General features: G+C 38.4%; 4 protein-coding genes across 6 annotated transcripts in view; 3 read left to right on the forward strand and 1 right to left on the reverse strand.

Moving 5' to 3' along the window:
• The window catches only part of FAM241A (family with sequence similarity 241 member A), a 12,963-nt gene extending 7,502 nt beyond the window's left edge, over positions 1–5,461 (forward strand). The window contains exon 2 of the mRNA XM_032224466.1: positions 2,841–5,461. Within this exon, the coding sequence (XP_032080357.1) occupies positions 2,841–3,086 (246 nt within the window). The 3' untranslated portion in view covers positions 3,087–5,461. The remainder of the gene's footprint in view (positions 1–2,840) is intronic.
• Positions 5,462–21,531: 16,070 nt separating this feature from the next.
• AP1AR (adaptor related protein complex 1 associated regulatory protein) lies at positions 21,532–52,124 on the forward strand. The gene is given in 11 exon segments (XM_032224090.1): positions 21,532–21,920; positions 28,162–28,210; positions 31,340–31,366; positions 33,067–33,092; positions 35,054–35,150; positions 36,839–36,937; positions 40,314–40,366; positions 40,721–40,794; positions 49,873–49,938; positions 49,941–50,000; positions 51,329–52,124. Coding segments are annotated over 11 exon segments (891 nt in total). The 5' UTR covers positions 21,532–21,840; the 3' UTR covers positions 51,589–52,124.
• A 4,175-nt stretch (positions 52,125–56,299) lies between these two features.
• On the reverse strand, positions 56,300–58,768 carry TIFA (TRAF interacting protein with forkhead associated domain). Of its 2 annotated transcripts, none has more exons than XM_032224293.1 (2): positions 58,537–58,768; positions 56,300–57,125 (listed from the first exon to the last, which is right to left on the reverse strand). In XM_032224293.1, exon 2 carries the CDS (start codon positions 57,101–57,103, stop codon positions 56,564–56,566), a length of 540 nt encoding a protein of 179 aa, XP_032080184.1. In that variant the 5' UTR covers positions 57,104–57,125; positions 58,537–58,768; the 3' UTR covers positions 56,300–56,563. The 2 variants fall into 2 exon arrangements, with proteins under 2 accessions (XP_032080184.1, XP_032080183.1); XM_032224292.1 differs by lacking the exon at positions 58,537–58,768 and adding an exon at positions 57,919–58,109 and having other exon boundaries at positions 56,305–57,125.
• On the forward strand, positions 58,148–116,210 carry ALPK1 (alpha kinase 1). Of its 2 annotated transcripts, none has more exons than XM_032224289.1 (14): positions 58,148–58,288; positions 86,966–87,146; positions 93,333–93,487; positions 102,558–102,756; positions 104,559–104,618; positions 105,156–105,242; positions 106,196–106,272; positions 107,369–107,464; positions 108,644–108,748; positions 109,367–111,443; positions 112,668–112,821; positions 114,259–114,421; positions 114,541–114,727; positions 115,933–116,210. In XM_032224289.1, exons 2-14 carry the CDS (start codon positions 87,032–87,034, stop codon positions 116,130–116,132), a joined length of 3,675 nt encoding a protein of 1,224 aa, XP_032080180.1. In that variant the 5' UTR covers positions 58,148–58,288; positions 86,966–87,031; the 3' UTR covers positions 116,133–116,210. The 2 variants fall into 2 exon arrangements, with proteins under 2 accessions (XP_032080180.1, XP_032080182.1); XM_032224291.1 differs by lacking the exon at positions 58,148–58,288 and adding an exon at positions 82,558–82,595.
• Positions 116,211–144,179: the final 27,969 nt, after the last annotated feature.

The raw sequence follows: 144,179 nt of genomic DNA on the forward strand, positions 1-144,179 counted from the left end.
AATTAGAACATTATGAGGGAACAATTTTCATGAACTCCATGTGAGGGTTTGGATTCTACATTATCTATTAAACTGATTTTAGTGTAGAATAGAATTTTAGTAATTTTTAGTAAATTCTATTCTGCTTACTAAGAGCCAGTTTAGTCTAGTGCGGGGGTCCCCAAGACCCTCTCCATGGACCAGTGCCAGAAACAGGACTATGCAAACAAGCGAAGCCCCATCTGCAAGATCCAGGCAGCACATGAAACCATGTCCCCTCTGTTCCAGGAAAAATCTCTCTCCATGGAACCAGTCACTGGTGCCCAAAAGATTGGGGGCTACTGGTCTAGTGAGAAAGGCACCAAGTTAGAAAGCAGGATACTGAGTTTTAGTCCCACCTTAGCCATGAAGTCCTTGGGCCACCCAATCATTCTCTTCCCGGTTTACCTCACCTGGTTGCTGTTGTGAGGAAAATAGGAGGAGGAAAATATGTTGGATATATTCACTGCCTTGGGTTATTTGTAAATACTTTTTAAAACTTTTAAAAAAAATCTTAAGCAGAAGTAAATTGTTTTTGATTATTTGAGTTCTTTTTCAGGATCTGTTGGAAACAAAGGGAAGGAAGCAAATTACAATATATTTCAGGGTGTATTGTAGCTTATGTGACAGTGTCAGTATATCATAATAATAAATGCGGCACTAAATCAAATCAATCTAAAATGTTTTGTTTCGGTGACCCATTTAGTCATTATAGTCTTTTTAATAAAAACCAAGTATTTATTATTAAATATAAAAACAAATACTTCAGTGAAGGAAAAAAAATTTTTGCTTAATAATACATTATAATTAAAGGTAGAAGTCCACCCTTGCTTTACAATAGTATTGGCACATTGATTAAAATATTGAAGACTAGCTTTTGGCTAATAAGTCTTATAGTTCTATTAACAAACTAAAGAGGAAAATGAAAGACAAAATACCTTCTCTAGTCTATGATCCATGTGTTGAGCATTATTGCTAGAAGGTGGAAAGCCATATTTCCTTACAGTAAAATCTAAAATAATTACTGAATAAGGAATTAAATCTCATATAATATATCCATACAAGCTAGTATTTTAGGTAAGGGCTAGTAATGACTAAAACAGTTTGGGGAATAAAGATATTTCCTATTTTTGACAATGTGACAAAATTAGTGGGCCAGAGGAATGCCGTCGATATAGTTTACTTGGACTTCAGTAAGGCATTTGATAAGGTAGACCATAACCTACTACTAGATAAAGTAGAAGAATGTAGGTTAGACAGCATCACCACCAGATGGATTCGTAACTGGCTGACCAACCGCACTCAACATGTAGTCCTCAACGGAGCTGCATCTACATGGAGGGAAGTATGCAGTGGTGTACCCCAAGGCTCTGTTTTAGGCCCAGTACTCTTCAACATCTTCATCAATGATTTGGATGAGGGAATAAATGGGGAACTCATCAAATTTGCAGATGATACCAAGCTGGCAGGAATAGCCAACACTCCAAAAGATAGGCTCAAGATACAGAAGGATCTTGACAAACTTGAACATTGGGAACTAGCTAATAAAATGAAATTCAATGGTGAAGAGAGTAAGGTTCTACATTTAGGCAAGAAAAATGAAATGCACAGGTACAGTATAGGTGGTACCTTTCTCAATAGTAGTGAAAGGGATCTTGGAGTCCTAGTGGACAACCATTTAAATATGAGCCAGCAGTGTGCAGCAGCTGCCAAAACAGCCAACACAGTTCCAGGCTGCATAAACAGAGGGATAGAATCAAGATCATGTGAAGTGTTAGTACCACTTTATAATGCCTTGGTAAGGCCACACTTGGAATACTGCATTCAGTTTTGGTCGCCACGATGTAGAAAAGATGTGGAGACTTAGAAGGAGTGCAGAGAAGAGCAACAAAGATGATTAGGGAACTGGAGACTAAAACATGAAGAACGGTTGCAGGAACTGGATATGTCTAGTTTAATAGAAAGAAGAACTAGTGGAGACATGGTAGCAGTGTTCCAATATCTCAGGGGTTGCCACAAAGAAGAGGGAGTCAAACTATTCTCCAAGGCACCTGAGGGCAGAACAAGAAGCAATGTGTGGAAACTAATCAAATAGAGAAGCAACTTAGAACTGAGGAGAAATTTCCTGACAGAACAGTTAATCAGTGGAACAGCTTGCCTCCAGAAGTTGTGAATGCCCCAACACTGGAAGTCTTTAAGAAGATGTTGAATAGCCATTTGTCTGAGACAGTATAGGGTTTACTGCCTAGACAGGGGGTTGGATTAGAAGACCACCAAGGTCCCTTCCAATTCTGCTATTGTATTGTATTGTATATATAAGATTTCCTATCCAGTCATGTTTGATTCTAGGGGCATAGTGCCCATCTCTGTTTCTTGGCTTAAAAAAGGCAACAGTATCCAAAGAAATTTTCCTTAGTCATGTGGCCAGTATGGCTATATGCCATATACATGAAGTGGTACTATTAATTTATTCGCATTTGCATGCTTTTGAACTGCTAGTCAGTGCAGGAGCTTACCTGATTGCTTGGTGCCAGGTCTTGAACCTGGACTGTCAATTCCAACTGACAAGCTCAACTTCTTTACTTTCTGATCCATATTGTAGCACATTAATAAAGTACTTGGTTATATGACAAAATATGATACTATTGAAAGAAAGATTTTTTTAAATAATATAAAACAGCTAGTTAATATGACAATATTTCAGATTGTTATCCTTTAGGGGAAAAAATTTAAAAAACTATTTTTACATACAAAAAAGCAGGAATAATATCACATGGTTTTGTTGATATAGATTAGTAATCTTTATTCTCCTTTTATTCTAGGTCCTACAAGAAGAAAGGGAAAATAATACTGAATCAATTATTGATGACTATAAAAAGATGGGGACTCTCTTTGGTGAACTCAACAAAAGCCTCATAAGAATAGGATTCACAAGGATGTATTTTGGAGAAAGGATTGTAGAACCTGTAATAATCCTGTTCTTCTGGGTTATGCTCTGGTTTCTTGGATTACAAGCTCTTGGATTGGTGGCTGTCCTGTGCCTTGTTATTATATATGTTCAGCAATAAAAGACACTGGATAGACTATTTCATATCTTGATGGATTTACATACTTAGCTGAACAAGAGTGGTATTACTACAAATTATTGTGCTGAATATTATGTAGCTATTAAATGTTTGCATGAGGTTTTTTCTTCCAATCTTTGTCATTTAAAAAGAAAAAGCATTCTTATCTGTCATGAATAGTTGAGTAAAAGATTCTCAGTATGAGGCAGTGTAGTCAAATCCTTCATTTAGTAAATCCTATTACTAAGTGGAAGAATTCAAATTTTAAGAGGTGTGGAAGTACAAACATACTTTTCATTGTATGAATGGTGCTTTTATATTCATGTAACAACTGTTTTCAAAAATACCTTTTATATTAAAACTAAATGTTAAAAAGCCAATTTTATGAGCTCTGGTGTTACATGATTTTTTATCACCAATCTCCTTGCAAAATTCTTTACTGATGTGTGAATGCATAGGAACTCATCTTAAGCAAATCTGTTTTTGTATAACTAGCGTGATTAATGATTTGTAAATGTATTAGAAAAATGTCAGTCTAAACATTTTTAAAGACAGTAAATCTGGTGATTTTTTTCCCATTTTTTTATTATGTGTGTATTTATATAAAAAAAAGTTCTCTTGAAATAAATTAGGATTTTTCCGTTCTTTTTAATGGAGTTCTCCTAATTTATCTCAGTTTAATTATTTTATTGCAGTCTCAGCAGACAGATTATAAGTGCAAGCTACATAAAGTATTTTTGCTGAATTTGTCCACGTTTTCCCCCTTTTAAATGAGTATTTTGGGGAGAAGAAATAAATACATTTCCTAGTTACAAAATCAAGGACTGATATGTATTGAGCCAAAATATTACTAACATTCTTTATCAAGTTTACTTTATAATGTAAATATTCACTGCAGAGAACTTATTAGACCAGACACTGCACTGTTTTAAGTTATTTAAACGTAGTTGATAAGTTGATAAACAGCTTGAACAGTTCCTCCTCAAAGCCATGCTTCCTGTAAGTTTGTTAAGTCAGTATCTCTTGTGTAACTCTAGAACCCAACTGATTTTTTTTAGTGAAGCTCTTTGTGTCTCTTAAAGTATGATGATTATGATTACATTGATTTACCATGTGAAATTTTTTTTGAAGGGGAAAATTGGGATAATAAGTAGTTTATCCATCATAACTATAGAAATGCATTGCCAAATAAATTAAGTTCACAAATTAAAAGTCCTATCTACCATGTTTACCATATCAAGAATCCAATGCAGAAGTAAAATTTGGAAATTCCTTTTTATATGCAAGATTACTATGTCGTTCTTATACTGTTCCAAGTCTGGTACAGATTTATGAAGAAATATGTATGAAAATATTGGCATAGCAATCTCCTAACCAGATCAATGATTTATAGACATTAAGGAAGATCACGACTGGATAAAAACTAGCTTTCATGATATTTGCTATTTATGGTAATATAAATTTATCTTTATACTTTAGCTGTTCTAGGTAGGATATTTTAAAATATTTGTAGCTGAAATTGCCTTTTGTTACTTACATTTAAGAGAAATTCCAGTCTCCATTTTAATAGTCAATTCTTCTTTCATTAAAGTCACCAGTTTTTTTCTTACCCATATAGTTCATGCAAAGATTTTTTTTTAAATTAAAACTTGCTAATTTATTTTGTTGTATTTTTTAAAAATATCACTGTTCTGTTGATGTAACCCTATCTAAACAATCTACAAAGATTATTGATTCTGTAATAAAGAACAATGAATTGTTTTGTATCTTGGGTGGCTGTTACCGCTCTCTGATATCTGAAGGTTCTCACTTTTTGGGAGGAAACAGGATAATGTGTTTCAATGAAATGTCAGAGTATATACAGAAAAACCAGCTTCTCTTTACAATCAGTATAGCTGGGTGTTAAATTCTATACCCTTTTTTAGGTACAAGAGCCAGCTCCAGTTTAGAACCTGAAGAATGCCTTTATAGGTATTCAGAAGACTAATTTAAAAAACTTACTGCTGGTGAATTAAGTGCAAGTACCCTAAGAATTATTTTCAAATTATTTTCAAGTAACTACTCAGTTCATATCTGTAGTATGTGTGTATAATATATACTGTAGGTGTGTGATTGATTGATTGATTGATTGATTGTATTTATGGCCCATCATTTGGCCTATTACAATGATTTTAGAGTGTGATTGCACTTTTTGGAATATTTTGATCTTAAATGAAACTTCCGTTATTTTGATCTTTACTTACTCCCATTCTACTATTTATAACTCTAATATGTTTTGGAAAGGAATGGAGCAAATATATACTTATTTTATATGAATTCTTGACTGTACAGTACACCGAAGAGCCATGCACTATGGTTTAATTGACAGGGATCCTTGCTGAAACTCAAAATACGTTACAGATTGGGGATGAAAATCAGTATTAGATGTTCAGGAAGATTCAATCAGACATGGAAACTCACAGATTCTTTTGAAGGTATTTTCTGATCACAGATAAGCAGTGGTGGGATTCAAATAATTTAACAACTGGTTCTCTGCCCTAATGATTTCTTCCAACAACCAGTTCACCAAACTTCTCAGAAAGTTAGCAACCGGTTCTCCGGAAGTGCTAACTGGCTGAATTCCGCCACTGCAGATAAGGTTTTGCTCTAAAAAATGTAACACCCAAAATGGTTTTAATATTCAATTATTTCCTCAGAAATGTTTGTATGAAATTATGCTTCTACAAATTCAGATTTTTTTCAATAAAATTTCTTTTGGTTTAAAAATTGTTTTGGCCTGGTAATTTATAATGAAATACCTTTAGTAAAACAGGAGCTTCAAAAGCCATACTGGTATTCTGGAGGGTTTTTTTAAAATGTTATTTCCAATAATTAGAAATTATAGGTAGTCCTCAACTTACAACAGTTCATTCAGTGACTGTTGAAAGCTACAATAGCACTGAAAAAATGACGATTGTTTTTCACACTTACATCCTCATGGTCATGTGATTAAAATTTGAATGCTTGGTAACTGATTCATATCTATGACGATTGCAGTGTCCCGGGGTCATGTGATCCCCTTTTGCAACCTTCTGACAAGCAAAGTCAATGGGGAAGTCAGATTCACTTTACAACCAGTTACTAACTTAACAACCGCAAAGGTTCACTTAACAACTGTGCCAAGGAAAGTGGTAAAATGAGGCAAACTCAATAAATGTCTCACTTAGCAACTTAAATATTGCACTCAATTGTGGTCGTAAGTCGGGGACTATCTGTAGTCATACAAGAAACTTCTTTAACAATAAAAAATATCAAAAATATAATCAAAATGTAAAAAGAACTACCTGGTCGATTCTATAAGATACAAATAATAACGCTCATGCTTGTGAACAGGTAGTCCTAATTTCTCAATTGCCTCATTTAGTGACCATTTGTGATTATGACAGTGATGAAAAAGTAACTGATCAATCCTCACATTTGCAATCTTTGCAGGTCTATAAAGCAAAGAAAAACTGATGTGAGATCAAAGAACAATCACAGTTTTACTTAGCAACCACTTTACTTAACAAACTAAGATGCTAGTCACAATGTGGTTGCTAAATGAGGACTACATGTAAAAATACTTCAATGTATATCTTCAATATTACGTTATCAAATGGTCACATTGGAAAATCAGGTATACAGTATTTGCACATATGCACTTTTCATCTCATTAAATGCAATATGCTTCTTAGTAAAATTTCTAGTAAGTGATTAATATTACAGACTTTAAATTTTAATTATTTGAATGATTATATGCAGCTTCACTGAATCTGTTGAGCTGTTGAAAGGTAATTTCTCTGAATAAAATACACAATCATTTCTTAAATTTGTATCCTAAAAATGATTTATGTACAAAGAGGAAAATATATTGCTATAATTATATATATCACACACTCAAAACATTTGCTTCCCAAGTCCAGCATATTAATATTTTGAACTTCTAAATCAAAACAACCAAAAAGTGTTCAAGGCCACCAAGATTATTACACCTATTCAGGGCATTTATAGTTTTAATTGAACATTTAAGTGAAAATGGATAAGTTGTGCAGTATTTTCTTTAAGAATGTTTATTTCAAAATGAGCTTTCCCCCCAGTCACTTCATGACAATATTCATATAGTTTTCTTGGCAACAATGCAGTAATGACTTCCTGGTTACAATTAAATAAACTATCTATTTTAAACCTACCTCATGGTTACTACATTCTATTATTATTTTTTTTGCAATAATTTTCTGTATTTACAAATACAAAAATAAAAGTCTAATACAAACTTTAAAAATATAAAAAGTAAAGGAAAAAGAAATGCAAAAAAGGAAAAAGAAAAGCTATATAAAGATGATTTCCTCCTACTTCCAGAAAAGTAAAAATAACTTCAGTATCTTAACACCATCTCTAATATTTCCCATAACTCATCCCAGATCAGTAATCAATGTATAAAAGATATTCATTTCTAATTAGCAAAAGTCTATTAAGAGCTACCAGAATAATAAAATATATTTTAACTTTAATATAATTATTCATTTTTATTCCAATTTATCACTTTCTCTAAGAAACAGAACAAAAAAAAATCTCTCCTTATAAACAGATCTTTGATGCCTAATCATTATTCTGGTAAAAAAAAGAATCTACTAATAGCTATCAAAAACCACTTTTTGATACCCTGATCAAATAAGTCTACCTCAAATTCCTTCAGTTTACTTGTCTTGATCTTTAATCCTACCAAATAATATCCCGCAAGCTATCATTATGTTCTCTTTCTCTCCTCTCAGGAAGGCAGTATAAATATTTAACTAAATTTCCACAATGTATAATTTTGAATTAGATATATGTATAAAAAAGGAAGGGAAGGCGTAACATACTTGTTCCCAAAATCTATAGGGAGATAGCAATTTAAATTAATTTAAGGCTACAAATAAGAAAAAAACAAGAACAAATCATGAGTCTGCAATTTGTTACAGTGAAAAACAGCTATAAATGGTTGTAGCGAAGAACTCTAAATGTTGATCATATTTCAGTTTATCTTGTAATAACATAAAAAAGCTGAGTGAATTTCAATAGAGGAAAAAAGAAGGCACACGTAAGCCTTTTAGTATAGTTTGCCACACACTCATCTAGAAGTTCACACTGGATTTGACATTTTTATCCATCTATTGAGTTCCACCCAATGTTTGGTATAGGCAGATGTTGATTTTTGATGGTGTTAAAGATATCATGGCAGGATTTAAGCTTTTTTGAGTAAAGCTGCCTTTTGCAATTGACTGATGGAGATTTTGTCGAGGCTGATAATATTAAAGTGGTGCTCTAGTTGTCTTGATATTTCATCCAAGGCATCAAATACTATTGGTACATCCTTTGCTTTATTTTGCCACAGTCGTTCTATTTTTACTTGCAGTATTTTGTTTTTATTATGGCTTCGAAACTAATGACATACATTTAATAATGGCCACAAACATTTTAGCAGTCACTTTCCACAAGGATAGTTTGATTCTAGTCAGTTTTAACCCAGTTATTTTAGTCATTTTAGTCCCTTCAACAATTTTTTCTGTTTTGGGATACGCATTTTAAGTTCCAGTATTTTCACATATACTCTCAAACATATGCAAAACTAACAAATATTTTTACAAGAAAAACAGATTTAGGAAAAGTAGTCCCTGGCAGTGGTGAGCATTAAAACAAACTACTGACCAAAACTAAAATAAGGTTTATAAGGTTTAATTTCTCTTCTCAATCAATGTGGATGAATCTGATTCTGCTAGTCTGGTGAGAATTGATTCTGGATAGGGATGCACGGCTTGAATGCTTTCCCCCAAAATCTCAAAACTTAGCTTTTTTATAATTAAATAGCAGTATGAAATAAAATCTAATTTGTGTCCTAAGGCAAAAAGTGTACGCCATCTTCAGCTGAATATGATTCAAGGAAGAGGAGGAAGTGGATGATTAATGTTGCTTAATCTGGTCTTAACAATCACATGGCCTGGGTTATGCAGTCTTGTAAACTGGCCAGAGTATTTTTTTAAAAAATCTAATTTGAAAGTACACTAAGAATGAACATAAATGAATTTTAAAGCAAGATGCATAAAACTGATGGTCAGTTATAAAATCCCATCATGAACTTCGCTGCAGCAAGTTCTCTCATACTTTTGTGGTGAGCACTGTTCTCGTTTTGTTCCCCCATGTTATATAGGCAACTCCCTTTCTTTATTTCTTTCAGCATTTATTGGGCATGTAACATAAAATGAAAAGGGATAAATTCAAATATGTACTCACAAAATTAAATTTTTTACTGCATTTCATTTGACCTGACCTAACCTAACAATATTATGCACATTAAGAGCAGCCCTAGACCTGGAACTCAATTATCCTCTGATTGTCATTTTAAAACAAAAATGAATGCTTTTTGTCTGCAGCTCCTTGTAATTATGAGCTCCTTGCATTAGCTTTCCTGTAAAATGCATTAGAGCGTCCCTGTGGAAAATAAAAACATTATGTACTTAGGGGTTGTTATGCTACTAGTGGAAACTTGGACCATGAATTATTCTCATTAACTCTGGACAATTTTGTTCTATAGGTTTTATTATGACCTGAGATTTACTGAAAGAAAAATAAAGTTGGTGCATGAAGAATCTTATAAAACTGGAAAATGCTTTTGCTGTCCATGCGTATTTTTATATATTTTTGTTAGAGATTGATATATATTACATTTTTGTTTTATAAAAATATAAAAAGAAACATTAAAAAATAGGGGGGGGAAGAAAATAAAAATTATAGGAAACAATATAAGTAGAAAAAGATAAAGAAGCAACTTCCAATCTTTCCATCAATTACAAACTTAATAGCCCTCCTCTCTCTTTAAGATTACATTTCCCATATTCAACTCTCTTTAATCAACAAAGCCATAAAAAACCAAATCATTTTTCTATTTTTTCAGCAAAAGCCCATAGGAGTTTTTCAGTATTTTATGAAAGTATTATTTAATTACTGATCAAACTGGTCAATTTTACCCTCTATTCAAATTCCACCATATTTACAATCTACTCCACTACTCTGATATTTCAGTGTTTTCCCATCTTTGTGAATATAATAGCCTCCTGCAGTAAGTCTTTTTTAAAAATTGGCTATCAATTTAAAAGTTCAGATTTCATCAGAATATTAATTTTTTAAGTGATTTACAGCACTAGGTGCATTTACATCCAGGTTGTGTTTTGTTTGAGATGTTTTTTGCTTCTTCCCCATATATCTACCATGCATGGTAAAATGTCCCTTTGTGTCTTTCACATTTTGAACATTGATTAGAAATACTTTTATACATCTTAAATAAGGTGTCTGGTACCTACAGCACATCTATATACTACTAAATCTTTCATGTCTGTTTGTAACCTTCAATTAAGGCGAAATGCTGCATTATAGGACAAACGTTTGTCAACAAGATACCTCAAATGAAGTAACTTATAACTGCCAGGCTCCATTATTCCTGAGGTGATGACATTTAGGGATTTTTTTCCTCCTACTTCAGCACCACTGTGCTGCTGCTGTTCAATACCGTTGCACGGATCTGGGAATCCACAATCACATGGTCCTCATTTTCAATATTTCCTGACAGCTTCCCACAAGTTGATGGGGAACTCAGAAGAAACTGATATGACTGGTAACACCCTTTGCTTCCCCATTCCTAATGGAAAGCTTGCAAGGCAAGTCAATGGAGAAACGATGGAACCCCCACTAGTCCCTATGCACTCGTATCATACTCACCACTCTCACACTTCCTCGCTCCCTCCCCCACCAGCAGCAATGGCTTAACTGCTTGCTGGAAAAGGAAGGGAAGATTTCTGATGCTCACAGTGAGCTTCCCACAAAGGGGAAGCTGACAGGAAGTCAGAAGCCACTTCCCTCCCACTAAGATATAGGGTTATAATATGCAGATGGACCAATACAATTTAAGAGATGCCTGTTATAAAATGTCCTGATCACCTGTAATTTTTTTTGGGTATTTCCTTATCACATACGTATATAGTTTCTCTATTTAGGGAAGGAAATACCTCTGGAGAAATAAACCAACAGCTCATAGGTTGTCCAGGCATTTTATAAGAGTTGTATTGGTCCATCTGTATATTCTAACCAAAATTCCTAACCGATTTTATCATGCACTCTTTTAACAAGTGAGTACGGCAGGATAACAGAGTCTTGTCTACAGAAGGGAGCTTGCCAGGCCTGGCAGGAGGAGGAGGCAGTGGGGTGATGAGATGCAACACTGTCCGTCACTGAGTGAGGCAAGAGAGCTAGTAATGGCTCACAGGGCAAAGGTGGAGCTATGAGGAGGCAGTGTTTGGGGCATTGGCAGAACTGAAGGAAAAGAAATATGGTTATTCCTTAAAATTGGGTAAATCAAAGAATACATGATTGCAGTGGTGTAAGTTACTTTAAAGGGATGCGATGGCTCAGTGGATAAGACACTGAGCTTGTCGATCAAAAAGGTTGGCAGTTCGGTGGTTCAAATCCCTAGCGCCACACAATGGAGTGAGTTCCCGTTACTTGTTCCAGCTTCTGCCAACCTAGCAATTGGAAAGCATGTAAAAATGCAAGTAGAAAAATAGGAACCACCTTTGGTGAGAAGGTATCAGCGTTCCATGCTCCTTTGGCGTTTAGTCATGCCGGCCACATGACCACAGATATATCTTCGGACAGCGTAGGCTCTTCGGCTTTGAAACGGAGATGAGCACCAACCCCTAGAGTTGGGAACGACTAGCACATATGCAAGGGAAACTTTTACCTTTTTAAGTTACTTTATGCCATTAATGCTATTTGAATATAATTAGATAATCTTTGATTAGTATGCACCTATTCAACGATTCAAAGTTACAATAGCACTCAGTAAGGGGCACTTATGACGGGTCCTCATAGTTACAAGTATCTCAGCATCTCTGCAGTCAGGTGATTGTAATTTGGGAATTTAGCAACCTGTTTCTAATTAGGCTATTTAAGCATCTCATGATGATTGCCATTCGCAGCTTCATATGATTTGCAACTTCACTGCCAACTTCAGACAAGCAAAGTCAATAAGGAAGCCAGCATATCACAAACAGGACTTGTATGATCTCACAACTGGGATTGTCAGAACTGCAATTGTCAGGCGTCATGGTCATGTGACATTATGACAGTGTTGATTAACCAAGTCCCAATTACCATCAATAAATTGAGACTCTCTATATGATTACCTATATACATATACATACATACATACATACATACATACATACATACATACATACATACATACATGAGTTCGATAAATAAATCAAGTAATACATAAAGTAAATGCAATGGTTAAAAACAGCTGATTAACCAAATACATTTTTGGGAACTTGGGCTATTCTTTAGATATATGTTAGACACTTATGCTGTGATACTGATCACTTGAAATTTCAATTCTGATATTAATTAAACTGAAAAAAATGGGACTGGTGACTAATAGCATTCAGACTGCTAACTAATATTTCTATGGAATTATTTCAAATTATCTCTATAGTCCATTGCTTCCAAGAAATGCCTGAGCTCAGAGAGGTTTAAAAAATGGTACAAGTAACACATCATTAATTTGGTGTCTTTATGTATATCACAAGGAAACCTTCTAATGACTTTCAACATTCCATTGATTCATTACATGATTTTGCTATTAATTTTTCTTGTTTCTGATTTAAAATATGGCCATGGTTTCTGAGGCAACAGCATTTCAAAAAGAACAGAAAAGTGGATGTATTATATTTAAATTGCATCAACATTCTGAAAAAGATTGCTATTTTACGTAAAAATAAATAGTCTGAAATACAGATACTTGAAAGGCCGAGTTTTTTCACTTTGGGGTCAAATAAGTACAATAAGGTATACTAACAAAACCTGTATGCCACACCTTCTTCGTTAAGAATTTAGTAACAGTAATCCACAAATCCTTTTGCAGAAATATAAATTATTCTTACATTGATATAAAAAGAAATAGCTCTCATCTGGGTCTTCTAATACCTCAAATCACATTTCTGATACACACCGATGGAACACATATAAAATATTAGAATTTATCTTTTTCACTTCTAGAGCAAGATCAAATGAAATTTTACATACAACAAGCTTTACAAAATAAAAACAAAAAGAGATACGCATGTTTTCAGAAGGTCAGGGCAGAGAAAAATCCAAATGCTTCTTACGATTTACTCTGAAATCTGAAATGATGAACAAAATTTGAAAGAGCAGTGCTCCAGATTTTTTTGGGGGGGGGGATATGCATCCTGTTTTAGCTAAACTGTAAATATATTTTAAATTGGGATTGAGAATAGACAGCCAAGGAGAGATTTTTAAAAAATCATACAGTATTTCTCTGGGAAGATTTTCTATTTCTTTGAAAAAGAAATTGAAAATCTCCTTTTCCTTTTCCATTTTTTCCCCACAGCCAGATTCAGGAAATGTTACATACTTCTTTAAATACAGTTAGACCTTCTAATTACAACAGTTAATAAAGTGACTTGGGGCCATTTTTCACAGTTACCACCTTTGCAGCATCCCCATGGTCATGGGATCAAAGTTCAGATGGTTGGCAATTGGTTCATATTTATGATGGTTACTGTGTCGCGGAGTCTGTGATCACAGTTTGTGATCTTCTGACAAGCAAAGTCAATGGGGAAGTCAGATTCACTTAACAACTGGATTACTAATTTTAACAACTTCACTGATTCACTTACCGTATTTTTCAGAATATAAGACACACCTTTTCCCACCCAAAAAGAGGGTGAGAATCTGGGTGCATCTTATACAATGAATACAGCATTTTTGGCCTCCCCCCCGCCTTTGCAAAAATGGATGTGCATAGGCTTTGGAAAGCCTGTAAAGTCTTCCTGGGTGCTGTTTTTGCCCATCCCCCCCATCCCCCAGGAGCACTCTACAAGCCTCCCAAGGCATATGTATACCCTTTTTTTTGCAAAAGAACGGGCCTGTTTTCATGAAAAATTGTCCGTTTTTGGCCCCCCCAGCCCCCAGGAGCACACTACAAGCATATGTATGCCCATTTTTGCAAAAAAAACAACAAAAAAAAAACAGGCCTGTTTCCTGCTCGTTTTTGCCCCCCCCCCCCGCCCCAGGAGCACTTTGGAGGCCTCTCAAACTCTCTGCATTGAGATGAGATTGAGATGCTTTATTTGTATGCCGCCCTTTTCCCTGGGGGGACTCAGGGCGGCTCACAACTCAAGGGGAGGGAGGACAAACGAGTCACAAACATAAAAACGATACATCATTGTCACACAAAATGAGGCATGCAGAGGATTATGGTCCAAAAAATTCAGTAACACCTGTGGCGTGAAATGTCGTACAATGAGGTAAATCTCACGTAACAAATATTTCACTTAACAACAGAAATGTTGGGCTCAATTGTGGTCGTAAGTTGAGGACTACCTGTACTCAGGTGGGTGCTGATTCTTCTCTCCTAGTAATCAGTAGAGAGCAGCAAAGAGTCAGAGGTTTTTTTCTATATTTCTCTGCTGCCATCTAATGCCTGTTTCAAAATCTTAGTGTTTGCTATGTCTGGAATTAGCAATTCTGTTCCAGATTGTGGACTTCCATCTTCTGGAATCTTCAATAGGCAGCGTATGTGAAGCAAAACACATTTCCTGTTCCATGCATACTCCTTAGTGGAGAACTAATTGGCAGTGGGTGTACCATCACAACAAAATGATCTTAATTAATGAAATAAAATTAAATTCAGATAGGACCAGTATCTGAAACAGACATTCACAACAAGAATTAAGAGTGTGTTAAAAGTTTATAGAAAAAGAGATATTGCTTGAGAAAGCATAATGGCTATCATAAAGTTTAGCACACCTGGTCTTTGGCAGATATTTGAAAGTATTACACAGAGACATCCATAAAACAGGTCAAGTTATATGGCACTTTTATTCCTATCTGGATATGGGTTACATCAGAAAGAGGGAGGGAAGGGGGGTGGGAAATCATTCAAAAATTGTTTCAGTCATTCAGATTAGAAATGACTTGATACAAACATTGATTTCCCCAGTAGTAATTTGTATGAAATAATAATGATTCAAACTGGACTGTGCCAAGCAGCGGAAGTCCACTTCAAATATTTTATTTTCAGAGAAAATAAAGAGAGAAGCAACCACACCTCTAGTTATATTAATACATACAGTATATGTGTGCTATGAAACTAATGAACAATTGTATTCCCAGTGTTTCATACATCCTGCCTTCAAGAAATAAAGATAATTGGTATTATTTTGTGGACAACTGAGCAATGCCCATACCTGTGCATGCAAATAACCTGCAAAAGTCAACCTCTTCTCAGTAGAATGACTTCCTGCTCTATTAATCCAGACTATTTTTAGTAAACCTGGTATGCAGGTCCCTAACACTTCTCCCATCACGAAAGAATGAGAACAGAATGTACACACGTATATAAAACCTGGAGATAAAAAAGTAAACTTTAGAAAATTAAGTCATTTTTCATGCCTTCTCTTCACCCTAAGTTTTGATTGGATTCATATAACTGTAAGCCTTGGTTTATACATCGAAATGGCTGGATTTATACAGCATGTTGGTTAAAAGCCACTTGGATAATGAATTAAGTTTATTAAGTAAGCAACAATGTAAACAATAAAGGCTGGATAAAGATCTAATAAATAAAATAGCTGTTGAATTTTCCACATTATATTATACACCAAATGCCATCATTTATAAGCCATAATGTCTGGTTTTGTACAACAACACACTTGGCTTATGCCTTAACTTGATAGTCATTAAGAAAGAGTTTTCTCCTTAAATGTGTTTTTAGAGGGTAACAAAGTATGGGGTAGGGGGCACACAATCTTACATATGTGAATTCTGTAAATAAAGGATAGAATGTTGGAAAACATAAGTCTATCACCAACTCACTTTCATTTGTTGTGGCAATAAGTCTCTCCAAGATTTATTTATTTAAAGTTATTCTTTAACATTGTTCAGCCAAAAATGCTGCCACTGTGGCTTACATTCTATCAGCAAAATCTGCTTTTATGTTTATATTCTGAAACACTAGCGGCAAAAGATAAAGGGGGATGAAGTCAACAAGGAAATAAGCACTAGATACTAAATTTAAATAGCAATTCTTCTGATGACCATCAGAAACAGGAAAGTCACAAGAGGCAGTGGAATGAGCCAATTTTCCTTTGGTTGGAGTTAACAGAATGAGATTTAACACTGTGTCCTGATGGGCAGGGACTGAAGTTTTTTTCGAACAGTATAAAAATGTGTTTCTCAACCACAGCAACATAGGGATGGGTGGACCAACTTCCAGAATTCTAGGAATTGAAGTCCACACATCTTAAAATGGCTGAGGTTGAGAAACACTGCTCTAAATACCTTTTTATGGAAATACATGTATAGTCAACTGCCTATTGATGTACACATAATGTTGCAGTTTTCTTTATATCTATGACCATTAAGTTAAGAGAAATCCATGAATTAAGTAAGTAGTTGTGAAATTTTTGATACTTTTTCTAAAGCTATAGTTTTTTGATTGAAAATATTTAAATAATTGATTGTGTTTGCATATTAGCACTTTTAGTTTAATACTGCATCTATAAACTGTTAAGTGAACATTTATGCCACACAATTTATAGTTTAATCATAAAAAGAGGAAGAATTTGATCTTATATAGGTGCTCAATAGATCAGTGCAAAAAACCCTTTAAATATCTGTCACGTCAGAGAACAGAAAATGTTATATGTGTAAAAAGAGGCCAATATACTCCTATAATTTCCTGCCCTTGAAAAGGCAAGAAATATTTCTGTAAATACTTGTGTGTTGTTTTATATTGCACAAACAATTTGGAGCTAAAACACTTACCTAACAAGATGTTATTTGATTTATATACTGGCCTTTTCTTCCAAGACCTCAACATAGAATACTCCCATCTTCAATTTAAGATGTTTAATCCCACAAGATAGGATTATTGGTTTGAGAGAAAGCGATTGGCCCTATGAATTTCTATTCACTTTCAAAACTAGTTAAACACTGTAGCTACTATACCACATTGATATACTCAACAACAATGTCTGGTTCTTTTTAACTTTAAGCAAAGGCAGTCAGTGGAAAGAGTGGTATGTACATAAACTCATATATGAAAGGAAAAATATGTGTGAGAGAACTTTTTCTCCATTCCACAATATTAGAACAAGGGCTTCTCTATTAAACCTAAATGTGGCAAGGACCAATTCAAGGGTGTACTTTTTACTCATTGCAAACTTGCACTGATGCTGCCATCAGATGTAATTGGCAGCCATCGGCCAATATTATTTTTTAAATAGGACTGTAATAATGGACATTAAACAGCTAATAATTTTGATGTAGTTTGTTAGCTCTAAAATCACAGAAGGCATGCCTTCAATGCTCATTGCTAAGATGCATTGATGGAAGAGGTGAGATCATGCTCATGTTCATATTTGTAAACATCTTGATGGATCTGATTGCCTACTGTGGAATACAATGCAGAAAAGTGAATTTGATGGGCCACTGGCTATAAACCAGCAGGGTTCTTCATATTTTCTTAGAAGGGATTGCTTATTTCTTTTCTTTTTGTGCCTATGTTCTGTTGTTGTTTTGTTCCCTCTGTTTCTGTTACTACTGCATCATTGGGCAGACAGTAAACTTCCTCTGTATTGATTTGCTGCCACCCAGGGGCCATTTATGATTTGCAGAAAAACAAAATGAGATTTTTTCTCATGCATGGAACATGGAAAAACAAGTGTTATTCATGACAACATGGCAGAAAGAAAATGTTGATAGGCCATGTTTATGTCATGAATGCTGATACAATCTCCTTAGGGGTCATTTGATGGCAATATTTCCTAAATATTTGAGTTGAAACAGATTGTTTCCACAAAACTGCCACATTTTGCTGACTGCTAGAAGATACATAATTTTGAAAAATTAATGTTTATGCTGTGGTTAGGCGTAATAGAGAAAAGGCCGTAAACACGATTTAGAATCCCTCACGGTTAAAGCTTTCAGCCAAAGAAAACAGTGCAGATGATAAAGCAAATCAGTGCTAGATAACTTGCCCACTGCCTTCGTTTTGATCAATATCCCAACCACCTGTACAATGATTTCATTCATAGGTTGCAAATTATATTACAAATTTTGTGTGCAAAGCACACAAAAACCATAATTGCGTCAATTCACATTTTGGCCCTTGTTCCCAATCTATTTTTTTCTCCAGCCTTTCTTTTTAAAATGCAGGCCCGCAGGCAATTGTGCAGTTTCAAAAAAGACAACGGAGACACTATTGAAGGACCATGAAGAAATAATTGCTGTTTAACCATGCATTAATGGTTATTTCAGATTTGGACAACACAATCAACCGCAGCTGAGTCAATTTAATTAAAACAATCATTATCTATTGCAGTTAACAAACTCTTGATAATTATGACGTAACTGTATTCTTTGGTTTAGAGCAGGACTCTCAAACTCCTGGCCTATGGGCCAGATGTGTCAGGTGCTAGCCATGTCCACGTCGGGTTTAGTGAAGGGGGAAAATATCCCGATACGTCATGTGATGCCACTGTGACGATGTGAGTTTGATACCCCTGGTTTAGAGATATTTTCCTTGGGGAAAAAAACTATTTAACAAACTCTGACTAGGAAAAAATCCCAAGTCCTGAACATCTACAATCAATGAAATAAGTTTGAACATATTTGATAGAAACTATTCAGAGGATTTCTTGTGGGCACAGTTATTCTATTCTCATTTTAGTGGTGGAGCATACATTTTCCTTCTGGTGCTAAAAGAATGTCTTTATTACATTCAATTCAGAGCAAAGCTAATAAGAGTAACTTAACCTATTGCCTCTCATCTGCAATTTAAAACTGGTTGTTTGCTAAACATCAATGAGCTTGAGAGCTTATTTGCTTGAGCAACAGCCATGAGCAAAGCAATTTGTGTGGTCAGCTATCTTTGGTACTGTTCTGATCAGTAGTAGGTTGTAGGCGGTACACCCCGGTACGGGCATATCGGAGCCTGCCTGGAGCACCAGGTACCATTCCAGTATGGTGCTCCAGAAGGCCCACCCGCCTGTCCTTGCTCCTTACCTGTCTTTAAAGTCTTTGGCGCTTCTGCGCACATGCACAGCACGTATAGCGCCTGCGCAATACTCTGCTGAGCAACTGGAGCGTGGCGGAGGCTCACAGAGGCGTCACTGAACAATAAGACGCATGCACGTCTATGTGGACGACGCCGGGCCCGTTCCAACTGTACCATTTGGAACAGGATCTGGAACCCATCACTGGTTCTGATCTATGCAACATAACATATAAATATATATTTTCCCGATTCTTTGTTTATATGCTGCAAACTATAGTTCAGAAAGGAGAGGGGCTAATAAATGTGTTTTCAAAGTTGTTATAAATGTAGTCAAAATTAACTTATTCTACTTGTAGGACTGCATAACACTCAAGATTTAAAAAATACCGGTATATTAGAATGTATGGAGGTATATATGGACATAGTAACTCCTCAGATATACCTTTTCCCAGGATTGCACAACAGCTGCAGAAACCAGCCTTCCTAATTCAGGAAAAGATGCTGCAAAAGATGCAAAACGAATGCAAATATGTTCTACATTCATACCCTTATATACTCTAAAGCACCCTTCTAGAATTAAGTCCAAACCATTGAACAGTTACATTGATTTGGTTTAAGATGGCAAAACCTCTATTATTCAATTATTTGGGAATAAAGTACCTTGAGCCTGGATAGTGCTAGGCTTCAGGAACCAACAGTCTCCCCAACATTTCACTAGCATCTGTGGCTGGCATCTTCAGAAGTAAGATAGCTCGCTCTGCAGACCACAAACAAACTGAATAGTTGTTGAGATTCTGTCTTTATAATTGAGATTCTGTCTTTATAATTGAGATTCTGATTTTATAATTGAGATTCTGTCTTTATAATCAGATGTCCTGACTTACGTTTGGTCTTCAGCCAAATGGTTCCTGATTGGGGCAGGTTGATGAAGAATCCGTTGGTTATTTCTTTGTGTTCTAATTCAACTGAAGATTTAAAATTCTGTTGTAATAGATTTTCTCCTTCGGTTATGGGAAAATTAGAAAGCAAGTTGCTGGGCTGGCAGGAGCTAGAGCAAGGACAAGAGGTTACCCTGTCGCGTGTCACTTGGGTCTCAAACCAACATCTTAACCGCTCAACCACTGCGCCAATCTAATATATAAGTACAGTAAGCATTTAATCTAAAAAGGGCCAAATAGAAAAATCAACGGAATGCTAGAATCACTGATACTAAATTCCAAATAAAATTGATTTAATACTGCCTGCCTGATAGGATCTTGAGATTGACTTCCTATATAGTTTATTGTGTAGCATTGTTAAATAGATTCCTTTCTTCCTCTTGATTCCTTTCTTTTTAGAGCATTTATCTTTTAGTCTTGTAATAGCAGAAAAAAAGGGAAAAAAGAAAAAAAAATTACAAAGCATCGTAATCTATCTTTCTAATACCTCTGAAGTTGAATTATGAAAATGCTGGCTGCTTTCTATAAAAAAATTTTAGACAAGCTATTTCAGAGCAGTATTCTGGAAAAAAAATTAAAAATCTGCCTTTCAGGCCTCCCATCATGAAGTCAACTTAATTGGTCTAGGCCTAGAAGATAATTTTGGATTATAAGAAATAAATGGGATTATCACCTATAATTCTGAGGATTTATGAGTAAAATGTCTTTTTTTCAATCTAAACTTCATCTTGGCTTGATTAATGGGCTGAGACACTGATAAAAATACTTGAGACTGAAAAGAAAAATACTGCCTCTATAAAACCTGCTAGATTTCTCTGTGGATCTGATAATAGTTGTCACATAGAATCCATTGCTTTGAAATTATTACGCCCTTTGTGATTTTTTAAAAAAAACTAAGCCTCTGAACACCATTATTTCATTATACTGTTGGTTCCAGCAATATGTGAAATGAGTAAGAAGCAACTAAATTAATTCCAGATGGATCATATCGTGAAGATGCCTGGAAATAATTTGTTCTGTTAATATTATTAAAATATATATATATTGACCGTTCCCCGAATGATCACAACCGGAATAATATTTTTTAGATTAAAAGCAATCAATATGGATTGAATGCAGTCTCGGAAGCAAAGCAAGTTTTGGGACTCCGCCAAGGGACTCCCGGCATCCTCTGTGGCTATTAATAAGAAGCATTTTATTCATCCAATCCCGGTATCCAACAGCCGCTGTCCCCTCCACCGCAAAACACACAGACACCAGCCTTCCAACTCTTCCCAGCGTGAGATCACACTCTTATCTCATCTAACAGTAAGGGAGGAGTCAGAACGTCTCGGTCTACGCATGCGCTTCTCTGCCATTTCGGTTCCCAGCCCCGGGTGGTGAATGATTCGAGGGCGTGGCTGACGGCCGCACGCGACTGCCGAGCTCGCCGTCACAACGTGAGGGGAGGGGGAGCTCCATGAGGCGGAGGAAGGAGCGGAGTCGCTGCTTTCCTCGGCTGCGCCGCCGTAACGGCTGATCTCCGCTGCGTGTCCCTTTCTCCTCCATGCCCGAGAGCCGTAGCCGCCACAGCTGTTGCCCCGCCACCTCTTTCTTCCGCTCGCCGCCGAGGGACTGTGGTAACCGATTCCGGCGCTACGTCGGTGGGTGACCCGAGCGCCCCCGGCCGCCCCTCTCTCAGCATGCCATGGGCAACAGCTGGGCGACGCAGTGGTGTTGCTGGGTCTTCCCGAGACGGGAAGCGGGGCGCCTCCAACGAGGAGGAGGGTAAGCGCGGTGGGACGTCAGGGCTGGGCCGGTTGACTTCCATTCCGCCTTTCCGGGGGAGGAATTCAGGAAAGGCCGGCCTGTGACTGAAAGGCAGAGCCCTCCTCGCCGCTTTGCTTCGAGGTGCCTTGGAAGAGGGGAATTCGGCTAGAAACTCGACGCCGCGCTTTGTTAACCGGGAGGGTGGAATAAAGCCTCCACGTTCACCGGCAGTCTATCTGAATCCGAGCGAACAGCGGGGCAGTCGTTTCTGAAAGGCCTTCTAGCCATGCCCGGGCGGGGGGGGGGGGGGGGGGGCGGTGTTTCCGGAGGTATCAGGTTGGCCTCTGCGGCGTAGAGTTAAGTGATCTTTTAGTCCGGTGGAGCTGCAATGGGCTGCCAGTTAAGTGCGGATCGAAGGTCCCTCCCCCAAAAGACAGGCAGCCACTGAAAATAGTAGTATAGCCTTTATTGTCATTGTACATTATGTATACAACGAAATAGGTTTAAAAAATTTAAAAGAGGGGTGATGACGGTTGTCTTAGCGAAACGATGGGATCCAGTGGTGTCTAGGGGCTCTCATGACTTGCACGTGGCCTTTCTAATAAAGTCTGGTGGTGTAGGGTGAATGAATGGTTTTGGTCTCATTTGCTATACTTACAGGCCAATTCAGGTATGTGCTTAATTGTGTTCACGGCAAACTAATAATAATGTGGCAGCCTTTCCTATTTGCCCCATAGGGAATAGAATAGAATAGAATAATAACTTTATTGTCACTTTTAATGTACACTAATCGGCACACATTAAGATGAAATTTCGTTGCATACAGCTCTCAAAGGCTGCAGTGTTATTTGAGGATAGCTAAGTTATGAAGAAGGAAGTGGGGAGGTATAAACAGTTTACTTTTGATGAGCACACTTATTACGACATTTTCATAGGCCTCCTATGGATCAAAGGGGACAATAATTCAGAATATGACCCTCCTGGTAGTTGATGTTAACTTTTTTTTTTAACCATACAGTTTAGGTTGTCTACAGCAGTGGTCCCCAACCTTTTTATCGCCGCGGACCAGTCAGCCTTTGATAATTTTACCGTGGCCCGCTGAGCGCGCGCAGGGGTGGGGGGACGTTGTTTGCGACCCTGCGACCCTGCCTGCCCACCCCCTCCCCCCACAGGGCTCCCGCGAAGCGGTTCTGGGCACTAGCCCAGAGGGCGGTCATTGGTCGGCGTCCTTCAGAGGTGCGGGGAAAGGTGCATGAGCCTGTTCAGGGTGTCCAAGTTCCGGCACGCCGAGGCCAAAGTGGCCCGCAAGGAGGTGGGTGGGCGGGCGTGGTCGTCAGCCGTGCTTACCTCCGGATCGTCTCCCCGGTGAACCGCCGCCCCCACCTGCCGGGACGGGCGGCGGTTCCCTCCTCGCCCCCTCCCCATGGTGGGCTCCATGGGGAGGAAGGGAGCGGCTCTGCCCTCGGCCTCTCGGCGATCCCACTGAAGAGGAACGCCGGCGCTTCCGGAGGCCCGCCCGGCTGCCGGCTGAGCCGTGCTCGCATGGGTGCCTCCCGAGACACGGTCAGGCCTCGCCCAGGGGAGCCGCGGCCGCCCTCCCGGCTACTTCTTGGCCGCGGGGCAGCTCCGACGAGCCGAAGGGAAGTCGCCGGGACTGCATCCGGGGAAGCCTCGCCCTGCAAATTAGCCGGTCGGGGGGCGACCAAGGCGGCTTCCCCAAGAGCCCCTCGCTGCGATGAGGCTTGCTGGGCTGGGACCGTATGCCCGCTGCCAACTGGGCTGGGGCCGCTCGGCAGGTGCCTTGTCGTTTTCGCTGCAGCCGGAAAGCGGAGCTGCCGGGGTTCGCAGGCCATGCAGCAGCGGGGGATGCGCCGAGCATCGCATGTGGCGAAGCCGGAGCCCTGGCTAGGGAGGGCGGGTTAGCCCTCCTCTCGGCGCCGGAAAAAGCTTCGAAGAGCCTCTTCAAGCGGAGCCGCCTTGGCCGCTGAAGCTTCCGGCTGCAGAGGAAGCGCCCGAAGGGCTGTTTCTGCGAGGCTCCCGTTCTCTGCGTTGACGCCTGTTTTGTTCTCGGGGCTTCCGTTTCCCCGCAGCGGGGCCGCCTGGGACAGCGAACACCCGGCTTCCGCGGCCCGGTGCCAGGTACTCCACGGCCCGGCACCGGTCCGCGGACCGGGGGTTGGGGACCACTGGTCTACAGCCTCCTAACTTACTTTCACTTTAGATTTGTTTGCAAGATCGTAAAAAAAAATCCTCATAATTCATGAGGAGACTTTGTCTATGATTTTTTGGAAACTGATGAAATAATGATATCTGTCTCTGTGCATGGAGTAATCATCAGGCATCTAGCTAGTAACCTAGCTGAACCTCTAGCTCAGTGGTAGTCAACCTGGTCCCTACCGCCCACTAGTAGGAGTTCCAGCTTTCATGGTGGGCGGTAGGGGTTTGCTGTAACTCTGCTTTATAAATTTTATAAAGTAAAATTATTTCCCTACTTTATAAATCACCATTACTGTGGAACCGGTGGGCGGTTAGAAAATTTTACTACTAACAGAGATACAAAAGTCAGTATCAGCAGTTGACTACCCCTGCTCTTAGCCTATAGGACTTTGTTTAATGCCCCCCTGTGAACCTCTGTGCTAATATAGGTAGTTCTAGACTTAATGGTCTAGAACTTGTGATCATCCAGCAAGGTGTCTACATGCTTGCTTTGCTTGATGACTGCAATCCCTGCTCTCCCATTGTCATTAAGTAACTGCATGGATCATGCAGTCCGAGCATGGAGTGATTCAGGTAGAGAAAAGCACTGGCAATCCTAGCGCATACCCAAGCCCACATTGCAGCACCTCCCTAGCTCACACATGGCTTCCCAGGACCTCTGCCACCCTAGAGATATCCCCTGCTCCACTTCCCACCCTGCTGAGTTCCCACACACTCCTTCCCAGACCCTCAGTCCAGCTTAGTCCACTTACCTTCTCTATAGATTTCCTTCAGGAAGCAAACAGTATACTCTAATACGAAAGCCAAAGGACAGATCAGCCAGTTTTCCTTGAAGCTGATTAACCAGGCAACCTTCCTAAACAGAAGCCATGTGGTGCTGTCATGAAAGTGGGTGCCATTTTGGGAACAGCCACAGTGAATTGTGGCCTCTCCAAAATGGACCCCGCTTTTGGAATGGTGCCATGTAGCCTCAGTACTTTATGGGGAGCAGATGGGTGGATCTCCATCTGTATTATGTTAATCACTATATAGGTTATATTTCTGTGATGTCTTCAAGGGAATAAATGACAATATGTGCACCATGATGCCCACAAGTAAATGCATCAGATCTCATAACACATCTCATTTGTATGATATCATGACATTATTTCATTTTGATATAATTGTGGTTTATTATATAGCTGCCTTTGGCTTAAATTGTTTGTTGTAAAGGAGTCTTCTTTATGCTGCAGGTATAATTAGAAATTCAGTCGTGTAATTTCAGCTTCTTCATTGTCAACTTTCATTTTACCCCCAGAGGAATCACAACATTATTCTTTTAAGTGCTTATGGGGATAAATATAATTAGAGCTTTGGGAGTACTTTTATTATCCTATCTGGAGAATAACTAAATTTATAATACTCCTTTATTTTGCATAAAGTAATAGGCATCATGCACTTTCTTTAAAAACAGTCTAGGATCTCATTTTACTGACCTCGGAAGGATGGAAGGCTGAGTCAACATGAGCCTGTCAGGATCGAACTTATAGCTGTGGTCAGAGTTAGCTTGCAGTACTGCATTCTAACCACTGAGCCACCAGAGCTCACAGTAGAGTTTTCTCTGAAAGAAGAGTGGATTTTTCAATTCACCAATCACCCTCCATGTCACTACTTGTTCCATATAGTCAGGTTTTTTCTGGAAGGAGTAAAGGATTAAAAAATACTTATCCTTTCTCCTAGTAGGTGGAGACATCATCCAGACATGGGTATGACTCCGTCAGGATCCAATACGGCTGGGTCTACAAGTATTAAAGACATGCCCACGAGGCTCCTCCTCCCCAGAAATAGACTCAGTCGATCCCTCAATTAGCTGTGTCTCCTTATCTCTGCTTGCTAATTAATTCATTTTACTCTAAAATTCTTCCAAAAATTCTCTAATTGGTTTTCTTTCAAATTGTGTACGATTGGCACTAATTGGTTGCTCTTTTAAGACGTTGCAGCCTCTAGGAGGCTCGTGCCTCTCCCTGACTCAGCTGCTCAAGCAGCGGAGACAGTTGGCGGCCAACCTACGAGGTTTTCCCTCAGGCTCCTTTCATTGTCTCTCGCTGCTGCCACGCCGCCCAAAGTGCCGATCGCTGCAGCCACGCTGCCAGAGAAGCTGATTGCTGCAGCCGCACCGGCTGACAAGACGATCGCTGCAGCCGTGCCGCCTGAGATGCCATTTCTAATTGCGGAGCGCTGGGCATTTTTCACGCTGCTGCCTCTTCTTGCCGCCTCAGCAGCGTCTTTCTTACAGCCTCAAATTCCACTTCCTGATGTCGGAGCGTTTGGCGGGCAGCCTAATTACCTAGTGCTAAGCTGCCTTGTTGGCTCGCTACCTCAGCCCTTCCTCAGGGCCCTGTCTACCCGGGTGGCCGTTTGGTTTGAGCGCGAAGTCTGTGGCGGCCATTTTTATTTCCTCTCATTCATCTGTCTCAACTTCTGGGAAAGATGGTGTCCACTTTCCACATCGTTCCGTGGGCCAGATTCCACAGTGCCAGCTCCAATGGCTGCTGCTCCCGTATCAGAAGGCAGACTGCAGTTGCTCGACACACAGGATTTGTCTGACCTCGGAGGTAAGACAATCCCTGTGCTGGTGGCTCTCCCCTGCCGTGGAACAGGGATCTCTATTTTGCGACCCCAATGCATCACTCTAACGACGGACGTAAGTCTGCAAGGCTGGGGAGCTCACATTCTGTCGCACATGGCCCAAGGCCTTTGGTCACGCTCCGACCAGAGGAACAGTATCAACTGGTTGGAGCTAAGAGCTGTGTTTCTCGCCCTGCTTCGGTTTGAACCTCTCGTGGCCAATGCGTACGTGCTCGTCCTTATGGACAATACCACCACCAAAGCACACACAAACCGGCAAGGGAGGGGGGGACAAAATCCAGGAGAGACCTGTTGTCTCTCCAGGCCGAGCACATAGCGGGGGCCCAAAACACTCAGGCAGACGCCTCAGCCGCATGCACATTGATCCAGCAGAGTAGAGCTTACATCGTCTCATCTTCCAGCAACTGACCGTCAGGTTCGGACTTCCAGTACTCGACCTCTTTGCCTCCCAGGGCAACAATCAGCTACAAAGGTACTTTGCACACTATGCGATTCCAGGGGCTGAGGGCATGGATGCTCTGAGGAGCGAGTGGCTTCCAGGCCTCATGGGCATCCCTTTAATACTTGTAGACCCAGTCGTATTGGATCCTGATGGAATCATACCCATACCTGGATGATGTCTCCACCGTCCTGAGAAAGGGCGTATCAGATAGAAACCAACGCCCATTTTATAGCTGATACACATTTTTACATACCATATAGACAAACTTTACTGTCTTTAATAATTTCTTTCATAGTATCATATTGAATGTACCAATCCCTTCTTTACAGGTCAGTGCATCATTACTTATTCACTTGAGAACAGATAAATTAGTGTTCTGCAAAATAGACCGGTAATTTCTAATTCTTTATTTCTAGAAGGATAGGAAAGGAGATTCAACTGTATACTTTGCTGTTCTGCTAATATGTGCTGGCAGAAATTACAGTATTGCAATACAGCAGAGCTAGGTGTTTCTTTTCAATTATTCAGATATATATTGTTTCCAAATTAGGCTTGTATATGGTTGTTTCGCTCACCCATTGCTTTGCACTGCCACAAGGTTGTATTAGTTTTGTATTAATGTAATAAATTGTGATTTATTCAGAAAACCAAGTCTAAACAAACATGGTGTAATGTGATATGTAAACTCTGTCTGCAGAATATTTTTAGCAATGCACAAATGGTAGCAACTTTGGATTTAGGAATCAAGTTCTAATTTCATGCCTTTCTTTGCTAAGAAAGACTGATCAAGCTTTTATTAAAAGAGTATTTTTTTACAAAAGGGGCATGTAACTGTGCAGTCTTCTCATGACAAAGTATTGAAAAGTACAGTATACAATATTACACATGGAGTTTATTAAACATTTTAACAAGGGAAAAATTATTCTGATGATTTTTTAAATATAGCAGTAATTCTGTTGGTTTATATTCTAGATCAAAGTACTTCAGGACATGCTCAACAGGAGAACATTTCACTATAGAGGTAAGTAAATATTTTAAATACCACTATAGTCATATTATGAAACTAGCATGATGTTTTTCTTATTGCAGATTTGCTGGCTGAAACATTATGCAATAAATAAATAATTTTGAGTAGTTAAAATTATTTGTTGCTAATTTCAATCACATCAATTTGGGACAGTCTGTTCTTAACAATGACAATAATTAAAATCACAATACACTATGTTTTATGTTCATTAAAATGCAAAGAAGACATTAAATACTGTAATATTGGGATAAAATACATCTAATAACACTCATTCAGTTATGAACTGTGTATGTTCCATTATGTGACTGGGTAAAAGGGATGGAAGGTGGTGACAAGTTACCAGCTTCTTTGAGCTCTTTTGGTTCCTTAATATTTGTGTTCTACTTTTGCTCATTATTGTGTATAATTTCCCAAAGCTGCAAAAGTCAAACATTAGAAAAGTTAAGACATGGCTAAAGACAATCTGTGACTTCCAGTTATCAGTAGATTTTCAAACATCAAAAGATCAGTGAACTATTGCATGTAGGTGATTGTAAATGGCTGCTAAGCACACAAAACTCTTCTGTCACCAATATTTTTGCTTTTCCTAGGTTAATTTGCTGCAGAAATTAGACAATAGCCCAAAGAATATTAAAGGAATATAGTTTAAAATAATTCAGATGAAAGTTAATTTGTTTGATGATCATCTAGTTTTTGTTAATTGTTAATTCAAATTTTATCCCATTTAATTTTTTAAAGAACTTTGGTGATTTGATAGGTGTATACATGAATCTTACTAAATTGAAAACAATCTTTATCAATATAGAAAAAAAATACAAATATATTATAGAGCTTATCAAGCACAAAATTAGCATAAAATACCTTAGTTATTTGAAGGTAATCATATCTAAAATGTTAAAGATGCTCTTAAAAATTTACACTTATTGGATATATTAAAAATATTCAAATATTAATTCATGGAAATCGTTTAAGGTACCTTGTTTAGGGAAGTTGATCAAAATCTGTTTCCCCGAAAATACGACCTGTCCCGAAACTAACGCCTTGCCACATTTTTCGCTTGGGCAAAAATATAAGCCCACCCCCGAAAATAACCTTCCTCCCCTCCAGCCAGGCAGAGCACCACTCACCGACCTAGCGGTATCCCAAAGGTGCCAAGCTGCGGGAGCCGGGAGGGGGGAAAGGTGCTCATGTTGCTTGCCGCCTTCGGCATACCACTAAGTTGGGGAGTGGCATTCTGGCTGGCCAGAGGAGGGAGTTGCCGGGTGGCTGCTCCTTTGCGAGCTGGCTCCCGAAGAGCCGGGCACAGCCTCAGGCAAAGAAGCCATGAGGTGACCACGCTCACGAGCAGCCACCCGGCAAATCCTCTCTCCAGCCGGGCAGAGCGCCATTCACTGACCTAGGGGTTATCACTAAGGCGCCAAGCCATGTGGCGCTCTGCCCTCTCCAAAACTTGGGGCCGGACAGAGAGTCTTCCAGCAGCCGACCCACCATAGAGAGCACTCCTAGAGTGGCCGATGCTGGAAGACTCGGCCCCGAGTTTTGGAGTTTGGAAGTTATGCTCGGAGTGTGGTGGCAGGTGGCCAGCGGCGGTGTCCTGGGAGAGCTGCGCAAGGGCTTGGTGAGGCTGGGGACGGAACAGGCGCTCACGCACTCCCCCTCTCCAGCCGGGCAGAGCTCCATGCACTGACCTAGTGGGTATCCCGAATGTGCCAAGCCGCGGGAGCTGGGGGGCGAGCAGAGCGCCACATGGCTTGGCACCTTAGTGATACCTCCTAGGTCAGTGAATGGCGCTCTGCCCGGCTGGAGAGGGGATTTACTGGGCGGCTGTTCTTGAGCATGTTACCTCATGGCTGCTTCGCCCCTGAGACTGTGCCCAGCTCTTAGGGAGCCCGCTCGCAAGGGAGCAGCCACACGGCAACCCCAAAACAATAACCCCTTCCTGATAATAAGCCCAAGGCCATATTTCATGGGGCAAAAGAAAATAAGATCCTGTCGTATTTTCGGGGAAACACGGTACCATGTTAATTTTTTATTTCAATGTCTTCATCTGGCTATTTATAAAGTAGTTATATGGCAGAAGATTAATAAATAACTGTACAAATGGGGAAGGGCATGAGTTGAGACTGAAATTAGGTACAGCAATGCAAATAAAGGAATAAAATATTCACAATTTACAATGATAGTATGCATAAGATATTTATATATATTTATATATTTATAACATCAGAATATTTTTCAGATTTAAATTTGATTTAAATATAGTTTTATTATTGTTTTATAGCTGTTCAAAAAAGTAAAACTTCAAACTCTTTTTTGGGCATCATAACACTTCATCCCCAAACCAATCAGAAAAAAAAAGACTTGACTTTCTAATATTTTTGAGATTTGATTACAATATCTACAAGTACTTTAGATAGGATTTGAAAACAGTTTAAAATATTTAAAACAAGTTTCTAAACTGTTTTTGGACTTCTATACAGGCAAAATCAAATAAATATCTGCTAAAATTAGGAGATATTAATTGACTTTGCTACATATATAGTCTCTATCCTTAAGAAAGCTATGTTCAGTAGAACCAGAGATAAGCCCAAGGTTTTGGCAAAGCTGTACCCAAATTAGATCATATGTACATAGAATATCTGGTGGTCTTATATAAAAATTTAAAGATTTTAGCAAATAGTTTGCATTCAAATAAGGAAAATAAATAAGCAAAAAAGTGCCCTAGATCCTAGGTCAGTCTTACTATCTTTATTTAATGAATCAAATAAAAACTGTTTGGTGTTATTTTATTATCTGTACACAAAGTGGAATAAATTTATATATTCCTAATACAAATACTAATCCATAGTCAGTTATTTATTAATTTAAAGATAAAACTGAGCAATATATTTTTTTCTATCATTGTTAACTATTATATCTAAGTTATATATAATATATATTAGCAAAATTATATATTTGTACCATGTACTTAAATTTAAAATAATAATTTACAGGTTTTATTAAAATATAGCTGCTCAGCTTTATTACACAACACAGTTATTTTGCCTGAAGTAGATATGTATTTGGTATTTCACTAAACACATTACTTGTGCTGATTAATTGAAATATTGTATCTATTTTCAGTTTGAAAACCTAGTGGAAAGTGATGAAGTAAGTTCTTCATACTGACCTTATTAAGTTCAGTAGATGTATTACATATGCAAATGAGATTCTAAGGTATTTGAAATTAGAACAACTAAAAGTATAGTGAATTGGAAAACTGTTTAGAAGTCGTAACATCTAAGATTTGTTCAGTTTTTAGAATTAATTTTATGAATTGCACTACTATCTTTAGTTTCTGGCATCTGTGCAGAATGATGGGGAAATGTTATACGCTATGCTTTAAGAATAATCACAATTCTGTGTTATTTAAATTATGTTCTTTTTAGACAAATTATATAATGTTCATAGTGTTATGTAATAATTATTTGGGGGAAACTTAGCACTTGGACCAGGGAAAATAATAATGTTGGCTTTTTCAAAAGGATGCTTATAAAGATCCAATCCTTTTATATACCTTAGTGTATACAAATATATACATAGATGGGTGGGTGGATGATGGATAGATGGATGGATGGAAATATGATAGATGATAGATAGATGGATGGATGGATGGATGGATGGATGGATGGATGGAAGGAAGGAAAGGATTCAATTTTAGAAGCCTTTTATATGGGCTTTTTCCCATTTCCCATGCCTCTGACCTACTTCGATGGAAAATTTTGTAGGCACCCTCTATATAAATTAATCATAAGATACATATATAATATATTTAATGTGGATATAGGTATTGTATAAGAGATTAGCACAGTATCCGGTTCCACCACAAAACCGCGGTAGACTAAAGCGCGCTCGACGAAAGCGCGTACCTGACATCATCACAGCGCGACGAAAACATCACGCTGTGAGCGGTAAAGTTAAAATTAACGCGAAAACCTTACCCTAACCTCCCCAAACCTAACCCTAAACCTAACGCTAAACCTAACCCTAAACCTAACCCTAACGCTTAACGTAACCCTAAACCTAACCCTTAACCTAAACCTAAACCTAAACCTAACCCTTACCTTTACGTGAATCGGCTTGCTTTAAAAGTGCTTTTTAAAGTGCCCTTTTTTCTCCGCGGTTGTATTTGTCGCGCTGCTGATGACGTCAGGTACGCGCTTTAATCGGGCACGCTTTAGTGGACCGCAGTTTTGTCGTGCCACGCAGTATCCAATATTTTCTTTGTAAAGCAGATCTTTATTTTAAGAATAATAAATCCTCTCATTCGGTAAAGGAAGATAAACTTCATATCTTGTTTGTGATCTTTCTCATCCCTAACAGCTGTCTTTATAGTTGAGAAGTTCTGAGTGAATATGAATATTCAGTTTCTCACTAAACATGAGAAATCAGTCCTGTGATTAAACAGATTTGCTTCTGTGACATTTAGTGTAACCCTAAGAGGCAGAACAATTCGGTGTCTTAAGATATAATTTGAAATAAAATAAAAATAACACATCTGTTGATCAACTGATAATCCCATTAAAGAATTTATATTTACTTTAAAATGTACATTCCTTAGATTTGCTGATCAATCTGATTTAAAAATTCACACAATTGCAGTTCCAGTTCAGGGAAGAATAGAAGGAGGATTTAGATATTGTTGCCTGAAAATATATGAGTAGGTGTTTTTCTAAATATTGTAATTTGACAGTTTTATAGTGATTTGATATTTTAAAAGATTGGGGGATTTAAAGTCATATATTTCAGATCTATTTTGAAAGTAACTTAATATTTAGGTTCATTTTTAAAAAGCACTTTTTTTTAAACAGGGTGAAAGTCCAGGAAGCAACCAAAGGTATGAATTTATATTTATAGTATGTATTGATTTGCTTTACTTTCGCTCTCTCATGTATGCTCCTTACTTCATTCTTTTTAATCATCTACTTTTTCAATTTAATTCATTTCAGCAAATGGACATTTTTGAAATCAAAAATACTGATTTGATTGTAATGTTAGTTCTTTAAAGAAGATATATTTAATAGAAAGTTATTTTTAATCACTGGAATATCATTTGTAAGACAAGTTCAGCTAGCTATGGTCCTGGAAAGTTTCTTCTTCATGGGTCTACAGAAAAGCATAAGATGGTTATCTCTGACTAATAAGGAAAACTTTCTGACTTTAACAGAAAATGTCTAATTGTGAAATTCTTGATGTTAAGATAAAGTATGAAATGGATATATTAGATTTCAGAAAAGTAGTTTAACCTATTGAATTGTTCCATAAGAACAGTAATCAGTAACTCCTCATTAAAGTAAACTGAGGTATGCAGTCCTTGTCTTAATGCTCTTCAACATATTCATTAATGATTTTCATGAAGAGGTGAAGAACATTTTATCAGTCACACAAAAGGTCACAATGTGTCTTATCTTATTGAAAGCTTCAAAAAGCCGAGGTGACACAGTGGTTACAATGCAGTACTGCAGGCTACTTCAGAATAGAATAAAATTCTTTATTGGCCAAGTATGATTGGACACACAAGGAATTTGTTTGCATATGCTCTCAGTGTACATAAAGAAAAATAAAATAGAATACATTCATCAAGAATCATAAGATAATAACATTTAGTGATAGTCATAGGTTACTAATAAGCAGCTGACTGCTAGCTGCAGTTCAAATCTCACCAGGCTCAAGGTTGACTCAGCCTTCCATCCTTCCGAGGAGGGTAAAATGAGGACCCAGATTGTTGGGGGCAATATGCTGACTCTAAACCGCTAAGAGAGCGCTGTAAAGCACCATGAAGCAGTATATAAATCTAAGTGTTATTACTATTGTTATCTCAAAAGGAGACTGATTCCCACTGAATGTTTGGGAAAACTTGCTAACAAGAAATTGGAACTAATTACTAAGGAAGATGGTAAATATAGATGTGCAGCATGGAGCAATTCAGCTGTGATACCTTTTACTTTTCTTTTGAAACATTATATTTTTCTCCTTCACAAACATCCAAACATTCTGGAGTTGGTTTGTGCATATTGTCCAGAACAGATAGTGATTATTGGTGCTGGACATGATCCAATCCCAACCATTCCATTTTGGTTTGTGGTGAATTCCTTTCATTGGATGAGTTAATGTGATTGCTCGGCCCTACTTTAATTTAGAGTCCCACAGTGGAAAGAGTGGTGAATTGGATAAAAGAACATGGATCACAGTCAATTTAGTAAAAAATACCACAAAAAGGAATTGCACTATATAAAAGCAATTGTATACTATATGTTTTTTAAAAATTATTTAAAATGCTAACTACTTGTGAAGCCTTTTCTGTTTCAGTATAATTTGAGTAATAAGATGTAAAACTGAAATATAAGCAAAATATATTCCAAACTTCACTTCTCTATTTGATGTGAGGTTGAATCTGGCTCTTGTTGGGATCTTGGTTTTTTTTTTTAATTGACTGCAGCAATAGCACTTAGACTTATATATTGCTTCACAATGCTTCACAGCAGTTTACAGACTCAGCATATTGCCCTCAACAATTTGGCTTCTCATTTTCCTGAACTCAAAGGGATGGATGGCTGAGTCAACCTTGAACCTGTGAGAATCGAATTCCTGGCAGTCAGAATAATTAGTCTGCAATACTGCCTTCCAATCACAGCACCGTCATGGCTCCTATAATGACTACTTGGCTCAGAAATGATGCCTCAGTAAGATTTGCATTTCGACACATTCTTAGCCTTCTAATTCTTAAACACTGAAACTGACATTCTTCCTCAGGCAATCAGAATGACAGGCATGGCACTCTTTATTTTTTTTCTTCAGACCCCTGACTGAAGAAGAAATTTCTGCTCTTCAAGAAAGGCAGTATAATTCCATTGCTGATAAACAGAGAACTTTAGATGACAAGCTTCAATCAGAGGTAAGCATAATAACTCTTTGTGCATGGACATATAATTTGTATTAGCATATAAATAATGTGTTTTCATAATTGGCTGATAGGAGGTGGAAACTTTGTGAGTGAAACATCCAATGTGGATACTGTAAAATTGAATTTAAAGGGACTAAGCGAGTAGGGAAAAATACCAAGCAGAAATGTCATGAATGAAAGTAAATTCATAGGGAAATGGTTTAGATAAATGTTACTAAAATTTAGTATAAAAGGAGCAGTTAGGCATTAGCTTGGAGTGCTAGATAAATGTTGGTACAGAGAGGACAAAATATTTGTGCAGTCATTTCTTATTCAAAGGCCCAGTAGACAAAATCATTTCAAGCTTCCCAAAATTCTGGTTTAACTCCTAAGTATTTTGTGTGACCCTCTCCTCATGCGCCACTTGATCTGCATTGAAAGCTTCAAACTTTGGACCCAGATTTAAAATCAGTGCTTTCTGAAGTCTGGAATAATTGTCTAAATTGGGTAGTATCTTCAAATAGCAGCATTGTATTTTTTTTTCTGTGAAGAGAAACGCTAGAAAGGTTCTTAGGCTATCATCCTATGGAGATATATCAGGTACCTGCCTTAATATTGTTTTCCCATTCTGTAACATTTGTTGTTATTTTCAGCTAATTTTCTATCAATAAATTTTATTTTTTATGAAATACTTTATTGATTACTGCTACTTAATTGTTTGCTTTAAACTACTATAATGTATCCAGAAATTTTTTAGTTAATCAGTAATTTAGAAATGTATTAAGAAAACAGGAGAGCATGGTAATAGCATATGCCACCATGAAAAAGATTGTACATGTCCATTTCAGTACAACTCTGAAAGATAGAAATAAGATCAATAATCAATTGTTTATCCTTTATTATAAAATTACTTGGCATGGGAAAACAGTTAATAGAAGACACCTTGCTGCTATTCTGCTTTACAGTAATAATACTATAAACACAGGGGGAAATGCAAAAATTTGTCCTTTGGGTAGTTGAAGTACTGAAAATGTGTTGTGTAACAAAAATATTTCTCATTATTTTTTCTTGTGCATGCTGTGTAATTTAATCTGGTATGATTTCTTCCCATATGTTGCAGTTAGAACTCTACATCTATGAATGTAGATAGAAGCATAAAAACATGTCAAAATAGGTAACTCCAACAGTAAATAACTGTGCTTTCTGTTGATATCATGCATATGAAGGCACTCAAGTTTGAAAATAGTTGCCTCAGGCTCAGAGCAACTGCTTCAATTTAAACCAAGCAACTTGTTTGCTTCATGGATAAATGTTTGTTGCTGCCTGAATACAGGCTCAACTCTGTTACTTTTAGAATGGAAGTAATTATTACTTCTTTACCAATATTTATTCTTTATCAGTATTGAAGGACAATTTTTCGTCTTCTACTTTGACATAAGTTAATACCGTTAAATAACATGCTTTAAATGTCTGCCCACAGCTCACATAAAAAGGTATATTAGAATAAGGCATTACTAACTAAACTAAAAAAAAAAATTAAAATAGCATGCATAGTACAATTAAAAGTTTTGTTAAATATGGAAATACTTTATTTTAAAATACTAGTATATTTTATGTTTTAGATTTTTAGTGCACTTGCTTTCATAGGAGAGATAGCTAGGTTTTCTTTTGTTAACCATTATTATTTTGTTCATATACAGTTAGCCATACAAGAGGAGAAGTTAAGAATAGAAGAGGAGACTTTATATGCTGTGCAGCGTGAAAGAGCCAGGGCAGCAAAACAAAGAAAGTTCTTGGAGGTGAGGGGAAAAGACCCCAAAATATATGTATTAGAGTGTCTATTTATATCTTCCTCTTAGTTTCATGTGCTTTTTAAAAAAACATTCAGCATTAACACTGGTTTGTAGCAGTTTCTATTTTTTTTTCTAGTCTCTCACTAGATGCTGGCTATAATAACTAAGCCAATTTTTTTTTACAATTATGGTTCATACTATGTAGACAAGTTGCAAATGCTCTCTGATTTGCAGTTTTTTCTTTTGGCTAATAAAAATTGCTGAACAGACAAAGGAATCCTGTCCATGGTTTGTCTAATGTACTTTATTTTTCGGAGAATAAGACGTTCCTTTTTCCCTCAAAAAAGAGGGTGAAAATCTGGCTGCATCTTATACACTGACTTCAGCATTTTTGGCCTCCCAAACCCCTGCCCCCTTCACCAAAATGGCTGTGCATAGCCTTTAGGAGGCTTCCAGAGTATTCCTGGGGGCTGGGGAGGGCAAAAACAAGCAAAAAACGGGCTGTTTTTTGCTCACTTTTGCCCCCTCCAGCCCCCATGAGCACACTATAAGCCTCCTAAAGGCCATGTATGCCCTTTTTTGGGAAGGTCTGCAGAGTGCAAAAACTTTTTTTAAAAATTTGCTTCTTCAAAATCTTGGTGCGTCTTATACTCTAAAAAATACGGTAACATGTACACCAATATCCTTGCCTTCTTCCTATTTTAAACTCCAGCATTTATTGGCTTTAACTTGTGGATAAATCATAATATTTCAGTGTATATTTGCACATAAAGCTCTTCCGCAGAATTGTTAATTCACAAAAATTGACTAGAATGTTTAATTCTGAATTAGCAGTTCAGTGTAAAATCTTACAATTTATAATGAATGTACTTTTATGATGATTATGATCATGATTTATCACTTGGGGCTTGTATGTACACTGAGAACCTATGCACTGGAGACAAATTCCTTGTGTGTCAAATCACACTGGGCCAATAACAAATTCTATTCAGTTCTAAATACAGTACTTGGGCTTATTAGAATTGACTGGCAACAAAGGGGGAAGGGCATTTTTCCAAAATAAAAATAAAAAACTTGAATACTAAGGATGCAGAGGGAAATTATTGAAAGCAAGGAAGGAAATATAATGTAATCCATAAAGTAAATCTGAAAACCAACAGGAAATAGACATTAACATTTCATATTACAGGAGACATAGAATGAGATCTCAATTAGTTATGAAATTTACTGAAAACTCTCTAATATTAATACATTTCAGCTATATCTACCTCAGAGTGTTGTGGGGAATAACCATGTATATTCTTACTTCTCTTTGGAATATGAATATAATCATTGTCATTATAATTATCCATAAACAAATATTAGTTTTTATTCTAACAAGCTTGATTTCTTTCCATTCCGCTGTTTTCATAGTATTTTTTTATGCTCAAGCTTTCTAAGTTTCATTTTACCTGTGTTGTTTTTTGCTCCTTCTTTGAGACAGGCTTCTAGCACAAATGTCAAAATTGAGGTCTTTACACACTACAGAAGTTATAAACTCTCATATAATGTCTGATCTCACATTTTAAAACTGCTTCTTCAGTAATCAAAAATACGCATGAGCAAACGAGGAAGTTGAGTTCTTGTATCGCCCTCTGAGAGATTTTCCGGCTCATTAACTAATTGCCTAACAAAACTATTGTTTAACTCTCCTACAAAATAATAACATACTTTAACTGATTTTAAAAGTCCTGCGAGGCAGTTTAATTATGAATTGATAGGTACAAAAAAGTAACAATTTAGGAATTTTCCCCTCAAGCCAGGTGTATCAGGAGAAGAGAGATTGTTAGAAATCTTTGTTGTTTGCCCAGGTTTCAACAGATCTCGGGGGATTTGTTTGTTTATTTGTTTATTTATTTATTGAAAAGGACTCCAAATCAAAGGTGAGTGGAACACCAGGGTCATAAAAGAATATAATATGGGGATGAACTTGAAAAGCATCCAGAAGCACCAATTGGTTCAAAATACAGCTGTCCTCATGGCTTTGTGTAGATCCAAGTGTGCAAACGGGTTACGTCTTCTGTGGGAGCTGCATTGGCTGCTGATTTGCTTCCGGGTGCAATTCAAGGTGCTGATTGTCACCTTTAAATCCCTACATGGCTTGGGAAAAGTTTATCTGAAGGACTGTTTCTTCAGTTATATCCACCCAAACCATCAGAGCAAGGGAGGTAAGGAATGTTGCTGGTCCCCTTTCCTAAAGAGGTACAGCTGGCGGGCTCCAGAAGAAGGACCTTCTCAGTAGTAGTTCCTCCCTTTGGAACATCATCCCTGCAGAGATTAGACTCACCTCCACTTTGACACTCTTTCACAAGTCCTTGAAGACCTAGTTTTGCCCATGCGCCTGGGGAACCGGGTGTAGTGTGAATCCCGTCAAGTGGCTCGTTTGTTGTGGTCAGAAGGGAGTTATTGTTTTTACTGTTTTTACCCTTTTTATATGGGTTTTTATTGTCTAAACTGCCCAGAGTCCCTGAGAGTGAGTGGGCAGCCATATAAATTGTCTAGATAAATAGATACATTATCATCATCAAATAAATAATATATTTTTCCTGTTTATATCACTTGTTTAGGACACCAAAAACACATTAAGGTCATGGAGTAGCATGCAGGCCAGTGGTCCAAAAAAAAAATATAATGATTGAAATTATACAGTATATTTGCTAGATGGAAGGTTATACAGAATAAGATACAATGGAGGCTGCTCATGTATGTAAAAAACATGCTATGCTCAGGTATCTGAAACAGCTTGTTAGATTGTGCCCTTTATAGAGAAAAAAGTGACAAATGTCATTATTTCAAAGGCTCCTTTACTGAAGATACTAAAAGCCCAGTCCTAAAAGTGAATTGAATGATTACTTGGACAACAGTTCCACATACTAAGCTGCTTTTACGTATTATTCATTTAGAGAAATGTGTTCAAATGCCCAAATACATTTTTTTCAAGCAAGGGAAATGCCTTAATATACTTTTTTCTACACTTCAAAAGCAGGTATTTATTTTGCCCTCACCATACAATGTCATCTTTTCAAGAATGAGTTGATCTATTATTTCAGCATCATGCTAACTATCTTGGATTAAGTTCTCTAATTCTTAATTTTTATCTCACCCTCATATTTGAATTGTCTGATCTGATAATTTTTGACAGTCTATATTACTACATTACTACATTTCAGTGCTAATTAGAAACATATCGGACATGGCGTGCAAACAGACATACCAGTATGTTATTTTGTTGAGTACTGACCCTAGAAATTGATATGCTATGATAATATTGCTTATGCTCTTAACTTGGAGGATCTTATCATTGAGTGGCTATTTCTTTCTTTTCTTTTTCTTACTTTGTTAGCAACAAAAGTTGCAGAGAATAACTCAGAAAGCAAACCATGGAGATGCCCAAAGGTAAGAGGAACAACTAAAGTTGAGGAATTTTAAATAAGCAGTACAGTCGGAAACTATTTAAAATTTGAATTTCAAATAGTAGAATTGATTACCTTACATATTTCACAGGAAATATAGAAAAAGGCAAGAACAAAACAAAAGCTAATGCCATTTTTTTTAGAAATCCAATTGTACTAGATAAGGTTTTCAATTTTACTTACAATCATCCATAAACTAATTTTTGGCAGCCACTTATGCAGCATACTTTTCTTAAAATTAAAACAAAGTTAAAACATTTTGTCAGTGTAGTAGACCTGTTTTCATTTCCAAATGTCCTCTGAACATAGGCCTTTTTGTTATAACTTCTTTTTACAGTTCTATGGTAGAAGAAGACTTGGATTCTTATTTGAGAAATGCAAAACTGCCATATGAAGCTTTCCGCACTAGTAGTAAGTTTCCTATTTATATATTTTCTACAATTTCTCCATTTGTAATTTGCTATTTTACCCACATGTCAGTGAACATAAAACAGCCCATGATGTCTTATATGACTATGAATTGCAACCATTCAATTCCTTTTGAAGCAAACAATGTCTCCTTGCTTCTGAAAGACATCATTACTTTCCTTATTTAGGAAACTTTATACAAATGTTTGTTTGACAAAGGATAAATGTTGGAGAGATATGTTTGCAGATTCTGATGTAGTTCCTTTATTGTCTCTGAGAGGGTTATGTAGCCCCATGATATAGACGAGGCAGAGCTTATCAAGAGAGGACTCATCCTGTAATTGTACATTCCCATGAGTCGTCCAAGTCCAGCCGCTTCTTGATTTCCATAAACTGTTGTTTAGCACCAATTTAGTGCTGACCATTAGTTGACTAGATTCTGAGCCATGGTGGACCATTGGATAGAATGCAGTATTGATACTGCCCACTGCCAGGAGTTTGATCCTGACCATCTCAAGGTTGATTCAACCTTCCAGCCTTTCAGGATTGGTAAAATGGGAACCCAGATTGTTGGGGGTACTATGCTGATTGTAAACCACTTAGAAAATGCTATAAAGCACTATGAAGTGGTATATAAATCTAAGTGATAAGAGCTATAGACATGAGCAATAAATCAACTGAACTAGAACTTAATGTGTGGTTCTGATTCTTTGCACTCAACATATCTAAAGTTAGTTTTTGGAAACTACAGTGAGACAAAAAAGTATTTAGCCAGCCACCAATTGTGCAAGTTCCCCTACTTAAAAAGATGAGAGAGGCCTGTAATTGACATCATAGGTAGACCTCAACTATGAGAGACAAAATGAGAAAACAAATCCAGACAATCACATTGTCTGATTTGGAAAGAATTTGTTTGCAAATTATGGTGGAAAATAAGTATTTGGTCACCTACAAACAAGCAAGATTTCTGGCTCTCACAGACCTGTAACTTCTTCATTAAGAGGCTCCTCTGTCCTCCACTCATTACCTGTATTAATGGCACCTGTTTGAACTTGTTAGCAGTATAAAAGACACCTGTCCACAACCTCAAACAGTCACACTCCAAAGTCCACTATGGTGAAGTCCAAAGACCTGTCGAAGGACACCAGAAACAAAATTGTAGACCTGCACCAGGCTGGGAAGATTGACTCTGCAATAGGCAAGCAGCTTGGTGTGAAGAAATCAACTGTGGGAGCAATAATTAGAAAATGGAAGACATACAAGACCACTGATAATCTCCCTCGATCGGACTTCCTGGGAGGAGCCTGCTGGTGGTGGCAGCAAAAAATCAGCTGCCTCCGAATTCCTGGCTACGTACCTGTTTAGAGGATCTTCCATCTGACGTCTTATCAGGTTTTCTTATCCTTCAGGCAAGAAGGAAAGAAGAAACTGTTTTGCTGGCAAATGCTCTTCGATTTTTGCAGCTTTGTGCTTGCAAGGAAAAGGGGGGCTAGCCCAAGGCAGAACGGCTGTCCGTGCTGGGAACTTCAAACTGCCTTGTGCAGGACAAAGTAGGTCTCCCCCACTCTGCTCAAAGTTTTGTTTGATTTAATCTTATCACGAGCTGAATCCGTTTACTGCGTGGACAATAATTGTTTATCAACATTTTAGCTTCTTTTCTTTTTCTCCTCCGAAAAATTATTTACTTAGAGGCTTTTAAAATGGCGCCGAGCAGGCTGGTTTCTCCGGTAATAACGAACACTTTTTGCTAATCCTCACAAGAATTCAAAACAAAAGAGATTGCTTATCATATGTTTTGGTTTCACAATAGAAGAATTTTACTCCTTTATTAACCTTGCTTATCTGGAAGTTAAATGGTGATGAATCTGCTGAACGGTCTTGTTACAATGTTTACTCACTGAAAGTTTTGCCAAGCCTTAAACTTCAAAATAAAAGTCTCTTTACTTAAAGCTGCATATTCAGGCAATAGAGTTTTATTAACTGTAGGCAGATAAATTTTGAAATGGCCTCAAAACCAAATATTAACTTGAAGTCGTCACCCTCTACTTCCAGGGGCACATCCTCAGTGCCTGGCACAAAGCTGCAGCCTCCGCTTCCTACGCCCCCTGCTGGGGATGTGTTAACGAAAGAATTTTTCCTGAGTAATCTAAGCGAGGCTCTTAATGCACAGACAATTAAAATGGAAGATAAGTTTAGAGATAATAGAGAGGAGAGAAAAGAGGAAATAAAAGAAATGAAAGAAGAAATTAAAAGTGAAATAAAAGGACTTAAACAGGAGCTGTATGAGAAATTTGAGGCTAAGGTTGATAAAATTAGAGACGACATGCTGAGTCTTGTAACTGTATTAACAGAACATATTTCTGGAGTGGAAGATACTCTAGAGGTTCTTAATGATGCCAATGCTAACTTGACATTGAAAACAGAGGTGGTGGAACAAAAAGTGGAAAATGCTGAAAAAGAAATTATTATGATACAGTACCGACAAATGGAGTTCGCATTAAGAGTAAGGGGGCTGCGTGAGGAGAAACAGGAGAACCTGAAACAGATCCTATCGGAAGCTTTTGACCACCTGATGGGAAGACCAGGGACCAACCAAGACTGGCAAATTGACAAAGCTTACCGCGTTAACTCCTGGCTGGCAAAGCAGAAGCAGCTTCCTCGAGACGTCGTTATATATTTTACTACAAGAGAGCTTAGAAATATGGTACTGCAAGCGTCTTATAACACTAAGCTTCAAATTGGCGGTCAAGACCTGGCTGTTTTGAAAGAGATACCACCTCAAATGTTAAGAGCCAGGAGAGACTACGCTTTTTTGGTCGAAGAACTCAGAAATCGTCAGATACAGTATAGATGGGATGCACCATTTGGCATCATATTTACATTTGATAAGCAAAGGTACCGCCTCAACTCTGTATGGAAAGCCCGAGATTTTATTATAATATATTGAAGGCCGGACACCCTGCACCATCTGGACCTAGAGAAAGACCACAAGAAGGACAGGATAGACAGCAAACTACACAACCACCAGACAAGATGGAGCATCTCTCTTCTCTAGAAGTGCAAGGTGCTATGGAACCAAGACCTAGCCGCATGACTACTAGACGTATGGAGAAACAAGCTAAAAAGCAACAGCATCAACAATCATCGGCCATCGATCAAGGAACTACAATAACAAATCTGGAAGCAGTGGGAGGAGCTAGACCTAAGGTTAAACAGGCCGTGCAGGAAGCTCTAAAAATGCTTCAACCAACCAAAGATGACAACTAAGATTTTAACATGGAATGTCAACGGACTGAACTCTCCACAGAAGAGGAAGAAAATATTTCATTATCTCAAACAGTTTAAGAACGATGTAATTTGTTTGCAAGAAACTCATATCAAGTCAACTGATCAAAAATATTTGATCAACTCAAAACTTGGTCAACATTTTGCAGCTTCTGCTATGGAAAAGAAGAATGGTATAGTTGTATACTTAAGAAAAGATATGAAAGCTGATTAATAGAAGCAGATCCCTTCGGAAGATATATTGCTTTAGACTTAATCTTAGAAGGGAAAAAGACATTACTTTTGGGAATTTATGCTCCCAATCAACAGCAAGATAGATTCTATAGAAATCTTCATGCTAAATTAGTACAGTGGGACTATAGTTCCTGTATACTATTGGGTGACTGGAATGGAGTGATAGACACTAAGAGAGATAAGAAGATTTCCCGCCTAAATACCAAGATGCGAGCAAAGTTACCCAAATCTTTCTTTGACATTATGGATGATTTTGAATTGAGAGATATTTGGCGAGAAAGAAATGCAGAGGAATATGACTTCACTTTCTTCTCGGACAGGCATCAATCCCTCTCAAGGATTGATTTTATCTAACCACTAATGATTTGCTTTCTAGGGTCAAGAAAACAAAGATTGCGGCTAGGGTCCTTCGGACCATAACCCAGTTTGGATGGAGTTGGAAGGGTAGTGCAGGCAAGAAGGTCTTGGAGATTGAATGAAAACTTATTTAGATATGAAAAGTATATTAATGATTGTAAAAAATTACTATCTGAATATTTGTTTTGAATATGAATAAGGGTACATCTATGGAATTTGTATGGGACGCAAGCAAAGCGTATATGAGAGGAGTTTTGATGAATATAAATAAAACACATAGAAATAAGCAAGGGTTAAAACGAACAGAACTGGAAGAGGAAATTAAGAGAAAAGAGCTGGAGTTAACAATGAACCCAGACGATACAAAGGTTAAGGAAGCTATTAACATATTAAAATCTCAATTTGACATGTTGATCTCTGACCAGGTAGCTACTAATTTATTATATGCAAAACACAATACTTTTTGTAATGCAAACAAACCTGGCAGATGGTTAGCTTATCAGATTAGGAAAAAAAGGAAAACTCGAAATATATCTAAACTGATTTATAGAGGGAAGGAGGTGTTTCAACAGGAAGAGATTCAAAAGGCTTTCTGGGAATTTTTTACAGAACTGTACAAAGGGGATAAAATTAATGGTTTAGACATAGACAAATATTTAGACAAAGAGAAAATACCTTCAGTTAGAGAAGAACACAGGCAAAAATTGAATCAACCAATAACCTCGGGGGAAATCCTGCAGGTAATTAAGCAATTAAAGTCAGGGAAAGCACCAGGTACAGATGGCTTGACAGCGGTTTACTATAAAAACTTACAGTTAGAAATGGTAGAACCTCTTAGAGAATTATTTAATATGATTCAAACGGAAGGTAAAGTCCCTCCATCTTGGAAGACAGCGTTTATATCTTTGATACCCAAAGAAGATCAAGATACTACTCAACCCAAAAATTATAGACCTATTTCATTACTGAATGTAGATTATAAAATTTTTACTAAAATATTAGCAAATAGGTTAATGTTGGTCATTCAACAATTGATACATACGGACCAAACAGGTTTTATACAAGGGAGACAGATGAAAAGTAATGTTAGATTAATTATTAACTGCATTAGAATATTTGGGAAAGAACAACCAGATCCCTGCTGCGTTTATATTTTTGGATGCTGAGAAGGCCTTTGATCGAGTTAACTGGCAATTTCTGCTGAAGATACTGCAAAAAATGCAGATAGGAGATAATTTTTTACAGTCAATTAAAGCAATATACCAACAGCAAACAGCACAAATCATAGTCAATGGAAGTTTAACAGACTCTTTTCAAATTGGAAAAGGTACAAGACAGGGCTGTCCTTTGTCCCCATTATTGTTGATTATAACTTTGGAAGTATTGTTGAATAAAATACGGGGCTTGGATGTTTAAAAGGGATCAAGATTAGGCAGCAAGAATATAGAGTCCGCGCTTTTGCGGATGATTTGGTCATAATATTGGAACAACCGCAGGAATCCAGTATGGTTTTAATGAATACGATTAATCAATATGGTCAAGTGTCGGGCTTTAAAATAAACTTAGGAAAAACCAAAATATTAGCTATAAATATGAATATTAAACAAAAGGAAGAATTAGGAGTGATGCTAGGATGTGAGGTAGTTAAAAAGTCAAATATCTTGGAGTTAACATTTTAACTTCAAATGGGAAATTATATAAGCATAATTATGAACCACTTTGGCATAGCATACAGACAGAGATGAAAAAATGGGAGAAATTGCACTTATCTTTGCTGGGTAGGATAGCGGCAGTGAAATGAACATTTTACCAAAATTTTATTTCTTTTCCAAATGTTACCTATACTTAAAAAAGATGCGAACCTTTTAGAATGGCAGAAGGGTATCAACAAATTTGTGTGGGCAGGAAAGAAGCCGAGGGTAAAGATGAAAATAATGCAAGATGTACGTGAGAGAGGAGGATTGAAACTACCTAATTTAAAACTATATTATGATGCAGTGGCATTATCTGTAATTAGTGACTGGACTCATTTAACCAATGATAGAATATTGAATATTGAGGGACACAATCTGGTATTTGGTTGGCATGCTTACCTGTTATTCAACAAAAAATTGGATAAGAATTTTAAAAGTCATATTTTAAGAAATGCTTTATTGCGGGTTTGGAAGAAATACCAATATAAATTAAATGACAGGATACCCATGTGGGCAATTCCTAGACACGCAATTGAAAATATGAATACAGCACAAAAACAGGACAGAATTACTTACAGACAGCTTCTTACCCCGGAAAGGGGGGTATTACAATTAAAATCTTTAGAGGTATTAAAAGAGGAGAAGGTAGTTCAAACATGGTTCCAGTATGGGCAATTACAGGCTAGGTGGAAAATAGACCAAAAAATTGGTTTTATCCAAGTTGAGGATAATCTGTTTAAACAAATAAGAGATCAAAGCTTAATGCATATAAAGAGGATATATAAGTGTATTAATACAGATGGATTCGGAAGACAGAATTGGTTAAAGATTGTATGATAAAATGGGCTCAAAATATTGAGGAACCAATAATGTTGGATACATGGGAAAGAATCTGGTTAAGAAATGTGAAATTTACACAAGCTCAAATCTGAGAGAAAATTTTTACAAGATGTTCTATAGATGGCATTTAGATCCTAAAAGTTGGCTTCTATGTATCCGAATGTACAGCCTAAATGTTGGAGGTGTGGTTCTCTCGACGCTACATATTATCATATATGGTGGACCTGCCAAAAGGTTAAGGCATTTTGGATAAAAATATGGTGGGTCATGCAAAATGTTTTTAAAAGAAGGATAAAGTTTATTCCTCAGTTATTTTTACTAGGTATATGTACTGACTTTACAGTGGTAGAGACCAATTTGATTCTGCACCTGATAACTGCAGCAAGACTGTTGGTGGCGCAATATTGGAAGAAGGAAGACTTGCCTACAATCCAAGAATGGACATTGAAAGTAACAACTTAGCCGAAATGGCTAAAATATCGGCATATCTAAAGATCATTCAAATGAGATATATAAACGAGACTGGAAAAAATGGATTGACTATATACAAATAAATACGGGACTAAGAAATTCCAGTTAGCCTATGCTTAAGATCAGAAATGATTTAAACTGTTAAAAGTCAGTTCAGTAAGAAGAAGCTAAGGTCAATCTAGAATGTCATTAATTTCTTTATTTCTTTTTTCTCAATAGATTTTAGACTGTGTTAGTTAAAAATCCATACCGTGTACGGGTTCTGGGAAGTCGGGGGGGGGAAGGAGGAGGGGGGGGTGGGAGGGAGGGAGGGGTACACACAACAAAAAAAAATTGTACTTCAATGTCTTAATGATTGACAAATGATGACATATTTGTGTTTTTTTTTTAAAGAAAAATAAAAAGTTCTGTTTTAAAAAAAAAAAAAAAGATAATCTCCCTCGATCTGGGGCTCCACACAAGATCTCAACCCATGGGGTCAAATGATCACAAGAACGGTGAGCAAAAAATCCCAGAACCACACGAGTGGACCTAGTGAATGACCTGCAGAGAGCTGGGACCAGGCGGTGGGTTTCTCGCCCGTTCCAACCGGATCGGTTGGAACGAGGCCGGCGGCGTCCTCACGCACGCGGCGCGCGTGCACACACGCGGCGTCCTCGTACACGCACGCGGCGCGCGCATGCGTACTAGCATCTGCGCGATGCTCCAGCTGCTCCTGGAGGATCGCGCAGGCGTTCTGCGCATGCGTGGAAAGCGCGAAATTCGAAAAAAACCGGGTAAGGAGCGGGTGTGCGCGGGGGGGGGGGGGCTTCGCCGTTCCCGGAAGTTACTTACTTCCGGGTTCGGCGACCAACCAGATCGCAGGGACCGGTGCAAACCGGTCGAAACCCAGCCCTGGCTGGGACCAACATAACAAAGGCTACCATCAGTAACACACTATGCCGCCAGGGACTCAAATCCTGCAGTGCCAGACGTGTCCCCCTACTTAAGCCAGTACATGTCCGGGCCCGTCTGAAGTTTGCTAGAGAGCATTTGGATGATCCAGAAGAGGATTAGGAGATGTCATATGGTCAGATGTAACTAAAGTAGAACTGTTTGGTAGAAACACAACTCATCGTGTTTGGAGGAGAGAGAATGCTGAGTTGCATCCAAAGAACACCATACCTACTGTGAAGCATAGGGGTGGCAACCTCATGCTTTGGGACTGTTTCTCTGCAAAGGGACCAGGACGACTTATCCGTGTACAGGAAAGAATGAATGGGGCCATGTATATTGAGATTTTGAGTGCAAACCCTCCTTTTTTGGTTTTTTTTTTTTTTTTTCCACCTTTCTTCCATCAGCAAGGGCATTGAAGATGAAACGTGGCTGGTCTTTCAGCATGACAAAGATCCCAAACACTGCCCGGGCAACGAAGGAGTAGCTTCGTAAGAAGCATTTCAAGTCCTGGAGTGGCCTAGCCAGTCTCCAGATCTCAACCCCATAGAAAACCTTTGGAGGAGTTGAAAGTCTGTGTTGCCCAGCGATAGCCCCAAACATCACTGCTCTAGAGGAGATCTGCATGGAGGAATGGGCCCAACATACCAGCAACAGTGTGTGCCAACCTTGTGAAGACTTACAGAAATGTTGACCTCTGTCATTGCCAACAAAGGATATATAACAAAGTATTGAGATGAACTTTTGATATTGACCAAATACTTAATTTTCACCATAATTTGCAAAAAAATTCTTTCCAAATCAGACAATGTGATTGTCTGGATTGTTTTCTCATTTTGTCTCTCATAGTTGAGGTCTACCTATAATGTCAATTACAGGTCTCCCTCATCTTTTTAAGTGGGAGAACTTGCACAATTGGTGGCTGACTAAATACTTTTTTGCCCCACTGTATAGATGGCTTTAGGGAGTAAAGATTGTTTTCCTTTATAAGAAGTTCCTATGGAACCAAGTTTGTTTTTAGGAACTCCAGTCCATTAGTTGACTAAACATTAATATTGCTAAAATTCATTTAACTATTATGATTCAAAAAATTGAACAATAATGTTGTAAATAATTCATTTTACTAAAAATCCTATTACTTTTAAAGTAAATTCTAAAAATTTGTTGAGAATATTTCATGTGCAAATGAGGAATTATTTTTCCTATCCTTTTCCCTCCTATTCCTCTCCTCTTCTGTTCAAGTACATTTAATTTATTTTTATTACAGGACTTTCATCAGATGCCACTGTTCTAACACCAAATACAGAGAGCAGTTGTGATTTAATGACCAAAACCAATCTACAAGTGGAAATGATGACAGTAATTCCTTAGATTTAGAATGGGAAGATGAAGAAGGTACATGTTCCATCCTATAAAATTGTTTAATTGATCTAAAGTGATCCAAAACAAATTCAACACAGTAGACACTGTTGGGTTTTAAAAATCAAAACTGCATTATTGCTTTTGAAATTTCATAAGCTATCTAGATTACAAATCCATCTGAGGGAAGCATGAATAAAGAAGAAATTGCAGTAGGTAAACTTAAACTGGATTGAGGATTATTGTCATTATTGTCATTAACCAAGGACTCCCATTATTCCCCTATTTGCATTGCAAAATGAATTTTCCTTAACCATAAAACATTTTTGCTACTAAAAAATATTGTTAGAAAAAAATCAGTATGTTGCTGCTGCATTGGACTCACAGAACTTGCAGAGGAAAGGTTTAATACCTGGCTATTTATTTATATATTTCTACATAGTACAGAGAATGTTCTGCATAGTTATATTGCTTAAATATAATCACAAGAAAAAATGAGGCATGGAAGGTAAGAGAAAGTAGACTTGTGTAATAAAGTTTTTTAATGTTAGAATTAATAGAAACAGTTTTCAAATGTCTTTATAGGCTGGTTAAGACGACAACTGCAGAAAAATAAGATAGGTAGGATTTTAAAAGATTAAGATTAATTTTGTCATAGCATTCACTATGAGTTTATTTTCTTAATATATTAATTTAGATTGAGTTTGTAACTTACTCATTTGGCCTTTTTGCTGTAAATAAATTGATTGATTGATTTTCTTAATATATTCTTCATCAAAAGTTTTGTCAAAAGCTTGTTTGAAAGCTGAATTCTGAAACCACAATAAACTTAGCTATTGGTGATGTGGTTTCTGTTCCATAAACATTTATGCCATGCTGATCACTGGCGGGATTCAAAATTTTTTAGTACTGGTTCTGTGAGCGTGGCATGGCTTGGTGGGCGTGGCAGGGGAAATATACCTTAAAAATCTCCATTCCCTCCCCACTCCAGGGTAAGGTTACTGCAAAATCCCCATTTCCTGCAGCTGGGACTCGGGAGGCAGAGAATAGATGAAGGCCAGTCAGAGATGGTATTTACCGGTTCTCCAAACTACTCAAAATTCTACTACTGGTTCTCTAGAACTGGTCGGAACCTGCTGAATACCACCTCTGATGCTGATGTATTAAATGTTTGAAGTACCATATCATTTCCTGGCTGCTACATGGATTTGCCTCCCATATTAGATAATTTGCAAAAGAAATTGTAGTTATTTGACTCAGGATGTATCTACATGAAACCTAAGAACCACGTAAAGACAACTTCTAAGGATTCAAGGGTTAGGGTTAAGGTCAAGGATTCTATTTAAAACATTTTTCAATGGCAGGTATAAACAGAATGATCCCTTTGAGAGAACGTTCAAAAACTGAAGAAGATATTCTCCGAGCAGCATTGAAATTTAATGGCAAGAAAACTGGAAGTAACCCAACTTCTACATCTGATGATTCTACTGGTTTGGAATGGGAGAATGACTTCGTTAGTGCAGAAATGGATGATAACGGCAATTCAGAATATGCTGGATTTGTAAATCCTGTTTTAGAACTTTCTGCAACAGATCAAAAACTTCTGGTGTTGATCAACAAGTGAGATAATGAAATTGGCCATTGGGTGCCTAGCAGAACGATTGAAGTTGGGAAACCTACAAACCTGTATTGTGCACAATCTTGTAATCACTGCTGCTGCTGCTGCAAATCCTCCTTTTCCAATAAGGAAATGATACAGTGACTGCTCTTGGTGACTAAGCTCCAGATTTCTATAAAAAAGAAAGAATCTACGCTATTTATGTCCATTAAAAAATATGGTTGGCTAACAATGTGGTTTGCTATCTGAACTGAATTGTAAGTGCAATTTTTATAATCTACCTTTTAAATGTTTATACTTGAATGGTTCTATTATGTCTGTTTTTAGGTTTAAGCATACAGCACCCTTCATTAAATACAGTGTTACAGCTTAATGTTTTAATCAATTGTCCTATTTCAGTCTTTGGGTTATTTTTTTTTTTAATGCAGTGGTACCTCGGTACTTCTCATGAATTGATTCTAGGAGGTGCAATGAGTACCAAAAATGATGGGTACCAAATTGATTTTTCCCATAAGGAATAATATAGTGAGTCACAAGGCAGCCAATACAGACAAGTTCTAGCTTGTGTACCAAACGATGAATACCAGGACAAAATTTTCACATCAAAATATATTGAGTACCAAATTTGATGTTTCAAAGCAATTGAGTACCAAAGTACCGCTATACCTTCATTAGCATAATTTTAGCAGGAAATCTGATCAGCACTTTTGTACTTGAAATATGAAACTAGGAATAGGAATTCTGCTATGGCTTCCCAAGAAACATAGGATGCTGCCTTACACTGAGTCAGTCTATTGATCCATATAGCCCAATGTTCCAAGCCTTGGCACTACTTTCCCACTTCTCTGGTATTTCATGCAATTCCAGATTTACCTGGAAATGTTGAGGACGGGACATAGTGAAAGCACACTATATGTTCTACTATTCAGCTATAGCATCCCTAACAGTTACTTTTTTCAGTTCAATTTGTTTTGAAAATTAAATAAACTTTGGAATCTATTTTTTCTTTATTCATCCTGGTGTTTTACTGAGATTAAATCTCAAGCACAATGTTTTACATTTGAAAGCATTTTATTTATAAAGCTAAAGCATTATAAATAAAATTTATCATGGCAGTAATGACCTATTTAATTATAGAAATTTGGAAGCATTGAAGACTTCTTTATTTTAAAACGCTGGACACCGAAATGCAGAGGTTTGCATTTTTAAGGTTCCACTGTTCTTCCAAATGAAAATGATAAGCACTTCTAATACAAAGTAGCTATTTAATTTTTAAATTGTGTAAAATTAATAATTGGTAATTTAGTGTTCTGATTTGTAAAATACAGATAGCATGGATACTTTCTGTGGCTGAATCAATGCAAATTCACATTCCAATCAAAGTATATCTTTCTGAAGTATGTGAAACATTCCATTGTTGTAATTTAATTAAATTCAGTTTATCAGAGTTAATAACTTCTGAAAATGATGACACCATTATTCAAAATGTTACTATTACCAGTATGGTTTAATCCCCCCAAAATCCTTGTCCTTAATTGTTTCTAACCATTGAGACTAGAAAACTCTTCTCATAAAGCTGTTTTTGATAAGACAAAAACTGCTTTGGAATGATGATTACATTTGTATGATAAAGCAGACATGTCTCTCTCACAAGTATCTGATTCATAACCATTTCAGTGTAGTAATGTAGTACTGTAAATCAGGAGCAGCAGTATTTACTTCAAGGTATCTCCTTGAGTTGAACTTCATTTTGTTCTATTAGTCATGCTCTAAGCTTCCTAACGAGTTTTCTTGCAATGCATTAACAATGAAATACCATAGACACACATAGACAACATGATGGCTTCTAGCAGCTGCTGCTACAGTAGAAAGGAAAACCAGAACTGCAGTACTGAAAATTATTTATTTTGTTTTAAAAGTTCATTTCCTTCAAGTCAAGCTTGACAAAAACAAAAAACCCTTGATGGATATGAAAAAACCAAGTTACTTTCTCCCACCCCCCACCCACTTTTTTTTTTTTTTTTTGAACACTATAAAAGGTGCATGACAGTTTTCTTCCAGTATCTTTTTCCCACTTCTCAGTCTAGACTACAGCTACGGTACTGACTGGATTCTGTCCCAAGTACTACTCAGATCTAACCTTAACTGGGTTCCAAGCACTGACAAAATTAACCAGAGCTGCCAGCTGCTCAACAAAAGCTGAACATCTCTTGCACCTTTGCTACCAAAGCAATAGTAGTTTCTAAAACCACTAAAATGCATACACTAATAACTATATAATTCCACTTGGTAGGTTTGTGCTTGCCTTTTGTCTCTTTCTGCTCAGTAACAAACTTTATTACTGCCATATTGATTCATTAACTCTTCTATAGATTAATTTATAAGTTATATTCCAGATGCAGAATATTTATTGTTTATATTATTCACATCTCCAGAGTTATGGGTTTGAAGAGATCAGCGACAGTAAATAGTTATTTGTTTATATGTAAAAAATTAATTAATGTATACCAAGGTGATCATTTGATTTCTTTTCCTGTGCCTTTTATGTTTAAATTAAAAGACAGATTTTACCATTCATAATACCTGACAATTTGTTTTCTTCATATATTGCATTTCTAAAGTAGAAGTTTGTTGCTGAAAAAATTGAGTTCCGTATTTTGAGTTCTTGTAATACACTTTATTATATTTGTACACTGCATATATATGTATGTATGTATGTATGTATGTATGTTGGCGATGTTTCGACGAGGTCCACACTCTTCAGGCTGGTGCCTCATCGAAATGTCACCAAGATACTGTCAATCTTACACAGGAAAAGATCCAAATATGCCAAGACCTGCATACCTATACCAGTGAAAATCTACAAGTGTGTGTGCGTGTGTGTGTGTATACATACATACATACATATATATATATGGTTTAATATTTGTCATTTCATAAATGCTACAATCCTTAAAAGTTTAGATTTATCAAGCTGTGAATAAATTTTTTACGCACTTCATAACTAGCCTTATATTTTTTGAGTCTTATTGTTCCATTGTAGAGGTAATCTGCAACTTAACATGTTTGCTTAGTGACCATTCAAATTTACATCAGTGAAAAAAGTGATTTATGACTGTTTTTCACATTTACAACCCCATGTCGTGATTAAAATTCAGATCTTTGGCAACTGGCACCTGTTTATGATGGTTGCAGTGTCCTGGGTCATGTGATCCCCTTTAGTGACCCTCTGACAAGCAACCTCAATGGGGAAGCCAGCTTCACTTAATAACCATGTTACTAACTTAACCATTGCAGTGATTCACTTAACAACTGTGGCAAGAAAGGTAGTAAAATTAACTTAACAATGTCTCGGTTAGCAACAAAGTTTAGCTCAATCATGGCCAAAAGTCAGAGTACTGGTACTTGATTTTGGAAGAACAAGGGACTGTTCGTTTTTTATTATGCCTTTTACTGGTTTTTATATAGATGTCCACTTGTCTTTTGATTTTGAAATCTAAGTCTTTAAAATTAGTACACTGTCTAAGAAGTTCTCATCTACCAACTTTACAAGTCCATGCTAAATAAGCAATCCCTCACACCATTCAGGACTTTAAATATTTTTTAAAAATTAAATTGGTTTCCAAATGTTAACCACATCATTGGCCAAAATGTTTCTTAAAGATACTTATAAAACAAACATATTTCTCTTGTGTTCATCATTTAAAACACTGATTATCAAATGCTTTTATAAGTGAAGACATAGAAGAACATAGTGGGAGGAGAAAAATGGAAGCATTAAGTTCCTTGTACAAATATCAGTACAACTGGAATCTAAGTACAGAAAGCTGCTGCAACTGGTTGATGGAAGTTTTCAAATATACCAAAAGGTAGTAATGTTGAAACAATATTAAATTTTTATGACTGTCCATTCATCAAGTGCCTCTGAAAGATGCTAATTATTGGCATCAGTGACGATATAGATCAGGGGTCCTAAAACTATGGCCCGCGGGTCAGATAGCCTGCTGAAACCATTAATCCGGCCTGCGGTGACACGGCTATCCCACCCACATTGCCCTGCCTACCCGGCAGACCCCCATCCTTCGGCCGAGCGCAGGGACTTACCTTTGCAAGCCCCGTAGGCTGGAACTGGAAGGTAAGGCCAACATTTTTTACTAGCAGAGTGCTTCTGGAGGCTGGGGAAGCCAAAAACGGGCACCACTCAGAGGCCTCCTGGGGCCACTGTGCGGCCAGGAGTGCTGCAGGAGGACTGGATGGGCGGAGGAGGGTCACCTACCTGCCAGCCAGACTAGCGCGGAAGCAGCGTGTCCCCCGGTCATGGGCTGGATGTGGGGCCCCAAGGTGGACAAGAGGTGGTGGGCTGTCCTCAGGGGAACTGGGGCACTGTGTTCTCTTAAATCTCTGGCCCGTCTTTGCTTCTGCAAGGCAGAAAGCCATAAGTCTTCACACACTCCAGATGTCAGATTCCCAGCACCCGGGCAGGGCTTCCTCCCCCCCCCGCCCACTCTCCACGGGACAAATAGAGAAAGAAAGGGAGAGAGACAAGAGAGATGGTGAAAAAAAGACTTGTTGATTATAAGCTCCTTGGAACTGAGAAGAATTGCTGCAAACTGAGTTTCCTAAAGTGGACCACTAGACTCCTAAACAACTTAAAAAACAATCTAGTAAAAAGAAAAGTCAACCAAAAGAGCAACATGCAAAAGCAAATAAAACACTCCCAGGAACAAACAGATTAAAGTTTAATTTGTGTGCATTGTTTAGTGGACAGCTAAATTGACCATGCCCACCATCACATGACCACCTAGCCACACCCACCCAAGTAGTCGGCTCCCTCCCCCAAGTCCGAGGGACCATGAATTGGCCCCCTATTTAAAAAGTTTGGGGACCTCTAATATAGATGTACAGATATCATTTCAACTACCATAGAACACAAGGTAAAGATGCCCACTGAATACAATTGTTTTTCATGGAATTTTCCAATTTATTCATTGTCATCCATCTCTGTTGGAAATTGGGCGTATGAACTGCCGCTTTCACATACTGGTTTTTTTAAAAATAGGTTGTTTTCTTGTAACAGTGGCGTTCTGGCCAATTCAAAGCAGATGTTAAAGAAGTCTTCACATTGTCCTTCTTGTTTTTGCAATTGCATCTGGTACTCTCCAAAGCAAACTATACATTTGTCTGGTAGATTGACTTTATTTAGATAGGCCAGTTCAACACCCTCCACAGATAACTTTCCCTTTTTGCTCAGATTCTTAATCTCAAAACCAAACTCTGAGCTGTTGAAGTGCCTGAAAAACTGAAGGCAAAACTGAACACGTGAAACCCGTGAATCCACAAAGTGAAAACGACACATATTCGGATCTCTTCCAAATTTCACTATATCATCTGCTCTCAGCTGTTGTTCATGACAGAAGCTTAAAGCATTGAAGACTGGTTTTTCTCCTTGATTTGGGTGATAAACAGTGATTTGCAGGCAAGTTACAGTCTCTTCAGTATCTTGAGTTTCAAAATCAGACATGGCAGTACTAATTCAGAAAATCCTAAAAGAACAAAGCACATATTAAAATCATTTTAAAATCATAGATGCTTGACACTTCATTAAGAGCAAAAAAAAGTGTGAATGGTGAAATACAAATGAAATATAATAGAAGGGGAAACAATATAAGGTGAGCGATATCGATTGATAATTGCTATTAGAAAGAACAGGAAGCTCCTGTTCGTATTGCATTGGGTAAATGTGGGGTATGCCTAAGTTTTATGTATCTGTATTTTATGTTTGTAAATATTTTTTTTAAAAAAGAACAAAAAAAACCTCCCATCAAAAATGGAAGCAAACGAGCATTTTGATAGGGATCATAAATATTTGACAAGGATGGCGGCTACAAGGTTTGGTCCCAGTAAACTGAAAAAATGAAGAAAAAACACAACCATAAAGGTTAATTTTAATTTACTGGGTTTTTTTTACATAGGAAGTATTGATTTAACTAATTGTTCAAATACTGCCATTTATGAAGAGATCCAAAGTGACAATTATGGCTTTTAAGTCCCCTATCCCAGTGTTTCTCAACCTTGGCTACTTGAAGATGTCTGGACTTCAACTCCCAGCATTCGCTGGCTGGGGAATTCTGGGAGTTGAAGTCCAGACATCTTCAAGTAGCCAAGGTTGAGAAACACTGCCCTATCCATCATCATTTCTATAAAGTCATGAGGCAGCACATAAAGGTAAAAACACGCAGGCAGCACGAAAACTATTGAAGATACACGTTTAGATTAAAAGCAAAAACCCAAACCATGCTTCGTTTGAGGCTTAGACCAAGCACCCTCATCTCTTACCCGGGGATATACCAGGGCATCTATTCGCATTGCTTCTCCTCCAAAAGGGGAAGAACTTTTACATTCTTTTCAACCAGGCGTCCTTTTGCAAAACTTCTCAGCTCCGCGTTCCCAGATGGCGGAGTCTTCCCGCCCGCGTGTCTTAATCCTGCTTGCGTTTGCACGCAGAATGGAGGCCCTTCCCTTCGAGGGCTTGCACTTTCGCTTCTATTTCCGGCGGGGAAACTGGAAGTAGGACTTTTCGGGAACATCCCACGAGACCTCAAGGCAGGCGCTGAAGCCTGCAATTAAGCGGGGCTAAAGATTCCTTGGCTGATCTCCCATTCCACCCGGTTCTCGTCTGAACTTTGCCAGGCGGGCAACCGCCCGGGTAAGCAGTCAGCCTTACTTCCACTCTGTTGCCTCTCCCCGTCATTTTCTACAGCGTTGCTTGTTTTTGAGTTTGACACGAGTATATTCGCGTCAAAAGGCGTCGTCTGAAGGCGGGGGGCGGGGGAGAGGCTCTACCGAACTCTTATGTGTTAGAAATTTAAATGATCGAAGCCTATATTGAACAGATCAAGCGGTAGGTCAGCTTCAAAATATGATTTGGTTTGCCTTCCTCCTCCTGGGACTCACCTTTTCAAAGAGATCTCAAAAGCAGCAGCAGCACCAACACCAACACCAAATGAGAGCGTGAGAAAAAGGGTGTCTTTGGAAGAGACTCGCGGGAGGAGATGCGTGGCGAAAGGATGCCGCGCTGCAACTGCAGAAAAATCTCTCCTACTTTCCTTTTCCCGGTCAGCGAAAGGGGAGGGGGTAACGTTAGGGAAGGGGACAGTCTCAATTCTGATGCTTAACCGAAGTTCCTCCTTTCCTAAGACCGCGAAGATAGAAGGAGGGTGGGGCATGTGAGCTGGTAAACAAGACTGTAAAATGTCGATAAAACCTCATTTACAATGTGGCATAACGGAACATCTTTATCAGCGATACTGAGAATTGGAAGTCAGTCAGTTTCTCTTTCTCTCTCTCTCTCTCTCTCTCTCTCTCTCTCACACGTACACACACCATTTGTGATTTTGATGTTCTTAAACAGACACCTTGTTATTTCTTTCTCTGGAGCCCTCATTGTTTCACAACCAAACAATATCAAAAGAGATACTTTGATATCTAAATTTAAGCAGACAATACTTGCTTCATGAGTGAATTTTTCACGGGGATACTTTGAGCATCTCTTTTCCAAATAGGATCCAATTTCAATTGAAACATAGGCACAATTTAAAAAAAAACCTTATGTGATACCTCTGATGCATTTGGAATGCCATAGTTCCATTTTTAAAATCAAAATGTGGCTGTATTCCAGCATCCAATGATGCCATACTTAGAAGACATTAGGTTTGAAAATAATTTTGACCCCTATTATAAATTTCATTTTGGGGTTAATTTCAGTTAGAAAATTTCTATTGGAATTCATGGGATTGGTAGGATATTAGGTGTTTTCCTGCTTTAAGTCACCTTATTTCAAGTTTTAAACCTTTTAAGATACTGCAAGAGACATTTGGATTGACGAATTCTGAGGAATGACAGCGTATTCAGTTAATTTTTTTTTTATTTCACAATTTTGTCCAAACATATTAACAGCATCTAGATCTCCTAAATTACTGTAAATACTGAAAAGTGCTTTGGACAATTTCAAATCTCTAACTTTTAATAGGCAATTAATGAGCATTGCTAAAATTGATAGTAGCAGTTTGCAAATACTTGTTGGATAGGAGCTGGAAATTCATGCTGGAAAAAAATAGTGAAGACTTCAAGCAGGCCTGCCAAACTGGATGCATCATGCACAGGCCTCACCACCCCTGCTCCGCAAAGGCAGAAAATGTCGCGACATGTCACATCCACCACATGATGTGATGTAGTTTGACACCAATGACTTAAACAATATAAGCATATTTTTACCGTCTCAAGATAAGATTAATTCAACAAAATTTCACATGTACAGGTAGTCCCTTGACTTATCTTCACAATGGAACCCCAAATTTCTATTGCTAAGCAGGATAGGTGTTAAGTGAGTAATGCCCCCATTTTATGACTTTTTGTGCCACAGTTATTAAGCGGATCCCTGCAGTTGTTTAAATGAATCTATTGGTGCTCGGTGAATCTGCCATGGAATTTGCTTGTCAGGAGCCAGCTCGGAAAGTACAAATGGTTGAACACATGACTTCAGGTACCGTGACACTGCAACTGTCCTAAATACCTGCTGGTTGCCAAGAGACAAAGTTTGATCATATGACCAGGGCCAATCAGAGGTGGTATGCAGCAGGTTCTGACCAGTTCTGGAGAACCGGTAATGGAAATTTTCAGTAGTTTGGAGAACCGGGTAAATACACCTCTGACTGGCACCTGCCCCATCTCTTCTCTGCCTCCGAGTCCCAGATGATCTTGAGGAAATGGAGATTTTGCAGTATCCTTCCCCTGCCATGCCCACCAAGCCATGCCACAACCACCAAGCCACGCCCACAGTACTGGTAGTAAAAAAATGAATCCCACACTGATGGGGATGCTGCAATGGTCGTAAGTAAAAAAAAGTCACTTTTTTCAGTGCCACTGTAACTTCGAATGGTCACTGAACAATGGTGTAACTTGAGGCTGAACCCCCAAACCACTTCTTTGTTCATTTTATGTGGTGTAAAGAATGATTCTCACTAACTAGAGGAAGGTAGAATTCAAACACTTTATTTCTGCACAGGAGCAAAGTGGGCGGCCCATCTGTCATTTACAGTAAACTTCATCTCAAAAGGAAATGGGCACCCCCAGCCAGGTTTATATCAAAGCTTTTATACTCTTTCTTCAAAGAAATACAAAGTTACAATCTCACACATTGGTTATCTACCACTTCCTGAGCACATATTATTGTGCACACATTCAAATATCTCCAGACGCATCTCAGCATGTTTAGAATGATCTCTAAATTTCTCAATTCAGTAATTGGGGGTTGACATTTTAGTATGCTAGTGATGAACTTTTGTTTACCTCCGGACCCCTGCCAGGATTTTATGCCCTATACCTGTAAGCCAATGCCACATTACCTCTTAATAGCTGGGTCTCTTGCAGATTCTTAGGATTCTTTTCAGACCACATCTTTCCATCAACTAATAGCGCTTGTACCTGATCTCTGCCTTAGCGGTTTCTAACAAGCATCAAAACTGATTCTTATCTGTGATTTAGTTTTTGCTGGCAAGTTTTCGTTTATCTGAAAGAAATATTGCAGTACTGAATTTGCAAAACTTCTGTTTAAATAACAATAATTGTATTATTAAATAATATAAATAATAACAACATAATAATAATACAGGTAGCCCTAGATTTATGACCACAATTGCGCCAAAATTTAGGTTGCTAAGTGAGACATTTGTTAAGTGAATTTTCCCCATTTTACAACTTTCTTAGCAATAGCAATAGCAGTTAGACTTATATACCGCTTCATAGGGCTTTCAGCCCTCTCTAAGCGGTTTTAGAGTCAGCATATTGCCCCCAACAACAATCCGGGTCCTCATTTTACCCACCTCAGAAGGATGGAAGGCTGAGGTCAACCCTGAGCCAGTGAGATTTTGAACAGCCGAACTGCAGAACTGCAGTCAGCTGAAGTAGCCTGACAGTGCTGCATTTAACCACTGCGCCACCTCGGCTTTCTTGCTACAGTTGTTAATGTGAATCACTGCAGTAGTTAAATTAGTACCACAATATTAATGGAATCTGGCTACCCCATTGACTTTTGTTTGTCGCAAATGGGGATGACATGACCAGGACACTGCAACATCATAAAAATGAGTCAGTTGCCAAGCATGCGAATTTTGATCACATGACTATGGGGATGCTGCAATGGTCATAAGTGTGAAAAATGGTCATAAGTGTGTTGTAACTTTGAATGGTCACTAAAAAACTGCTATAAATCAAGAACTACCTGTAATGAACTTTATGAAGCAACTTAAAGTATAGTTTCATCTGAGACTCTTTTATAAGCTACTTTTAAAATTCCTGGCCTTCAGTAACCAGGCCCTCCTGAACCAAGGTTAAAATACTAGGCCTTCGTGTACATGATAACTCAGAAATATTTCAAAAGAGTTGACTGCCAGGTTCATCATGTTCAAAGAATAAACTTTTTATTTATTAATCACATTTGTATAGCTATTTATAACTTTCAAATTTCGGGGTGGCTTGAAGTCAATCTTGACTCCTGCCAACTAACTGGACTTGTCCCTGCAGCTTTCTGGCAAGATTTCAGACATTCCATTGCCCTAGTTCTAGGGCTAAGAGAGAGTGACTGGCTTAAAGACTTTCTGCCTAAGTGGCATTAGAATGCATAGTTTCCAGTTTAGCATCTTAACCGCTATCCAAACTGGCTCTCAAAGAATGGATTAGAAGACATTGATGCAAATACTGTGGATTTGTCCCACTATTGTCCCATTGTAGTTTTATAATTTTGTTAATGGTTTGTGAAAAGTATTATGGTAAATCCACATAATTGTGATACACTTCATAATATTTATGTGATAATATCATGGGCCATGTGGTGTCATCCAGTCATAAATCCCCAAGGGGAACTTACTGTTCTGTTCATAAAACATTTCTTAAACAGGAAGTTTAAGTTGACCTAAATTTGGTCAATAACTGTTAAGCAGCAATATCCATATTTTTATGTCATTGAAAGTCAGCTTTGTGTTCTTCTGCATGTCATTGCTAACCTAAAATTATTTAGATTTATCACCAAGTGATACCAGACACTGTGGCTTGTAAAACACAGGTTATGTCTACCATTTTGTAAGAACAAGCCATTTTTTTTTAAAAAATCATAATTAAATAAACATAGCATTATTACATTTAGGCTACAAAACTCTTTTGACCAAATAGATAGAGCAAGGCAATAAAAAAAATTCTAACTTTTTGCTGTCTATTTCCAGTAACAATATTTTGTACCAACCATGTGTATGTAATTGTAGAAATCACCCTATCTTGATGAAAAATGAGGCATCATTTCTAACTTTAGGCATGAAAGCCAGCTGGGTGATTTTGAGCCAATCATTCTCTCAGTCCAACTCATTACCCAGAGTTGTTGTGAAAATAGGAGGCGGACGGAATATTAGGTAGGTTTGCCACTTTCAGTTATTTATAAAAATAATAAAGATGGAATATATATATAAATAAAATCATTTTGGGGAAAAAGTGCTTTTGGATAGCAATAATTCTTAATGCTAAACAGTAGCAGTAGTTCTTAATGCTAAACAATGAGCATGTAGAATTAAAAATTAGGATAGCATCGAACAAATGATGTACAATGAGTAGGGAGAAAGTACCAAGAATCCACTTTGTTTTACTTGATGCCTGGTATATTATTTGCTGAAAATCAGGAATTGTAGTCTAAATAAAAAAAATCTTAAACAAATAAAAATTACAACTGTGTTATTTAGCCTTTAGTTTAATTTCTTTTAAAATTTGTATGTAGTGAGAAGTATGGATTTCATACTGAATTCTAGTTATATGTCTTCATAACTATGTGGAAGAACATCTAAATGTGACTTCAGATTTATTTATTTTGTGTATATATGTAAATTATAGTTTAATATTCAGTGTGAATCTTCCTATTCTTTTCTCATATTTAAAAAATAAGGTGAAATACTTCAGGGAATTTCCTAGATCAATATCAGGTGTCTCTAGGAACTGCTAACTATATGATTTTTGATAAATGTAGTGGGCCATTTCTTTTCTGTATCTTCTGTAGAACAGAGAAGGTTTCCTTCACTAGATAATCCAAAATATATCATTGCATTTTGATGGGATTATTTCATTCACATATAATCATCTTCCCTTTCAGCCATTTCAACTATTCCTTCATAGGGGCATCCAGAGGGAAGCACTTTTCATCATCTTCGTGTTGTGTGACATTGAGATGTTAACTCTTCTGTTATATATTTGAATGCAATATTTCAATACAAAGAAGTAGCAGAGTTTGTATCTTGCATCATGAAGTCACAATGTGTGTTTCATGGATAGGAACAGATACCTATTCTCATTTGTCTCATTTCTTATGGTGATCAGTGCTTCCTTCAGATGTAATTGATTCATATTGACAAGCCACAATGTTGCTTGCATGTAGGGGCTTAGCATGTTATATAAATCATGATCAATTTGCAAATTTAGCTAAGTTGCTTTTTTGATAATGGCTTAATTCACTTTGGACCCAGCCTTGTCAAAGTTAAATCCATAATGAAGTACAGATGTTATTGTTATTATCATTCCTCATGTTTAATATATGCTGTTATATACTGTTTATGGTTAAGCTCTTTAGAACAGGGTTGTTGTTGTTTTTAAGAAAACATTCTAACATTCGAAATACAGTAGCTGCAAGATTGAACTTCCATTTGCAGTTTGGAAAAGTGTTTGTATTAGCCAAACAACCTATTAGTCTATGTCTCACAAGGACTTGATATCACTTGGCACGGACATCTCTGGAATCCCCTTTTGAGCATGTTTGAGACCAGTGTCCTCATTGTGAATTTCCTGCAAATCTCTACTAGATTTCTCTTCCTCAATGTCTTCAAGTTACAAGAAACATAAGCTGTTCAAATAAGAATAAAACAACTTCCTGAATAATGATGATAGTCTTATTGCTATCTATAAAACTAGAAAATGTTTCAGTGAAGTTTCAAGGAGTGATTTATTACTTAAAGAAGGTTGGTTTATTATAGTTCTCCCTCCCTCCCTCCCTCTCTTTCTCTCTCACAATTACTTAGAGATGACTACTGATAATTAAAAGTGTGTGTTTAAAAAGAGGAGGAAAATGTGAATCTAATTTAGTGGTGGTGCAGTAGTCAACCATTTTCACCTTAAATAGGTTGTATATTATCTGTTTTGTATTAGAGATGGATGCAAAAGTGGACAATTTTAGATAAAGTCCACCTTATATACTCAGTAAGATATTTATTTTGGGAAAATGATAGAACCTGGGTTCAGTCTGTTAATAAATTGTAATCTTTGGTGTCTTTTATATCCTTTATGTTCTTCTTTGAGCTAATCATTTGCCCAAAGAAATATTAGAAAGTTTCCCAAAATACCAAGCAGAAACTAATACAGGTTAATCCTGTCTTACCAACCGCAATCAGGATTGGCAAATCTGCTGTAGGTGGTCATAAAGTGAATAGTCACATGATTGTGCTGGACTTATGACATCAGTTCTACTGCTATTATTAAGCATTGTTAAGCAAGCTGTCTTGTAATCTCCTCTTGTAGCTTCCTGCCATTTCCCCATTGACTTTGCTTATCACAAATCAGCTTGGAAAATTGCAGATGGCAATAACATGATAGGAAAGACTGTAATTGGCATTACAAGTAGTCCTCAATTTATGACCACAGTTGGAACTGTAATTTACATTGCAAGTCATTGTGGCCTAAATCGAGTCATCACCTAACCAACTAATCCTCACCTGTCCTTGATTTTACAGATATTTTACAAAGGTTGTAACTCAAATCACGGTGGTCATAAGTCATAATTGTGGAATCCAGGTTAATCAAGGATAGACATGATGCCAAGATCATGGTAAATGCATGCTGGTTGTAAAGCACCCATATTGGTGCTTACAGAACCACGAGGATATTGCAACAGCCACAAGTTCAAGGGCCGGTCATAAACCTACTTTTTCAGCATTCTGTAACTTCAAACAGTCTCTGAAGAATGCTGTGACTAAGTGACAATTACCTGCAATAAACTACAGATAGTCTTTCGGTTAGGCTGGCAATTTATAACAGAATTTCTGTCACTAACAATGCAGTCATAAAATATGACATCACCCGGCTACACCATTTAGCAACAGCAATCTCAACAGTTCCCATTACCATTGTTGAACAAGAACCACATGGGTGGTTAGCCAGTGTTTCTCAACCTTGGCAACTTGAAGATGTCCGGACTTCAACTCCCAGAATTCCCCAGCCAGCGAATGCTGGCTGGGGAATTCTGGGAGTTGTAGTCCGGACATCTTCAAGTTGCCTAGGTTGAAAAACACTGGGTTAAGCAATGAACTCATGAGACCTTGATGTGGGAAAAAGAGAGAATCCAGAAAGGCTTGCTTGTGCTGCTGAAGCTGTGTTCCATGCAAGCAGGCTGGTGGGTAATTTCTTTGGGGCAGGTGACTATCACAAACACGCATGTGGAATATGAGCAGGAAGATGGCTGTGAGAAGTGGAGACTAGGTTGTACAGACAGATGGGCACTAGAGAGTATGAGGTCCCCATGCCCCTCGGAGCTCCTTGGGTGAAAGAGTGGAAGAGTGGGAGGCAAATTCCAAGAGCGACTTGCAACCTCCTGCAGCTACCCCCGTTGACTTTGCTGGTGGAAAAGCAGAGGGGAAGTTGCAAAAGGCAATCACATGATCACAGAAAACTGCAACTACATACTTGCAAACTGATTGCCAAGCACCCAAGTAGTAACCCCCAATCAGCACCTGAAGCACCAATCAAGTGCCTTTGGTTAAGCTGAGTTCATGCTTATGACCATATGACTTGACTTACCAACACAGTAACTTGAGTTATGACCGTCATAAAAGAGTTTGATAAAATCAAATCCAATGAGGTGATAGTTTGACTTACAACCACATTCTGACTTACGTCAGAAATTCTAGTTAAGTATGGCTGTAATTCAAGGGCTACCTGTATTGTCAATGAGTCTCTCCTATTCTATAGTGCGTATTATAGAAATAATGCATATTACAGAAAAGTCCGAAATGATAAGCTAGTGAACTTTGCTTTGTAAATCAAGATCAGCAATAAAACTCTACTTTTCTTGTTTGAATCAAACAGTAAGACATGGCTTGCTTTGAAGTAGAAAAAAGAGGTTAATCCTACAGAGTTGCATGGGAAAACCCCAATAGTTTCATCTAATAAATACTTCTGGGGAAAATGTGGAACAAATTTTCAGTAAAGAAATATTTTTAAGAAAATGGAGCAATTGAGCTGAGTGGTCTTTAGATCCTTTTTACCACAAATTATTCTAAATATACGATGTAGCCAAAATTCAACACTCTTACAGTACTTCAATTTCACTGGAAGATTGAAGTACATACTCTGCTCTATTAATAAGCTTTCAGATTTTGTAATAAGCTTTATAATTGCCTGTACAACTTCCACAAAGAAATTTGAAAAACGTTATGAGCTCCTGTTAATGAGCAAAGTGCTGATCAAATAAAAAGGGAAAAAATAGAGATTAGGAAAATATTAATAGAATAAATGTAAAAAATATAGAAAAAAATAACTTTCCTTATTTTTCTCAAATGAAAAAAACATGTATCTCAATCAGATACATTACACTGCCAGTTATTTCAAAGATTTCCTGCTATTCTATATTGTAAGAGGATAGATAGCTATATTAATAGAAATAGCACTTAGACTTATATTCCGCTTCACAGTACTTTACATCCCTCTCTAAGCAGTTTACAGAGTCAGCATATGTCCCCCAACAATCTGGGTCCTCATTTTATCGACCTCAGAAGGATGGAAGGCTGAGTCAATCTTGAGCCAATGAGAATCGAACTGCCAAATTGCAGTGAGCCAGCAGTCAGAAGAAGTAATATATGTGATAACAAAAACAGGAGGCTGGAACCATCTTTTCTGACTATCGTATTTATTCCTTTTAATAATATTGCTAGTTAAGAAATGTGATACCAGATTCCTTCTGATTTTTTGCAGTCACTCTACTGTATACCTTGACTTACAACTACCGTTGAGTCCAAAATTTCTAATGAGCTATTCATTAAGTGAGTTTTGCCCCATTTCACGACCTTTCTCATCACAGTTATTAAATGAATCACTGCAGTTGTCAAATTAGTAACAAGGTTGTTAAATGAATCTGGTTTGCCCACTGACTTTGCTTGTCAGAAGGTTACAAGAAATAATGACACGACATAATCTTATGAGATACGTCATAAATATGAGTCAGTTTCCAAGTGTCTGAATTTTGATCACATGACAATGCAATAGTCGTAAGTGTGAAAGTCACTTTTTTCAGTGCTATTGAATCTTCTAATGGTCACTAAATGAACTGTTGTAAATCAAGGATTACCTGTATAGTGTGGTTTAGAGAAAACTGTTGCATTTTATTTCCTATCCCTAGAGGGCAGTGTTGCATCGGACATATTTATGAGTTCATAATGCCCATTAATGTTTGGTTTGTTCTACTTTTGAAAAATTACTTCTTCAGCAGAAACTGATCCTGTTAGAATGTCTAAACATGATTCCTTTTACATACCAGTCTTTTCACTGAATTTGACATTACTTCTACTTGTGTGCATTTCCTTTGAGAAATTTAGAGTTAAAATGAAAAGTTAAGGCACAGAGGCAAAATTGCAGAAGCATCACAAACTTTCTCTTCCTAATTTTCTGGCAACCCGCAAGAGTAAGAGTGTGGCTGTCACAGTTTTCAAAAGTAGGAAATAACTAGAATTGAAGAATGATAGATAAAAATCCAAGGTATGATTAACAAGTAAAATATTGTATGAGCAACCACATAGAAGCCAAACAAGAACTAGAAAATTAGCAAGCAATTAAATGACAAGGATAAGGATATAAAACAAAGGTGTGGCATAAAGATGTCATGATCCAAAGTGAGATTAAATGGGGAATAGAAAGGAGGGAATTGTGGGATGTGACTAAATTCCAATTTCATGTGATGACAGACCTACAAAAATCTAATACATGTACTCATCGACTTGCAACAATTCATTTAATCACTGCTCAAAATGGGAATAGCACTGAAAAAAGAGTATATTATTGATTTACTGGTTGTGCACTAACAATGGCCCTGGTGTAGCAGAGTGCAACTGCAAAGTCTTTAGCCCAGACTTGGGCATTTTGTGTCCTAAATTTGCCCCTTTGTCTGTCCCTATCCAGCCTATGGCAGCGAGAGGGGACAAAGGTGGTGGCAGAGTAGTGTCCTTCACAACAGTCTCAGTTTGTCATGTGGCCTCCTGGGAAAATTAATTGCCCACCAACGCATTATCCAGTTGATATCAGTTTAAATTCTGAAGTAAGTGATACATAGAGAAAGTAATTTGGAAGACAAAATTTAAACTATTCACATGTAAAATGTCCTACATTCAATTCATTGCATTGTCAGACTATAGAGCTGGTGCTCAACTCATATAGTAAGATTATGTACATAATTCCATCAGACACAGTCAGCATAGCCAAGGGCAATGGATTATGACAGTTACACTCTACAATACATAGAGGTCACCAGCCGTCTACCACTATGGCAGTGATTCCCAAACTTGGCAACTTTAAGACTTGTGGACTTCAACTCCCAGAATTCTCCAGCCAGCAGAGCTCTGCTGGCTGGAGAATTCTGGGAGTTGAAGTCCACAAGTCTTAAAGTTGCCAAGTTTGGGAACCACTGCACTATGGTAATCAATACTCAACACAATAGATAAAAAGGTTAAATGGCAGAACCATGTATAGAAATAAGGTACAATGTCATCTGAGGTTAAAAAAAAAACCAAAACACTGTTTTTACTTCCAGGGCTGCTTTTATTATGATTTTAAAATGTACGGCACTCTGACAGCCATGATCAAGTTCTTCAAATGATGTGCATTCAACATGAAATTATGTACAATTATATCCCAAGTGGTATCAATAATTGAATTAATATATGGCAAACCAGTGCACTGGTATCTGAAGAAAATGAGTCTGTTGGGGGTAGACAGTGCTGTGGTTATTCGTGGCCCATCTCGTAATATAGATATCAGACATGGCATATAGAGAGCAACTTCCCTGCAGAAAGGGAGAACACACAGACACAAAAATCTCAAAATCACCAGGGCATTGTCTGACTATGACAAAGGGAATAGTGATAAGGAAAGAAATATATTTGTGTTTTCTTCTTAACAGCAATATATTTTCTGAGAATCAACTTTCTCCAAATATTAAGTAAAGCAAAAAAATTACTTGTATCTTTATTTTGTTTTACTTTACTCAATTAAAATATTAGTGACAAACCTCTTAGGGTGAATTGATTCATCATGAAAAGCATCTTTCTTTGAAAATTCTTAGGACAGAAATTTTAGTTTGTTGCTAGGATTACTAAATATAGACTACATAGTCTAAACCAGTAGATGGCAGCAAAATTTTAAGAGTTTTCTGTCTCTCTTTGCTGTCAACCAGCGGAACTCTGAATATTTGCCACTTAAATCTAGTTTAAATTTGTATCTTTCATGAATGTGATAAGCTGATATACAATCCTCACTTGGCTGAAGTGACAGCTGGATTTGTACCCTAACATCTGAAAGAAACCAGTTTTGGGGGGGGGGGGGGCTCATCTGGAAAATTACCAGGAGCAAGCACCATTGAATAACCAGAATTGTCTTCAGAATAAACACAGTAGAATATGCTTTGTCAAAATAATCCAGAGTGCCACAGATAGTCCCGTTTCAAATCTTCTCAGTCATAAATTCAAGAAATACTCTTTCATGCTATGGTTTTCTAATATATGGAGTACATGTTAACCCCTAGTTGGAGGAGTCACTGAAGCAGTAGATGTGAGCTTAAATGGACTCCAGAGGATGGTAGAGGACAGGAAGGCCTGGAGGAGCGTTGTCCATGGGGTTGCGATGGGTCGGACACGACTTCGCAACTAACAACAATCACCCTTAGTTGTCCATATATTTCCAAGAAGGAAGTTATATATAAGTGATTATTTCCATATTGTTTCTTCTGGAATCAGTTGTAGATGCAGTTGCATTATCTTCTTTCCTTCAGAGGACTATACTCACGCTGCTATCTGGCTTTGGAAGATATTATATATTGTCCCTGGGATCTTCTGAATCCAAAGTGGTTACTCTATCACAGAATTACATCCTGTCTGTTGTTCTGCTGCAAAGGGAAAATGTCATGAATAATGTAGGAAGTACTAAACATGATATAAGTTGTTGCATAAGTGTAGGTGTATGTTTTTGGTATAATAAGGAAATTATTCTTCTGAGGCGAAGAGTAAGCATACCCCTTTGCAAAAACATAAGAATACAGATGCAAGCTCCAAAGATTTTAAAGACTACAATATAATTTCAATGTATCCTATTCACAGACCTGTGTCTATATGAAGAGAACAATAACTTGTTTCAGGATCCAATTTGTGTCGATCACCAGGACTAGCGGTTTTGTCTTCCAAGCTTTTTGATTCATTCATCTTCAGGGAACTTCTCTCTAGCAGACTGTGTGCTTTGGGCTGTTCTGTGTGTGGTATTTATATGGTGCCTGTTGTATGTGGCTTTTTAGATGTTGATTGGGGTGTTATTGGCTATTAAGTTGTTGGCTGTTATTTGCTTCTGCTGCTAAGTCTTCGCCTCCTAAGTACTTGATAAGCTGGTGGTAAATCAGCATATGTTGACTGATGAAGGTTTCCCCCGTTTTGTTTCCCAGGCTTCAATCACTTTCCTGGCTGTTTTTGGGACTGTCCATCGAACAATCTTAGTAGCTGCAAAAATAAATATAGTATGTTCCTGTTCGTTGCAGTGTAAGGCTATCAATGAGTTTGGGTCTTCTCATCTGACCGCTTGCTTATGTTCTTGCAAACTGATGGTAAGCTTCTTCCCCATCTGTCCTATATAGTCACAGGGGCAATCCATGCAGGGGATCTGGTAGATTACATTGGAAGTATCTCCCACCTCCAAGCGATCTTTACAATGCATAATTTGTCCTCGTATGGTAGGCTCTGGGCAGTGTGCAATGCCCACTTGCAAACCTTGGAAGCCACATTCTACAGCTTCTGAAATGTTTTTGAATGTATGGCAGGATGTATCATGTGGTTGATCTTGTAACTTGTTTTTTTCCCTTTCTCCCCTCTGTGTTGCACAGACATCTTGTGATGACTAATTGTGGATACCCATTCTGTCTAAATTGTTCACATACTCCATACCATAACTTGTTTATTATTTTCTTTATTTGATTACACTGTTTACTTTATCTGAAACTCTTTGTCATATTCTATAGGCTGAAAGTGTAGCATATTACCATATATAGTGGTCTAAATACTACTCCAAATTTTGTCTATGTATGACAAGATACATTAGACTTTGTTTTATTTCCCCTATTTATTGAAGAAATTTAAAGTGGTGTTACTTCTGGAGAAATGCTGTAATTGTATCTCTATAACTCTGTTTTCTTCTCTTTTTCTTAATGCAGGGAGTTAACATTAAAAAACCCCCACAAAGTTTTGCAACATATTGGTGTCACTTGTAAAAGTGCATTATATAAACATTTAGTCTCATAAAGATTATATTATTTATAAATACAAAAGCATAATCGACAGGCTTTAAGTTCCTTGAATCTCAAACATGATAAACATTTTGAAATCTTTAAGTCAAATATTGATTTAAAGAATACTTTCACAACTCGAAAGTATTCACACACCATGATCATGATCAGGTAGATATGTATCAAGAGTTTTTGTCACATAAAAAATTCTCCAGATTTGTTTTGCAGAAATTGTGATGTTTGTGTCTTGCCACTTTAAAACTAAGGCCCTATCAATTTTAGACATAGATGTAAATATTTGACCCCTGCACAGTGCTTCTGGAAACCCATTTGAAATACGGTACATAAAAGGGACTAGATCCCTAAAATGCATAATTGTTTCTTTTCCCCTGAGAGACTGCGAAGGTTTTACACATTTGCACATGAAGAAATATTCCACAAACCTCATCAAGCTCTAAAGAAAGGTTTAAAACAGAGAGTTCCTCTGGTTAATTTCAAAAGCGTGAGCTCACATTACTCTCTAGCATTTCAGCCCAATAGCTTAGGGTTTTAGTGGCTGGTTGGCTGGCGAGGTTTTTTTTTTTAATTGGAGTTTTGAAGGATTTGTCTCTGTAGACTTGTGGGCTGATGATACATATTCATGAATGAGAAATCTTTCCCGACCCTGTTAACACTGACAAAGACTAAGCTGGTTTCACACAGCAAGTGGATGGGAGTTGTGGGTGACAACAGCTGAATGGCAAGATTAGCTGGGGGGGGGGGGAAATCCTTGCATCACTTGGCCTTGCCTTCCTAATGATTTTGCCAATTGTTGTTGGGGACAAGGCTGTCATTCACTGATGACTTCTTCTGACCATATTCAGATAATGACAATTTCCTTAACTTCTATTTTATTGGACACCACCAAGCAAGATCAGAACAAAAAGGAATCAGTTTCAGTTGTTCACGGATTGGAGTTTGGTCACTTCAAAGGTACCTTTGATCTAGAAATATGTAGTGTACCAAATTCATTATGTCTTTTTAATGGGCTTCTCAAATTTATTGCTCTTCAACATGATCTTCTCTTCAACATGTAGTGTAGTTTTGAGATGGCCATATTTAGAGAGGAACAGTCCAAACTTGTACTTTTAAGAACATTAGTGATGGAAAACAACAGGTGCTTTTGTTCCTAAATGTGACTCCCTTCAGATTCTGCCTTTGGCCACAGAATCTTCCTGCCTGAATGGAGTTGCATACAGAGGAGAGTTAGAATGTAGGACTCATGAATAGAATAATTCATCACGTAAGAAAAGTGGGTAGGTTTTAAATTTGCCACCCAGACCTAAATATATCCCAAGCAAGGCCTAGAAACCCAAATGGGCTGGCTAAATAACAGATGGATACTTGACCTGCATATGTCAGCATATAAAAACTGTGTCTGTAAAAAGGAAGACTTTTGAGGCAGAGAACTCTACTGGCCTCTCTCTACTGTGCTTCATGGGGGCATCCAAGAAGAAGAAAAAACCAGACTGAGGATGTAGGAAGGCCCAATGTAAAAGTAAATACATGAGGATCAGAGGTGAAATCCAGCACGTTCTGACAGGTTTCGAACAACTGGTAGCGGAAATTTTGAGTAGTTCGGAGAACCGGCAAATACCACTTCTGGCTGACCCCAGAGTGGGGTGGGAATGGTGATTTTTGGAATATCCTTCCCCTGCCACACTCACCAAGCCACGCCCAGAGAACCGGTAGCAAAATAAATTGAATTTCACCACTGCTGAGGATAACATATAGATTATTCTTCATGTATTTCATATTTTCTTCATTGTCATGTTTAAATATTGTGATTTGACAGCAGCTTTCCAAGATCCTCTAAAGCAAGGGTGTCCAAACTTGGGAACTTTAAGACTTGTGAACTTCAACTCCCAGAATTCCCCAGCCATCTGAGAGTTGAAGTCCACAAATCTTAAAGTTCCCAAGTTTGGACACCCCTGCTCTAAAGGGACCAAACTCTAGATTTAGAGAATGGTTCCTTGAGACCCTGTGCATCCAGCAGCATCTGCAGCATGGAAATCAAAATATGAAGAGAACAAGCAATCACAGCATTGCATTGAAATACCGTCCCTTTGGTGCATGCATCACAAAAACCAAAAATGGAATTAATTAATCATGGAACATGTACAATAATATACTTCAATAGGAGATTACTTTACAGTAATGGGTTAATAAGCAGAGAATGCAAATGATCACATAAGAAGAAAAGTAACATCTGCAGCAATTAACAGATTTACTATTAGCTTGAATAGAATAATTAAGTTAAAATAATTACAATTATTTATTAAAATTATTAATGAAATAATTTAAGTACTAAGTACCTGTATTTTATTTAATAAAATATAATAAAGCTCACAGATGTGGATAAAAATAAGGGTGGATAATTTAAGACAGAAAAAAAATAAACTTCTTGTAATTAGGAAGAAAAATGAATGTTTTAGTGAGGATCAATTTCAAATGGTTTTCAAAAAAATGAAAAGAAGGCATTGCACAAGTGGCAAAGACAAATAATCAATTTTATTTGGTTAATTTGGATCATATATTGGATTATAATATTTTCTGACTAGATTGCTTCTATTGAAACAAGTAGCTTCCAGAAGGTTTATACAAATATATTTGGTTGGGTATAAAATAAAGGCACTACCTATAAAAGATTTATCAGTTATAATGTGTGTACTAAAATTAAAAGATTAAAAAGAGAAAGAGTAAGTCCAGATCTATTCTTCTTGCACCAGTATTAAATATTTCTATGAAGTGAATGCACGAAACAGTTTAATTAGCATAGAAATAACTTTTCAGATACATTTGCAAGATTTTGTCCTTGAAGCAAGGATGAATTCTTTGACATTATTTCATCAAAGTGTTCAAATCCTTCACTGAATATTTTTCAGATACTATTAGAGTGGGTAATAGATAGGCACACACAGGCTTAACGGTAACAACAGCTCTTTATTGAATACAAAAAGTGAGAACAATCCAACGAAGGTTGAGTCTGACAGCAGCCCTTTTAGCTGCTTCTGTAGGCTAGGGATAGCTTGCTTTAGGGTCAACCACGGTATGATGGTCAGTGATGACCCAGTGTCAATTTCCATCTCACATGGAGAGTCCTCGATGAGGACTGTGATCTTCAGCTTTTTTGGCCACCTGGAACAGACTTTGCCTATTGATGTTTGGTAGGTGACTATATTGTTGCCCTCTAAGCGCCATGGTGGCTTCTGCCAGGCCCCTGGGTTGAGCCTCTGTTGGCGGCTTGGTGCGCTTTTAGGCTGCCAGGTGGTTTATATAATATCTTTTGAGCTACACTGCTTACAGTTAGATATTCACCCTATTTACAGTGGTTTCCACCAAGGTCCTGTGTTCCGGTGCGAATAGAGATTTAATCTTATTGGTCGAAGGGTCTGACAGCTCTCTGGCACACCTTGGTGATGTGCCCCTTTCACTTGCAGTGCTGACAGGTTGCGTCATGGAAACGGCAAGCCAATCTGGCATGGTTTCACTCGCAGCTAATTTAAAGTATAATATCTTTCATAAGCAGTTACATATGTGAAGGGGGAAGAATGAGAATATCTACACTTTTTACCTTGCATCTTAAGACTGCCTTTTCTTTTAAAAAAAATGAAAGCTGGAAATCTGTGGATGCAGGTCATCTGTCTGACTTCACCATCTCCATATAGTCTGATATAAATGAAACATTTTCCCTGTTAGACTATAATTTGCATAATTCCTAAAATGAGACAGATTTGAAAAGCATCAAGTACAGGTAGTCTCCGTTAACGAAAATGTGCATAACAATTCAAAAGTAAAATACAATTTGGGATTGATTTAAAACATTTTGTAAAATCATGCCTGCAATCCTATGCAGATAGTTTGAGTAAAGTTCATTGGAATGTGTGCTTAATCCTACGAAAAGATGTGCATGATATTCTATCGTCAACATAGTTATCTGCACATTAGCATCATGAGAACTAGCAGAACTAGCAGTAGCGATTAATCTACTGGACTAGTAGTGTAAGGCAGTGTTTTTCAACCTTTTTTGTGCAAAGGCACACTTTTTTCATGAAAAAAATCACAAGGCACACCACCATTAGAAAATGTTAAAAAAATTTAACTCTGTGCCTATATTGACTATATATAAAGTAATTTTCCCACGGCACACCTTACACTATGTCACGGCACACTAGTGTGCCACGGCACAGTGGTTGAAAAACACTGGTGTAAGGTGACCAGATTTTCAGATTTGTAAATAGGGACACCTTTGACTGGGGGGGGGGGGGGGGGCTTGATTAAAAATTTTATGCAGAGCAACAAAAATTTTCATACAACGCAAAGATAGTATTGTAATTTTTTTTTATTTCAACGTAACTACAATTTACAAATATAAATTGTAACTGTTGCCAAACATCAAAATTTTGATCATGTGACCATGAGGATGCTGCAAGGGTCGCTAAGTGTGAAAATGGTCGCTAAGTGTGAAAAATGGTCATCAGTCACTTTTTTCAATGCCATTGTAACTTTGGTCACTATACCACCTTTCGTGCCACAGTTCTTAAGTGAATAGCTGCAGCTGATAAGTTACTAGCATAAGTGAATCTGGTTTCCCCATTTGACTTTGTCAAAAGGTGATTATATGACCCCAGGACACTGAAACTATCATAAATACGAATCTGTTGCCAAACATCAAAATTTTGATCACGTGACCATGAGGATGCTGCAATGGTCGCTAAGTGTGAAAATGGTCGCTAAGTGTGAAAAATGGTCATCAGTCACTTTTTTCAATGCCATTGTAACTTTGGTCACTATACCATCTTTCTTGCCACAGTTCTTAAGTGAATCTTAAGTGAAGATGTTATATCTTAAGTGAATCTTAAGTCTTAAGTGAAGATGTTATACAGTAGAACCTCTGGTCACGAACGCTTCTGACCAAAATATTCACATCCCCCCCCTCCGCTGCTGATTTCCCCTTCTGCACCATTTTTTTGTAAGCACCAAATTTCCAAAATTAGGTTTGATTCATGACCAAATCAGTTTGCGAACAAAGTTATGGAACGAATTATGGTTGTGACCAGAGGTTCTACTGTATTCATGCCTTTACATACTCTATATCACCTCAAAATGTTGCACAGCCTTCATAAGTTTCTAATACAAATAAAATTAAATACAACATCAAAACCATAAAAAAGTAAAATTAACCTGGCTGGAAAATCCTATGCCTGTCTTGCTATTATTACTGACACACTTGCTGCAGTATTTGATGGCTAAAAGAAAAAAAAAATTGTTAAAGTGTGTATTATGTTCACTCCCATGTCTTGTCTGCTGCGTTGATTTTGAATTCATTAAAAGAGTTTATTTTACATCAAATCCCTCTCATATTATTCTCCTATGTTCAATAAACCCTAAGAGACAGCATACTATACATGAAATTCATGTTACTGTATATTTAGTAAATTGTGGAGCTGAGTTTATCCAATTAACTCAGTTTTTGGACTTGAGTAATCACATACAATAAAGGAAATAAAACTATTTAGAATGAAGTGTAGTTGGCTATTTGTGATTAAGGGTGTCATGCAGAAACAATTATAGTTTTGATCAGGAAAATACCCCCCAAAAAATCTTTTGTTCTTTCAGGGTTTTTTTTTTAATGATTTTTCCATGGCACATCATAGTGTTACACATATTGTTTTGAATAAAAAAAAACAGCAGCTGCACATTTTTAAAAACCTACATCATTTTAAAATGCATTAAAAAAATAAAAGAAAAAAACCCAGCACACTTACCAGCAGGCAGAAACTCCAAGTCAATCCAATTCAATCCAAAATGATATAGATGTTAATACAAAGAACTGTGCAAATAAAAATGGTGAAATAGTCCCAGGGAAATATTTTTCAAAGAAAAATGAGAGCCACCATTTTTTTCCACACGAGCCTACCTCCAACCTCGGTGCTCCTTCCATCTGGGAAATCCAGGAAGTAACAGTTGCTAGCTAATTACTCTAGGCAAAGTGTTTCCTGCAGCTCTATGGTACTTGGTCATTTTTTCTTATAAAAGTGAGTAAAAGGGGCGTGGGGGGTCCGTTTTGTTGTTTAACATTTTTAATATCTTCAATAAAAATACTGAGAAAGAGAGAGAGGTTAGACAGGGTGTCTTTTGTCTTGCCCCGGTAAGGATTTCTTAAGCAAATCCACAAGCTTGTACTCAATCCAGATAAGATCGAGTGGCTGCTGTGCTTCCCTCCTACTAATTGGCCAAGTGTTCCATCTCTCAGGCTGGGGGGTCAAACAGTACGCCCCTCAGACAGGGTCCGCAACTTGGGAGTCCTCCTGGACCCACAGCTGACTTTTGAACACCACTTGTCAGCTGTGACCAGGGGGGCATTTGCCCAGGTTCGCCTGGTGCACCAGTTGCGTCCCTACCTGAACCGGGAGGCTCTCACAACAGTCACTCGCGCCCTTGTGACCTCCAGACTGGATTACTGCAACGTGCTCTACATGGGGCAGCCCTTGAAGAGTATTCGGCGACTTCAGCTTGTCCAGAATGCAGCCGCGCGAGCGATTGTGGGTGCACCTCGGTTCACCCACGTAACACCTATCCTCCGCGAGCTGCACTGGCTGCCTATTGGTCTCCGGATACGCTTCAAGGCGCTAGTCGTCACTTATAAAGCCCTTCATGGTATTGGACCTGGGTACTTGAGAGACCGCCTACTGCCAATTACCTCCACTAGACCAATTAGATCCCACAGACTAGGCCTCCTCCGAATTCCATCCGCCGGCCAGTGTCGACTGGCGACTACCCGGAGGAGAGCCTTCTCTGTGGCTGCTCCGACCCTCTGGAACGAACTCCCCGTGGAGATTCGCACCCTCACCACCCTCCAGGCCTTCCGCATAGCCCTTAAAACCTGGCTGTTCCGACAGGCCTGGGGCTAAAGATTCGCTGCCCCTATCCCGAATGGTATGATTGTTGTGCTTTTAACTATGTCTTGTTCTGTGTTCTTGTTAAACTGTTTGTATCCCCCCTTCCCTTTTTGAGCTGTGAGCCGCCCTGAGTCCCCTTAGGGAAAAGGGCGGCATACAAATGAAATAAAACTCAAACTCAAACTCAACACTGGGCTTTCAACATGAAGCCAGAAAATCGGGACTTTTTTAAAACACCCCGGGACACAGGATAAATTGTTATAAAGCGTGACCGTCCCACTGAAATCGGGACGTCTGGTCACCTTATAGTAGTGGGAAGACTCACATTCAAGTTTTCTGTTAGACCTGGAAGCCACCCAAGTGATTTTGGGTCAGTCACCCACTTTCAGTTTTGCTTTGGGATGCTGAAAAGCATCTGTCTAGTTTCTACCAACCCACACTGAATGAAGCATGTTAGATTATGATCCATAGCCATTAATGAAGAGATCTTTATCCTTCAGTGGATTGATTTGGGCTGATTAGAATTAGCCTCATAGGAATTAGCATATGTACATTGGTAACTTTGCAGGATTTCCAATAAGCATTTTTGTTTTAGAGGGCTAACCTACATAAGCATGTTTATTTTACAACGTCTTTGGGTTTGGTGTGATTTATTCCCTGTAACCATGCAAAGAATTGTAGTCAGGGTCAAGCTAGATATGCGACTGAATGAATCATTAGGAAATCTGTCACATTTGTTAACTAAAGAGTGGGTGGGTGGAATATGATTGTAGTGCATTGATAGTGTCGGTACAACTCTTATCTCCTTGGTTACATAAAAAAATCATGCTAGTCTTCAGAAGACTGCAGACACATTTTTTAACCAAGGTTTAAATACAGTATTAAAGAATACTTTTTTTTGCACCTCTTAGAATGCCTAGCAAATATGCCCATGTATGTATGTTTGACATACTTGCATATATTTAATAATAAAGTTTTACATCCAAGCTATATGGGTTATTTTTTGGCCCAAAGATAAATGGTGATAGATCAAGCCATGATATAGTAATTCCCTCTCATTTGAAAAATGTTCTAAAATTGACTGCTTTCTTTTTTTAGATCTGGATTCATATACTTATCTCAGATGGTTTAATAAAACTGAGCATGAGTAAATGATTGCTTATCTCCCACTATAAGAGACTTAATAAATAATAATTGTGGGTAAATAGGAGGAAGGATCATGTTATATTGCTGGAATCATAATTTTGTGGGATAGATTTATTCTTGGTTGTTGAATGCTATACCAGAGGCCATTTACCAGAAAGGTTTGTGATCCACAAAAAAATTGGTGCATCAAGGACCCAACTTTAACTTACTGTAATTGGAGCAAACTTGAAATTAAATTATTCAAGTACATTTATCTGTCTGATTATCTCCCCCTCCTGTCCTTTTGAAAAAGGCCTTTTTAGTGGCAAACTTTGCAGGGGTTTCTAGAGGCCACCCACCAAGCTTTTCATTGACCACATGTAGTTTTGGGACCATAGGGTGGGCACCCCTGTCAAATCAATATCCACAACAGCTGGATCCAATTTCTGGAAACATGTTAGCTAGATGCATATAGGAATGCAGAAAATCTGCACGTTTTAGGGCAATTGGAGAATCAAGATATTTGCTGTGTAGCTATCTTTGTTTTGACCTACCAAGCTAAATTCTGTATCTTTTCACATTTCTATAAATTTAGTTCTCTGGAAAATGGGGAGATTTGTTTTATAAAGGAACCTTCGTCCTAAACTAACATCTAATAAAACGTATTCATCTCCTTATTCCAATTATTTCTGCAAACAATTTCTACATTGCTCCAGAATATTATTGATCTCCTTTCTAAACCCAAGTATTTCTGCTGCAACTTTTGCTGAGGAAAGGAGGTGGGGTAGGACCATCCCCTCTTGGTCCCCCTCCCCTCTCCCTCATTTTGCCTGTTAATTGGCCGAGACCACCAGAATTTGGGGGACACAGATGTCACTGATAGTTTGCCTAGGGAGCGCATTCATGCCCATCTGTTGCAGTCTCGAAGGCTGTTCATATAGTCACAAGGCCTTCATTTAATTCTTGTCAGAAAGTAATGTAAATCCCGTTTACCTCAGAGGTCGCAGCCAAGATTTATGCCAATGGTCCCCTGCAATTTACACACACACACAAACACACTGATGGTTGCATAGGAGAAAAGAAAGGCTTTCATGTAGCTGCATATTAACAAGTAAGCTTGTCTTCGGAGAGGCTTTTCTTGGTCAGGGTTTTCCTTATTTTAATACCGCTGGGGTCATTTGGTGTATTGAGCAATGCAGAAAAAAGGAAGCCTTGAGCCTTGCAGTCCCCAAATCAGATGGAAATAGGACTATGAGCAAATTGGCTGGCTCATCACACATTAGATCATTGTGTTACACTGATTCCGTGCTGTGTGGAATATTATGTCTTATTACAAGAGTGAAAAGCAACAAAAATTGCCAGGAAGAAAAGAAAGAGAAGGAGGAAGGCTTTGTATCTTCTACTGTTATAACTGTGAGCTCAAAGACTCGCTGGGTATTTATTTCACAAAACTCTGCAAAGTAAACCAAAGCAAAAATCTGGAACGCAATAAATGAGGAAAGGCCAACAATGGTAGTTTTTACTTTTCTCAATAACGTCTCCAAAAATAAACAACTGGTAGCACCGTCCCCCTACACCCTCAACTCTGCTTTAAATGTAATTTCAGATGAAAAGTGAAGGAAGTGCAAATAAAATGTGGTTTCTCTGTTTTGAAAATGAGAAGGCTCATTATCGTGAAAAAAAAAATTTAAATCTGACCTTTGGAAAGGCCATGTGTTGGGCCTCAGTCCTTCTCCCCTTGACAGAACCACAGGATTTTTGCTATTCAATTCCAAGGAGAGCAAAGACCACCCTTTTAAAAGAATAGAGACAAAATGCACTGTAGCGTAATGACATGGGTTCAAAGTAGCTTTAATAAGCACACAGTTCAAAGTGCAGTAGGAGAGGGAGGATAATTTGCAGTCAGGGTGAACATTGGATGCATTAGTTTATAAGTCTCTAAAAATGGTTTTTCAACTAATATCAGAGGAGAGAGATATGGTTGCAACTCCCGCTCCATTATTGCTAGAACGAATAAAAATTGGTTTCTGTATTTGTTACAATAATGGCTGCCATTCCCTGATGATAGACTTCATCTCCTGCAGTTGTGTTTACAAGCTTTTATCACATTTCCCCAATCTATTCCACTACTTTATAACTGAAATAACTTGGCTACTCATGTGATTGTAAAATTGTTATCTGATGCAATATTGACAATTCTTTTTCTGTTTCTTTTTATTTGCAACAGAACTTCAATAGCATGAGTTCTAATGATATGCTGCCATAGATGATTCCATTGTATTGACAGCCTCTAGGCGGTATCTTCACACCATTTCCAGCCCCGAATAAAATAATAAAAAGTAATAACACTTTTATTTCATCATATTCTGGCATTCATGCATGTTTGCTCGAAAAAAATATGCAACATTTCAGGATTCTTACTGAAAAACTCGGGGCTGAGTGCACAGTGATAAATTTTGAATTTAACCATTTTAAATTAGGGGGGGGGTAGATGGATATGAATCCCAAAGATTGTTTATTTAACTTACAGAAGCCTGAATATAGACCTGAGTTACCAGGACTGGGATAGAGAAGCCTGGTTATAGTACAGATGTCTGCCCAGGGAGTTGTTTCTACACAGACGAATAGACCCTAGCAACTAGGTTATCCATTGACTATCCTTAAAGAAGCATAAATACATTCCATAGGTAACAGACAACTTTTGGAATCTTGGATTTATTCTCATTTTGCCTCTAAAATTAAAAGCTTGATTCTGACATGGTAACATGCATCATGCAATTGTGGGAGATGGCAAGGCTGAATCCAAGGGAGGGGTCAAATGCATCATCAGTCTCGAGTCCCTTCACGCCCATAAGAGATCTAAGTCCCCCTCACACTTTGCTTTGACCATTAGTAGGTCAGATTCTTGTAGAGAGCTTAAGCTTGCAATAAATCCTTGTATTCATTTGAACTGCGTTGGTCTCCTGATTTGTGTACAATACTATAATTAAAGCTGGTCCTCCCAAGCAAAAACTATGGGTGAATACAGCGCTCTACAACTTTGTTTCTTTTTTTGATATTTGAAAACATGTCTAGCTTTGGGTAAAACACTATAATTTTATCTAATTTAATTTTATGAAATTAATTTTATTAAGTCATACTTCATCTTTGTGCTGATTCTGCTCAATTCTTTGTTCTGACATGGGCAGAAGACTCTCTTTCCTGGCACTTCTGGTAAAATGGCTGATGAAAACACAGAGGTTCTCCTTGATATCTTGTTTCTTTATATCATAGCTATAGCATATTATCTTAGCCTAGTGTTTTTCACACTTGACAATTTTAAGATGTGTGAATTTTAGTCCTCCGAATTCACCAGTCAAAGTTCTTTATGCTGACTGGGCAATTCTGAGGTTACACTGTTCTAGCTATTGGAATCAAGACAATCTCCATGAACCAAGTAGCCATGCTTTACATAGGCTTTTTCTATTCGAACTCTTCTAATTTTATTCTAATAACAATCCTGTAAGGGTGGTTGGACTGAGGAAAAACTGGCCTCAAATTGCCTTGTGAGCTTTGTGATATGAAGAGACATAGACTTGGGTCTCCCCATTGCAGGGGAATGCAATGCATTGCACCAAATCACTGATCTAAATTGATGGAATAATTGTCTGTGAAGATTCTCAGTCATCCAAATCATGGTTGTCTCAAAAGGTGCTTTTTCAAAAGGCAACTGGCCTTCTTTATTTTGCTTGAAGATGTTTCACTTCTCATCCAATAGGTTCATGGATAAGAAACAAAATATCTGATAGACTGAGTGTTCTTTTATACCACCCTAAAACAGACATTCTTTGTGTGGTGTACCATCTGTCAAATGTTTTTAAAAATAAAGCTACATGAAGCAATAAAGAAACCAACTTAAAAATCAGGATAACAAACTGTGTTATTTCAGAATGGTTTTAGAACAGAGTTAGCAGTTCCATACTGGTCCCACTCCATGCCTGCATTATCCTTCAAGATACTCCTGATGGACACTTGGAGCCAAAGAAAGGACTCACCGCACGTAAGGAAAGCCTGTGCCTCTCCATGTTTGAATAATTAATTTTTTGATGCTTGAAAGCCAGAGCTGTTGGTTTTTTTTTAGTTGAATACTTTAAAGAAGAAGAAGAGAAGGCTACCTTCCCCAAAGGGAAATAAGGGAACTCCTAATGGTAATAATGAGCTTTGTGTTTCCTGCAGCTGCCAGATCCCCTAGTAATTCAAGCATCACTCATTCCCCATTTGGCTCTGCAAATGAATCCTAACATAACAAAAAGATTTGTATAATTACAGCTGCATCTATTTTAGGACCACCACAGATCTCCATTCAAAGAACAAGGAATTTTTGGTGTGGCCTTTAAAATAATTGAAATATTTATTTGAAAGTCAAAACACCAGTAGCCGTAAATAACAATCACTTTTTCTCCGTTGACTGTGCTAAGTCCCAGTGAAGGCGCCTGTGAGGAGCTTTACTTGTTCCCTGTTGGAATTAATCCATAAATACAGCCTCCTCATAGAACGCCTCAAGTCTTTGTTACCCGTTTATTGGTCTCTGGAATTAAATAGTGTAACCTGAGATCAAAATTAGGATAATTTATTTTTAAAAAGGAATAAAAGGGGTTAGGTAGTCTAATTGGCTTTTCAGAATGTGAAATTCAATTTCTAACAATATAAAATGTAGGATTTTTCTGTGTTGGTGTTGCAAAAGAAAATCAGTTTTTCTGCATTTGCTTGTAGAGAAATCAATTATGACACAATCGTTTATGAACTATTTATGATCTACTTCGAAGCATTGGTTTTTAATATAGTCTTGGAGATTGTACACATACTGCTTTAGAAAATATGATTGCATGGGATGGCAGCTTCATAAACTGAGTACAGAAGTTTAAACTTTTTAGATTATATGAACTACCTTGAATTTAGAAATGAAAAATCAACAGAGACAAATTAGAAACTATAATGAAGGAAACTTCCATCTCAGGAATACTTAGGTTTCTATCAAAATCATATACTTTTTATGACATTTATGACATTTTCCCTTCCCACTCATGTTCTACTCTTAGGTAGTAAAATTCAGGACAGGACAGCATTCTAAACTTAAAGGGAGAATATGTAGACTACCCTGTTTCCCTGTAAATAAGACCTCCCCAGATAATAAGCCCAATTGGGCTTTTGAGCGCATGCGCTAAAATAAGCCCTCCCCCCAAAATAAGCCCTCCCTGAAAATATTGCAACACAGTAGCAGCCATGAGGTGACCACGCTCGCCGCTTCCAGGAACTCAAAAATAATGAGGCCTCCCTGAAAATAAGTCCAAGCATTTATTTTTTTGGCAGGGAGGTGAAAAGAAAATAAGACCCTCTCTTATTTTTGGGGAAACACGGTAGTCTTTTTCAACCTGGTTCATTTCCTTGCAGTTTTTGGTCATGTTGCTTAGGAAATCATGGAAAATGAAATTCAGCACATAATAAGTTGATCAAATTGGCAGCACTATGCATTAAAAATTGGGTGAGTTTTCCCAGAGTCCATCACATATGTTATCCTCAGATATTACAGAATTCCAGCCAACAAAATAATGCCATGTTCCTTGGCAGCTCTATAGTTTTTAAGGGCTATCAATGTGATCATTTACAAGGGAAGTTGACCCATTCCTGTTTATTGGCAGGGGGGGGGAGTACAGGTTGCCACCTTCCAACTCCTGTGTAGTACGTGAACTTATCATATATTTATACTAGTACATTTTATAAATACTTAGTAAGATCACACCTGAAATACTGCACCCAGTTTTGGTCACCACATTACAAAAAAGATGTTGAGACTTTAGAAAAAGAAGAAAGAAAGGCAACTAAGATGATTAAGAGCCTGGAGACAAATATATGCAGAACAGTTGCAGGAATTGGGTCTGGCCAGTGTAGAGAAAAGAACTAAAGGATGACATGATAGCAGTATTCCAGTGTTTGAGGGGCTGTCACAAAAAAGAGTGGGTCAACTTGTTTTCCAAAGCAGCAGAGGGTAAGACGAGAAACAATGGATGGAAACTAATCAAAATCGCAATTAAGGAGAAACTTTCTAATAGTGAGGACAATTAATCAGTGGAAAAAGTTTGCCTTCAGAAGTAGTAGATGCTTAATCACTGGATGTCTTTAAGAAAAGACTGAACAACCATCATTAGTATAGGGTCTCCTGCTTGAGCAGGGGGTTTGACTAGAAGACCTCCAAGGTCCCTTACAGCTGTATTCTGATTGATTAACTATATGTTATAATTCAGTTAGTCTATCTAATATTCTGTCTCTTTCCTGTAATTTAAAGCTAGAATACTTTCTTGCTTTTTTTTCAGTTTAAAGCACTTAAGCCCAAGAAATTGTATATATGTAAAGTGATTCTCTTATTCACAGGTCAGCTGGCCATTTCACTGTTTGGGTTTTAAAACATTGTGGATTTCAAATTCTTTCTTTGTGCCCCTTTGCGAGGAGATGTTTGTTGTACTTGAGTCTGTCTTGTGTGGACCCTGGAGTAATTTCATACCCTTCTCTAATAAAGCCCTTGGAGGCTATAATATACATATCCTACCCTATTTGAGCCTTGCAGATAATTGATGATGTTTTAGTTAATCATCTCCCCCACTACTTCTTTTGTTCACCAGGTATGTCAGCCTGAAAGGGATTCTTTTCATTTAGAATGTGTGTCTTCTCCTAGGTAATTGATCACTGTGCCACCAGAACACCCCCTCCTCTTGATTCCAGCAGTGCAGGAGTGTGCAACATGAATAATCAAAAAATGGTGAACTGCCTCTTGCAAGAATGCAAGCAAATGCTGGAGCAGCCCTCACTTACGGTGGAAGACCAGCCCAAGGAAAGCAAGAATCAACTCTTCGGAGGTGAGATAATTATGTTAAGTATCAGATACAAGACAGCTGACCACCCGTGCTCAACAATGTGCTCTGTTCTCTAGCTGTGAAACTTCTAGAACCAAAACCGGATGTGGGTGTAGAGGCAGGCAGAGTAGAAGGCCACATTATACCATTGAATTGCTGTCAGTTTCCATTTTAAGCTTCAGTAAACATAGGTTGTAAGGAGCAATTTTCCCTTGACAAAAACAATGTTCCCAAAGATTGGTGGGACACATATATTTAAATTATTGAAGAAATAATGATGAATGTCCTGAATGCTGCTTGTTACTTTTTATTACATTTGCTGAAAATCATTCTCTGTTACAAACATATTTGACAAATTCCCCTATTTTAGAATTCTTTAGTTGCTTTTTCATTATATAGGTCATTGTTGAAAATAAAGTAGAGCAAAATACGTTTATAGAATATTATGTGGTATTTTTATACTTTGAACATTTGTTCATAAATGCTAATAATATAAAATACATTTTCTATATTTTTATATATATAAACAATTTATGTTTATATTTGTAAATTATGTAGTGTGCCATATGATAAAACAAGACCTTCCATAGGAGAGGTCATGATGTGAACAGTTTATTGATCATAAAAATACAACAAAATTCTACTGCTCTTTACTTTCTAAAGAAAGCTAGCATTTTTAGTCTTTTGGAATATATTATTCCAGATGGCTATTCCAATATGTTAATAGAAACATTAAACCAGTTTACAGTGCAAATTTATGCATTCGATCAAATGTAAGTCTATTTGAACTCAATGAACCTAAGGCAGAGAAACTTGCAAACAATTGATACTTGCAAGGTTTTCCAAATTCCATGCATAACTTAAAATGATTAATGATGCATTGGATTATAAAGTACCTTGTTTCCTTGAAAATAAGATCTCCCCGGATATATATAATAAGCCCAATTGGGCTTTTGAGCGCATGCGCTAAAATAAGCCCTCCCCCCAAATTAAGCCCTCCCCAAAAATATTGCAACACAGCAGCAGCCATGAGGTGACCACGCTTGCCACCTCCTGCACCTCAGAAATAATAAGACTTGCCCAAAAAGAAGGCCAAGTGCTTATTTCGGGGGTCAAAAGGAAATAAGACCCTGTCTTATTTGGGGGAAAACACGGTTGTCATCCAAGTTTTCTGCCATATTCGCCGCGATCATACCCTTTAGAAGAATAACTTTTCAAATTATTTCATATCAAATAATTATGCTTGCTTTCTTATTCATTAAAAGTCTCCAAGCAATCATTACACGTACCATAGTTTGCCTGTATGTACCAGGTTTTGTAACAACCTTTTCTGACACACAGATGAGAGATTTATCTCCACCTAGTCTGATAATAGCAAGTAATACTTGCTATTTTGTAATAAGTCATTCGTGATAATTTCATTTACACTTAATGCATTATTTTAATATGACTGCTCGTCCTTACAGGTAGTTCTCCTTTTGTAACCACAAGTGGGACCAGAATTTTCATTGCTAAGCAAAACAGTTATAAAGCAAATCATGCACAATTTTACAATTTTTTAAATCATAATTGTTAAGTAAACTTGTTAAGTGAATCAAGCAGTTGCTAAGTAAATTGTTAAGGAAATCTAGTTTCCTCCATTGACTTTATTTATTTATTGCAAGCCAGTTGGGAAGGTTGCAAATGGCAATCAAAAAACCCCAGGATGTAAGTAGCATCTTAACTACCTACTCTTTTTAATCACATGACCATAGGGATGCTTCAACAGACTCTATTTTTTTCAGTGCCATTGTAACTTTGAAAGGTCGCTAAATGTAAGATGAGGACTATCTGTATCTAATATCTGTATCTAATATTTTTTGCTTTGGTGACTATTTATAGAAGTGATGTGGACTACATCCTGGGGAGTGCGGACTGCCTCTTGAACTATAATTTGTGAATTGCTGATGTATAGTTTTGATTATACAATAGTTCCTTCTTGTGGGCATTCTTTTAAGAATATAGTTTAGCAGGAATAAATCTAAGGGGCACTTTTGCTTCCTTGTCACTATTTCCTCTCAGCTGTATTACCTCTCTTCAGATGGGCTGTGCAGCTTCTAATCAGGTGGCTTTTTCTTTGCTTCTTCCCCTGTGAAATGCTGCAGATCTTGGTGAACAATCGCTTTAGTTCCAGACCTGCTGCCTCAATGCCTTTATAATCACCTCATTAGACAGGGCCCTCCAGGTGAACTGCTTCAGGAAGTGAAGGATCTGAGACCCAGAGCTTCCTAGGATCGATTATCCATAGCTGAGATAAGGGCAAAAATCTGCCTGAACCAATGAAAAGGGGCATATTGATAAATGTCACAATGCGTGACAGAGATTATTGCTTTAGATTCTTCAGTGATTGAAGTTGTAGAAATACTAGGCTTAAAATGCAGTTAATTGGGTCATGGCCTAATGTGATTTTCTGTATGATTAATTTAAAAATTTGTAGGTGTCCATTTCCATCCCTGGTGATAAAATGTGCATTATGACATCACAACACAAGCCCTTCTGTTTAGCACTTGTATTGCAAACTTCACACGGAGGTAGTTAAGAAGCGAAGTTTACATCTCAAAGCTGTAACATGAATTTTTGGCATGCATCATGCTTGTAAGATAACAGGAACACACTTGACCTCGTATTCCTCTCGGAGCAGTGGAGACGTGATCTAGATTTGAGGGGCATTAATATCTTGCCCTTGTCATGGTCTGATCACTTCCTACTGAGGCTTGACTTTCAGAGACCAATCCCCCACTGTAGGGAGGAGGAACCGATTAGGTGGTTCCGCCCCAGGCGCCTGATGGACCCTATGGGATTTCAGACAGCGCTTGGAGAAATACCTGACACTCTCGTCCACAATCCAGTAGAGTCCTTAGTCACTGCTTGGAATACAGCGGCGGCGGGGGCCCTAAACCGGATTGCGCCTTTACGGCCTCTCCGAGGTAGTGGATCCAGGAGAGCTCCTTGGTTCACCGAGGAACTCCGGGAGATGAAGCGCCAAAAGAGATGCCTAGAGCGCCGCTGGAGGGCCAGTAACTCCGAGTCAGACCGAGCAATGAGAGCCTTTATCAGGACCTATCTCGTGGCAATATGGGCGGCGAAATGTGCGCATTTTGCCGCTCTTATTGCATCCGCTGATTCGCGCCCAGCTGCCTTGTTTAGAATAGCCCGCTCCCTCTTGAAAGGGAGGGATGCGGATGACCCTTTACAAGGTAGAGCTGAGGAATTTGTTCAGTTTCTAACCGATAAAGTCGCTTGGATTCGGACAGATCTGGACTCCAATTGCATGGTACCAGCCGAGATACCGGAGGAAGGTCTTGAGCGAATTTTATGGAGCAAGTTTCAACTTGTCGCTCCTGAGGAAGTGGACAAGGCCATGGGAGCAGTGAGTGCCTCCACCTGTATACTGGACCCGTGTCCCTCCTGGCTGGTCCCGACCAGCAGGGAGGTGACACGTCGCTGGATCCAGACGACAGTTAACACCTCTCTCCTGGAGGGGTCCTTCCCACACCTCCTAAAGGATGCGGTGGTGAGACCCCTCCTGAAGAAATCTTCTCTGGATCCAGCCATTTTGAGTATCTATCATCCAGTCTCCAACCTCCCCTTTGTTGGGAAGGTTGTTGAGAAAGTGGTGGCCTTTCAACTCCGACGGTCCTTGGATGAAACCGATTATCTGGATTCCTTTCAGTCCGGTTTCAGACCTGGTTACAGCACGGAAACTGCTTTGGTCGCTCTGATCGATGATCTCTGGCAAGCCAGGGATAGGGGTCACTCCTCTATCCTTGTGCTTCTTGACCTCTCAGCGGCCTTCGATACCATCGACCATGGTATCCTTCTGCGACAGTTGTGGGAGTGGGAGGCACCGTTCTTCGGTGGTTCTCCTACCTCTCGGACAGGTCGCAGTCGGTGTTGGTCGGAGGGCAGAGATCGATCCCTAGGCCCCTCAATTATGGAGTGCCGCAGGGTTCAGTCCTGTCCCCCCTCCTATTTAACATCTACATGAAGCCGCTGGGTGAGATCATACGGCACGGGATTAAATATCATCAATATGCGGACGATACACAATTGTATCTGTCCGCCCCATGCCAACTTAGTGAAGCGGTAGAAGTGATGTGCCAGTGCCTGGAGGCTGTCAGAGTCTGGATGGGAACGAACAAGCTTGCACTCAATCCCGACAAGACCGAGTGGCTATTGATGCTCCCTCCCAAAGATGGTCCAGCTATTCCATCTCTCACCCTGGGGGGGTGAAATTATACGCCCCTCAGAGAGGGCTCGCAATTTGGGAGTCCTCCTGGATCCGCAGCTGACTTTAGAACATCATCTGTCGGCTGTGACCAGGGGGACCTTTGCCCAGGTTCGCCTGGTGCACCAATTGCGACCCTATCTGGACCGGGAGGCCCTTCGGATAGTCACTCACGCCTTTGTCACCTCAAGACTGGACTATTGTAACGCGCTCTACATGGGGCTCCCTTGAAGAGTGTTTGAAGACTTCAGCTTGTCCAGAACGCAGCCGTGCGAGCGATTGTGGGTGCACCTTGGTACACCCACGTTACACCTATCCTCCGCGAGCTGCACTGGCTACCCATTGGTCTCCGGACATGCTAGTTGTTACTTTTAAAGCCCTACATGGTATCGGACCTGGTTACTTGAGAGACCGCCTCCTGCCAGTCCCTCCCAAAGACCTATTAGATCCTACAGACTAGGCCTCCTCCGAATTCCATCTGCTGTCCAATGTCGGCTGGCGACCCCCCGGGGGAGGGCCTTCTCTGTGGCTGCTCCGGCCCTATGGAACGATCTCCCCGTTGAGATCCAAACCCTTACTACCCTTCCGGCCTTCTGCAAAGCAACTAAGACCTGGCTGTTCTGGCAGGCCTGGGGCTGTTGAATTATCCAGCCCCATTCGAGGTTACGACTGTTGTTGAATTTTAAATTGCTGTTTTCTATTTTTATTTTTGTATCCCCTCCCCTTTTTATTGTTAGCCGCCCTGAGTCTTCCGGGAATAGGGCGGCATACAAGCGAAATCAATCAATCAATCAATATATAACCTTGTAGCAGCACTGTCTTTCTTATCTTCCATGTTAGTTCCTTTTACATAACTTTTTCATACACTTTATATTTCCCCACTGCATATGTTGATCAACAAATAATTCTAGTGAAGATGTTTTTAAAAAATGATTCATTGATTAAGAAATAACATGGTTGAGGATGGAGCTAAAGCTGGACTTTCTACTAGTTCAGTATCCTTACTACCATATATCACTGGCTCTCTTTGAGATTCTATTTATCTATTACATATAATAGTTGCAGACTTATCTCTTATCCTAATTTAATATCAGAATAGCATCCCACAAAAAGCTGCTTTTCACTTGGATTCATTAGATAATTAGAATGATAATTTTTCACAATATCTCCCACTTTCTTCTAAACAATATTTTAGCAGGATAAAAAATATAATCATTGCATTAGCCCCATTTATAGAACAAGAATGTTCAAATCTGGATCCAATCTATTATGATACTTGTCCGAGATCTTAGCTTGGGATGCAAAATGTCAAACATAGTTAACAGTTTTGTTGAGAATCAGTGTGGCGTAAAAGTTCAAGAAGTTGGACAAAGACTTTCAACCGTGAAAATACACTGGGTGACTTTGAATCATCCCAGCCTACCTCACAGAATTGTTTTGCATGGTTAAAATGAATATAGATCTATATGAGCTGCCTTGAACTTCTGAAGGGCATAAATATATCAGATAATAATGAAATGGTCCATATTTATTTTGTATGCATAATATTGAAAGGGAGAACAATCAAGTCATATGTTTGCTGCTTTAACCCTTTATATTCAAATTCATGAATTTTCTATGAGCCTCCTACATCTTCCACTCCTTTCCAACTTACACTCTGTAATACCCATGAAACAATCTGGTCTTTCTCTTCCTGCTAAATTTATTTCTTTAATGGCAGACAGCTCCAGTTTAGCTGCAGGGCAAAGGATGAGAGGTCACCTGATGACAGGTAGCCCCTCTCCCTGTTGGTCTGTTGCTGGAAGAAGTGGCAGCTTGTAGTTCCTTAGAGGCAATCTGGGGAAGGGAATGCTTTCAGCAAGAAAGGTATCACCTTGTAACCTTTGTGGCTAACTCACTTACCTGCCCTTTGACCCTTTCAGCTTCACTCCCTGAGGATTTGAGGACCCTCATCGAAGAGGCCAAGGAAATGAAGTGGCCCTTTGTGCCAGAAAGGTGGCAATACAAACAAGCCATAGACCTTGAAGACAAAACAAATTTGCAAGATATGATCAATGCAAGGCTGCATGAGTTACTGGTATGACACCAAAGACACCTGTCCTTGAAACCTGCACTAACTCTTAAATTTACAGTGACCCAACAGATGGTAGCTTCCTTGTTACACCGGTGATCCCCCCCCCCAATACCCCTATTTTTCACTGTTTCTTCTACCCCATGACAGTTGCTAGCCTGTTTCCATTCAAGTCAATAGTTAAATTAATTCCTGTTGTCATCAGAAGACATGGGGTCAGTGATTTGATTTTGTTCACATATTGCAAGAAATGTAACCTCATCTGTAGTTTAGTATGCATTTTCATGTAAGCACAGGGTACATGCACAAGGGGACTTCCTGCAGTGAAGAGATGAAAGAAGCCACTCACTCAAGTGCATCAGGTATACTTTGGAGTGAGCAAATAAAAAACACAAATCTAATATTTTGTCTGTTAGCCTGATAAAGAATAATCTTATTCAGCCACATGAAGGTGAGCATAAAGTGATTTTAAAAAATCAAATATGTGCCATTATGATTCTGGTTATCAAAGGAAATTGCAAGCAGATAAATCTCTTCTGAAATAATAGTTCCATGATAGTTACTTATAGCAATGATTAAAATTTCTAGTATTTTTCCCCTTCAGGTAAAAATTTTCATTCTAAATAGCAATAGCAATAGCAATAGCAGTTAGACTTATATACCGCTTCATAGGGCTTTCAGCCCTCTCAGTTTACAGAATCAGCATATCGCCCCCACAGTCTGGGTCCTCATTTCACCCACCTCGGAAGGATGGAAGGCTGAGTCAACCTTGAGCCGGTGAGATTAGAACCGCTGAACTGCAGATAACAGTCAGCTGAAGTGGCCTGCAGTACTGCACCCTAACCACTGCGCCACCTCGGCTTGGTAAATATCTAACAGGTAAATATTACCTGTTAGATAAAGATTGACATTAGTGGGCTTGCCTAGCTCTATGTTGAGGGACAGCAAACTTGTTTTATTTGTTACATTATGATTATAATTTTGAAACAGGTATTTCCATTTGAAAACTTTTTTAGAAGCTACTTTTCTTCTCAAAGCTACTAGGTGATGGGTAACTGATTTTGAGTATTTGGGAAAACAAATTTGTATATTTCCTAAATTATTATTATTGCATTTTTAATCCCAATATGCTTTTGTGTTACTTTGTCCTAGAGCAGTGATGGCGAACCTTTTTCTTATGGCATACCAAAATTGCACACGCATATGCTATCATGTGGGCACGCGTGCCCATTCAATCTTCCTGCCCAACTGCGCCTGTCCTGCCCCCCCCCCCCCATGCATCTGCGTGCAACCCCTCACCGGGCTCTGGAGGCTTTCCTGAAGCCGGGGAGGGCGAAAATGGCATAGTGGTTAGAGTGCTGTACTGCAGCCACTTCAGCTGACTGTTATCTGCAGTTCGGCTGTTCAAATCTCACCGGCTCAGGGTTGACTCAGCCTTCCATCCTTCCGAGGTGGGTAAAATGAGGACCCAGACTTTGGGGGCGATATGCTGACTCTGTAAACCGCTTAGAGAGGGCTGAAAGCCCTATGAAGCGGTATATAAGTCTAACTGCTATTGCTATTGCTATTGCTCTGGAAGCCAGAAACAGATTGTTTGCAAACTTTCGGTTGGCCCATTGGGGGCGTTTTTCGCCCTCCCCAGACTTTAGGAAAGCCTCCAGAAACTGGGGAGGGCGAAAGACAGCCCCAACGGACCAACCAGAAGTTCCGAACTTCAGGTTGCCTGTTGGGGTCGTTCTTCGGCCTCCCCAGCCTCCAGAGAATTTCCTGAAGCCTGGGGAGGGCAAAAACGGTCTCCCCTGGCCCTCCGGAAATCTGAAAAATCAGCTCCCACCAAAGCTGATGGCTAGCATGTACCCAAATATGGCTCCGCATGCCACCTGTGGCATACGTGCCATAGATTCACCATCCCAGTCCTAGGACTTGAGGTTCAGATTTTAGGATGCCAACAAGTCAGTGCAAAAAAAAAAGCAGACTCATATTTCTTCTGCCTTACCCAAAATACAGTATTGGTTCTGAAAGGTGAATTAAGCCTCCTCTTATAGAGGAAACAGCTCATGCTGAAGAATGAAATCAAATATATTCAAAGGGCAACATGTGACTTAAAGTTCTGTGAGTGTGCAATTAGCACCTGTAGGACCATTAACCAGATACCTTTTCCTGCAGTGGAAAAACAGCCACAATTGGCAGCCAAAATAACCCAAAGAAAGAGGCAGTTGCTTTAAGGTGTCCCAGAAAATATTTCATATACACCCACTCAGGCTCCAAATGATGCTTTGTATTTCACTTTAAATCACCTGAATATTCCTAATATCCAAAATTCATCAGGCACCACAAATTGCCTGGACCAATTCTCCAATGAAACAATTCCACTTTTTCTCACTTCTGTCTTTACTACATTTTAGGTAAATGCATAGAGATAACATAGTCCTATTAGGCATACTCTGTTGGATTCCAAAATCTTTTATTTAGACCCTTCCCATCCAAGGGACCCAACTTCCTATGGCAGCTTTTTCTGCTAAATACTGCCTTTAAAATGTTGCTAAAAAGTATTTGCACGGATATGAATTTCCAAGCTTTATCCATGGGATTGTGGGCCATTAACCAGAAAAATGTGTTCAATGTAAGACTCCAAGTGGGTTCAAATAGAATACTGAATGTTGACATCATGCAGTACTTGCCTGAGAGTTGTAATATTTAAAGTTCTATTGAATCAGTACTAAGTCATTCTTCTTCTCCCCCTCTATAAGCAAATGGGTTTAATTTCCGTGTGTGATGTAACTTACACGCCTTGACAGAGGAGGAGGGCTCAGTTGCTGTTTTACAAATTCCTAGCACTAAGTGGAGTTTTATTGTGATTCTGAATTTGTTTTGGCTATTTTCTACCTCTTCCCTCTCTCCCCTACCCCCTACCCCTCCAGCCCGCTCCTTTTTTCTTTTAACTTTTCTTTTCCTTTCTGGTGTGTGGCCTTAGACAGATATTTATGGTGGAGGCTGACCCTTTGACAATGCCCACAAAGCCCCTAGACTCAAAAGCATTTGTCTGCTCCCTCCTAGGAAAAACACCTGCAGTAAAAAACCCTGAGAAACCTGGATAGATAGCAGATTAATGTGGCTGTAATAGCAAAGCCATGTTTGCACACATTATATTCTCACCCCAGGTAGACGAACCATTTCTGGGATGATACCAATTATTTATTGTTGAAACATCTGTTGATAACTGCAGCTGCCCCAGCAAAACAAAGCAGATCTTGGGGTTGCAGGCTACAGGTCTCTTGGCCCCAGGTCATGCTAGTTTGAAACTATTCACTCAAGTGTCCCAAAGTTTGTGAGTTACCCATCCTTTTCGTGGTTTCATCCTACCGTAAGAAGTTATTTCCAAATACCGTGGTCCTTTCCGTGTGGGCTTTGAAGTACTATTTCAGTTTCATTGGTAATTTATATTCCAGCGCCATTGTACTGCAGGAGAAAAGAGACACTTCTTTTTGTTTTCCTTTTAATCGTACTTTGACTGACATTTTGACCCATATTATTAGTATTAGTCAAGAAAGGCTTTTTCCTTTCCTGCTTTGCTTCCCCCATCCCCCTTGCTTTTAAATAATTGAGGCATTATCAGATTTTCAGTTGAAATCTATGTATTTTTTTTTTCAAAATTACAGCTAATTTTGAATTCATTTGACAGCTAAAAATGAATGTTTTAATGTTTTCATATGATTTGAGGAATTATTTTAATTTAATAGATTAACACAAATAACCCTTTGTTGGTATTGTTGGGAAAAACAGTTAACATATTATGTCTGGGTTTATTCCAAAGTGGTGAGTTTAGAATAAGCTCTCAACCAGAATGAACCAGTGTTTGTAAATGCTCCGGGATCCTTGAATGAAGTGTTTATTATTCTGGAAGGCCAGATTTTGTGGTCCTTATTCACAGCATGCAGCATCTTACTTCTTGAGTAGCTTCCCTGATCTCAAAGTATCTCTGTGAGAGCACTTGGGTCTCCTGTCTGAAAATTTGACTTAGCCTTGCATTGTTACAAGCCAACCTTTGTTTGCAGACCACTGCTTGGCTGAGTATGCAAAGCAATCAGGGCTGCTTACATCAGCCTTTTATACAGTTCAGCTTGGCATTGGCTGCAGAATCCTATTGTATAAAACTAGCAGAATGAGAACGATCATAAAAGACACTGAGGAGCTGGCAGGGAGTGGAGAGAATCCCCATATTGTTGGTTTTTATCAAACTTCAAAAATTGGTGGAGTGAGATGTTTACCCTGCAATATTTTTTTTTCTCCTTTTCATGATTTTCACTGTTGAACTTTTAGCTAGGAATTTGAAATGAAAAGAAGATATGGTAACTCTTAGCACAATTTTTCATGAATTCTTTAAGTAGTTTGGACGTAATTCTCATTCATTAATTTAAATTCAGAGTAGTGTATCTGATCAATGTTTAATTGATTCAATAAAATGCAGAGAATATGGTCTCTCTGGACAATAAGAACACTTAATAGTTATTAAAGTTATTTGAATGGTTTTGAACATTTTGAATTTTAACTATCAACTTAGAATTTGTTCAGCATTCAGTTTTTATTCTTATTTGCTACAATTATTTATTTCAGTTGTTATTTTTGAATTCTTCCCTTCCCCTCTATTTTTTGCCTGTTTTTCCACTTCAGGGGATATTATCCACCAGGGCTAGCATGATCATATTTTTTATTTTATTTTATTTATTTATTTATTGTGCCTTTATCTCCTGACCTCAAAATTATGTAAATATGGTTCCCTCTTCCAGTTCTTCCTATAACAATTATGTTGTATAACTAGGTTGAAAGCTAGTAGCTGCCCCATGTAACCCAATTAACTTCTGTTATTTAAGAAGAATTTGAACCTGATCTTTCTGAACTAAGTCTAATGCCTCAACCATTGTGCTACACCTTATCTCCATAGTAGAAGGTAAAAATAGTCACAAAATGGGGACAGCTCCCTTCAAAGGGTAGGCCAAAAGAGACTTCATTGATGCCCCCATTTGGTAATGTAGATTTCCCATAGCCAAGTGTTGATTCTAGTTGAGTGTTTTGTGATCACAAGCTAGAGTTGCCAAAATTAAAATCAGCCTCATTCTTCATGCAGCTAAGCTACATGTACTGTGGTAGAATCTGCACACTTCTGAAAATAAGATTCCTGAGACATTTTAAAAATATTTGGGATTTTCAATGTCATTAATTGAGATTCAAATTTATGTATTTCAAAATTTGAATTTAATGAGAGAGCATAACTTGCAGAATTTTAATGCAAAAACCAGCTTGCTCTTAACACTGTAATGCTATAAACTCCTAGAGGACTTGGTGATGGTGATCCAGTCTCTAATGAGGAGCCATTATAACATACAGAGTCAGAACCAGCAAAGGACTTTAGGAGACATTGGTTCTGTTTGTATTTGTAATATTGATAACAATCACTGGGTCAGGGTTTTTTGAAGAAGTAGGAGTTTTTCTGGCAAATGCTTGATGTTGTAGCATTGGTCTTGAGGCTAGAAATGAAACCATGAATCCCATAAAACTGGAAAGATTTAAACCACTAAAATAAGGTAGTAGAATACAGGACATTCATCCTCTCTGAGCTTTTTAGAAAAAGCTCTTTGGGAAAACATTTTTTTCATCCCCAATTTGCACACCTATCCAGATGCAAACATTTTAATTACATATATAATTCTGCAAATCTAATTCCATTTGCACCTTCTTCAGTTCTTTAGCCATCAAGTTCCCTTTGTGCCCTAAATTCAATTACATACAAACATTGAACAGATGTTCAAGCAGAGTGCATACTTATTCCACTCTGTATCCATGATGAATACAAAACCTCCCCCCCCCCCACAATCCATCCTCTTTTACATGTATTTTCTTTAAGGTTGAGCTGTTTGCATTTACTGAAACAATGATTTCTACAGTATATTTTGACAAAAATACTGCAATTACAAATTTTAATTGATTTATTTGAAACTATACTAAATTGGTGGAGGTACATTACATGCATCTATATGTACCAGTCACTTTTTTATGGGGAGGTGGGAGATACTGGATTTGGTGTGGAATTGGAAACAAAACCAGCAACAAGATCAAAACTAGTTTTGCTTCAAAACTGGCAAAGAAATTACTGAGATTATATAGTGAATGGAAGCATTCAAATACAGAAGCGCTAGCACAACTATGTGCTCTGGACGATACCTTTGTAAAGAATAGTAGTTTGGTATCATTAACAGTACAAACTTATTTTGCCACAGCAGGTGGCAGCACCTGCCTGAACTTGGCAAAGCTGAACAGAGTTAGACCTGATTTATATTTAGATCAGAGACTACAAGAAATATCAAGGCTGTAAACTAGACTGGGGATTTGAAAAATCATAGAATAAGCCAATAAGAAGCCATTTCTCTACTACTGCAAAGAAAATTTATGAACATAACTCCAGGAGTTGAGCATAAATTATAATCTATTATCTTAATGGGTTTTTTAAAACCTGTAATAGATCATTGCATGATGGCTTTCAAAAGTCATAATAATTTTATGTGAAAGTCATATAGAAACCAACTATTCTTAGCTTACATATTATACATAAATGGAAGGAATAATATAAATCATTTATTTGATTATACTGATATAATGCATAAACATATAACATACATTTCCAAATGATCAGCATATTTTACCTTTTTTCTATTAGTATATTTATACATAGTCATTATGTGATTGTAACACAAGAAATAGCTTTTCTTTCAGTCACAATTACTGTTTTCTTTCAAAATTACTGGATTATAACTATAATAGTTTTAACTATGGCTAGAGAAAGTGAAAATGTGAAAAATAAATTTACAAAGATGGATTGTTTTTTCCTAAACACTATTAAATCCAATCCCAGTTTATCGACCAAATTATCTAAAAGGAAAGTCTTCAATCTCTTCATTAGCCTCATCTTCTTAGAGTTTCTTGATCTGTGTGAATAGGGACATTTGAACTAGGGTACCTTCCAGCTACATCATGCTATCAAAAAGAGAAGCTAGCTTTGCTATAACTCAACATTAATCTGTGAAAAAAGAAGATTCCAGAAGCACATAGATTTTTTTTAAGGAAATGATAGCAGACAAATAATTTATTACAGGCCTTGAGATCAAAAGAATTGAATTGGACAGAATTTAGTGTCTCTGTGAGAAATAATTTTATTAGATTTCTACCAATGATTTTGAGAGGAAGAAATGAGTTGCTTTATTAGGCTTCAAGTATGAATTCATTGTTACACTCTTCAATTGCTTCAGACTTGTCCCCAGAATTTGTCTGATTTTTTTTTATGCCTGAATGTTTAAATATCTTTAAGAAGTCTGACATCTATAAGTTTTACAGTTTTCTTGTAGACTAAATGCTGTTGTATGATTCCATGCGCAATGAAATAGTCAAATATTTTATTATTGCATGTCATTGAAAAAGACCAGAAAAGAGTTTTATAATATCAACAACTGATATCAAGCTAAATTTATCAAAGTGAAGTGCCACCTTACCGTTAAGGAAAGGAAAAATAAAATAGACAATATTCTTGCCCTGTCTTGACTTTGCCCTATTTTATGTCAACTTGATTTTGAAGAGGGTTACAAGAGGTTCCAGCTTTAAAGCAGAGAGTTAAATTATGCAGCTGCCCAGCCTCCCAGAATAGGGAAACTTGGTATAGATTTTTTTCACAATGCTATTGAAGTGCTTATTTTCCTCCTGAAGAGACACAAACAGATGCAAACTTCTGTAAACACTTTAGAAATGAATTCAGTGAGTTTGGCCTCTCAGCAGTGCTCAATAGCTGACAGAAAAATGTCTAATTAGTGCAAGTGGAAATAATAGGGCCACTTGGATTCCTCCTACCCTTCTTCACATCTCCTTTTCCTAGGAACTCAAAGGCTCTTTTGTCTGGCAGGTCACCCTCTCCCATGCTTTTGTCTTTCAGTTTCTTAAAGGAAGGCAAGATGCAAAGTGGAAAATATATATTAGGCAATGAAGGCAATACTTGTACATATGGTAGATGCTGGAGCACTGTGAAGAATTTATACCTAGGCCATATCAATTTACAGGTGCTTCAAGATGAGGAATTCCTCCCATAGTGGAAAGAATATGTTCCAGGAAAAGGGGAATCCTTTTCAATTGTCACATTTTATTTTACTTTCAAAAATCCGCAAAATGAATCAGTTTTTTTATTGCCAAAATCATCTGAAGAGGAAACTTCAAAGTAATTAACACCCTGATCTTGTGAGTAAACATATACTCTGCATTCCCGCTAGTACAATGCAGGAAAAGTTCCCTCACTATAATGAAAGGGAATCAGCTTTCAACATTTCTTTATAAGGACATGTGTTGAAATTCTCATGACTGGAAAAGAGTATTCTTGCACATGTGAAGAGGTGCTGTGCAAAGTTCTTAGTTCTGATTAAAATTTCTAGGATACATTCTCCACAATTTAAGCCCCCTTGATTTTAGTGAGAACCAAACTTAACCTTTTTAGCTGTAGATTAACTTAATACCTAGGTTCAGATTATAAACTAAACTATATGGTGGATTAGCTTAGCCTGTGGTGTGAATTCAGTCTCTATCGTTTGTCAACCATATTTTATATTTTTGCATTATCTGTGAACCCAGCAAAAGTAAACTAGTAGCGGCTTAGTACAATCTATATATTTGTTTACAGGATTAAGTTTCTCACCTAACTGCTTAACAAGCTGAGTGAACCTGAAAAATGTCACTGCATACAAAGGTAAAATATTATGCTGCTATACCAAAAGTGTACACCATATTTTGTGAAATCTTATTTAAGTCCCTTTTCACCTTTTTCTATTCATTTTCTGCATTGCATGAAATACTTCCCAACTTTGCCTTGGGAGTTTCTGCAGCTCAAGTAAAGTGTAAACATCTTTCAGATAAATAAGTGAACAAATATTGCAGCTTGATACCTTCTCTATCTCCTGGTGAATGGTGTATTTTATTAATCATCCTCTGCAAAGAGTTTCCTAGGGCAGCTTGTTCCTTATTCACATATTTTTGGTCCTCTTTTCAGGTTTGCTTAAAAACCTCCATTGTCAACAGAGACTATCTGACAGCAACAGCTATTGCATTTCTGGTTGACCGGTTTTTATATTGGGTTGATGGTTCCAGCCAGCTTCTTCAAATTGTCAAACGGCTGCATCAGTTTGAGCCTACGGTACCAATTGCCCCTCAACTGGTTATCCGTCAGGCTCGCATCTCTGTGAATTCAGGTAATGAAATGCTGTCTGCAAGCCCCTTGACCCTTTCTCCATTTTCTTAGCCCAATTCCAATTAGAAGATACTTGACTTTCAAGAGGATACTTTGTCTCTTTCTGAAGGTGCCATTTCTTTATGCCATGCACTTTGCCAACACAAAGTTTCTAATGGGGAAGAAAAACAGGAAAAAATTGTAAAAGAATGTGGAAAACTCTAATTAGAGCTTTTGTTGCCTAAAGGCTGCTCCCTGCCAATCGTCCTCAACTTCCCTCGGGCTCACGAAGAAACTTCTACCTCAGAAAAATATTGCTACATTTCAAGATGTTTCTGGGCCCATAACCTGTCAGAGAATTGCATAGCAGGTGTCCAAATGGAACCAGAAACACTGACACAAACTTGTTTTATATAAATAAATATTTTATTTATACACTAAATTAGATAGTCAGGCAAACAGGAGCTTCATCAGGTAAGTCAATACAGCAGGAACATCATGAGGTAAATTGCAAAACACACAGAGCACACCAGAAAAAAAAAGACGGGAAACAAGGAAACTTCCTCTCCAGACCCACAGCAACCAATCACAGCACAGATTGCCTCATGCAGAAGCTAGCAATCTACAACCAATTGACCACAATTGTGTTTTGGCTCACTGCACAATCTCACTGCTCCAGCTACTAAATTAAAAAATCATAACATAAAAACTGAGAGGTAAATTACTTATAAGTAACTCAAGAACAATACCGAGTAACACAAGATAGATAGCATACATAATAGACTTTTCTCCTCCTCCACTTTTTTCCAAAAATAAGAGGTGAGTTGGGATGAGAGAGATGACTGACCCAAAGTCATCTAGCTGGCTTTTATGCCTAAGGCGAGACTAGAACTCTGTCTCCTATTTTCTAGGCCAGAACCTTAACCACTACATCACTCTGGTTCTTTATTTTTGGAAAAGGATTATTGTAAGAAGAAAATGAAATCTTTGTGTTCAGCAGTTTGGTAAAGGATAATGAAATTATAATCTTTTTAATAACTTCATTTCAACATAATACAAGCAGAAATATTAAGCTTTCTAGTATTCTCACGGCAAATCTGAAAAATAGATATGTCAAAAAAAACAGAGGGATAGGTCTCTGTTCATTCTTTTAATTCAATGTTCGTCAAAGTAGCATATCAAAAGCATAAAACCTCAATAGAGCAAAATATTTGTTTGGATGAATCTGACCCCCCCCACACACACACACACACAACTAAGCATTCCAAGGCTGTGCATTGTCTCATTGTTTAATATATTGTCTTCAATAGGGCTTAATAAATTGCAGCTTTAGCTGACAGAGTGAGACTGAGGCCATCATATCAAGCAGTCTTTAACCAAGGCTGCTGCTTAGTCACAGCCTAATTTAAGGTGGGTCCTGATCATGATAACAAGACACTACAGCCCAGGTTAACAAGTAGATCCCCATATGCCATTTTTCACTAAAGGGAAGCTACAGTTATTTAAAAGAAAGCCTATAATTATGTCAAGCATGGTGAGAAATCATTACCACAAAGTTGATTGCATGTGAAGTAATGCAGCTAGAATTCACCCTGATGATCATTTCAACTAAAGCAGGGGTGTCAAACTCATGTCATCATGGTGGCGTCATGTGACATATTGGGACTTTTTTCCCCTTCGCTAAACCGGGGGTGGGAGTGACCAGTGGGTGTCGCATCTGGCCCACGGGCCAGGAGTTTGACAGCCCTGAACTAAAGGAACATTACTCATGAAATGATATTGCCCTATCATGTTGATAATAACAAAAATATTTAATATTTCTAGGTAAATTATTGAAGGCTGAATATATTCTTAGTAGTCTTATTATTGACAATGGAGCAACAGGTAAATAAATTGTGGTTTTTATACTTCTTTCCATTTTAATTGATATATTCCTGTTATTGCTAGTTATAGCTTTCACTGGGAAATGCAAATAATTTTGAATGCGTGTTCCTTAAGTTATAAATTTATTCGTTGGGAGAAAAACTTCATTTTGGTTTTACTTCTTCAATTTTTCATGTTTCACCTTGCATGTTAGCTCTATTGGGAACCAATTTTAATGTCTCGTCATTTTTTTAATAGCTCACTGAAGAACTGTAGTGTGTGTGTGTGTGTGTGTTAATTAATGAGTCTTTGTAGAAAAATATAATATAAGCAACTACCATTGTAGTTATATCCAATGATAAATATGTCATTAAATAAAATATAGAATAATGTATTTATGTCTTTGAAAGTCTCCCAGAACTTAAGTTAAAAAACAACTAGTTGTAAAACAAGGATTGTTAATTTCAACCAAGTGTTAAATTCTGGTCTTCCTATTATTATTCCTCATCTTTAAAGCTCTGAATTATATTTTACTGACCTTTTCCTTTTAATTTTTAGGAGTATGGAAGTACTGCAAAGAAAGTGATCGTATTCTTGTTCAATCTGTCTGTATACAGATCAGAGGACAGATTCTACAGAAACTGGGTAGGTTTGTTAGATAAATTCAAGAATCTCACTTTTTATGCTGTTCCAAGGCTATAACTTTGGAATAGATTGCATAGTAATTGTTTCATGTGGACAAATTTGGTGGAAAACCCAATCTATAAAAATAAATAAGGAGATAATTTGCACCTAATAACACTAATAACAATACATCAATGATCTCTTGAGAGCCAGCTAATGTAGTGATTAAAGACATTGGATTAGTAGCTGGGAGAGTAGAGTTCTAATCTTGCTTTAGGTACTAAAGTTAACTGGATGATTTTGAGCAGGGCTGTCAAACTCGTTTCCTGCAGGCTGGATGTGTCACTTGCTGGCCACGCCCATACCCTGTTTAGCGAAGGGGGGAGGAGTCGTGATACATCACATGACGATGCAAGTTTGATACCCCTGATTTTGAATTTGTCATTCCCTATCAGGTGTAGGAGGTAGGCAATTGCAAACTATCTACATTTGCCAATAAAACTTCATGGATACCACATCATTGCCAGGCCTCAGGACTAACTTGAAGCCACTAATATGGATATTCATTGAGAAACAAAATAATCTTAAATGTTACTTAAAGTAAATGTTTTTCATACTAAAAAATATTTCTTAACAAAAATATGAAGTTTTGGTATAATTTCTAATACACAGTTTGTTCTGCAATATGTTGACATATAATTGCTGTCTTTTAATATAGAGATAAAAATAGATGTACATATTCATATAAATATATACATATTTAATATTTAAATATATAAATATGAATTCATAGGCTTTCTTGACAGTGGTAACAAATACATTATGAATAAAAACTCATTGACAGTATTTGTTCAACCCTTGTCATTATCAGAATTTGTGAACTGGCTCCAATATTCATCACTAGCAAAACTCTTTCTGAAAAATGAAACAAATGTTTTAAAAATGAACATATGTTTATGTGTGTTGTATTTTAGGGATGTGGTATGAAGCAGCAGAGTTGATTTGGGCCTCTATTTTGGGTTATTTTACACTTCCCCTGCCAGATAAGAAGGTAATAAATGTATTTTGGACACCTTGAATATTTCCTACTCAGTTGTGCCCTATGTTTGAGCACTTTGTGTGTTTATTAGAAGCTCATATTAAAAATGGACATGTTGATAATTGATTGTATACGTTCAAATGACTACAAAGAAACAGGCTGCTTCATAAAAAAAAAATATTTTGAAGAAGCAAAATTCCGTGTTCTCTGAAGCCCCTTGGTACTTGAACCATTGGCATCTAAGGGACAGTTTTGTCTTTCTTTTCTGATCTTAAAAAGTGAAGTGAGAAGTTTTGAGACTCTGGTTTATATAGATGCATGTATCTAAGAAAGAAATAGAGTTTCTAGAAGAATGAGGACACTTTATGCTTTCTCTCATGGATTCATTGACACAGGCAGGCATATATATGCTGCCACCACCACAAAAATATGATTCTACAGTTTATACCTTAAAGCAATTTAGTTTAAGATGAAGGATAATTAATTGATAGCAAATTTAATTTTGAACAGGATCAGTGTGAAAATTTAATTAGAGGTAAATTAATTGAAGAGAAATTACTGATTTGGAATAATTGAAGCATAGCAGGTGATTTGGATGGGGAATTAATTGTGAAATTTAAATATATTTCCTTATTTCTATATTTGCATCTGCAATATGAGTTAGTTTATTAGTATTCTTCAGGTCACTGCTAATCTGGAAAAAATATTGATATATCTAATTAATCTTGAGTTGTTTCAGCAGACATAAAACCTGCAAGTACCTAATATCACTGTTCTCATTATTTACTAGTGTCTAAAAGTTCATCTTGTTCAACTACTGTACTTCATATTGTCGAGATTTATTGTAATCTTCATGATAAGATCTTCTCACAAATGGAAGGATGTAGATTGTTGCAAATCTATTGCAACAAAAAAGTAAATTTTCTTCAGAAATATATATTTTAAAATTTCCTGACTGGTGAAAAAAAAGTTGATTTTCCTTGTCCCACTAGAATTAGGTAGATAAAGAGCCTTAGATGTCATTTTTTCTTTCTTTTGACATGTTTGAAATAGCCTAACATAGAAACAAACTCCAAATAAATATATATTCATATGTGTTCTTTTTTAGGGAATAGCTACCTCACTGGGTATTTTGGCAGACATCTTTATATCCATGAGTGAAGAAGATTACATCAGATTTAAAAACAATTCACAGCTTGGCCTGGTAACTATTTTTACAGCAGAGATGAACCTGCTTTAAATAATTTTCATACATACATACTTTGCATTGTGCAGAGTACAGAAAAGGAATAAACAATATAAATCAAAGGAATTGAACAAGAAAAAAGAAAAGTAAACTTAGCTAATAGTAATATATATCAACATCATTCATCATATCGCTTTATAGCTGTTTTCCCTTGCTAACCATTCTTGTTTCTACTGCATCCATATAGTTCACATATTTAGCCTTTTGTTCTTTCTCACCTTTCTTTTCAAGGCTTTCAGTAACTCCATCCCACTTTCCTCTCAACCCATTCACCTTTCATATATTTGTTTTGTATTTGAAGTTCATCATTTTCATTGTTTGACCCATCTTTTTTTTTACATCATTTATTGATGTTTGTATTCAAGTCACATTTGTGCATCACTCATTCATTCACGACCATGTGTTATATAGCTTGTTTATCTGCATGTACTCAACTCCCCCTTCTGTACAACAAAGTAGGCAGGCTCTTACTATAGCTATTTTTCACTTATTTTAACCAGCCACACAGTATCCACTCTCTTTCTACAAACATTTTCATTATTCAAAATCCATTCATTTTTTCATTTATTTTAAATGTTAATGTAAAAAATAAACATCCTTGCTCCAGTTATTACCAGTTATGTATAGTTTACAACTGATCCCTCGATTTTCCAATTCAAATGCAAGTACATTTAATAAATTTATTTTTGAAATCTATATTTCTAATTGCATCAGACACACTTACATTACATTCGCTAAATTATTTGGACTGTCAGGAATCTACAGGATATTTTTTGTTTACTGATATACAGATACATTAATGTATCATCCCATCCAGCATACTTTCGCCATTCCTTATTTATTTGACCAAATATACATTAAGCAAATAAGATGATATTACACCCATTTGTATTATTTCAGTTTGCTATTGAGCCATTCTGTAAGAATTCCATTTATCATTACACATGCTATCATTACACACGCTATCATATACTGCTTTTGGCACATTTATCAAACAAATAGTTTGTAATTCAAGCCTATTCTTTTTATCATACACTGTCTCTCAATCAAGAGATGCAATTGAGTCTATGTCATATAAAAATGCATTTAAAACTGTCAAAACAAGTATGTTTCAACGTCCATTTGTTATTTTATTAGAACCTTCTTAAAGAATTCGATCATCGTTTACTTTCAGCTGCCGAAGCTTGCAAGCTGGCTGCAGTCTTGAGTCAGTTCACACCATTATTTGTGCTCACTGCAGTTGTAAGTACCATGTTCAGCATTCCTATTTTCTTCCACTCTGAAAACTCTTTACAGTGGTCTTTGTCAACTACTGATATATTATGATCCTAACAAGATTATTAATCTTGCTTTACTTGATGCTGGAGTAGAAAATGTGGTTTCTTTCTCATTTCAAGGCTATAATTCCCGTATGTAATTTATTTATTCATTCATTCATTCATCACATGTTTACACTACCAATTATATCTAAGTGACTCTGGGTAGCTAACAAAATTGGTTGAGTTAATTTGGATGTTTTGTATCTTTCATTTGGATGTTTTATCTGTTTCTGTTGTAATTATATCCATTCTTGCTTGAGACTGATTATGTTCTTTTAATGGTTTTGAGGTGTTTTTAGTGTATTCCTCTAAGTTCCCCCATTTTCTACAAAGATGAGCAGTGATTTAAAATGTTATGCTAAATAAATGTATGTTAAAATAAAACTAATAATAATATTTCACTAAAGGTAGAAACTATAATCAACTGAAAATTGAAAACAATTGTGATTACATGGTGGAATAGATTTTTAAGGGATTTGACACCTATATTGACCCACGAATTTGACAAATCCTATTCATTCCCACTATACTTATTTTTCAGAATATCCGGGGAATGTGTTTGCTAACTTACAGCTGTTCAAATGCATGTCCTCCAGAAAAGCAAGCATTTTATTTATCACAAGCAAAGGAATCCTTTGAAATTGGTTTATTGAGCAAGAAGGACAAAGAACTAGTCACCAGCAAACAGGAGCTTCACAGTTTTATCAAAGCAGCTTTCTCCCTTGCCAAAGTACACCAGCGGCTGTATGGAGAAAGCAAGGGCCTTAATCAGGTGAATCAGTTGTGCCAGGAAGCTTTGGAGAAGCTTTATGCTTACAGTTATTCACTTCAAAATGAAGAGCAGGAAAAAGAACTGCTTGCTAAAGACATTATGTCCCTGGTCATGTCGGTTAAAGAACAATTGCAAGTGCAAAATTTTCCTAATTCAGATGCCAAATCCTACATTCCTGATAGCTATAAAACGGATGTCAAAAAACAGGTTCTGAATGGTGATTTGAGCTTTGTGGAGGTTCTCAGAATGTATTTTCAGCATCATGAATCAGTCTGTGATGTTTTTGAAAGTACTTGCAGAAATCATAAAATTAGACCAGGAAAAGGGAAGGCAAGGGCCTGTATAACAACTTTGAAGACTGAAACCAGAAATATGGATACCATATGTGCTACTGAAGCAAATTGTCATTGTGAAAATCAGAGTGTAGCAATCCCAGTTTCACAGACAGCAGGGAAAAGACACGATGGCCTTAAAGACCAAACAGGAAAGAAAATTTCTCGCATTGTTACAAGGAGGGTTTCTCTTGATGAACAGACAGAAAGTGAAACTTCTGATAATCAAAAGAAAGCTGGTGAGATTTCAGTTGATTCCCAAAGTGGGAATAAAGTCTTTAGTGAACTGGGAACTTGGAGCAAATTGTCCAGATCAAGCTCTAATACTAGTTGGGAAGAAATTGTCAATAATAAAAAAGATCTACCCCAAGATAAGGTGCAGAAGGCAAAGAATACTATGGAGTTGCCTGAAGATATTGAAAAGAAAATTCAAGAAAGTGATCTTTGTTTATTAACTAATAAAATACACAAAATCACACTTCAACACTCTCAAAATGACACAGGTTCTTTAAAGCATCCCTTTCCAAAAAGCATACCTTTCACTAATACACCAAAAGAATTGGACCCAAATTTAAAAAAGAAGCATATGGAGGCAGGAGTGGATGCTTCAAAACAGTCACCCAGCAGAGCTAGTAGCAGCAACTCCAAACAAGATAGAGTAATGAGTTTTACATCTGAAAAAGATCCTTTTGGAATAATTTCTTCAGGGAAGGTTGCCAGAACCAAGGACAGCAGCAATGTTACTATTTCTAGTATTGGAAAAGGAAGCATCGAAGACAATGCAAACCATACACGAGATTCAAGCCCAATAAGTAGAAATCATTGGCAAATTGTTGACTTAGAAGGAGAAACAGAAGATGGGACAGATGATTCACTAATGAATCCAGATCTACCCAGTGAACAGATATTACCTGTTTTTGTAAGAAACAATGTATTTAAAGCTGAATGTGACCCTTTTGTACAAAATTGGATCAACCAATCTGCCAATATGACATTAACAGGATCCTCCTCTAAAATATCTGAAGTTAAAACACAAACAGAAGATGACTGGGAACTGGTTTCTGATGATAGAAGAGAATTAACAGACCATTGTACTAATGAAGGTATAATAAAAGATCCACAAAATCACAGGACTGAGACCCCAAGTGATTTATTAGGATCGGGCAACAAGCAGGTTTCAAATCATTCTAGTGACTGTGCTACAACTGAAGAAGATGAAGGTGAAAATGTGGGGGTCATTTTAAACAGCAGCCACAGCTCAAGCTCTCTGAAATCATGGTACAAAGGACCCAGTTTTTCCAGTAGTTTTTCTAAACTGGGAAGTTCTCCCTTAATGAATTCTAGCGGAAGCTCTTTTTCTTTTATTAGCATGGTCAAAGAACAAATGCAACAAGCTCGTACTCTGAGTAATGATGATTATAACAAGCTGTTTTCGGGTGTTGAACATTCTTGGCTAGTTGAGAGAATGAAGAATACAGGGGTCTTTAAACCAAACCTCCTTCATAAAACACACCGTAAGTCACATTTTCTAAACTACTATCTTTGCTCCAGGAATTTTGATCCCAGTAAATCTATGCTATTTTCAGAGGCAGAAGTTGGTTGCATCCTGGCATTTTCATACTGATTTATAAATTTGGACCATTTGACTCATGGTAGTGTTACCAGCTCATCCACCCTGTTTGAGATCAGAAGCTCAGTAGGGCTGGATGCTATGGCCAGCAGTGAGCACTATACTTATTTGTTTTACATATTTACCACCAAATTTTGAGGAATAAATATCAGTCAATATTGTCTAGCCTCATTCTGAATTTGTATTTCTTCTTTTCTTCCAATTTCTATCTTAATGCATGAATATCAAAATCCAAGATATATCCTGTAGTACAACTGTCTGTACCAGAGCAAATGTGGTAACAGCCTGCATGTTATGTCAAACCAATCGCATAATTATTTGGGGGAATGATGCAATTAACACTATTCTCTCCATGCTACCACACAGAATGCCGTTAGGCTATTCCTTTCTTGTTTCTTCCTCAAAGCTGCAACTGACCACACGTACAGAAGTTCTATGACTGCTGGAGTCAGATGGTTGCATAGAATCTTGTAGTCCATTGCTGGAAAGAGGGTAGTACAGTGAAGGGCATAATACTCGCCCTATGGCTATATTGAAGCTAATTAAACACACAAGCTTCATACCCTGCCAATGCGAATTTCATCAAAATGTTGATGTGAAATTGAATAAAATGTATTTTTCATTTAAAAATAAAGGGGAAAAAATGAGGCTGCAGAAGTTAGGAAAAGATCAAGACTTATGAATTCAGATCTTGCTATTATGTTTGTTACAATTGTCATTCTGGATTTTGTATCATATTTATATTCTTAAAACGTAAGATGTAAAGAATCTGTTAATGATTTAATAAGAGGCAGAATCTAAATACTGATATACATATATTTCAATTAAAGTTCTGTATCTGCTGCAGAATCATTTGATTTTAGTGTTTTTGTGGTTATCATATACAATACAATATACTTCGTTGAAGGGCATGACCGTAATTGTTTATACGTCTGTCGTCATCAGCAAGATATTATTGAGAAATAACTTCTCAGTCCAAAGCAATTCATCTTGTTTTGCTTTTCTGTGCACATGTGAGGCTGATAGCGCTATGCTGCAGTACAGATCAGGTTGCGAAAGTATACGTGACATACTGTAACTCTGTCACTTCATCCCTTTTTTTCTCTAGATGCTCTTCTTTTGAAATATTCTAAGATATCTGGGCTGTGGACAGCTCAGGAAACAGCTGCATATATTGGAGATAACTTGAGTGTGGCAAAGAAAGGCAAGCAGAGAAATGCTTTTTGGATGCACTTTCTGCACCAAGAAGAAACCCTGGGAAGGTATGACTCAACCTAATATATGATCTGGAAAAGTTTACGCAAGCTCCATATTGTGTTGCATTTGACTACGTATAGGGCTCCTGGTAGCAGAATCTTACTTCAGCCTTTGTAAAGTATTCCACCATTGCGGAGGCTACATGCTATTTTAGCAGGCTAGGATAAGTGGCAAATACAACACAATCTAAGCAGTCTGGCGCTACTTGATTCCCACATCTGCTTCCTGAGATAACCTTTCCCAATCTGAGTACCTTCTAAATCAATGATGGCTAACCTTTTTGTTCGGTGCCACAAAAGTGAGCACGTGTGTGCCGGCACCCATAATGCAAAGCCCCCACCCCCACATGTGCATGCACGCACAACCCCCGCCTCACATTCCCCTCCCCATGCACGTCACACTGCTCGCCTCCAAGCTGAGCTTGGTATTTCCTCCGGGGGCCTGGGGAAGGCTATTTTCGCCCTCCCCAGGCTCTAGGAAAGCCTCCTATCGGAACTTCTCCCATTGGGTCTGTTTTTTGCCCTCCCCAGGCTTTGGGGGCTTTCCTGAAGCTTGGAAAGGGCAAAAACGACCTCCCCCAGCCCTCTGGATGGCTGAAAATCAGCTGATGGCTCGTGTGCAGGGAGATGTGGCTCCAGGTGCCACCTGTGGCACGCATGCCATAGGTTCACCATCACAGCTCTAGATTATAGACTTCGTTTTCAATTTCCAGAATTCCCCAGTAGTAAAATCATTGCTGACCTGAAGTACTCACATGTATTGAGTACCCATATTATCAAAGGATGAATTTCAGGTACCAGACCAGGTTGCTTCTGAAGTTGAATTAGGGAAAGGGTAACATTAAGATAGCAGATATCCTGAGTCAACCTGAATCCTGGGGGTGGGGGAACTTCCAGCGATTATTTTGTCATGAATCTCCTCCTCTACAGTTCTTCCTGTACAAGGCTTCCTTCAATATTATTGATGTTTTTCATGAAGACCTTTGTCTCTCCCCACTTCTATTCCAATAGCCCATCAAATGCATGATTATATCCCTATTTTGTTAGGCACTTTCCAAACATAAGGAAAACTTGTATCAGTCATAAAGCATTTTTCCTTCTTTTGCAAAATAAAGTATAATTAAAAGGTGGAGGGGAAAATAAAGGAAAACAGAAGGAGATTCAGAACCTTTTCTACTATGAACCCAGACTGACTTATAAGATAGTGATTCCTCAGCTATGGAAAATCTTCCAGGTTATTCATAGGGTCATTCTGCCTAGCTCATATTTAATGTGTTTATATTAAATATATATATATATATATTCATGTCACACCTAAGCTGCTATTGGAGAAGAGCAATGGACACATTTTCTAAATAAACATGAATTATTACTGTGGTATGTGTTATATTAGTCCCAGTAATTGGAGAATATCATTTGTGTCGTGTGTTACATTATCCCTAGGTATGTTGGCAAAGAATACAAAGAAGAAAAAGAGATTATGTACCATTTCAATGATGTGGAACGGCAAATGACAGCTCAATACTATGTGACAGAATTCAACAAAAGACTGTATGAGCAAAAAATCTCTACACAAATCTTTTACATTCCATCAGTGGTACTCTTGGTAAGGAGAAAACAAAAAGCTATAAGGAATTCAGCAGAAGACAAGGGAGAAATGTCCTCATGAAAATAGTGGACAGTATCTATACTGTTCATATTGTAACTCTCTTATTTCTTTTTCAGATACTAGAAGGCAAGTCTATCCAAGGATGTGTAACTGTGGAACCCTACATTCTAGGAGAATTTGTGAAGTTATCCAACAACACCAGTGTAGTAAAGTTGGAGTACAAAGCCACAGAATATGGACTTGCATATGGTCATTTCTGCTATGAATTTTCCCAAGGCACAGATGTGGTGGTCGATTTACAAGGTTTGTAAACATGCAGTCATCATGTGGTGAAACCTAACATTTTATTAGATCAATGGTTTATTAAAAGCTGAGGTTTGTTTTGAACAGGCATACCTTCTTCATCATGTGACTATTTAGAGTTCTAATTTCAGTGGCCATAGAATGCTAAATAATTACATGGGACGAAGATGAGAGGAAGAACAAAAATGTTGGCAGGCAGAAGGAAGAATGGAATGGAACTAATATATCTCAAAAGCAGCCAAATAGCAGCAAAAATTTTAACTGATTGATTGGAAGATGCAAGTGATTAATGTCCATTTCACTTAAGCTATAAGTAATTTCTCCTAAGTAGATTCCATAAATAATTTAGATGCCATTTTTCCTCATTTGTGAAAATAAATTTGAAGACATTTTTCTACTCAAGTTATTATGGTGTCATGGCTGTTCAATGAGAGGGATTACCGTTAGGAATCAACCTTGATTCAAAGACACTGACTATTTATTTGGTATGTTCAAATCAATGTTGATTTCTGATACTTATATAGTTTTCTTGGCAAATTTTTGAAGTGTTTGTTGTTGCCTTCTTCCCTTTTCTGGAAAAGAGTGACTGGCCCAAGGTCACCCTGTTGCCTTTCTGAAAAATAGAATTAAAACTCATAAAATCCCAGTTTCTAGCCCTGAGGTCCTCTGCCCTTTGATCCAGTTGCATAACCAATATTTACTGCTGAAATATTTTAGGAACATAGAATCAAAAGAGCATATAATTCTACTTCTGCTGTACTTCGTACTTTGAAACTGTTTTTAATTGTTACATTGTCAATAAATACACCTTTAATACTAAGGGACTAAGATAGAGCTAGATTCAAATCCATCTTTAGCCATGGAAGCCTGCTTGGTGATTAGGCCAGTTACTCTTTCTTGGTGCAACCCACTTCACAAGGTGGTTGCCAGGGAAAATTGTATAAGGAAGTGCTATGTATACTACCAAATGGAATATAAATCAAATAAATAAAATATTACAACTTTTAATCAATGGGAACATTTTCAAAGCTGCGCAGTCACAAGTCATCATGTGTGAGTTGGATGGCTATATAAATTTGTTTAATAAATAAAATATTTTTTGTGCATTTTCACGATTATGTTTGCTTGGAGTAGGAAAGCTTATATAATGCCTACATTAAAAAAATGACTTTTTGTTTTGTTTTCTTTTGTTTCCCTTTGGACAGGCTGGGTGACAGATAATGGAAAAGGCCTCATCTATCTTACTGATCCCCAGATCCATTCTGTCTCTAAGAAAGAAACATCAGGCCTCACAAACTTTGGAAAGAAAGGAATCTACTATTTCTTCAATAATCAGCATACAGAATGCAATGAAATCTGTTCCCGTCTTTCATTGACAAGACCTACCATAGAGAAACCAAAGTGATATTAGATGATCTGTGCCCCTTTACCCAAGAGTCCCTGATGTGACTTTTCAATAAATATCTTTTCCCTTTTTTTGAAATATCTGCACCATAATATACAATTAATATTGTGTTATGTGTGTTCTGATATCAAAAGCTCATTCTATGATAAGACAGAGATGTTACTCATAAGGAGACACCATGCCAGAGGTGGGTTCCTACTGGTTCGGACTGGTTCAGCCAAACTGGTAGTAACTTGCCAACCTGGGTTGCTGGAACCAGCAGCGACCCAGGCCTGTCACGCTCCTGAACTGGTTCTCTCGCTGGTGCCATCTTGTTTTTGCTTTCTGTGCATGCGCAGAGCAGTTTTTGTTACTCTGTGCATGCCCGTACAGTAGGCATCAAGTGCACACATGCTAAGGACATGCATGCGCACCGCAAATCTCGGAGTGAACCGGCAGTAGTGGCAGCCGGAATCCACCATTGGACCATGCATTTAGTTGCTTCTTTCATATCTTACTCTTAGTACAATTGCAGTGTTGTATACACAGAAGTACAGAAATACCGGTAACTTTGTACCTCAGCTTCATATAAATTAGTCATTGAAAGTCAGTACTGATCAAAGGCAGCCTATACACCACCTTACCTTATCTGGAAATGATTATTAATGCAGCTGAGCAAAGCTAAATAGGCTTGGTAAGACTCTCAGCTCAGCAAGCTCTCTTGTTCTTTATGTCATGCATTTTAAGTACATTTTCTTCCAAAAGGCTGCATTTCTCCCTTCTTGTATTAATACTGTAACATAAATAAACTAGCTGAGCACTGTTAAATTCATTAGTCAACAGACTTCAACAACTGCTTAGATTTATACACAAAGAAGAGGGAGTCAAACTATTCTCCAAGGCACCTGAGGGTAGAACAAGAAGCAATGGGTGGAAACTAATCAAGGAGAGAGCCAAGGTGGCGCAGTGGTTAAATGCAGCACTGCAGGCTACTGCTAGATCAGCAGGTCAGCGGTTCAAATCTCACCGGCTCAGGGTTGACTCAGCCTTCCATCCTTCCGAGGTGGGTAAAATGAGGACCCAGATTGTTGGGGGCAATATGCTGACTCTCTGTAAACCGCTTAGAGAGGCCTGAAAGGCCTATGAAGCGGTATATAAGTCGACTGCTATTGCTATAACTTAGAACTGAGGAGAAATTTCCTGACAGTTACAACAATTAATCAGTGGAACAGTTTGCTTCCAGAAGTTGTGAATGCCCCGACATTGGAAGTCTTTAAGAAGATGTTGGATAGCCATTCATCTGGAACAGTACAGGATTTCCTGCCAAGGCAGGGGGTTGGACTAGAAGACCTCCAAGGTCCCTTCCAACTCTGCTATTGTATTGTAAATGGGAGCTCTGTTTTGAACTTGAGTCATGGACCATGGATTCATTTTCCACTTACTATCCAGGGACCAACAAGGAACATGATAATAGTTGCCCACATGTTAAAACAATACCTTGTATTATAGTCATGGAATCAAGGTGACCCAAAAAAATTCACAAGAAAGAAGGAATTTTTTTTTCTAGTTGTGATAATTATGGATGTTATAGGTCATGGTCTAATTATCCAGTATCCTGATGTTTCTCTTCAAGGGCCTGGCATCTTCAGAAGTATAAATCATATACTTCTTGAAAACTAACAAATGAAAACAAAAAAAACTTCATAAAAACCTAAACACCACCAATGCTAAAACATTGAAGCAACAAAAACATAATTAGAAGCAATTAAAAAGCCCTACATTTAACTTTGTTCTTAAAAAGTCAGTGTCAAAAATCAGCAATATTATCTTTAATGCCGATCTGACATTTGTGATAGAGAAAGATGCATTCCATAAAACTATTTAAAACTGGTCTTAATTTATTCCATAGTGTTTTTTAAAGAATGTACAGTATTAAACCAAACCTTAAAATAAAACATTGACTAAGAAGTCAATAAATAAAAAGGTTAGTTAATAATTCAAAATAAAAGTATAATTGTGGAAAGAGCTTGGATCTAAAGAGTTTAATGACATATGAACTTGTTATGTATTTTTTTAGACATGTATGTGTTTAATATGTAATTAAAATACTAGAATTATTAAATTGCTAATCTGATGCAAAACTATACCAGCAGGAATAAATATAGATTCTCCCAAAACAAATTAAAGCATAAATGTGCTGGGGTGCAACTACCCAAAAAATCATTTTGAAATGCATTGGGAGGCTAGGTGCATAAAATTCATCTTTATTTAGCAAACATTCTTTGCAACCACTAGGCCTTAACTTTCTCTGCTAGTTTCCTAATCTTCATTTTAAAGCTCAGAGCTGTTTTCCCAGAGCGATTCCTGAATCAAGAGGTCCCTCATTGGCCAATGATATTGTCATTGATCCTAGAACGATGTAATTCTTCCATTGCTTCTTTTTAAAGACTTCCAGGTGGTAGCTGACAAAAGCCCAGGAAGGTCACATCCATGAATTTTAAGCTTTGATCAAAAAACACAAAAGATTGCTTCATAAACAAAAAGAAGGTAAGATAGATAGATAGAAAGAATAAAAGGTAACAGCTGCTTTTACCCAGTGCAAGAACAGCATTCATATTACAAAACATTCAAAGAGGATGAGTGTCAAACCAGAAGCAGCCTGAATATGTTAGATGGCTTTGAGTAACCCCTCTGTTTCCTAAATATTCATATGGGAATATTTTTATGATATGATATAATATAATAACAGTAATACAATATGATAAGAATAATACACATTTTCCTGCACAAAATCCATTAGTGTTACGTAGTTCCCCTTCAGTTTTTAAAGTTGGTGGAGGAGAAGGTCTAAATTTCTGTGGTTCTTAACCCTTTTTCCCCTTTAAAAGTAGTAATTACCTTTGTAGCTTTCCCAATGTTAAACAATGGTGGGATCTCAGCTATAGAGCAGACATCTGTTTTGTACCACCCTGTGTGATATGGATTTCTTTGAGTGCACCATTTCACATGACCCTGGAATTCCTAACAAAATGTTAGTGGTTGATTTTTAGACTGAGCATGCTTACCGTAGATCAGCAATTGGCTGATTGTTTCATCACACCCCCATTTATTTAAAAAATATATTTAGAATCTCATTTAGATGGGTGATGCCTGATTTGTTATGGATGTACATTAAAATAGCAATGCTCACAAGGCAGAATTTTGGTCTAAGGCTCAATTAAACAGGAAGATTTCCAGGATCAATTTAACATAGTTAGATGCTGTAGTATACTTTTCTACCCAAAGTACATAAAGATATGAAACCTTTAGGTTCTGAGTCTAACTGCACAAGTAAGAATAAGGCAATATCTAGACTTAAAATGGCATTGATGATAGAGAGTGGTAGAATATTGATAATTTTTGTAGGTGGATGGAAGGGAAAGGTGAAAGTAAGAAGTTAAAGAGAAAGTAATATAGTTAATCAAATTCTCAACGAATTTGAGGAAATTTAAAAAGAAAAGTGAAGTTGGAGTCAAACTTGGAAAGCAGCTAAAGAAACCAGGGCTGTCAGATCGGAAAAAGTCAAGATTGGATTGCAGTGTGCAGTGAGCTTGGCAAGGAATTCAGGGTCTGTGGCTGATTTCCAGGCTTGAGAGGCAAACCGAGCAAAGCAGATGACAGAAGCAACTTCGGGCTTACTGGCTCCTTTGATATTGCTCTACAGCAGAAGATCTTCTGCAATGCAGTTTGGGGTAAGAACTTTTAGAAAAAGATAACATTGGCTTCCAGGCATATCCACAGATAAGGACAAGCTAAGTTTGTTGTCCATCTACAGTCCTCTCTGTTGCAAGAAATATATTTACTGGAGCTTCCAGTTCTTGGGTGCTGGGGAACTTCATCCTGGTTGTGATGGCAGCCCAGCGATTTACAACCAAATGATGTCTCAATTATATTGGACTTATCACATACAGGTGGAAACATTCAATGCAGTGTTTATGTTAGCACAATCAAGATATTTCCATCAATCTGCTGTCATGATCAGACAATTCTTTGGATCCCTTTTGATTAATTTGCTCAAAGAGAGGATCAGAGTTAAGAGACTTAAGAATTAGTCCTCGACTTACAACCACAGTTGAGCCCATAATTTCTGTTGTTAAGCGAGACATTTGTTAAGAGAGTTTTGCCCCATTTTACAACCTTACTTGCCACCGGTGTGAAGTGAATCACTGTAGTTGATAAGTTAGTACACCGGTTGTTAAGTGAATCTGGCTTCCCCATTGACTTTGCTTGTCAGAAGGTGGCAAAAGATGATCACATGACCTTGGAACACTACAACCGTCATAAATTCGAGTCAGTTGCCGAGCATCTGAATTTTGATCACATGATCATGGAAATACTGCAAAACGGCCGTAAGTCACTTTTTTCAGGGTCAGTGTAACTGAACGGTCACTAAATAAACTCTTGTAAGTCAAGGACTACCTGCATTTGCAATATTTGCACATATTTACAGAGTAGAGAGTATTTGCAATTTTTTTTCCATAGAGAAATCTGAGAACCGTTGCAATGCTCAGGCTTGATAAGATGATATGTCCTGTTCCAAAATGAAACAAACCAATTTGTGTTGTTGCAAATCAACTCCTGATAGGCACAATTCAGTAACTATCACTCATCATTCTCTGAATCTGAGTTCTGGTTCTTGTCAAATATTAGATAAATTGGCTTAGTCCCAGGTTTTCTGCATTATGTGTTAGAACTGTTCTGACCAAAAGCATGAAGCCGACTCCTCGTCCCGAAAAACCTCTTTTGGTTAGTTTTAAAGTGAATTCTTCTCCAGCAAAGTCCCGGCCAACAGACTTTCAAGAAATTTCACAACTACCTTTATCAGGCTTGGAGAGCTGCCAGGCCGATATCTTCCAAACGCCACTCTATAGCAGAAAATACTTGGCAAGAAGTCAGGAACAGATCTTCACTCTAATGAATTGAACTAATTGTCTCCTGCAAACTCCTCTCCCCTTTCGCTCTTCTTTATTCCCCATGGGAGGGGCCATTCACCATCCACCTGTGACTTTACTCCCAAGTCGACCCTTGTTCCTTAGCTGTTCCCTTCTCCTATGAGCTCTGCGCACACTGGGAACAGGCTCCAGCTGTTCTTTTGCTCCACTGATGTCCGACTCTGAAGGCAGATGATAACTATCAGATGGGCCTGGCCCCATCTCTGCCTCCGACACAGAGCACTCGTCAGAGCCTTCCCCAGACTCCAGGACTGGCCTATGTTCCTCCCCAACCTCCTCACTGTCTGAATCTGCTACTAGATCTGCTGGCCGCTGACTAGCCACAACAAGAATTCAGCATTGTCTGCCAAGCCTGCCATTCCCTTGCTTAGTGTTTTACCTGCAGATTTCACCTATATATTTGTTGTAAATGATCTATTTTATTGTAAAGACAATATATAATTCTCTTTCTATTTAAATAGCAAGCAGGAATATTTTCTGAACACAGCAGCTTTAACAAATGTCCTTGAGCTATTTCTTATGAAGTGATGGTACCTTTTGAAAAGATGTATGAGTATCTGTGTTATTTTGAGATAGATCAGGAGTATTTCATAAAATAATTCATGATTTCCGCAAAGCTTAGCTGAAGGAAGAGAAAATGGCTTTGTCTGTCAAACTGGAGAGAGTTCAGGTTTTGTACAGCAGCTTCTTTATCCTCCTTTTGTCACCTATGTGATGCTTGTGCTGCATTGTTTGAGTACATGCATGTTCTGTCACAGTCCAGGGCTAGAGAAGAAATTAGGTAGTAAGAGTAAAAAGCGGGGGAGAGAAAGGAGGAGAAAATTAAATCTCTTTTAAAGCTCTGTGCAAAATCTTCAGTGTTGGGACTTTTGCAGCTGCACAAGAAGAAAATGCATTCAAAAATATAATGCCAGTGTGAATAATCCTTTTCTAGAGTCTTGCTCACAGACTGCTCAAGCTTTGTAAGGTGAACTTGAACTGGGTCGTCAGTCTTGCTTTGGTTCCCATTGGTTCCCATCACCCGAGGGCATTCAGCATCTTGACTGTGATAAAAAGAGAGCAAACAATCCATCAGTGATCCCACAGCTACTTTCTCAAAGAAAAGGGAAATCAGCATGTGACAGTACATTTGGCTGTGGGGTTTTGCAGATTAAAAGGATACATGACAGCTCATGTGTTCCTAGGAAGATTACGCCCATCCTTGTTCACAGCTAAGAAAGACAGACACCTATCTACTCTCAGAAAATTTAATCAAGGGACCAGGGCTCTATCTACAGAAGGAAGATACTCGTACACTTTTCAAGTCATTCTGAGAAATAGCTAAAATAAAGTAGCTTGGGTTTTACTTTATCTGCTTGCATGTTGATAATGTTTGTTTAAAAATTTCAAATAAATGGAAGGTAAATCCATGTTTTTGCAGCAAGCATAGTTTAGTAGATGCAATCATTTTACACCAGTGTATCCCAAAAGAGTTTTATAAAGTGCAAAGGTTTACTACAATCGTGAAAAAAATATTCATGCACCTATGGAGCCTGGCCCAATTGGAATTGGTAAGCATCGGTATACAGATCTACATATAGCCAACAGGACAATACGTGGAATGGACTACATACTGCAATAAGCCATGTTTTTTCATATGTCTTGTTGCTAACAATTGACTTAGTTTGCGTATCTCACTAAGCCAAAATCAATTTCATTTCTTATTATGCCTTAGGTCTAACTATAATGCCTGAACCTAGTCATGGCTTTCTTTGCATTTTAAAAATGAGGAGCTATCTAAATAAGCTGTATGCATTAATATTACATAGGCCTTCTCAATTAGTTATACTCCATTTTTTTTATATATTCTTTGGATTCATATTCTTTGTTGTGCTGTTCTGGCTTCACAGTCCTTATAATTGAATCTCTAAAATACTATTTAATTAACAGTAGCTATTAAACTATGACAGTTTTAGAAAGATTTATATATATAGTGTGTGTGTGTGTGTGTGTGTGTGTGTGTGTATGTGTGTGTATTTGATGTCAAAGCACCTGATATGCCCATATATGGGAGGGAGCATACTGCTTCCCTTTTGCCTTTCAGCTCCACCCTAGGAGCCTTCCAGGCAGGAAATCATTTTTGTGTTGCATTTGTGCTGATAAATAAATAAAGTGAGACTAGTATAGATCTATTTCAAGCTATTTAGCTCTCATCAGCCAGCCATACCCTTACTGGGATTTATACATACATACATATGCATACACCTGCCACTTGCACAGAACTATCCCCTGTTCTTCCCTCCCCCTGCCACTGGCGGCTGGTCCACAGATCCAAAAATATTGGGGACTGCTACTCTAAGTTGTAGAATGCAGAATCGCCATAAACAGACCCCTCTGTTCAGCCACTTAAAAATAATTGGCTTCTTAATGAGCAAAAAGGCAAACATTCCTAATAGATGAGGCCTAAAAGTCTGTTTGATTATTCCTTGCTAGAAGTTCATCGAGTGAATAGTTGAAGTTGAAGTTGAAGTTTGTTTTATTTATATGCCGCCCTATTCCCTGCAGGGACTCAGGGCGCCGAACAACTCAAACAGGGAAGGGAGCATACAAATACAAGACAAGTATTTAAAAAGAACCAACAACCATACCTTGTCGAGAGGGGAAGGGAGCTCATCAACCCCAGGCCTGCCGGCACAGCCAGGTTTTAACGGCTTTTCGGAAGGCAGGGAGAGAGGTGAGGGTCCAAATCTCCGCGGGGAGTTCATTCCAAAGGGCCGGAGCTGCAACAGAGAAGGCCCTCCCCCAGGTCATAGCCAGATGGCATTGGCTGGTAGACGGGACCCGGAGGAGGCCGACCCTGTGCGATCTAATGGGTCTTTGGGAGGTAATTGGCAGCAGGCGGTCTCTCAAGTACCCCTAGTACTTTCTAGTTAGCTGAAAACTGTGATTTTTATAACTCAGCATAATGTAGGAATCAGCCACAGTTGCTCACTCAACAAGCCATGGCTTTGTATGATGTGTGAATTGTTTTCAGTTATAGAATGGTTTGCTTCAAAAGTCTGCACAGCAGAGTTAAATATGGAGCAGTCATATTAAATTAACTGACTATGCTTACAGTTGCACATGTGGTTAATTTAGACTGACTTTAGCTCAGAATATTAATCCAGCTGTTTTATAAACTAGCACAATGATGGCTAACCTTTTCGGCACCAAGTGCCAAAACTGGAATGAGCCAGAGCGCCAGAACCCGGAAGAGAGCAGCTGGCCGCCGTGCATGCACACCAGAACAGATGGCTGGTGCACATACGTGCAACCGAACCCAGAAGAGCAACTGGCAATGGCACATGTGCCTATAGAGAGGGCTCTGCATGTCAGCTTCAGCACACATGCCATAGATTCACCATCACGGAACTAGAGCATTAACTTTTATGAGTCATTCAAGCCACATATTGGATAAATATGTATAATTGAAACTAAGGCTTGATGTGATATATAAAGCCCACTATATGAAAAGTGTGGATACAACATAATTGTAGTCTGGATCCAGATATCTGGGTATCTGATTAGTTGCCTTTAGGAACACAATGTTAAATGAAATACCGTATTTTTCAGGGTATAAGACGCACCAAGATTTTGAAGAAGCAAATTAAAAAAAAAAGGTTTTGCCCTCTGCAGACCTCCCCAAAATGGCTCATTTTTTTTGTGAAAATGGGCCTGTTTTTTGCCCAAAAAAGGACATGCATAACCTTTAGAAGGCTTTCAGAGTGCTCCTGAGGGCTGGGGGAACAAAAATGAACAAAACAATGGCCCCCTATTCGCTCATTTGTGCCTTCCCCAGCCCCCAGGAGCACTCTGGCAGCCTCCTAAAGACTATGCACGACCATTTTGGTGAAAGGGGCAGGGTTTCGGGATGCCTCTTTCTTGAGAGGAAAAAGGTGTGTCTTATACTCTGAAAAATACGGTACTCATGGGTGTGATTTTCTGTTCCTAATTTTCACATAATGTTTTTAAGGTCAGTTACATTTCTCTAACAGCCCTCAGTGGCAGCAGCTGTTTTTGCATTCTGTTTACTTCATTGTATGTTTAATCATCTTCTTGTCCAATGCATCAATTGGCATTTTCATTTAGTTACACCAGTTGCCCTCTGCTGCCACGTGAGAAGTTGCTTTGTCCCCCTCCTTTTACTAAATGACACTAGTTGATCATGTTGGAGCTGGAGTAGCACCGACCGATGTTCCTGAAGCTGGTGGTAGATGAGAGGTGCTGCTCCCCTTAGACTGCAGCATCATGTTAATCAGAGCTGATTTGTAAACGGCGTCACCCCTCCTACCCCCATCAATGGCACAGATGCTGCTTTGTGCTGCCTGAGACCAAGCAGCTATTAACAGCAAATCCAGCGAGGGAAATTAATGAAAGACTCTACTAATAAAAGGCAGCTCAAGACAGCCAAATCAACTTGCTCCAAGCAGTAATTAACTTTTAGAAAAAGCTCATGAAGGTAAATATTCCATCATCAGTAGTCCATGCTGTCTTGCCTCTCTCTTTTTAAAAAAAAATAATAATAATAGGAAGGAGGAAGCAAAAGATAGAAAAAAAGAAAAGCAAAATATAACTACTGGGATTCCAAGACCTAAGAATAATGCTCAATTAGTTGCTGCAATTCTCCTCTCATTTGAAGCTTCTGGCACAGAATACATGCAACAATAATTAAGACGCTAAAAAAAAATACAATCCAGAAGTAATTAAAATGGTTAGGAAATAAGTAAAACCTCATATACCCTTTAATACAAATATATGCATGACCACATTACATGTTTTCTTTTTTCTTATTCTGCCTGGAAGATAATTTTTGTATAATCACTACGGTTGGTTATGAATTTAAATATTCATACCCACAAATGCATTTGTACAGTGTAGCATCGTTCAGTTTGAACAATTGTCATTCCTTCTAACGAAGCTTCAGAAGCAATTTCCCTTAGATGGAATGGATACTTAGGAAGGCATCGCTGAAGCATCTGGGTTGCCCACCTGATACAGTATTTTATTTAACATCTACCAGACTCCATCTTCATTTAAATGGGAAAAAATGGGTAGTTACAGGATGCTAAGCAACAGACTTGTTCACAATTTATTTCCAAGGATGCTTATGGATTCTACATATACCCAGAATTACAAACTACATTGATTTTGTTCACACATTCGGCTAAGCTGACACTGAAAGCCACTTCCACTCTGTGAAACTTTCCTTGTTTTAGCTTCATACTTCTTGGGCTTCAGGAAAATGGTAAAGAGCTCCCTGCTCCATCTTGCATGGGAAAAGGTGTGTTATGAACTGAAAGTGGGTTCATAGGCATGTGACATTTGCATTTAAATTTTTTTATTGTTATATACATCTATTTTATGCTGATATTATCATAATTTTAGTACCTTCGGAAATGAGTAGCATACAAGTAAAAAAGGACAGAGGGAGGTAGGAAGCAAGGAGAAATGTTTGAAAATTTTCCCTCATCAGAGCTTCTTTGACAAATTACATCTTTGTATATCTTTTTATCTTATCATGCTTGTAGTTTCCCCTGGCTGCTGCCTAATAAATTTCACACTACCTTGATTCTGAGTATTGTGTCAAGTAATAGTTCAGATAACACCCATCATCTCCAAACAAAGCTTCTCTTCTTACTTCCTTACACATATTTAGAAGGGTAACTTATGAAATAAGTCCACGTTTCAGCACCAGTCTATATCATGGAGTCTCAATCTGACTTTCAGAGTAATTTACTTAGAGTGGTTACAATATTCATAGATTATCCTACAAAAATCTCCTACAATATTTCTGGATCATTAAAAACATTGCAGCAATGCATACAGATATGATGAGTGGACAAGAGTGATTTATTTTGAAATTTAGTTAATTGATTATGAAATTTAGTTAATTGATTATGAAATTTAGTTAATTGATTATGAAATTTATTTGTTGTCCATCTCGTATCCCACCACTCTGGATAAAAATTGTAAAGGATTGAAAAATAATTTAAATGCCCAAAGTCACTTGGAGTAATATGGCAAATCTTGAAATCTTCAGCCACTCTTTCAGTCCAGTCTGTGAGATAATATTCAAATTGGATGACTTTTTATTTTTAAATACAAAACCAGAGAGGAAAATAAAAGCCACCTCGGATTATGTCAGTGCAAAATGGAATTTCAGGCATATTCTTATTCAGACAGTTCCTGCCGAACTGAGAGGCAGTTAAAGACACCACAAATCAGGTTTTGCTTGTGAGAGATATTGAGAAATAGAGAATAAGATAAATGTTTTGGATCTGCTTATGTGTTTTAAAGGGCAAAGCTTAAGAGTGTATTCTTTGGCTTTGAATTTCTTGATTGGGCAGAATTCTCTACGTTATTGTCCATATCTAAGAAAATACGATTAGGGGACACAGTTCTGTTCTGCCCTTCAACGGTGTGATTGTGTTGCTGAGCGCAGCTGTTCTGAGCTGCTTGCCACCAAATCAAAACCTCCCCAATAAGGCTCTAATGCTGCTTGCCTAGAAAACAGAGGCTTAGCTCCCATTTAACTGTCAGCCTTGCTCCTGGCTCCGTTTTATTCCTTCACGCTGAGTTTATCTGATTACTTCAGTCAAGTGAAACAGAAGGCCAGTTGACATTGTCAAGTCAAGCTTCAGTCAAATGTGTGGCGGACGATCATCAAGTTTTTCACGAACAGGCAGAAATAAGCTTCTGAGGAACACCAAGAATAGAGCTGGTGCCATGCACATTTCTGTCATGCAAACAAATGCAGAGTACGTGTTGATGTGCACTAGCTCCTATTAGCCTGAATTCTGCAGACACTGTCTTTTTAAAGATTTCCATAGTTTAGCCCAAAGTATGTTTACTTGGAATTAAGTCCCTCTATGCTAAATAGGATTGACTCTCTACTAAGTATGTGTTTAGGTTGCAGCCTGAGGGTTCAGTCTTATGAACCAAGGATGTGCAAATGTTTTCAAGAAAAGATCACATTAGCTTTTGGGTTCCCATGTTGGGGTGAAACACAATTCAAAATGAGATGGGGCCAGAATAAAAATTATCAAACATCAAATTGTAAAAGATTTATCTGAATTGGTGTTTGGGGGTTTTTTTGAAGAAAAAAAAAACAGCAATCTTGTCTTTGAAAAGGTTTATTTTTCCATGTTTTGTGTGTTTATTATTATATTAAAGTATTCTTGGGGGAAAAGAAACGTATTGTCATACATATTGGAGCTACATCAATCAATTATGTAATTTGAGATATAGTTTTTCAGAAGGTGATTGAACGTGTTTATGCACTATGAAAGAAATGTTACTGATAAAGAAATTAATGATGGATTGGCATATTAATGTGCACTAATTCCTCTGATCGACTTCAAGCAGGCTCCGTCTTGGAGCTAGCCTAATTGCGAGTTATACTGGATGATTTGGACATCATGATAAATCTTGGTTAGAAGAAATTTCTGATGGAGGAAAATAGTGCATTGCGTTCCTGTGGCACAACTATTCAAGCCACAGTTATCTCTGTGTGCATGTGCCGCGTTTTAAAACTTATAGCAAAAACAATTACATGGCTGATACCATGTTTTCTAAAGCCCATCTCACCTTTGGTCTCAAGGAACAAAGAATGGCATCATCTGAGTTAATACATGCCACTTCTTCATGCATAACTTTAAGACCATTACATTGTTGTTTATCCTTTTACAAAGTTATGTAAAAAAATTAACTAAATTAACCATGTGATTTATTGTAATGCACTGGAAATCCTAGAACTGTGTGGAAGAGAGATGGGTTGTAAATATTTTAAATTAATGATTAACTGATGACTCATCATCTCTGGATTGTGTGCGGGCCTCCAAAGGGCTTCCATCAGAGACTCCAAAGATTATATTAGCAAAATTCAATGGCAATTTTCTGATTTTCAAAATTATGAAAAGTCTGGTATCTTTTTAAAGCAAACTTAAATAGGGATGCAGTGGCTCAATGGCTAAGATGCTGAGCTTATCGATCAGAAGATCGGCAGTTCAGCGGTTCGAATCCCTAGCACCGTGTAATGGATTGAGCTCCCATTACTTTTCCCAGCTTCTGCCAACCTAGAAGTACGAAAGCATGTAAAAAATTCTAGTAGGAAAATAGGAAACACCTTTGGTGGAAAGGTAACATCATTTCCTGCACCTTCGACGTTTAATCATGCCAACCACATGACCACGGAGACCTCTTTGGACAGTGCTGGCTTTTTGGCTTTGTAATGGAGGTGACCACTGTCCCCTAGAGTCAGGAATGACTAGCAAATATGTGCAAGCAGAATCTTTGCCTTTACCATGATAGCAGTGTTGCAATATCTCAGGGGTTGCCACAAAGAAGAGGGAGTCAAACTATTCTCCAAAGGACCTGAAGGTAGAACAAAAAGCACTGGGTGGAAACTAATCAAGGAGAGAAGCAACTTAGAACTGAGGAGAAATTTCCTGACAATTAGAACAATTAATCAGTGGAACAGCTTGCCTCCAGAAGTTGTGAATGCCCCAACACTGGAAATCTTTAAGAAGATATTGGATAGCCATTTGTCTGAAATGGTATAGGGTTTCCTGCCTAGGCAGGGGGTTGGACTAGAAGACCTCCAAGGTCCCTTCCAACTCTGCTATTGTATTGTATTGTACCTTTAAAACTTAAATAATAATGTTAAATTCTGAAAGAGCAAAACTTATCCAGAATTCACAGCCCACACACATTATCAGTGTGTAATTACTATTCCCTCTGCATCTCTTGCTTACTGGGGGAGGGGGGGTTGGTAGTTTGAGTGGTGTGTGGTGGTAAAGCAGCTTTTCCCAATTTGATTTTCCAGACACATTGGGACAAAAATTGGGCGAAATTATTCTTGCCAGCTAGGAATTTTCATCGTAGGTACTGCCATAACTAGAGATTGCCAGGGTGGCTAAAGCTATGGTAGTAGCATTATGGGCTGAAAAAATAATCATATCAACAGTAGATAGAAGTAAAGAGTTACCTAAAATTTCAAACTTTTTGTTCTCATCTAGTGGTCCCATGGATTGGGCAGCTTTAGTGCTAAGCATATGCTAGAAATCCTCTTGGAACCATCATTCATTGGAGAAAAGCTTTAGGACAGTGATGGCTAATCGTTTTGTTGTCACGTGCTGAAAGCACATGCGTGCGCCCATAATGCAAAGTGCGCATGACATCCCCTGCATGCCCCACCCCATGCACATGTGCATAACCCCCATGTGTGCCCCTCCCCCACAGATGTGTGCATGATCCCCCCCCGTGCTCCCCTTTCCCCCTACCCATGTGCATGCAACCCCCCTGCGCTCCCCACCCCCACCCACATGCATGCAAACTCCCTGCACTTCTCATGCATGCATGCATGACCCCCGCACATGGGTCCTGCTCCCTGTGCATCTGTGGCAGAGACCCAAAAACCAGCTGGCCGACAGGAGGTGCACAAACATGTGCGGTAGAACTGAATTGGGGTGACGGCTCACATGCCCGCAGATAGAGCTCTGTGTGCCGCCATCATGGTTTTAGGATGACCACCACCATCAGGAAATTGAGAGAAATGTTTCTTTCTTTTTAAACTGCGGTGCTAATAATGTACAAAGCAGACAACATTAATCAATTTGTGCATTTAGCACTTAAGAGGGGACTGAACCACTTCCCAAAAGTCTGACTGCTCAAAACTATATCACTAGATTGTTAGACTGTTTGCACAGTCATTTTTTCATTCTGTTTCCTTAATTTCCTTTAACATCATTAATTTCACAACAAGATTGTGCTAAACTGTGATTCCAAAGTATATATATCTTCCATTTCAACCTACAGAATGCTGCGATCCAAAGTCATTTTGCTTACCTCCACCACATCTATACCAGCTCTTTCCAACATAAGGGAATTCCCAATCCCCAAAACCAATATATCTTTAGCCATTGTCCTGCAAACCGTAGAATTATTTGCTAAATGACAATGTTACACTTTAAAGAGGAATAACTGGAAATCGCCTACATTACTTTTAAATTTTTATATGTATAAATAGACACTTTTTGCAGAGATTATATTCTCGCCTATTTTTGAAGCTTCATTGATTTTCTTTTCAATGGTCACACAACTTTAAAAAAAGCAAGGAATTTCGATCCCCCAGAGGCTTTGATGTTTGGCTTCTAGTATTTAATTTTATGTTGTGGTCAATGACAGAAAATTAAGGGGGAACAGCTGATCAACTACCATAATAATCCATGTGGCTTCTCCCTTTGTTGTAAAACATTCATCCAGAAGAGGCAGGGAAAATACCTTTGTTTAAGATTACACAGCCAAATTATGGTTGTGTGTCAGGAACACTCTTTTTTAATTATGGTGCTATGCTCTGAGAAATGTGCATTATCCCAAAGAAAGCAAACACAGGCTCTTGGGGTTAGCCTTTGTCACACTGGCACTAGGTTTGGCTTCTCAATGCTATTCTTATGCCAAGAAGGGCAATAAACCCCCTTGAGAGACATAGAACTGCCAGTTGAGCATTGATAGTATAGCGATGCTTTTATACTAAAAGCACAATACACACAGGGATCATAAAGATGTTTTCAGGGAAGATGACCTTTTTGTCCGGAGAAATTAAGCTTTTATGGCAAAGGGATGCTATGGAAACAAGCAGCTTTTACTTATTTTGGATGGACAGTTGTCCATTTGTTGTCTTGTGTACATAGCACATCACATAGCATTAACATTCTTGTGGGACCCAACTGCTCCAGCTTGATAAATGTAGACTTACTACCATTAAAGAAATGTATTTATTTGATTTCTAATGCTGCCCATCTCAACAAATGACTCTAATTAAGAAATTATTAATTAAGCAGAACTTTTTTTATTATTAATGTGCTGGCCAGGAAATCAGAAAAAAGGGACTTTTGCAAGTCTTTATTTGAAAAGTCTATGCCAGAATAAACTTTGCTAGATGCTACTGGATTCTTTCTCATTTTGTTGGTAAATCAACAAACAGGTTAAAATAATATCATGAATGATGGTGATATGTGTTTGTGTTTGTGTGTGTGTGTGTGTGTGTGTGTGTGTGTGTGTGTGTTCCGCTGTTTTCACTATATACAACATCCTAAAGTTTGTGGGTTTCTCAACATTGCTTATAAGCAACAGTGATTAGTTTATCAGTGTGTAACTCTAATTTGTTGCATAAATCAAAGCCAAATAAGGTATATCATGGCTTAAAGAATATATCTGAAAGGCTGTATGCAATTATTTTAAATAAGTAATAAACAAGGCCTTCTGTTTGGAGAAATGTTTGCTGAATATCCATTAGCAGAAGTATTTGTTAAATTTGTTCTTCATTAGTTCTATACACATTTGATTAAACCTGTGATGGCAAACCTATGGCACGTGGCACATGGAGCCCTCTCTGCGGGCATGCAAGTTCCCGCCCCAGCTCAGCTCAACCATGCATATGTGTGCGGCTCCCGCCAACCAGCTGGTTCTTGGGTCTCTGCCATGCATGCTCAGGGGTCGGGGTGCATGCAGGAGATGCACAGGCATGCATAGGGAGTATGAGGGGGTGCACCGTGGTCCACCCGTGCCCCAATTTGGTCCCCAGGAGGCTTCAGGGAGGCCTGCTAGGCCCAAAATGGGGTGTGGAAGTCGCATGTGCATGTGTGGGGGTTGGGCATGCATGCACAGGGGTCGGGGTATGTGCGAATGCATTGCATTATGGGTGTGATCACACGCATGTGCACTTTAGGCACATGGCAACAAAAAGGTTAGCCATCACTGGCTTATACTATAACTAGAAAAGTTAAATTTTCTATTTTTTAAAGCTGAAAAAGCATATATATATGATGGATGAAATATATATATATATGGGGAATGGTAAAAGTGGCCAATAATCTGTACAAACAGCTCTCATTCTCAATCGTTGTGAATCAGTTCAAATTTTCCCAGCCCAGTCAAGCTCCTCCCACCCCTGAAACCATGCTGTCTCTCTTCCGGTTTAAGCACACTCAACAGCCTTGTAGTGGTGCCATTATATCTGGAATAACAAACAAACATTTTCCTCATCCCTCTGGTATCATTCAGTGGCTTGTAAACTACTAAACCCCTGTTCAAACATTATTTAATCCATAAATTTTCCAACTGGCTTTTGGTAAGTCGCTACCTCTCAGCCTCTCAGTTAACCATTGTCAAAATAGCTTTATTGTTGAGCATCTGCTGGAGGTTAGCCTTCTGCGAAAGGCCTATTGGTGACCTCCCAGGCTTCCCAATGCTACATATGGAAAAGTGGAGTCTTACAGGGATGCAACACATCTTGCAATCTTTCTCTCAACATTTGAGCAATTAGCCCCACCCGAGAAAAAAGAAAGCCAAGAAACAATATTGACAATGCAAAGAAAAGGATGAGATTCAAAAGAGAATTCCATTGAAGATGTGGAATTGGACCAAATTTCTTTATGGCAAAATGTTTCTTCTTTACAGAATTCACACTACTGAAATAAAATATTTTTAGTCTTCTTGCTGTAGTTGTCATTAGGAAGAAACATTAAAAGATTGCACTATGTAACTTGTTTTCTGTTAAGAGTGAGTTTGTATTTGTTTGGAATAAACCATCAGTATATAATTAAGAGATAACTCATTTTTATTGCTTAATCAAGTTGCAATCTAATTATGATCTATTTCCATGTTGGAAAACTGCAACGACTATATTGAAGATTCTAGATAAAGGGATGCTTGAACTGTTTAGAAATGAAATCTATCACCCACATGACTTTAAAAAAAAAAACCACTTTAAATATTTCTTATTTCTATAGAAGATGACATTGATTTACGATCTGTGGATTTTCAGGTAGGAATCAGAATGTATTTAGGCAATCAATAATTTTAATTTGAAAATCTAGCAGCTTTTGGGTTGGTCCCAAGAGCCAAAGAATTAGTTGGGTAACCCCTCCAAGGGTAAAAGAGGAAACTTAATCTCAGAGAGTGAAGTGTGACACTGGATCCATCAAATTCTACAAATGGCTTTTTCTATAATAGGAAATTTTCAGGAAACTTCAAAGGGAGAGGTTGAAGTGATTGTGCAGTGTGAGCATTTAAAGCAGCGCCATAGAAAAGTGAGAAGAGGAATGAGCTTTATAAAACCCACCATCAGAGGTGGTATTCAGCCAGTTCGGACTGGTTCAGGTGAACTGGTAGCAGAATTTTTGAGCAGTTTGGAAAACCGGCAAATACCACCTCTGGCTGGCCCCTCCTCCACACACCCTGCCTCTTCCAGGAGTCCCACACATCTCGTTTTGGCTCCCAGGTAAATGCAGGGAGGCCCACTAGGCCCAAAACAGGGCACAGGGGGGTGCGATGCACCCCCCTCCCCACAGGGCCTGTTTTGCTCCCAGGGGGCTGCAGGGAGGCCTAGCCTATAAGGCTGGGGCATCCAATCAATCTATTCGTTGCCTCCCAGCTGATCGGCTGGGTCTTCTTTTGTTGCCCCTGCACAGGAGAACGTAGCTGGAAAGCAGGTTAGTGATGTGGGGAAGGAATTGGGATTTTGCAGTATCCTTCCCCTGGAGGGAATGGGGAAGTATTCTTCCTCTGCCACGCCCACATAATAGATAGTAAAAACATTTGAATCCCACCACTGCCTACCACCATAATGAACCATCTCAGTTCGTTACTTACTACTGCTAATTTGTGATCAGCAAAACACACCGACTATGGAAAAAGTCAGAAAAGACTATTCATCCAAATATTATAAACCTGGCGACTGGATTGCTTCGCTCATCTTAATTATTTCATTTCCCTGATTTATAACTTAAGTCTACCCCCAATTTTTTAAAAGGTGGCATCCAGAATATTGAACAAGTAGTCTGTGTTGTAGCTCAGTGTCAAATTCATGAGCAGAGTTGGAACACTGCAAAATTCTTAAATCTCATTCATTTCACACAGTTTAGATAAAATTTACCATGGGTTAGACCTAAAACCTTAATTAACAGACTTATTAATAACTGTTACTGCCCTTTATACAGGATAAACCAAAACTCGTGTTATGTTCCTTATAAGCACCCTTTTAAGAAAAAAAAAATGGGAAGGAAAGTCATATGTTCATCTAGTTCTTAGCGCAAGAGAGAGGGCATCTTCCCCTTTTGGCAAGGCCAGAGTTTAATCATTAAAAGGGACCCTCTTTTTCTCCTCCTTTTTTCTCTCCCCTAAAAAGTGTAAAGCTGGTCCTGACACAACACCCCACACTGTCACGGCAGTAAAAGATTGGCTCTTGTTTTGTCCCTTCTAGCCAACTGCAAGATTTGGACTTCTCAGTCTCAGATTGCTGCTTACATCAAAGCGGGTGATTATGCAAATATGCACTATTAAAAGGGTGGGAGAGGGAGAATTATTTATCACACAATAAACCCCCTACTTGGCTAGGAAACAATAGAGCTGATCACTTCTAGCCCAAGGCTGAAGAAAGGGGGGGTTATGGAGCTAACCTAATTTCATTAATTCTTTTTTGCAGGCCTCTCTCTCACTCTCTCTCTCTCTCTCTCTCTCTCCCACCTGCCTTTCATGATCCAATCCAATAGATAGATTTGTGAGCTGCACATCCTATTCAATGGGTTTGTGAGAATTGGTTGCCAACTAATGATTTTCCAGGTGTTGATATCCAGAGATGGGGGGGGAGTGTGCATTCTGCGTGTGCAATGTGGAAAAGAAAGGGAAGGAAAAGGGCTAGAATAAAAATGATGGGCACAATAATTGTGGTTCTGTGATGAATAATCTAAATGAAAATCAGAAAGCCTCTTATCAAGGGGAGCAAATCAGATTGTTGTCAGTTTTCACTGTTGTTTGCTTGCTCTAAGTTTGCATACCATGTGTTAGTTTTATGTCCCTTGCCACAAGTTCCAAGGTTTTACTACCATACCCCACTATTAAGTAGCACAGATAATAAAATTACTAATTAAGACCTCCCCAAAACAATTTGAGTTGAATTAGTTCAAACTATATGCTGATTTTTGTGCTGTTTCTAGGACAAATAAGGCAATAACTTATCTTTGTATAATTCATCCCTCTTCTGAGGAAAGAGAAATGAAAATCCAAATTTGTTGGATTTTGTTAGACCTTAGTTGGTTAATGTCATATTAGGTAGTCCTCAACTTGCAACCATTTGACATTGCAACAGGACTGAAAAAAAAAGACTTACGACTGGTGCTCACATTTATAATCATTGCAGCACCCCAACAGTCATGTGATCAAAATTTGGACACTTGGCAGCCGGCACATATTTATGAAGGCTGGAGCATCCTAGGGTGATATGATTGCCATTTGCAACTTCTCCAGATGGTTTCCAACAAGCACTGTCAATGGGAGGATTTGCCAGATTTGTTTCACAAATATATGATTCACTTAATAGCTGATTCTCTTAACAATCATGTGTGGGGAGAAAGTCATAAAATCAGCTCCCAAATGTGCTTTTTTCAAGAGGGAACTGGACTTTTTGGTTTTTCTTTGAAGATGTTTCGCTTCTCATCCAAGAAGTTTCTTTCTTCTTTCTCCATGTCATATTTTTGGCATCCCCAATGGTGACTCAAAGGAATCAAAATGGTGGGAGGGAGCCAATGAAGTGGTGGAATAAAAAAACAATGACTTAACCATTAATGAGGCAATAATATAAAGTAGCTAAGTGGCTACTAAGCCACTAAGTAGCTCAGCGTCTTAGTGGCTAAGACGCTGAGCTTGTCGATTGAAAGGTAAGCAGTTGGGTGGTTCGAATCCCTAGTGCTGCATAACAAAGTTCCCATTACTCGTCCCAGATTCTGCCAACCTAGCAGTTCGAAAGCAAATAAAAAATGCAAGTAGAAAAATAGGAACCACCCTTGGTGGGAAGGTAACAACATTCCATGCGCCTTCGGCGTTTAGTCATGCCATGTGCTGAAATGGACAAACTAACTAAAGCAATCCAGGGAAAAGAAGAATCAGAATTCTACCAGATATGGGATAAATGGTATAGGTGGATGGAGGAAAGAAACAAGAATCAATGAAGGAATACAACAAAACCCAAAAATAATAGTTATGAGTAAAATAAGAAGGTTAAGAATGGTGAAATCCAAATGAAATACAATAGAATGGGAAATAAGGTGAGTGGTATCGATTGATAATTGCTATTAGAAAGAACAAGAAGCTCCTGTTCGTATTGTATTGTGTAAATGTTGTGTACGTCTAAGTTTTGTGTGTGTGTATTTTACATGTTTGTAAAAAAAAATGGAAGTAGAAAAATAAGAACCATCTTTGGTGGGAAGGTAACAACGTTCAGTGCGCCTTTTGTGTTTAGTCATGCCAACCACCTTCGGCTTTGAAACGGAGATGAGCACCACCCCCTAGAGTCGGGAATGACTAGCACATATATGTGAGGGGAACCTTTACCATATAAAAGGAATCTTCATTATTGTTACATCTGATGGATGGATCACTGTGGAGGACTCTACAAACCACTAGTGAAGAAACAGCTTTAGTAATGTGATGGGTAAATTCAGCCATTCTAACCTGTGGCTTCCTCTCTTCTGCCATCCCAGTCAGTTTGGATTAAAAAGACCATGCATTACTTAATGCAGTGCCTGGGCACAGAGTTGCTGGACAACCTAAAGGTGCTTTTCCAAAAGGCAGCTGGTCTTTCTCGTTTGTCTCCTTGAAAACATTTTGCTTCTCATCTAAGAAGCTTCTTCGTTTCTCAGAACTGAAAAGCACTTTCGGGACAACCATGACCTGGATGATTGAGAATCTCCATACTACAATTGGTGAATAGGAACTTCCATTTAAATCTATAATCCTCAACTTCACTCAGATGTGAGGTGCAGATGTAGTGTTCTCTGCTTCAGTACATCAGAAGAGAGGAGGAATAAGAGAAAGAAGCAAGAACAGGAAAGGAAAGGATAGGAAAGGAAAGGATAGGAAAGGAAAGATAGGATAGGATAGGATAGGATAGGATAGGAAAGGAAAGAAAAGGAAAGGATAGGAAAGGAAAGGATAGGAAAGGAAAGATAGGATAGGATAGGATAGGATAGGAAAGGATAGGAAAGGATAGGATAGGATAGGATAGGATAGGATAGGAAAGGATAGGATAGTATAGTATAGGATAGGATAGGATAGGAAAGGGTAGAAAAGGAAAGGATAGGAAAGGAAAGGAAGGATAAGATAGGATAGGAAAGAAAAGGAGAGGAGAGGAAAGGATAGGATAGGATAGGAAAGGAAAGGATAGGATAGGAAAGGAAAGGAAAGGAAAGGAAAGGATAGGAAAGGAAAGGAAAGGATAGGATAGCATAGCATAGCATAGCATAGGAAAGGAGAGGAGAGGATAGGAGAGGATAGGAAAGTTGGAAGGAACCTTAGAGGTCTTCTAGTCCAACCCCCTGCCTAGGCAGGAAACCCTATACTGTTTCAGACAAATGGCTATCCAACATCTTCTTAAAGACTTCCAGTGTTGGGGCATTCACAACTTCTGGAGGCAAGCTGTTCCACTGATTAATTGTTCTAGCTGTCAGGAAATTTCTCCTCAGTTTTAAGTTGCTTCTCTCCTTGATTAGTTTCCACCCATTGCTTCTTGTTCTACCCTCAGGTGCTTTGGAGAATAGTTTGACTCCCTCTTCTTTGTGGCACCTTCTGAGATATTGGAACACTGCTATCAGATCACCCCTAGCTCAACATGTCCATTTCATACGTTGTGTGTATTGCACCCTGGGCTGGCTGAGGCAAGCACGCTGCCTCCAGGACTCTCACTCTCACTTCCTGTAAAGGATTTTTTTTCTTTCTGTCCTCTGGGTCCCCCTCAGTTGTGGCTGCTGGGGGAGGACAGCCCTGGCTGCCTCCTGCAAGGGGTGGGCTTCCCCCTCCACGTGCTAAGACAAGGCTCCCATGATGCGTGTCTGCCGACTGTCACTCAGCCCATTCCAGATGGATAAAGCTGAGTGAAGAAAGAGGGAGGAATAGGCTCTTCCTCAGCACCGCCCCATCCATACTCCTCTTTCATTTTGGCTGGCTCTCACTAGACAGCTGGAGAATTACCTGTCTGTGAAGCAACCAGCCAGCCCTTGTTTTGGGTAGCATGCTGACGCTTTGTCTTCTTATCATGGTTTACTAACCTCACAAGACTCCGAGTTCACTAAGCACCAAAATCTTAAATTGTGGTTTGCTAGCCACACTAGTTTACCCAAGGGGCTAAACTACAAACAAGCAAAACACCACGTTTCTGTTCTGAACTCAATCCCAGAGGGCCTGTTCCCGGACTCCAGACTTTGCAATTGGATGCCAACCCAAGAAGCTTAAATTTTCTCCCTTGTATTTTTCCAGGGAAAATTCCACCACTGTTTAATGGATATTAAAAGGCTGTGTTTGATGGCATGATCTGATTGATTTGAATAATTATTGTCTTTTATATTTGAAAAATGTATTTTAAAATTAAATTGGACATTTTGTTTTTGAAATGATCTTGGCTGGTGGAACAATGGGATACAAATCCAGCAAAGAAGTAAGCACTATACTCAATGTATTTATTGATATCCCACCTTTGGTGTTTTTATAAACTGAAAGTGGCAAACACCCTTAATACTTTACTCCTTCTTACTCCAATGTTCCCCACAAAAACAACCTTGGGAGTGGGTTGGGAGAGTGACAGGCCTAAAGTCACCCATCCAGCTTTCATGTCTAGGGCTAGACTCGAACTCAGTCTCCTAGCTTCTAGTCTGATGCCTTAATCACTAGAGCAAATGGCTTGATCATTGTTTTTAGCCAATAACAATATAGAATAGATTTTCCTACCTCTTGTTAAAATTGCACCAACATGATACAGAATCTGCATTCTTACTTGGATATAAACTTTTATATATATAGTGGTTAGAATGCAGTACTGCAGGCTAATTCTGCTGACTGCTGATTGCCAGCAGTTCGATTCTCACCGACTGTTGACTCAGCCTTCCATCCTTCCAAAGTGGGTAAAATGAGGACCCGGATTGTTGGGGGCAATATGCTGACTCTATAAACCGCTTAGAGAGGGATGTAAAGCGCTGTGAAGCAGTATATAAGTTTAAGTGCTATTGCTATTATGAGCCATGATTTATGATACAATGCTATATGTGAATCCAACTCTTTTTCAACACAAGGCTTAAAATCATTATTTCTCTGCTGCATGAATTAGTGGTTCTTATGAACTTATGTTTCTATACCCATTTATTTGGAAGTGTATATTAATAAACCTTGTATCCAAATAGCCATAGATAAGATTGTATTTCAGGAGTTATAAAGATTGTTCCTTTGTAGAATTCTCTGTCTTTATAATATCAAGTTTTGAATAGTATAATTTTGGACAAAAATAGATTTTGTGTGTATCCACCAATCCTCAAAAAGGGAAACCTACATGTTTTGTTATGTCACAACTTTCCAAATCTAATGAAATAAAATATTTCCAAGATAACCTCCTACCTCACAATATTGTATTTTTACAAGGGAGGGGGGATGTGCTTTTACTCTTCAAATAGTACCCTTGTCTTTCATCTTTACAAAGGTGCAGTGAAACTAATTAAAAGTGATGCCCTGTTGAACATGTTTTGAATCATCTTAAGCTGCTTTCAGGTATCATTGTAGCTCACTAGGGCTAGCCACCTGATCCTTATCTAAAGGATCCATTTCAGTGTTATCTTAAGGTATAATTCTTACATTGTGGAGTAGGTCTTAAGGCATTACTAGAACTTTTTTTGGAGTAAAGTGTTGCATCACTACTGAAATAAACAAGGAAGAATTTGTCTGAGTCCATTTATAGTGTTTCCGTTCATGTAGAATTGATTTATTCCAAATATTCTCTTTCTTATGAAACATAATTTGAGTATTTTGAGTATTTGAGTATTTATTAAAATTTATAGGCCGCCCTTTTCCCTGAGGGGACTCAGGGCGGCTTACAATCACAAGGGAGGGGGGTGCAGTATCAAAAAAACAAAACAAAATGTGAACAAAGAAAAATAGTAAAACACAACTTTCGTTCAGCAATCAAACACTCGGGCGGGTGAATTGGGAACCTATCCCCAGGCCTGCTGGGAGAGCCAGATCTTGAGGGCTGCGCGGAAGGTCTGGATGGTGGTGAGGGTACGGATCTCAACGGGGAGATCGTTCCACAGGGTCGGAGCTGCAACAGAAAAGGCTCTCCTCCGTGTGGTCGCCAGTCGGCATTGACTGGCAGATGGGATTCGGAGGAGGCCCAGTCTGTGCATTCTAATTGGTCGAAGGGAGGTAATCGGCAGAAGGCGGTCTCTCAAGTACCCAGATCCACTACCATGGAGTGCTTTAAAGGTGGTCATCAGTACCCTGAAGCGCACCCGGAGACCAACAGGTAGCCAGTGCAGCTCGCGGAGGACGGGTGTAACGTGGGCGAACCGCGGTGCGCCCACTATCACTCGCGCGGCTGCATTCTGGACTAACTGTAGTCGCCGGATGCACTTCAAGGGCAACCCCATGTAGAGCCCATTGCAGTATTCCAGCCTAGAGATCACAAGGGCTCGAGTGACTGTTGTGAGAGCCTCCCGATCTAGGTAGGGCCGCAACTGGCGGACCAGGCGAACCTGGGCAAATGCCCCCCTGGTCACAGCTGACAGCTGGTGGTCAAAAGTCAGCTGTGGGTCCAGGAGGACTCCTAAGTTGCGGACCCTATCTGAGGGGTATAAAATTTGACCCCCCAGCCTAAGTGTTGGTACATTAGTCAAATTATTGGGAGGGAAGCACAACAGCCACTCGGTCTTGTCCGGGTTGAGTACCAGTTGTTAGCGCTCATCCAGTTCTTAACGGCCTCTAGACCCTGGTTCATCACGTCCACCGCTTCATTGAGTTGGCACGGGGCGGACAGATACAATTGCGTATCGTCCGCATATTGGTGGTATTTTATCCCGTGCCTCCGAATGATCTCGCCCAGCGGTTTCATGTATATGTTAAATAGTAGGGGGGATAAGACCGAACCCTGCGGCACCCCACATGTTAGGGGCCTCAGGGACGATCTCTGCCCCCCGACTAACACCGACTGCGACCTGTCCGAGAGGTAGGAGGAGAACCACTGCAAAACAGTGCCTCCCACTCCCACCTCCCGCAGTCGTCGCAGAAGGATACCATGGTCGATGGTATCGAAAGCCGCTGAGAGGTCAAGGAGAACCAGGATGGACGCATAGCCTCCATCTCTGGCCCTCCAGAGATCATCGGTCAATGCGACCAAAGCGGTTTCTGTGCTGTAACCAGGTCTGAAGCCAGACTGGAAGGGGTCAAGATAACTAGCTTCCTCCAAGGCCCGTTGAAGCTGGAAGGCCACCACCTTCTCAACAACCTTCCCGATAAAGGGGAGGTTGGAGACAGGACGAAAGTTGTTTAAAATGGCTGGATCCAAAGATGGTTTCTTCAGGAGGGGTCTCACCACCGCCGTTTTAAGTACGGTGGGGAAGTGCCCCTCCCGAAGGGAGGCGGTCACGACCGCCTGGATCCAGCCATGTGTCACCTCCCTGCTGTTGGCAACCAGCCAGGAGGGACACGGGTCCAGAATACAGGTGGAGGCACTTACAGCTCGAATGGCCTTGTCCACATCCCCAGAGGCAACATCCTGGAACTCAACCCAGAGATGATTTGCCAAGTGGTCCTCCTGTGTCTCGGCTGGATCTACTGCGGTGGAGTCCAAGTCCGATCGAAACCGAGCTACTTTGTCCGCCAAGAATTGAGCATAGTCCTCAGCCCTACCCTGCAAGGGGTCTCCCGCATCCCTCCTGTTAAGGAGGGAGCGGGTTATCCTAAACAGGGCGGCTGGGCGTGACTCGGCGGACGCAACCAAGGCAGAAATGTATGATCTTTTGGCAGTTCTTAATGCTCGGACATAGTCCTTGGTGCAGGTAGTTAGAAGCGCTCGGTTCGCCTCGGACTTATCGGACCTCCACAGGTGCTCTAGGCATCTCCTCCGGCGTTTCCTCTCCCGGAGCTCCTCGGTAAACCAAGGAGGCCTCCGGGATCTACTGACCCGGAGGGGCCGTAGTGGCGCAATCCGATCAAGAGACTCCGCCGCCGCCGAATACCAGGCGGCAACCAGGGTCTCCGTCGAACTGTGGGCGAGAGTATCAGGAATGACCCCAAGCTCCGTCTGGAACCTCAACGGGTCCATAAGTCGCCTGGGGCGGAGCCACCTGGTCGGTTCCTCCTCCCTACGGTGGGGGTTTGGCCTCCGGAAGTCAAGCCTCAGTAGGCAGTGGTCTGACCACGACAGGGGTATGATCTCATTACCCCTCAGACCAAGATACATAATCAAGTATCTGTCATGGACTGTGGTTCAGGCTATTCTTACTGGTGCATTTGCACTGTCACAGCTCCTGAAATACTATGTATTAGCATGGGGCTTAGTTTTGAATGCTTCTAAGTCTATAGCATGCTTTTATAAACCAGGAGCATTAGTAAATTGGATGTTACTTAAGTACAAGAACTCTGGAATAAAGAATTGGAATAAGATCCCATATTAATCGATTGTGGCTAAGCTTCTTAATTATATATCATAAACTTAGAACTGATCACTATGTAAAGAATTATGGATTTATCAAGTATGGTGGACAGCATAGAACAGGGGTGTCAAACTCGATTTCATTGAGGGCTGCGTCAAGGTTGTTTGACCTCGGTGTGTGGGTGTGGAGTGGGTGTGGCCAGGGCAGGCATGATGAGCTCAACACCACTCGTGTCTGAGGTGTCTGTGTTTGCCTGAGCACCCTGCCAGAGAAAACAGGCTCCTGAACTCCGTTTTTGGCTGCAATGGCCTCCTGCAACCCCCTGCCAGCGAAAGCTGAAGGTGCTCGCTAGGTCCGTTTTAGCTGGCAGAGGCACTGAGCCAATCCTTCACTGTTTCCAGGGCAGTTCTGCGGGCCAGATCTTAGCACCCCACAGGCTCCCGGGCCTTGAGTTTGACACCCCTGGAATAGAAGATCAGTCTGCAATGTTGGAAAGACAGTGCATCCTCTCATGTGCAATCTTGGATTATACTGAAGTTTCATTTTTTGTTTATGAATGGATGCTTCATCAATATTGAAGTGTTGAAGATTAT

Source organism: Thamnophis elegans, chromosome 9 (assembly GCF_009769535.1).
Source record: "Thamnophis elegans isolate rThaEle1 chromosome 9, rThaEle1.pri, whole genome shotgun sequence".
NCBI classification, from domain to species: domain Eukaryota; kingdom Metazoa; phylum Chordata; class Lepidosauria; order Squamata; family Colubridae; genus Thamnophis; species Thamnophis elegans.

What these genes read in the sequence shown, in the direction of transcription:
- TIFA (XM_032224293.1), bottom strand. Translation starts at nt 57,103, where the DNA reads ATGTCTGATTTTGAAACTCAAGATACTGAAGAGACTGTAACTTGCCTG.
- ALPK1 (XM_032224289.1), top strand. Translation starts at nt 87,032, where the DNA reads ATGAATAATCAAAAAATGGTGAACTGCCTCTTGCAAGAATGCAAGCAA. An exon ending in CAAGGCTGCATGAGTTACTG is followed by an intron (nt 93,488 to 102,557) that starts GTATGACACCAA and finishes TCCTCTTTTCAG; the next exon opens with GTTTGCTTAAAAACCTCCAT. An exon ending in TATTTGTGCTCACTGCAGTT is followed by an intron (nt 108,749 to 109,366) that starts GTAAGTACCATG and finishes CTTATTTTTCAG; the next exon opens with AATATCCGGGGAATGTGTTT.